The sequence below is a fragment of the Ictalurus furcatus genome, chromosome 16 (assembly GCF_023375685.1).
Source record: "Ictalurus furcatus strain D&B chromosome 16, Billie_1.0, whole genome shotgun sequence".
In the NCBI taxonomy this organism is placed as follows: Eukaryota; Metazoa; Chordata; class Actinopteri; order Siluriformes; family Ictaluridae; genus Ictalurus; species Ictalurus furcatus.
The window spans coordinates 8,904,599-9,048,777 of record NC_071270.1 but is presented as its reverse complement, the minus strand read 5'-3'; the positions used below and the strand labels follow the sequence as shown (position 1 = coordinate 9,048,777).

The 144,179-nt window shown below is 39.2% G+C and overlaps 5 protein-coding genes across 20 annotated transcripts in view; 2 read left to right on the top strand and 3 right to left on the bottom strand.

The window, feature by feature from the left end:
* xrcc4 (X-ray repair complementing defective repair in Chinese hamster cells 4) overlaps positions 1–3,234 on the top strand; it is a 45,004-nt gene extending 41,770 nt beyond the window's left edge. For all 4 annotated transcript variants that reach the window (XM_053646226.1, XM_053646228.1, XM_053646225.1 and 1 more), the window contains one exon: positions 3,012–3,234. In XM_053646226.1, the coding sequence (XP_053502201.1) occupies positions 3,012–3,114 (103 nt within the window). In that variant the 3' untranslated portion in view covers positions 3,115–3,234. The remainder of the gene's footprint in view (positions 1–3,011) is intronic.
* A 21,313-nt stretch (positions 3,235–24,547) lies between these two features.
* Positions 24,548–28,646, bottom strand: LOC128620443 (uncharacterized). The gene is made up of 2 exons (XM_053645456.1): positions 28,387–28,646; positions 24,548–28,188 (listed from the first exon to the last, which is right to left on the bottom strand). The coding sequence occupies exons 1-2, from the start codon at positions 28,424–28,426 to the stop codon at positions 27,191–27,193; spliced, it is 1,038 nt and encodes a 345-aa protein (XP_053501431.1). The 5' UTR covers positions 28,427–28,646; the 3' UTR covers positions 24,548–27,190.
* On the top strand, positions 28,554–61,489 carry hapln1b (hyaluronan and proteoglycan link protein 1b). Of its 9 annotated transcripts, XM_053645448.1 has the most exons (8): positions 28,554–28,674; positions 32,830–32,916; positions 34,234–34,321; positions 45,069–45,391; positions 47,097–47,227; positions 57,093–57,455; positions 58,144–58,446; positions 58,804–61,489. In XM_053645448.1, exons 4-8 carry the CDS (start codon positions 45,264–45,266, stop codon positions 59,091–59,093), a joined length of 1,215 nt encoding a protein of 404 aa, XP_053501423.1. In that variant the 5' UTR covers positions 28,554–28,674; positions 32,830–32,916; positions 34,234–34,321; positions 45,069–45,263; the 3' UTR covers positions 59,094–61,489. The 9 variants fall into 9 exon arrangements, with proteins under 9 accessions (XP_053501423.1, XP_053501421.1, XP_053501428.1 ...); XM_053645446.1 differs by lacking the exon at positions 34,234–34,321 and having other exon boundaries at positions 44,921–45,391; XM_053645453.1 differs by lacking the exon at positions 45,069–45,391.
* A 13,177-nt stretch (positions 61,490–74,666) lies between these two features.
* Positions 74,667–117,137, bottom strand: cetn3 (centrin 3). 5 transcript variants are annotated; one of them, XM_053644966.1, is made up of 5 exons: positions 115,463–116,092; positions 115,006–115,138; positions 112,789–112,903; positions 96,117–96,308; positions 74,667–74,854 (listed from the first exon to the last, which is right to left on the bottom strand). In XM_053644966.1, exons 1-5 carry the CDS (start codon positions 115,486–115,488, stop codon positions 74,823–74,825), a joined length of 498 nt encoding a protein of 165 aa, XP_053500941.1. In that variant the 5' UTR covers positions 115,489–116,092; the 3' UTR covers positions 74,667–74,822. The 5 variants fall into 5 exon arrangements, with proteins under 5 accessions (XP_053500941.1, XP_053500940.1, XP_053500936.1 ...); XM_053644965.1 differs by lacking the exon at positions 74,667–74,854 and adding an exon at positions 89,264–89,765 and having other exon boundaries at positions 115,463–116,065; XM_053644961.1 differs by lacking the exon at positions 74,667–74,854 and adding an exon at positions 93,399–93,742 and having other exon boundaries at positions 115,463–116,128.
* Positions 117,138–126,064: 8,927 nt separating this feature from the next.
* On the bottom strand, positions 126,065–143,582 carry rnft1 (ring finger protein, transmembrane 1). Its single transcript, XM_053645425.1, has 9 exons — positions 142,947–143,582; positions 142,278–142,708; positions 142,111–142,187; positions 141,712–141,812; positions 141,365–141,518; positions 141,128–141,286; positions 135,888–135,953; positions 135,552–135,653; positions 126,065–128,736 (listed from the first exon to the last, which is right to left on the bottom strand). Exons 1-9 carry the CDS (start codon positions 142,970–142,972, stop codon positions 128,602–128,604), a joined length of 1,251 nt encoding a protein of 416 aa, XP_053501400.1. The 5' UTR covers positions 142,973–143,582; the 3' UTR covers positions 126,065–128,601.
* Between the last annotated feature and the right edge of the window lie 597 nt (positions 143,583–144,179).

Sequence of the window (144,179 nt, the reverse complement as noted above, 5' to 3'; positions counted from 1 at the left end):
GAGCATGGTCATGATTTTGCATATCAGGTTTCAGTGCAATAGGCTGTAGTATTGCCAAGATATTGCAGAAATTACTATATGGTACTTATTTCAACTTTGACAGTGTGTTACATGGAAACGGTTTGAAATATCAAAAAGGTTTTTGTTTTTTTTTGTTTTGTTTTTAACATGCTCTGATGATCTGTGTGAAATTTGGTGAAGACTAGATAAATGGTCTAGGAGGATTCTGAATAAGTAGGTTTTTCACATGACTCAAAATGACGGACAGATAAATGGCCTACTGTGGAAAAATTTATATCTCTGGTTTCCACAAGGTTGCCCCAAACTTCTCAGGTACCTTCAGGGCATAGTGCTGGTGACACATACCAAGTTTTGTAACGATACACCAATGCAGGCCAATTTTCAAGTCAGTCAGATTGACAGTTCGGGTTGGTCTATCAACATGAAATCCATAATTTATTGCTGACATAGACTGAAGAAGATCTGAGTCGAATTTTGTGAAAATTGCACAAATGGTCCGAAAAGCAAAAATATGCTTTTTTTCATATCTTCTGAGCACCAGATGGCGCTGTTCAGAAACTGTGCGGGTACCATCAATTCATGATGGCTATGACATACTAAGTTTGGTCTGGATATGCTAAGACGTTACGGAGACATAGCCTCATGTCCATTTTGGCATGCTTATATGATTATATGACCTAGGAGGAGTTAGAAAAAGTAGGTTTTCAAAACATTTAGTCCAGCCGACCATGGTATAATTGGTATCATTGCTCTCAACATGACCCAATCAGTACCCAGATTTGGTGAGCCGCACATTCACAGATGTGCTACAATTGTTGCATAAGTAATCACAGGAAAGCAAAGCCATAACTATAGGCAAAGAGATTTTAAGAATGATTTGTAGTTTCATGCATTTGCCAATTTGTTATGGGAGAATGGTTTTGTATATCAATGTTCCTTTAATAACTTTTGTTTAGACAGTTTTTGGACAAAATTTGGATTGTGAGTAGCAAAAATGGCACTTAGATTGAATAGAATTAGATTGTAACTTTTGAACAGTAGGTGAAACAGTCACAAAATTTGCATAACCTCAGGTCATGGTACTGAAGTTGCCTACCAAGATTTGTGACAGTGTGCAGGGTCAATGCTGAAATACAGTCTTACTTCCTGCTTGGCAGCTTCGTTGTCAGATTTGGTGACAAACCATTTGGAGTATTAAAAAATACACTTGATACTTTTGTGAGGCTTACGCTGAAGATGGCATATGCCAAATATGGTGATGATTGGACAAAATTTGTGCAAGGAGTAGCAAAAAAAAAAGCAGTTTTTGACAAAATCCAAAATGCCGGCAAATCAAATTAGCCAGAAACTGACATCATAGGGTGCCTTGAACTCATCTCAACGCAGGGCTTTTAAATTTTGGACACATGGTTCAAAAGTTATGACCTGAGGAACATTGGCAGCATTTTGCCCAAATTTGGTCAGAATGTTTCTTAGACCATTAGTATGCCAAAAACTTTTTACCAGACGGCTGCCATAGACAACCTAGCCAGAAGAGGAAGAAGCAGAAGAATAATTAAAGCTGCAAGCAGCATTTACGAGGCTTCACACACAATCACAGCTAGGGGGTGCCATCACAAGACTAATCTGGGACCCTCGAGACATACGGAGTTCATGTACAACGTTTTGTATTGATACGAAAAAGAGCTGCAGAGATATAGCATTGCTTCCTCTAGTTTGATATTTTGTGACCAGGTAGGTGGTGCTGTAATGAAAGTTTGCATGGAACTCATCATCCCAATGTTCCATCCACCAACTTTTATTTCAATGTGCAAAACAATTGCCCAGATACTAATGCAACCAACAAATGTCTGTTACTTTGTTTAATAAGTGTTTGTGTTACAATCAAATATATATTTGGCACTTTCAATTTTTTACATGTGTTGTGTTAATAAAATGGAAAGAAAACTCTAAATTGCATCCATTTTAAACCCAAGGTGTAACACAATGTACAAAATCATAAAATATATTTGATTGTTGGTTTGTCCAATTACCTTTGAGACTGTGTAAGTGGAGGGACTCTAAACTGAACGGTTAATGCAAAAATTTTTTATTAAAGCTGAAAGTCTACACTTCAATCACATATTGATTGCTTCATTTCAAATCCATTGTGGTGGTGTACAGAGGCAAAATGACGAAAATTGCGTCACTGTCCAAATGCTTATAGACCCAACTGTACATTCAATTACCCACATCTAGTAACATTTAGTATTTACATCCAAATCATGTGAACGGTGTAAGATTTGCAGCACTTTTTATTGAGTATGTGCCTTTATTTTGTTACTTTGTTTTGTTTCTCTTAGCATTTTATTAAGCAGTCAAACTACTTGTCACCTTGTATATTGTCCACATGGATATTGTTCTACTGTGTTAGTGTTGAATATTTTGGGGGTTTTTTTTGTTTTATTTTACTATACAAGGCTTGCTTTAAAAGATACCTGATTCTTGTCAGATCCTTAGCTTCATTAAGAAGCAGGTGCATAAATCACCTTAATTTTATTCAGTTATTCTACTGCTGTGAAAAATGCTTGTATTATTCGGTTTATAACACTAACTTGTACTCATCTTTTATTGTAGCGTTTATTACCATCATCAACTATGTCCTTTTCACTGCACTTTATTTAAATTTCTACTTACCCATGCTTTCAAAAATTTTTATCTAGTCTTAACTTACTTCAGTTCCCTTTATGTTAACCTTAAAACCCATACGTATGTGGATAAATAGGTGTGGATTTTAACTGGTCATAATTGTTAATAATTGGTTAAAATTGAGAACAGCCGACTGGACTATTGAAAAATTTCATCAAAGAAATACATTTCAGTATTTGACCTGATATTGTAGTAAGGGTTCAGCCAAATGTTAGAAGCTGCTTCTTAAAAATCATTATAAGTTGTTATCAAGACAGTTATCTTTCCAGTATTGTGACTGTGTTTACTAACTATAATTATAGGAATGATCTGCATGAAGAAGCCAAAGCAGAAGTGAGTAAAGTTCTATTTCAGCAGCCTACACCAATCAGCCCAGATCCGGATGACCTGTTTGATGACATCTAACTGCCTTTGATGTTGCTGAACATCCCAATAAAGATTTTAGCATTTGTATTTGTCATAAAAACCAGAGTTGCTTGTATGTTTGTATGTACGTGTTCTATGTTTATTGAATTCTTAAAAAGACTCATTTGGTGTGGTCTCTGCATTCTCACTATACATGTGTCAGGTGACATGTTATTCTTATGTTAATTATCTATATTTTATTATCGTTTCATTATTTATTACATGACTCAAACCACATAGTTAGTATTTTAAAATTGTGCACCCCACATGCAAATAGCTATAAGCATAACTCACATTCCCATGGGTGAGGTGAAAGTGTTGCTGTCATATTATGGCGTCACAGAAAAGTACAGTGAACTATACCAGTTTTACCTCCTGGACTGTACACAAATTTTCTAGATTTGTTTCCCCTAAATTCTCATTTATTCTCTTTTTGCCTGCTGACAAGGCTGAAATTGTTGGCATGATATTTGTATCCATTCTGGATTCTAGTCCTCCCTCACAAGTTTAATATCACCATAATTGTCATTGTGACTTTTGGCCTCAATCCTAGCAAGGTATAGTGGCTTCTAGAATGACAGGCACCCTTCATTAAAATGAGAAACAATTCTATCCTGGCAAATTTTGAAATATTTTGGCTTGTGAAACTTACTGTTAATTGTGTTTAATGGGGGTATTATTAACTGATGATATTTTTAAACCTGTAATATCAATATGTGAATTTATCTCTTTTATGTTGATTCGGTAGTTCAATTCAATTGAATTTTATTTATATAGCACCATTATATAACCAGATATCTGGATACAGATTTAAATTTATCCCTAATGAGCAAGCCAGAGGCAAACTATCTAGGTGAAGCTAGCAGCAGCAGCAGTGAGAAAGTCAGAGTCTTTGTCATTTGCACAGCTCATACATGGAAAACTGCACATTGAAATTATTATGGTAGCACCACTGACAAATACTGGACACATACTAACAGAGAACATCTACTAAACAAAATATACAAATGCAATATCAAGTATATCATTCAGGATGCAAAAAAACAACAAAGAGACTAGATGCACAAAATATGCATAAATATGGGTGGGTAATGCACATACTAAATGTGCAAAGTGACTGTTTAAGAGTCTGATGGCTTTGAGAATGTAGCTGTTTAGTCTATTTGTGTGCTCCTGCTCCAGGAGCATTTGTCAGAAGCAGTTGAAAGAGCGCGTGTCCTGGGTGACTGCTGTCCTTGATGACCTTTTTAACTCTCCTCAGGCACCATTTCAAGTAAATGTCCTGTAGAGAGGGCAGTTTCCTGCCAATGATGTGCTCGGCTGATCTTGCCACTCTCTGTAGGTCCCTGCAGTTGCCAGCAGAACAGCTGCCATACCAGTGTGTGATACAGCCACTGAGAATGCTCTCAATGGCGCAACAATAAAATTTTGCGAGAATATCGGGGGCCATTCCAGACCATCTCAACTTCTGCAGGAAGGTACAGTTGCTGCCAGGCTCTTCTCACCACTGTATGAATGTGAATGGACCATTTGAAGTCATTGGAAATGAGGACACCAGGAATTTAAAGCTGCCAAACTTTACACATCTGTTCCATTGATGTGGAAAGGGGCATACTCGCACACCTGTTGCTTAGAAGTTACCCTGGGTTTCTTTGTGACCTCACAGACTATTACACGACTTGCTCTTAGAGTGATCTTTGTTGGTGGACCATTGCTGGGGAGGGTAACAATGGTCTTTAATTTCCTCCATTTGTACACAATCTGTCTGACTGTCTGACATCTCTTTAGAGATGGTTTTGTAACCATTTTTGTGGCCTTATGAGCATCAACAATTCTTTTTCTGAGGTCCTCAGAAATCTCCTTTGTTTGTGCCATGATATGCTTCTACAAACGTGTTGTGAAGATCCCTGTTTAAATAAAACAGGTCATTCACTCACACCAGATTGTCATCCTATTGATTGAAAACACCTGACTCTAATTTCACATTCAAAGTAACTGCTTATCCCAGCTTTACATACTTTTGCCAGTCACAGATATGGATCATTTTCCTCAATAAATAAATGACCAAGTATAATTTTTTGTCTCAAATGTTTAATTGGGTTCTCTTTGTCTACTTTTAGGATGCGTATGAAAATGAAAACTGTCATTACATCCTTTGTACTCTGCAATAGTCACTCTACATATTGACAGAGGTCAGAGCTCTGGTAGTGAGATTCCACACTGTCCCCATAGTTATTCTTGCCATTTCTGATGGCCTTCTCGAGGTCAAATGAAATATCAAACTAAAATAATAAAAAGAAACAAAAAATACAAATCCTACCCCCAACCCTTCTCTATACAAAAAGGCTGTGTCCCTGTACCACTATGCTTCCGATATGTTGACTCTCTCATTCTGTTTACTTGCTCGGTAATCTATTTTCCTGTGGAAATCTCCCAATTATCAAACATATAACAGTGAACTTAGAAAACTTAACTAAAATAAGTAATGAATATTAAAAAGGTATATCTCAGAGCATTTGAACTGTTGGTACTACAACCCATTAACCATCTGGTGACAGATATGGACGAGAGAGAGAGAGAGAGCGCGAAAAGAAAAAAAACAACATTTTAACAAAGTAGAACCTCTGAGATATATTCTGTCCAGAACACCATGCTAATAGGGGAAGGAACCACTCCAAAAACTCCAGAATAGTTTTTGTCATGAACACACCCCTAGTTAATGACAGAAAACGTTATGTGTCTCCTTTGTAGATGTCTCTTGAATGAACAGGTCCCGTCATTTTAATACTAATACTGTCTCACTTTTCCTTCTGAGCAAGCACCTGTTTCTCATAAAAGTCATTTGCTTCCTCTGGGGCCGCAAAGATAAGGTTCTCCCCCTTAAACATGACTTTGAGGCTTGTGGGGTACAGCAGAACACCCTCCTGATACAGAGCTTTCACCGGGTTAAACATGGTGCATTTCTTGGCGAGGGAACATATATGCTTCTAACATTTCAAATTTACACAGCTCACATAAGTTATATATGCTTAGGTCACTATATGCTTAGGTCAGAGAGAACGGTCCAGCAGTGGTGGGCTAGTGAACACCTCAGCTGTTGCCTCCGCCAGCAGTTCTGAAACAAATACGGTGGGGTATTTGCCATCCTCCCTCCCCTCAGGTAAATTCAGGATAGGCAGATTAGATCGGCATGATCTCCAGGTCGTCTAGACGTTCCAATAACAAACTGTTTTGAGTCTTAAGGGAGCATATTGTAGATTCCACCACCACAAGACACTCAAAGTCGACTCTGAAAAGAGTTTACCATGTAGCACAAAGCATCCACCGAGGTATGAAGTAGTTTAGTATCAGGGCAGCCATGTCCTCCTTGAGAATTTCCCATTGTTTAGGTAGTTCAGAAATAAGTTGTGTCATGGATAGAGAGTCGTCCAAGTTTCCCTCTGCATCTTGATTTCCAACTTGAGGCGAAGCAGCCACCATGCTCGCTAGTTTGCTAGCTACGCTGGTCTTTTTCGACTGCAACACAGCACTTTTCTGTTTAGAACCTCATTGTGCACAGATTAGTTTGTACCCTCTTCCCTAGTTGTTTAATTGGTTTTAAAACATTTTATAAAGGGAAATTCACTGTAAACGGTGTATATGTACAAGGAAAAAATTTGGAGACCATCAATTCCTCTACGTTCTCCTGCATCACCACAATGGAAGTCCCTAAATATTTTTTCTAATATCTTAAATTTCTTGAAAATTTAACAATGGGCTACATGACCAAAAGCTTTTATCATGAGTTAAGGTATAATAATAAATTAATAATAGTTTTCTTGTTCATTATAATGTATTATATTATAATGTGATGTGAAAATTTATCATTGAATGTATTCTACCGTAATTCACACCTTTCAATATTCTTATGTCAGGTAAAGTCGGCCATAAGGTCAAATGCTCCATTTAGATTTGGAATGTCTTAAAATTGAAGATTATTGCTCTAACATGCTAAAAAAAGTTTTCATTTATAATGTTTGTATAGGTTATTCATAAGAAATATTTCAACAACTAAAATAAGGTATCTTGATGAAAAAAGTTGACACGGAGAGGGGTTTCTGACATTTCTTGGTCTTGGTGAAAAAAATCTGACAGCACAAGGCAAAATATACTTACAGTATGTTAAAATCACTGATAACCACTGATATGAATACTGTTTTTAAAAAACGATTTCTCAATAAAACGCTGACATGTAAGTTATCAAGTACATTCATAATTATAGAAACTTCCATAAAAAGTCATGCAATCTGTACATTCATAAAAATATAAACTATTATAATTATTTTCCTGCACATCCAAAGATTTCCCCTGATTTCACTCTAACCCTTCCTTACATAAACACCTAGACCTACACTAACTAATTCGAGAAAATGAACATTGCGTTGTTTTTGGTGGCAGGGACACTAAGAAGGTAAACATTCAAAATGCCTCTAAAAATTATTATACTGACATTGGTTATTGTTTTCATATTCCCTATGAATTGCAATGTTGAAATCATTCAAATATTTTGACAGACACCTTTGATGGAAAACAGACCCCAAAACCGACAGCAAATTAAGCACATAGTTCACAAAAAAAAAGAGGTAAGTTTCCTGTTATTAGTGTATAATACAATGTATATTGTATAATACATTGCATATAGTGAATTAATACAATGTGCTTTCTTCTAATATAGGCAAGTGTTGTGTTTGAACAAGTTTCAAACACTGTACCCCAAGAGAGTGAAAATGTGGTGGAGGACTTGACACCTGAGCAAGTGATGTGGAATGCCGAGATTGAGGCCCTGAGGAGGAAGCTCTGTGTCTGCAATGAGGCATATGCAAACGCAAAAGCAGCTCTTGCATATTTAAAAATGACACATATCAGGCTCGTCCAGTCCCCCACTGTTGTTGTGAGGTATAAGAGAGGTGTACAAAGTAACTCAACTGTGCCTGGGTCCCAACATCATGCTGTCGAACTGAGGTCACTGCTAGCCTGAGTAGAGATTCAGAAAATAGGCAAACACCATCTTATGTCGTCAACACAGGTCACACCAATAACACCAGCTGGAAGTTACCATCCCAAACTCCAGTTTTCTTGTCCCTCACCAGAGCAGCTAGAGATCCTAATGATTTATTCGGGTATGGCCGGATCGATATGGTTGCTTGCTATTCCGTGCCATTTTACCAGAGCAGCGGTATAAAGAGTAGGCATCGACCACCAACTGGGATAGTCAGAGAGGCAAATCTGCATTGCCCGTGAACCTAAGGCACTTTATCTTGAAGACTGTTTCCCAGAGATTCCCCCACTTGACCAACGTTGACAAAAAGCACACCAAAAAGAGTCAACAAGTTCTTATACTCCCCAAGGAATGCTATTGTCCACAGATGCCTGCATTTTTAACCAACATTCACAATATTTTTACTTTGGAAAAAGACAGTTTGATTTAATGTTGCTATTTTTTCTTTGTATGAATAAATTTAATTAAACCTAATTATGTCTTTCTTTCCTTAAGTCACTTAAGGAATAAACAGAGTTCATTGTCCAAGACTCAAACTGTTATTAATACATAAGCTCAAATACATTGCCAAGCATAAAATGTCATGTATAATATTTTGTTTAGAGAAAACTTAATTTCAAATTATTGAAATACACTTATCCTGTCATTTCTCATTATCATGACAACCAAACATGCAGCAGTAATGAGATTCTTTATTACAGAAAATATAAATTATTTACACAAATGCCACATTGTTAGACATCTTCAAATCTCAGATTATGTCTTCAGATCTCTGTCAGCCCTTTCAGCCTTATATTTCACTTAACTCTTAGTTCTGTGCTGCTATAAGCTAGAAAGTGTGGTTTACCGCAGAGTTTAGGGGCCTGGAGAGTCTGACTGAACACACACTGACACACATGCTGTTCACATAGACTTCCGGTTTATTCATGCAAAACAGAAGTATTCATATACATAGATAAGCAGTAGTTCGTAGGCGGGTTTCTACTTGTGCAGGTGCCAGACAGATTGACAAAACACAGATAGCACACTATGAAAATAAGTCTTTTCAAGAGACAGAAAATACATGTGTCAGCTATAAGAAAGGATGGCAGTTGATCAGCTTATTCAAAGAGGTAATTAAATGAATACATTCATCATAGGTATTTGATAGCAGTTCATAATATAAGAGAGTACATGATATAAGAGAATTTCCTTTCATTGCCCTCTTTTATTCTAGCCTAGCACAGAATAACCCAAAATGAATTCTCTAAAGTCCTAGGTTAACATCACCCTTTCACAGAAAAGTCATGATATGTCTGTGAGAACACATCTGAGGCCGCTGAAACCGCGGCGTCATGGTTATGAATGTAAATGTCAATCGGGGCCGAATGGGTCACCTCAGGGTAAGAACCATGATTGGAATGGCCAATTGTAGTAGAGCTAAAAAGAGCTGTAGTTACAGAATCTTGAACCGAAGTGATACTACAACGAATACAGACACAAATACAGGGGCCGAATAGGACGATAAAGATGAGAACCACAACAATAGGGAGGATGGCAGATGCGTAGGGGAAAACCATCTGAATAAGTCCCACCAAAGACCCCAAGTGGTTCTACCTTCTTCATCTCGCCGGAGATCCTCTGTGACCGTTTTCATCTTTTCTAAAGCATGTGAAATGTTACCACCGGGAGCATCATTATTGGGTACGTATGTACAACAATGTTCACCAACCATAGAACACACTCCTCCTTCCTTTGTAGACACGTTCACCGATGCTCAGACCTCATCAGGGGTACAGGTACGTTCCCGAATGGGCAACCTGTCATAGAGAATAGGTTGAAGAAAAATAGAATGGACAGAGCTCATTTGTTAACAGCTTTTAACCAACTTTCATGTCTCCAGATCGGACCTTCTGAGGTCATAACTGCGGTTCTAGTAACAGCCACAACCTCATACGGTCCCTCATATTTAGGCTCCCCTAGCTGTTTGTTCCATTTGGGAACCTGCAGCAGCGCCTGGTCACCTGGAACAAAAGGATGTGTGGAACTCTGTGAGGGTAATGGTGATTTGGCTCGTACACATTCATGTTTTTCCTGCAACACATCAAGCAATTTAGACACGTAGTCGTCTAGATGAATATTGACACCACTTCCTGCAGACTGAGGCCTGTGGTTTTAGATGGCGTCATTTGAATTTCAGTAAGAACGGCAGGTAAAAGGTCAGGACAGGCAGTACTCTTTCCCTGCTGCATTGCTTTGCTCAGACAGTCTTTCAGAGTGTGATTCATACGCTCAACTACACCAGACGACTGTTGGTGGTACGGTATGTGAAATTTCCAGTCAATAGCTAAATAGTCACAAAGCTGTTGAGTTACTTGTGATGTAAAAGCGGTGCCTTTAACTGAGTCAATTTGCAAAGGTACACTGAAGCGTGGTATGATTTCCTTCGCCAAAATCCTGACGACAGTTTTAGCCTTTTCCCTCGCGCATGGAAAGGTCTCAACCCATTTAGAGAAACGGTCTACAATGACCAACAACATTCTATGTGGTCCAACAGTTGGCATATGGGTAAAATTGACCTGCAGACATTCAAAAGGCACCTGCAGAGGTGACAATGCATCATTCTTTACAGAAGAACCAGTGGCGTTTTTTTGTGTACATATCAAACATCATGAGAAATGTGTCTTTATTTGAGGACGTAAGTCACGTATGCAAAATTTGGAGGTCATATCAGACACCACTCCTGATAGAGAACGATGTGAGACGTCGTGAAACTCACGTATTAGAAAAGGTGCGCTAGCGGTGGGAATGCAGAGACGACCTACTTTATCAAACCAGATGCCGTGGTGATATGGACAGGCTCCTTGTGCTTGCCAGTAATCAGAATCCTCAGGGCTTGCATGTGATTGCATAAGGGCAAAATCCACCCCCGCCAACAAAGCACTAGTATAAACATGAATAATGTTAGACATTAAAAAAGGACAAGGTTATTGTGACTTAGCCACCAGTTTTGCATGTCTATCAGCTAGCGCGTTCACACGTATCTTTACAGTGTTGCCAGCCAGATGCGCCTTTGTTTTAACGATCGCGAGAGCTGTTGGTTTAGCACAGGAAGAGATTAGATTGTCGACTAGAGTGGAATGTGAGATTGGCAGGCTTAGAACACGATCCGTCTACAAAAACATACTTACTACTGAACAAAGGAGTATCAGACGGATCAGATCGAATGCTACATGAAGAAACAATTTATTTTAAACAATCATGATTTTCAGGTAAAGGAATGGTGTCATCCTGTGAATTTAGCAGACGGTGTAAAGCATGAGTAATACAGCTGTGGAACATTTAATGGTCAAATTTGCGGTAGCACAGAGAATAGTTTCATAACCACTTCTGCGCTGAGCCGTCATATTTTGTGTTTCAATGTTGGATAATACCTGTTTTACCTTATGGGCTGTGTGCAACACCAAAGGATGTGACAAAACCAATCGGTGGCCCTTTGGCCATATGTTTTCTGGGACACCTATTCAAGGATTTGAGGGTACTGTAAAATGATCTATCAAATTCCCTATCTGGGCTATTTTGAAATGTATATTCAAGATGACCACTGTTTTCTATTAAAGCTGTCTTTAGTTGGATGAATTTATTCAATGTGATATAGATCTCTTCACGTTTATTATTGGCTTCTCTAACATTATTTTCTTGTTATAGATTCTCCAGCTCTTCGGTATTACCTTAAAACTGCCTGATAACCAAACTTCACAGGTAAGTGATGCAAAATATCTCATAGTTCAAAACACATTATGAGGGTAATAGTTTTTTGTAATGAAATGTGGCGTTTGCAGAGCTACACAGCTATTGCCAATGAAGGCTAGCCACACCTGAAGACAATCCTCCATTAAAATAAAAGTAACCACAGGTGAACTGTGGTGTTTGCAGTAATGTAATAAAGCAGAGATGCAGTTATAATTGGTTAAGTTGTGATTCCTGAGTCAAAACATTGAGCAAAGTGTATGATGATTGTCTGGATTGAAAACTCACATCTGATTGACTAAAGAGAACGTCTTTTAAAAAAAACACAAACGTGTGAATTGGAACCTGTGAGGAAAGTCTCAAACTAGGAACACACAAATCCAAAGCGAAGAAGCAGAAGCAACATAGCTGTATTTTATTAATTTAACTTATGTGAGCTGTGTAAATTTGAAATGTTAATAAAAAAAAAAAATTCGAATTCGGAGTTCGATGGAGTAGGACGCGAAGTTGGAGGCTCCTGCTGTTTTCGATTAAAATTGTAATTAATTAGTGCTTTTCGGTCATACAATAGATTTTGACTTATTCTACACCGTTTCCTTGTTTGCACTTTTAACTTTGTGGTACGTTAAAATGTCTGGAAAGAACATGAAAATCCGTTTTAGCATTCAGACACGACTGAGGCCAAGTGTGCACGCCGTGAGCAAGTCCCCTTCTTCCCCTGAATCCGCGTCGCCGAGTGGTGACTTTGACTTCGCCGTACTCAGGCTTGAGCTGCTGGCTTTACTGAGGAAGGACATCGCCGATATTTTTGAAAAGGAGCTCCAGGAGACTTTCAGGGTTGCGCTGTCTGCTGTTCAGCTTGACCTGCAGGCCGTGAAAACACAGCTGGTTAGTGATAAAGTCGTTACCAAGGCTACCATGTCAACACTGAAAGGTACTGTTGGGGAAATGGAGCACGCTCTCTCTGGTTGCACCGATGACATAGCTCAAATGAAGACTACTATCGAGTCTCTCACTGCGACCGTGATTCAATTAGAGAATAAATGTGAGGATTTGGAGTCGAGGTCATGGCGCAATAACGTTAGGGTAGTCGGAGTTCCAGAGGGCGCTGACACATGTACAACTGCTGCTGTAGCAGCCTTGTTAAAGGAGGCGTTTGGTCTGGAGAAGGAGCCGGTTTTGGACCGGTCCCACTGGACCCTTCAGCTGAAGCCCAAGCCTGGTGAACGACCACGAGCTATTGTGTGCAGATTCCACTATCACAGTGACTGTGTTGACATTTTATGCCGTGCGAGAAAGATCCAGTGGATTAAAGTGAGGGATTTGACCATCTCCGTTTTCCCTGACTACACAGCCAAGATAGCCCGGGCCGCATTTAACGAGGTTCGGCCTCAACTTCATGGTATTGAGGGCACTCGCTATGGAATACTTCACCCAGCTCAGCTTCGCATTACATATAACGGTGTCCAGAAGGACTTTATTTCAGCAGAGGAAGCAGGAGACTATGTTAAACTCTTGATATCAGGGTGAACTGCATCACCTACAAAGCGGCGTCTTTTTTGCTCTTCTTTTATTTTATGCACTCGGCCTTCCAGCTCTATAGTATTCGGATTTTTATTGAAGATATCGTTGCTGCATTACTTTGCCTAGATTTTGTGGACTCACTACTCTTAAATCTACTTCGGTATTAATGTGGTTCTCTGTTTTGAGGCTCTGACTGGGTTAGAGTTTCTATTTAATTGTATTAGTGTTTTTTTCCTCGGCTTTGCGTCCTACACTGTTATATTATTTGTTACAAGTCTTTAAAAGTTAAGGACATTATATTTGTTCTTGTGCACAGACTGTTTATCAGACCTGAAGTCAGTAGGGGCTTTTTGTCTTACTGGAACTTTTTGTCTTGGTAATTTTGTTGGTTAGTTCAGCTTACTCTCCAAGTTGTTTTCACATTGTGGACAACTTTTGGTCATTGTGGGAAACACTGCTGTCTCATTTTTTTTCTTTTATGGAGACTTTGGGTGTGTGTGTTTGGGGGATTGTGAGAGTAAACAAAACGTGACGGTTATTCCCTCGAGTGGAGGGAACACCCTGCCGACCACACCAGAATGTGGCAATATTCCCAATTGGAGGGAGACGTTTATCCCAAATTCAGTAAATCCAACTACGCCACCCTGGGGGAGAACCAGGGAAATACTCCCAAACAAAAGGCACACAAGTTTCATCAATCGGGGAAAGGAACATGAGAGTGAGACATGAGTACAAATATAAAAAGTTATATTTTATTATGACACTTCAGCATCATTTAAAACTTAACATGAAAATATAAAATCGCTTTCCCATGAAGCACAATAAGGGTTTTAAAACTAAGGACTTCTCCAGGCCCAGGCTTGGCAGGGACAAGGGGGGCCAGCTATAACTCGGGAGGCCATCCAAACCCACTGCAAGTCACACCAAAAAAAAATCACCCTACCTGCACCATAAGGAAGTTGTGTTGGCACACTGAGCACGCTGTGAAGCACACCACCGAGTAAATGCAGCTAGCCTCCCCTGTCCCACCAAGACTCACTGGCTCCTGGAGAGAAAGAGGACACCAGTTAACCCAAAATTATACAAATACTAAACAACGAGACACAGGAAGACAAATATTACAAACACTGTGGTATGGTAGCTATAACACCCAGGCCCACTGACACCACCACGAGAAATGGAGGCAGTGGATAGCACCCAAGCAGAACCAGAATTATGGCAAACAGTACAAATGACAATTATGGCCACTATAGCATGGAGACAGTAAGGCTCAACATACACACTCTCAGTAGTAAAGTGGTTAGGTGGAATAAGAAACCTGAAACAGTTTTGAGGCTAGGAAACACTAGTTTTACCACTCTCAGACTACTCACTCTTACTATATGTGGTTACAAAGCAAACCAGACATACATCCAAAACAATAAGTAAAAGCAAAATACATGAAACCATGACGCAAAACAATCCAATAAAGCAAAACACAATTGTTGGGAAAAAAACACAACAATAAATCAAGCGAAGAAAATAACTGTTAAACAAAAACCAGGTAAAGCAAAACAGCAGCGGCGTCACATGTAGCGTCTTCGGCTAGGAGTTCGTCTTAGAGAAGACTTAGCTCAGCTCCCCACTCTCACCTTAACACAAAGATCAGAGTATCTACCAAGTCCCAGTGTGAAAAAGGGAGAGGTACACTTACCCTTAGATTGAACAAACACCAGACGCGAAGTTGTATAATTACTCACAGGCACCGCGGCTCGACATACATACTCATCATTCAGCCACCGGTTAAATGTTGCGATCACTTTACGCGATCTCTGGCGCCAATTCACCACAATGCACGCGCCACCAGCGCCGCTCTAAAACTATAAAAACAAACAAATTAGCCTTGAGGTATTCACCTCATTATGCCGTGACAAAGCCTGAAAGTATCTGAACGGAAGTAGGAACCCGGAAATGCCAGAGGAGTGAGGGACTCGGAATCACCAAGACATCTATCTGCTTACCAAAATAAGGGTCCGTAAATAATCGGGTAGCTCTCATCCTATTGGTCTGCCGAAACCATATCCCAAGCAGAACCAATAGGATACCCAAATCCCTTACCCTGCCACAAAAACATGCCAATGCTTTGAAGGATGTGAACTGGAACGGAGTAACGTTAGTCAATTGTGAATCTGTTTTTAGAGGATTTAAACCTAATATGATGAACAAATTATATTATAGAATTCAGGCAATTTTACTGGGGTTATTTTATACAGTGTGGCAAGTAATAATCTGGAAAGACCTTTGTAATATCACAGTCTAAAACTGGATTTAAAGAGAAGAAAATCAGTAAATGAATCGCATGAAAATGAATCACATGTAAATGAATCACATGAAGATGAATCACATGAAAATGAATAAATAAATTTAAAAAATGAAAAAAAAAATTCAGCACAGTTGTTTTAATATTTTAATGCACAAACACAAGTATATTATTTAATTTGGACATTCTTTGGACCAACAGCAGCTATATTTCATTTTTTTAGTGTAAATACATACCCATATAACAATTTTTGGTTCCCAAAAATTAACATTCCCAGAACATTCATAGAACATACATTTTTAGGGCACGAGCACCACTGGTGCGAGGCCCTACGTGATCTACTGTTTCTTCTTCTTTTTCTTCTTCTTTTTCTTCTTCTTTTTCTTCTTCTTTTTCTTCTTCTTTGGATTGGATCTGCTCCATTTATTTTTAGGGGTTCAAGCCCGAAGGGTTGAAACCCTATTGTCATTGTAAGGATTTATTTATTTATTTATTTATTTATTTTATTCTGCTCTAATATTATTACCAGTTTGATGTCAATGATGATGTAGAAATGTTTTGGTTTGTGGTGAGTGAATGTGAAGCCTAACAGGAGGTTTTTTAGAATTCAGTCAATGTTAATATGAATTAATAACATTCAATAAGTTAAGGAATCTTACTTAAATCTTCAGAATTTAGTTAATGTGTTAATGTTAATTTGAGTAATGTGTTTTCTGTTTATGAGACCAGTTACTGTGAAACAACTTGTTGAAATGGAGAGAATAACGTTTTTATTTGCATTTCCTCCAGAATTGTGGAATTAATTATTATTAATTTAAAAGAAGGCATAACAAGTTGAACTATCGGTATCAGTGATCGGTATTGGCCGATATCACTCTGGATATTTGGTTATTGGTATTGGCTGAGAAATTTAGTATCGGTGCATACTTATATTTAGTAAATATTTGAGATTATTTCAGTAACTTAGTTTTGTGCAGTAGTCCTAGGTTTTTTGCTCAACTGTAATAATCCAATAGCAGGATCATTCTTTGGACTATTTAGATCAATAATTATCCAAAAAAGTTGACGTTTTGATTTACCCTCATAAGAGTACATCAAAAAGTTTGAAGTTGGCGTGGCCACTTTTACTTAGTACTTTTACTAAGTAAAAGTTTCACTTTTACTTTTACACTTTTACTAAGAAGGCTATAACCAGTTGGTGGTGCTATAACAGTACAAAATATGAAATTGGGAGTAAATGTGGAACCATTGGTCCAAAAGACTTGATAAATAAATCTTGCAAGAATTGTTGTTGTGCAAGGTCATCATATACAAGGACAATTGTACAATGACGATCGAGGGAGGCGTCTGACATTACCGTCTTGCGATAAGAGAAGCCCCTAGAGTGTGACCCAAGGCTAGAAACCAGGGACACCTCCAAGTTTACAGAGCATGTAGGCATTGCCGCGTGACACAGATTACTCTCAGGGGTTTTGTCCTCAGATGAAACCCCCAAATTTCAGCTACCACTGAATGGTCTCATGTGCAATGGGCCCAATGGTATGATGTTGGCTGCTGCTTCCCTAAGCCCCAACAGTCTCTACGAGACTGGAGGGGATGCCCAGACCTAACTTTATCTTGCTAAATGTTGATAGGATTGCCCTATGCATGTTGGGGATAGACACGACCTCATCGTATTCAATCCCATATAACCCCTAGAAAAGTCGCTTTTGACTGGAGAAGCAACTTTCCCTGAAGTTCAAACTGAGCCTCAAGCTCCTCACGTGGGCGAGAACAACATCTCGATGTTGAAGAGCCAACTTTCTGGACTGCGCTAGAATTAACCAGTCATCCAGGTAGTTTAGCACATGGATGCCCTGGAGTCGCAAAGGAGCCACTGCGGCATCCACGCACTTTGTGATGGTGCGAGGGGATAAAGCTAGTGAAAGGAAGAACTGATATTGATACGCGTTGCCTCCAACCATGAACCTCAGGAACAGGAAAACGAGAGCAGGTAGTAACAAACTTTCTGAACACTCTAAGGCTCATTCTGTTTCCACAGGATAGTGACAGAAGAGAAAAGGTGTGTGTGTATATATATATATATATATATATATATATATATATATATATATATATATAGTATCTCACAAAAGTGAGTACACCCCTCACATTTTTGTAAATATTTGATTATATCTTTTCATGTGACAACACTGAAGAAATGACACTTTGCGACACTGTAAAGTAGTGAGTGTACAGCTTGTATAACACTGTAAATTTGCTGTCTCCTCAAAATAACTCAACACGCAGCCATTAATGTCTAAACTGCTGGCAACAAAAGTGAGTACACCCCTAAGTGAAAATGTCCAAATTGGGCCCAATTAGCCATTTCCCTCCCCGGTGTCATATGACTTGTTAGTGTTACAAGGTCTCAGGTGTGAATGGGGAGCAGGTGTGTTAAATTTGGTGTCATCGCTCTCAGACTCCCTCATACTGGTCACTGGAAGTTCAACATGGCACCTCATGGCAAAGAACTCTCTGAGGATCTGAAAAAAAAGAATTGTTGTTCTACATAAAGATGGCCTAGGTGGTCAAGACCATACAGTGGTTTAACAGGACATATTCCACTCAGAACAGGCCTCCCCACGGTCGACCAAAGAAGTTGAGTGCATGTGATCAGCATCATTTCCAGAGGTTATCTTTGGGAAATAGACATATGAATGCTGCCAGCATTGCTGCAGAGGTTGAAGGGGTGGGGCGTCAGCCTGTCAGTGCTCAGACCATACGCCGCACACTGCATCAAATTGGTCTGCATGGCTGTTGTCCCAGAGAAGCCTCTTCTAAAGATGATGCACAAGAAAGCCCACAAACAGTTTGCTGAAGACAAGCAGACTAAGGACATGGATTACTGGAGCCATGTCCTGTGGTCTGATGAGACCAAGATAAACTTATTTGGTTCAGATGGTGTCAAGCATGTGTGGTAGCAACCAGGTGAGGAGTACAAAAACAAGTGTGTGTTGCCTACAGTCAAGCATGGTGGTGGGAGTGTCATGGTCTGGGGCTGCATGAGTGCCTCCAGCACTGGGGAGCTACAGTTCATTGAGGGAACCATGAATGCCAACATGTACTGTGACATACTGAAGCAGAGCATGATCAGTATGCAGTATTCCAGCATGATAACGACCTCAAACACACCTCCAAGACAACCACTGCCTTGGTAAAGAAGCTGAGGGTGAAGGTGATGGACTGGCCAAGCATGTCTCCAGACCTAAACCCTATTGAGCATCTGTGGGGCATCCTCAAATGGAAGGTGGAGGAGCACAAGGTCTCTAACATCCACCTGCTCTGTGATGTCGTCATGGAGGAGTGGAAGAGGACTCCAGTGCAACCTGTGAAGCTCTGGTGAACTCCATGCCCAAGAGGGTTAAGGCAGTGCTGGAAAATAATGGTGGCCACACAAAATATTGACACTTTGGGCCCAATTTGGACATTTTCACTTAGGTGTGTACTCACTTTTGTTGCCAGCGGTTTAGACATTAATGGTTGTGTGTTGAGTTATTTTGAGGGGACAGCAAATTTACACTCTTATACAAGCTGTACACTCACTACTTTACATTGTAGCAAAGTGTCATTTCTTCAGTGTTGTCACATGAAAAGATATAATAAAATATTTACAAACATGGGAGGGGTGCACTCAATTTTGTGAGATACAATATATATATATATAAACCTACCCACCTATATATATATATAGCCTACCTCCTCTCTACACATATAACCTAGGAGATGTTTTACCAACAGTGTTGAGGTAGGCTAATTTCAAATCAGCACTATCAAATCAGTTGTGTTTGCCTGATCTATTTATACCAGAGACTTAACACCTCTGGTCCAGTGGTGACTTACCTGATTTGCATTTTGTATAGTTCACAGCATTTTCAATTACATGTGAAAGCTTCACCTAGACCAAGGGGACGGGGGGTCATGGGGGCAACACTGACAAACAAAGCTCATGGCAATTGTTGACAGTTCCTGCCAGTTTTTGGTGCTAGCCAAAAATTCCCATTAGCAGCCATTAACACTGAACTTCCACTGCAATTTAAAGTGCCATTAGCTGCCCCAAATCCCACTTTTCTTGCAGTGTCAGCAGAGGATATAATTTCTGATGAGTAAGTCATTTATTCTTACTTACATTAGTTAACATGTTTGTTTGTTTGTTTTTTTAGATATGTACAGATTTTAGTAGTTGGGCTATTTCCACTATTTTACAGATGCTATTTTAATTTTGTTTACATTCTGTGTGATAATACATAAAGTACATGTGCATAAAGTATATGTGCATGTATAGCATTACAAAAATTGTGGGGGTTTTTGTTATGAGTGGGTAATACTAGAACTAGAAGGTACGACCATATCACACCGATATTATCAATACTGCATTGGCTCCCAGTAAAATCTCGCATTAACTATAAAATAGTTTTATTAACCTATAAAGCACTAAATGGTCTCGCGCCACAATATCTAAGCGACCTTTTGGTTTTATATAATCCGCCACGCCTACTTAGATCAAAAGATGCAGGCTATTTGACGGTACCTCGAATAGTGAAGGCTACAGCAGGGGGAAGAGCTTTCTCTTATAGAGCCCCACAGTTATGGAACAGTCTTCCTATTAGTGTTCGGGACTCAGACACAGTCTCAGTGTTTAAGTCTAGGCTTAAAACGTATTTGTTTACTCAAGCCTACCCTGACTAGATTCTGTTCTACTTCTTCGCAGTCATAATAATCTTTTTTCTCCCTCTCTCCTTTCGCCGAGCCCCACATGAATTTATGGAGATACTAGAGATCCAGATCCTTTCTGCCTCTGGATGGAGCTCAAATCTTCTTTAATTCCAGACTGCTGGGACTACGGCTGCTCCTAAGGCCATACAGACTTCATATAAATCCATAATGAACTTTTTCACACTATCTGTTGTTACCCAGATGAGGATGGGTTCCCTTCTGAGTCGGGTTCCTCTCAAGGTTTCTTCCTCTTAAAACATCTTAGGGAGTTTTTCCTTGCCACCGTCGCCACTCAGTGGCTTGCTCAGTTGGGATAAATTCGCACCTTTAATATCTGTATACCATGTTGATATTTCTGTAAAGCTGCTTTGAGACAATGTCTATTGTAAAAAGCGCTATACAAATAAAATTGAATTGAATTGAATTAATATCAGTATGAGTGATAGTGATTAGTGATTATATTAGTGATAATATAGTTGCTTTTATCCTGTTATTTGTGTCTACTTAACCAGGAATTGTTTCCAGGAATGGCACAAAGGTGTTCAAATATATGTGTTCAAAAATATGCCTTTGACCCTCGCTTTTTCAAATCTTGATTATATTTTGCAATATACAAAAAAAAAGTACTTCTTTTATTCTCCTGAAATTATTTCTTTTAGATTCCACATTGGCATTCTACCTTGATAGACCAATTTGGGGCTGGGTCATTATCTCCATAGGTGTGAAATATTCATCTCCATTGACACTCCTTTGCATACAGCCTTTCTAAAACAAAAAGTATAACACAAAATTTAAAGCATTGTTTTATGTGAATGAATGAAGAGGAAACCTCTCCAGGATCCAAAAAACACCTGAGATGCTCATCCCTTTCCACACCAATCTGACTGCCTGCCTGCACAATGGCCTTGATTTCTGGTTTCTTTAACATCCCGATGCATGAGGATGATAAAAAGTACACCGCTTTTAAAATGCTTTTACTAATGCTCCGTCTTAATATAATGCACAAAGTTTCCAAACCAAATACAACTTCTTGTATTTTAGTTCAGCACTTTTGTGGTACTTTTGTGGACATGTAGTTGTTTTTTTGTGCACAGAACTTTGTAAATGCATCAATATTTGGTTATCATTGGGCATATGTTGGAAGATTTGTGCATTTCTTGTGCAACACGTGATTTTTATGCTTTTATTTTATATTGTAAGGTATATAATACAGGCAAGTCTTCTGCCAGTTTTGTTCATGCATTATTACACTTTTGAATTGTAATGCCAGTCATGTTATTTGTTTACAATTTGGAATGTCCATTTTAGAATTTTGTGCTGTAGTTGTGCTAGTCATAGTTGTACAGAGCTGCACTTTTATAGAGCTTATATGAGCTCCATGGCTAGATTCCTTTATTGCTATGTTGTTGGTAGGCTATAGTAGTTAGATATACTGTGTACAGTATGTTTCAGTCACCTTTTAATATTGTTTTGTTTTATCACATGCCGTTTTCTGCTATATTTCCTGCTATTTTAATTGTAAAGTTCAGTTAGGATTTCACTGGAGAGAGAAGTGTGTCATGCATGGGCATAGATTTGGTTTGAATGGGTATGTTCCCCAATATATGAGTTAATTGTTTTTCAATTAAAAGAAAAATCAACTTTGTTATATCTGCAGTGTCACTACATAATTATCTTCTGCTTATTTATCTTTCTATCTATCTACTCATCCATCCATCCATCCATCCATCCATCTATCTGTCTAATCTATATATTGCCCACAAGCATTTATGATCAAATGATTGCTTCATTAAAACAAATTACACAAGGCATAATAACACTCCAAATAAATGCATACTGTAACTGATTAAAACTCATACAAATCATTTAGTGTGGACAACCTTGTTGTTGATAATAATGGGAACTAGTAAAATAAAATTTAGCTAACATAACACAAGGCAATTTTTTGCTAAGTTGTTATATTGATAGTTATGGCTAAACTGCAGTGAATTAGCTATTTAGCTACAATCTATGTGTACTTCTACATATGTTTCAGATGATCTTGGTATAAATATTGGGGGGTTGTAACTGCTAGTTTTGATTATGGGGGGGGGGGGGGGGAGCCATGCAAATTTTTTTATACTTTTATGAAGGGACTGATCACTCAATGCTGCCTGGGTGCTCATTGTATCAACAGAACACAATGCAGTTTAGAACGGACTGAGGATTACAGAAACAATCCAATTGCATTTGTCATAGGTGTTTTTCCTTTTAGCAATTGCCATTGTCCTTGACATATTTCGCAGTATATGCTCAACTTGATAAGGATCAGGTATATAAACATATATTAAAAACCCTATTCATGAATACATATGCATTTGCTAATCCTTTTCATACCTTTAGTTGTGAAAAGTAGAGCTCACCGCTAGTGGCAATGTTACGATACAGGGATGTGAGGCGGGAGCAGGTGCAGATCAGTGTCTTTATTTTTACACAGCAGACAAAACACAGGAAACGTGGTCTATACTGGACAAGATTAATGGGTTAAACATAGAAACGAAGTCAAGGCATGGAACGAGAACAGGACACGCAAACAAGACCGCTTAGCATGCGTAGCGTATTCACCATTACATTCAGGTTCAAATACTCATTCAATACTGCGCGAAGTGCACAGCAACATGAGGGGTTTAAATAACAAACACAATCAAACTAAAACACAAACACCTGGAGTAAATCAAGACACACCCTTGAACATCAACCAATGCTTAAACAGGGAAAGAACCAAAACAAACAAAGGCGTATGTCCATACACAAGAACCTCGTGCACGCGCTCTTTCTAAAGCCGCTCGTGCATATCGACACCGCAGTGCCATCTACCGGCGGGAGCGTAACAGAACCCCCCTCCAAAGGCTCTCCTCCCGGAGTGCCAAAGAGCACCCCTCTCCACCGGCGGTACGGGGCCCCTGTGTGAACTGTCTCGCGATGCATCTGAAAACAAGGTGGCCTTTGCCGGGCTGTAGACAGGCGGTGCACCACCCCCAGTGGAATTGAAACTCAGGGCGACGCCCCCGACGGGGCTGGAACGCTGGGCGACGTCCCCAGTGGGGCTGGAACGCTGGGCGACGTTCCCAGCGGGGCAGGACAGCAGGACAGCTTCCTCGGCTGGGCAGGACAGTGGGACAGCTTCCTCGGCTGGGCAGGACAGCGGGACAGATTCCTCGGCAGAACAGGGCAGCGGGACAGCTTCCTCAGCAGGACAGGGCAGCAGGACAGCTTCCTCAGCAGAACAGGGCAGCGGGACAGATTCCTCGGCAGAACAGAGCGGGACAGCTTCCTTAGCAGGACAGGGCAGCAGGACAGCTTCCTCAGCAGAACAGGGCAGCGGGACAGATTCCTCAGCAAGACAGGGCGGTGGGACAGCTTCCTCAGCAGGACAGAGCAGCGGGACAGCCTCCTCAGCAGAACAGGGCAGCGGGACAACTTCCTCAGCAGGACAGAGCAGCGGGACAGCTTCCTCAGCAGGACAGGGCAGCGGGACAGCTTCCTCAGCAGGACAGAGCAGCGGGACAGCCTCCTCAGTAGAACAGGGCAGTGGACCAGCTTCTTCAGCAGAACAGGGCAGTGGAACAGCTTCTTCAGCAGAACAGGGCAGTGGAACAGCTTCTTCAGCAGGACAGAGCAACAGAACAGCCTCCTTAGTAGAACAGGGCAGTGGAACAGCTTCTTCAGCAGGACAGAGCAACGGAACAGCCTCCTTAGTAGAACAGGGCAGTGGAACAGCTTCCTCAGCAGGACAGGGCAGCAGGACAGCTTCCTCAGCAGAGCAGGACAACAGGGCAGCTTTTTCAGTGGCAGAGACCTCCCTGCGAGACTCTGGTTGGAGCTCTGAGGTCGCCCTGTTGACCTCAGGCGGAGGCACCGAGGTCGCCACGTTAACCTCGGGCTGGGACTCTGGGGCTGCGACCTCCTGCTGCTTGCATTGCGCAGTGTAGTCCCCTGGCAGCGGCAAGCCCCAGTAGTTCGGGTAGCTTTGCTGCCTGCATATCGTGGTGTAGTTCCCCTGCAGTGGGAAGCCCCAGGAGTTCGGAAAGCTCTGCTGCCTATGTAGCACAGCGTTGTTCCCCAGCGGCGGGAAGCCCCAGTAATCCGTGTAGCTCAGCTGCCCACATAGCGCAGCGTAGCTCTCCGGCAGCAGGGGCGGGGGAACTTGCACGGGTGGCTACGTGATATGTGGCCCAGCTTGCTGCAGCGGCTTCAGAAGGCGTTTGATCTGAGCAAGTTCTTCGTTTATCTGGTTACTCTGTTCCCAGAACGATCAACGTCACTTCTCAAACTCGGCAGCTTCGGCAGCGTTCATTTTGATCTGCTGCTTCTGCGTGGTGGGCACAGTATTCTGTTACGATACAGGGAAGTGAGGCGGGAGCAGGTGCAGATCCGCATCTTTATTTTTACACAGCAGACAAAACACAGGAAACACAGTCTATACTGGACAAGATTAACGGGTTAAACATAGAACTGAAGTCAAGGCATGGAACGAGAACAGGACACACAAACAAGACCGCTTAGCATGCATAGTGTATTCACTATTACATTCAGGTTCAAATACTCATTCAATACTGCGCGAAGTGCACAGCAACACAAGGGGTTTAAATAACAAACACAATCAAACTAAAACACAGACACCTGGAGTAAATCAAGACACACCCTCATACATCAACCAATGCTTAAACAGGGGGGGAACCAAAACAAACAAAGGCGCGTGTCCATATACAAGAGTCTCGTGCACGCGCTCTCTCTAAAGCCGCTCGTGCATGTCGACGCCGCAGTGCCATCTACCGGCGGGAACGTAACAGGCAACCCCAAAAAACAACAAACATACCCCAAAATGTACAACCCCAATTCCGAAAATGTTTTGATAGTATGGAAAATGCAAACAAACAAACAAAAAGAGTCATTTGAAACTTCAATTCACCCTGTACAATACTGAAAATACGTTATTAACACATTATTTCATGTTTTACTTTGTGAATTTAATTTATTTTTTAAAATATACACTCATTTCAAATCTGACTGCAACACACTGCAAAAAAAGTTGGGACAGTCGACTGTTTACCACTGTGTAACAACACATTTTCTTTTACACTTATTAAGCGTTTGGGCACTGAAGACACCAGTTGCTTAAGTTTAGCAAGGGGAATTTTCCCCATTCATCCATCATGCATTTCTTCATGCATGTACAGGGCCTTAGTTGCCTTATTTTGGCTGCAGGACTGCAGACAGGCCATGCTAGTACCTGCACTCTCTGCTTATGCAACTATGCGCTTGTAATCCAGGCAGAATGTGGTTTGGTGTTGTCCTTCTGCAAAATGCAGGGACATCCCTGGAAAAGACGACATCTGGATGGTAGCATATGTTGCTCCAAAATGTGAACATATCTTTCTGCATTAATGGTGCTCTCACAGATGTAGAAGTTACCCATGACATGGGCACTGACAAACCCCTATACCATGACAGATGCTGGCTTTTGGACCTGACACTGATAACAGCTTGGATGGTCCTTTTCCTCTTTGGCCCGGAGAGTATGACGGCTGTTTTGTCCAAAAACTATTTGAATTGTTGATTTGTCGGACCACAAAACATGATTCCACTGTGCTACTGTCAATCTCAGATGAGATGGAGCCCAGAGAAGTCGCTTCTGGACAGTGTTGATGTATGGCTTGAGCTTTGCATAGTAAAGCCTTAACTTGCATCTGTGGATGCAGCGGCAAATGGCGTTGACTGAGATAGGTTTACGAAAGTGTTCCTGAGCCCATGTCAGGATATCCTTTACAGGTTCATGACATTTATTAAGACGATGACATCTGAGGGATCGGAGATCATGTGCATACAGAAGTGGTTTGCGGCCTTGCCCTTAATGCACAGAGATTTGACCGGATTCCTTGAATCTTTTAATTATATTGTGCACTGTAGAAGGTGAAATGCCCAAAATACTACCGATTTGTCTTTGGGGAATGTTGTTCTCAAAGTGTTGATTATTCACTGACGCATCTCTTGGCAGATTGGTAAGCCTTGACCCATCCTTACTCTTGAAGGACTAGGTCTTTTTTGGAGACACCTCATATACTATGATTAGACAATTGCCTTACCTGTTTCACATCACCTTCTTATTTCAACTTGTCACATCTCTATTAGTCCTAAATCGCCCCTGTCCGAAGTTTTTTGGAACGTCTTTCATGCATCAAATTCAAAATAAACTTTTACCTTCAAAAAAATATACAGTTGATTAGGTAAAACATCAAATACCTTGTCGTTATACATTTTTTTGTTTAAATACAAGTCAATGTACATTTACAAATCTTTGTTTTTATTAGCAATTTCAATACTGTCCCAACTTTTTCGTAATTGGGGTTGTACATAGGCCTATTGCGAATGTTTTTTTTTATCATAGAATTTTTATTGGAAATTTACATTTTACACATTATAACACCACATCCAACAACCCCAACAAAACAACCACAGCCAAAAACCAAAAGAAAGGGGGAAACAAAAGACAATAACAAACAAACATTCAAAGAAAAAAAAAAAAAAGGTAAGATGATTAGTGTCTACCGTCTACCTCTCCTCAATCCACCTCCAGGGTGCGTACATCATTAAAGTAGGTAATAAATTGTTTCCATTTTCCCAAAAATGAGTCACCCCTGCCTCTGATGTTGTACTTGATTTTTTCAAGTTTTAAAAAGAACATTAAGTCTTTAAGCCAGACTGATATAGAGGGGGGTTGTGGAGTTGAGTTGTGGAGTCCAAGACAACAATATTCTGTGCCGAGCAAGTAACGATGCAAAGGCCACAACACTAGCTTGTTTATGGTTCAGCGGCTGATGCTGAGATGAAACACCAAAGATGGCAATTAAAGGACAGACATCCAGTTTGATTTTAAGAACGTCGGACATAGTTTCAAAGAAAGAGTTCCAAAAGTTCTGCAGTTTGGGACAGAGTGCAAACATATGACTCAGGTTACAGGGCGAAAGTTTACATTTTTCACACATGTCAGGAACATTGGGATATATTTTAGACAGTTTACTCCTAGAGAGGTGAGCTCTGTGGACCACTTTAAATTGTATGAAACTAAGTCTAGCACAGGACGTGGTGGTACGTATATTATCTAACGCTCTGCCCCAGTAATCATCCTCAAGCTCCAGGCCCAATTCCTCTTCCCAAGCACTAATGGTTTTGATATTGTAAAAATCGTCCTGTGACCAGATCGTTGCATATATCCGTGAGATAATGCCACCCTTATGAGGATTCAGCTTGAACACCTCTTCCCATGCAGACTTTGTAGGTAAGGAGGGAAAACCAGCGAATAGGGGGGAGACACAATGCCTAATTTGAAAGAAACGGAATATGTGAGACGGAGGCAGACTGAATGACGAGGACAACTCAGAAAAGTTTGCAAACACATTATTAATGAAAAGATCCTCAAAGCATTTCAGACCCTTCTTTTCCCACAAAGAGAATGTGGAATCTATAAAGGAGGGGGGAAAGAGGTGGTTATTACATATTGATGCCATGGTTGAGGCCGAGATAGATTTAAAATGACGGCGAAACTGATAGAAAATTTTTAGAGAGGTACATACTATTGGATTATCCGTGTGTTGTGAAAGGGCTATAGGAAGGAGGAGAACACCATAGCAGGGAGGGAGGTTGAAATACAAGACTTTGCTTCTAAGTGGCACCATGGAAGAGAGGGGGCCTGCACCCAGAGCACCAGTTTCTGAATATTAGCCACCCAATAATAATACATGAAATTGGGCAATGAGAAGCCACCACTTAGTCGACTCTTTTGAAGTGAAAATTTGGAAACCCTGGGAGTTTTCCCTGCCCATATGAAAGAGGAGATTAATTGGTCTATATTCTTGAAGAAAGATTTGGGTAAAAACTAGGGATGTACCGAAATGAAAATTCTTGGCCGAAAATAGCAAAAAAAGCATTTTCGGTGTTCGGCCGAATAAGTGAAAAGGCAGAATAAATTTGACTGAACAATGGCGTGTTTGATGACGCGACAAAATAGCCTAGCAACCAGAGTGAGACGCGCGAATGTCACAACCTCGATGAGGGGGCGCGCGCATGCGCGAGCTATGTGCACAACGCACATGCTCTGTGGATGTTTACCTTTTTGTTTCTGTTCCGGAATATTCCGTCACGTCACGAGACGTAAGGGAGTAGAGTACGGAAGCAGGTAAAGACATATTTATTTAAGGGCAGGCAGATAAATCTAAATCGTAATCCAAAAAATGTAGTCAAGACAGGCAAAGGGACTAAATGAATTAATCTATAGTTTAAACTAACTAAATCTATCAAGGAACATAACATTAACAACGTAACTAACTATACTATATCAACTATAATACTCCGCGAGGTGTACAGGGACGCGAGCGGTATATATCCCCAATATAATCAGCCGTATAGAACCGAATAGAACCTTTTTTTGCACTCTTGTCAATGCACTTTTTAATGCACTTTTTCTGTTGTAGGCTACTGAGTGTTACATTCTTTCAGCAGTCAGTTATAGGCCTAACATAGGCTATTCAAGGGGGGTTCAAAGATGACCACATCAAAATATTTTTATTTTACTCATTTATTTATTTAAAGTTATATTGTGCCTTGTTGGTAGCCTATGCCTGCTGGAATGAAAAAAAATGTTCAGTGTTAAATAAATATTTTGAAATTGTAGTTTTTGTAATTGATTTTTTTCTTTGAAAAGCAAAACAAAATAGTAAAAAACACGTTTTGACTATTTAATTTATGCAATGGTGAAAAAAATGGCAAAATAAATGGAAAAAATGCGAAAAAAAAAAAAACGTGTTCGGTTTCGGCCTTCGGCTTTCGGCCAAGTTTTTCATTATATTCGGTTTCGGCTTTGGCCGAATAATTTCGGTTGCCGAACATTCGGTACATCCCTAATAAAACCAAAGGGATGGATTGAAAAAGGTAGAGGAATTTTGGAAGAATGTTCATTTTTACATTGTTTATTCTACCAAGAGGGGATAATGGTAGAGCTGCCCATCTTTGAAAGGCTGACTTCATGTATGAAATTAAGGGTGTAAAATTCGCCGCCATTAATGCAGAATAGGAACGGGTGACATTAACTCAGAGATGTTTGAATTTTGAATCCTCCAAATGAAAAGGTATTTTAGTCTGTTTTATCTTTTGGCCAGATTGGTTTATGGGTAAGCATTTACTCTTTTGTAGGTTCAGTTTATAACCTGAAAATTTCCCAAAGTCATTTAATACACATATTATCTCTTGAATAGATGCAATTGGATCTGTAACATAAAGTAGTAAGTCGTCAGCATACAGGGCTAATTTATGTTCAATTCCTTTGCGAATTATACCCTGAAATACAGGAAGAGTTCTAAGCATTATCGAGAGAGGCTCAATCGCTATGGCAAAAAGTAAGGGAGACAGAGGACATCCCTGGCACGTACCCCGTGACAAAGTAAAATAGTCAGATTTAGCATCGTTCGTATATATGGAAGCTTGCGGTTCCACATATAATAAACGGATCCATGATATCAGTCCATCCCCAAAGCCAAACCTCTTTAGCACCCTAAAAAGATATTCCCATTCTATCCTATCAAACGCCTTTTCTGCGTCCAAATAAATTACCACTTCAGAGAAGTCGCTGTTTTGTTTTGAATACAAAATACTAAGTAGAGTACGAATATTAGAAAAGGAATGCCGTCCTTTTAGAAATCCGGTTTGCTCCTCTGAAATAATGCTAGGAAGAATCCCCTCTAAACGAGAGGCCAAAAGTTTGGCTAAAATCTTGACATCAACATTGAGGAGGCTAATAGGTCTATACGAATTACATAATGTTGGGTCCTACTGAGAATGTTTTATCTATAACCAAACATGGTTTCAAATCAGTTCCCACAGAACTAGTATATTTGTCGAAGCATTTGCAATTTCACAGATGTTTTGATTGCTTTCTACGACACAGTTTCATCTAGCTATTATTTAATTACCAACATAAGTCTTAATAATGTGCTTTTTTGGAGCTTCTTAACATCTGTATTATTTCATTACTATTTCAGCGGGCAGTGAAGAAAGACAAGTTGCCACATCAGGCCATACACTATAACATTCATAGCACAATTTTTTTCAAATGAATCAAACCTTGTAGCCAACATACAGTGCCTGCTTTCTAATAGCTGTGCTTGTCCACCCTGTGCTTCTAAGCAAAATTACCACAGATGAAATCATTCAGAGCACAGTGGCATGCCCCCCACCCCTTTTCTATGATTACTCCAGCATTGCTTCTTGCTCAGATCCTCAAAAAGGAGTCTTTGTGTAGCTTTATTGTTAACAATACTGGTACTCACACACCCTTAAACAGCACATGCTGAGGTTGAACTGGAGCAGCATTGGTGAAAGAACATAATGTTCCTATTTTTTTATATGCATTTTTCACAGGAATGGAGCCCTGATAAACAACTTTGAAATAAATATAGGCCTAGGCTAAAGCACATTTCAGAGTCATATAAAGGCAAAGGCTGTGATAGTGAATAAAAAGTACTAAACTCTTCAGTAAGATTTGGCCCTGTATATACTCTATATGAACTCAATCCAGCTAGTATAAAGTGACCATTATGAATTTGTACATGACCTTGTGTTACTCAGAAAGCTAATTCTAATGAGTTTCATTTGCTGTATTTTAACACACTTTTCTTACACACAAAATAAATGAAAAGGTAGACCTTCATTAATTAATTTGCAAAAAGATTTTTTTTTGTTGAAATGTCCCAAACACTCAGATGTGTTGTATGATATGCATATGTACTACAATTAAGTTTTCCTGACTTTCCTGAATCCTCAAGTTTTAATTTTCCCTGGATGGCATAAAGTTGACGGAACAAACCTCCTGTAATACTTCCTAACCATAATAATGATGGCCCATAGGCTTTTGTTAATGGATGTGATCAAAATCTGTCAAAGGTAAAACAAAAAATAATATAAAGCAACTGTTAACTAAACCAGTGGCTGTTGCGTACAGATCTGATTGTATTATTAATTTTAAAAGGTTACATAAAATAGGTTATAATGAATCTGAGCTCTGTAAGAATTTTTTTTTTTTTTAAAAGTACTGAAACCTTGGCAGTCATCAAACCTTTTCCTATCATGATTAAGCACATCTGTCTACAACATATACACAAGTTAAAAGAAAATTTACCTATTTAGAAAAACGTTTTATATAGAAACTGTGATTATTTTATATGTTATAAAATAAAACTTAAAATAAAAAATGTTTTCATTTACAAATGAGAATCGAAAAGAAGCTTTTGTAGTTATTATCGTTAGTCTTCACTAGCCACGTTAGGCTTATGTTAATTATCCCCTCTGCTTGAAGTGGACCAGCACTCACCGATATGCAGTTCTGGTACGTCTATTTTTTATCTTTATTTTATAGACTATGTTATTTTATTTTTGTACCGGATTTTCCCCGTGTACCTGCGCTTCTCATCGTAGACTCAGTTACATAGCCACACAATCAAATACGCCTAGATTATTTTACTAATACATAGGATTATAAGTATTTTTGGCTGCACTCGCAAACTAAGTGGAATTTAGAGTATAGAAAATTAGATTTCAGTGGATGGATGTACTTTATGCTTCACTCATGCGTGCATTCGAACGCAACCGGTGGGGTGTGAGCCTCATGTTAAAATAAAGTGTCTCGAATGAAAAAGCGAAATTAGTTTAAAAAAAAGGCGTCCGGTGTAAAATGGTCTCAAGCAGTCCGGGCAGAGGACTGCACCTAAAGTGCACTGCTGCCACTTTAAATGTTTCAATATTTAAAAAAAAAAACATATATGTTTCAGTTTTTATTTATTTATTTATTTATTTTAAATAACTGGATAGTTTGTGTCTTATTGGATTCTTCTTTCAATACTAACACGTGAACCCCGCAATCACCTCGAACTCCCTTCACCTCTTATGCTGCTACGCCGGATAGCAACTTACAAACAGTGCAATACTGGAACAGTGCAATAACACAGCCCTAGTGATACACCCGGATTTGGCTTGTATATATTATATTGTCAAATTGTCTTAAAATTGGTCTTATACTGTTGTACTCTTGTACTGTTAGAAGCTGCTTTGTAATCGTTGCCAATAGAAATTTCGTTACAATGCCAATTTATTTATTTATTAATACCACTTAAAGCACTGCCCAACAAAGTGGCTAGTTCTGACAGGCGAGAGTCTGATTCGACATCATAGAAATCAACGGTCATCAACGGTCATCAGTTTGTTTTACTCTGGTGGAGGCAATCGTAAAAAAGCATGAATGGAAAGTCTATTAAAAGCAACGTGACTTGTGCCTTTTTTTCAGTCATTACCTTGTGTGACGTAGGCTCCAGTAAAAAGAAAACGCTCCAGAAATTATAGGGCATCGGACGCAATTTCTCTTTTTCATGAGGTAAGACATATATGGTTTCTAATTTTCATTCTCTTGTTGTTTAATCACACAGAAGAAGTAAAATAATATTGTATCTTCAGATACATAAATGCACTATTTACATCGCAGTGAGGAATATGTCGATATGTCGTTTACTCAGTAAGGTAGTGTTGTTGCCACAGGCCAAACAAAAATAATTCAGAATAGCAATTAAATGAGATCTAAATATTTGTTAAACCTATTAACTGGTCGTCATCAGATCCTAATAGGGCTGTAAAAGACTGCTTTATTAATGGCCACCATTGGAGGGCAAATGTGTTAAGCCTACAGTCAAAACACAGAGAGTGTGAGTTTAACGGCAGAACAAAAATGTGGTGTTTGCTACAAGTAAAAGTCACAAAATGACAACATCTTCATCTGTAATGTAAAAACTTTGTGCAACACACTGTGGTATATATATATATATATATATATATATATATATATATATATATATATATACATATATACATATATATATATATATATATATATATATATATATATATATATATATATATACTAGATAAAATAAACTAGATAAAATCAAAAGACAGATTGATAGTGATTTGGACATAGGCTAGAGAGACTGAAGAAAAAGTGTTGACTGTCACATTGCAGTGAGACTTATGGTTTTGGCAAAATAGACATGCAAAAGAAATGCATTATTAAGTGTCTTTTGTTAGTAAATTTATATATTGTCACTGAAAGACGTATTGATTGGATGTCTGGATTTACACAGCACTGAAAAAAGTAATTTCTTGCTGGGTGCAGTAGTGTAGTATTCAGCCACACTGAGAGGTCTTTGTATGAACTAAGGTGGTACAAGGGTGATGTTAACTGACATCTAGGATGGGTGGTATAAACCTTATTCCAACAGAACTTTGTTATTTGAAAAGATATATATATATATATATATATATATATATATATATATATATATAAAGTAATTATAAAAAGTAAGTACACCCCTACATTTATCATACCTTCAAAATCAGGTTCAAGAGTGGGTGCCTGTTCAAGATTGGGTGCCACTGATTAGAACCTGCTTAGGGAGTGCAGCTGTTATTTAAACCTCTCATATCTAGTGTCTGGTGTTCCCTGTGCTATTGAGGTGTGTGGTGTTGTCATGCCAAGATCTAAAGAGTTCTGTAAGGCCTTCAGAAAAAAGGATGTGGATGCCTATGAGTCTGGCAAGGGATTTAAAAAGATGTCCAAATGATTTGAAATACATCATTCTACCTTAAGGAAAATCATCTACAAGTGACACAGATGTCAAATGACTGCCAATTTTTCCAGGACCGGCCATCCCAGCAAATTCAGCCCAAGAGCAGACCTGAAGTCTGAAGTCTCCAAGAAGTCCTGAATTTCATAACAGGATCTGCTAGTAAGTCTTGCAACTGTTGGTGTCAAAGTGAATGCTTCTACAATCAGAAAGAGATTGCGCACATTTGACCTGCATGGGAGGCATGCCAGGAAAAAGCCTTTGCTGTCGAAAAATAACATTAGAGAAAGACTACAGTTTGCCAATGTGTATGTAGGCAAAGACCAGGTCTTTTGGAATAATGTGACCTGGACAGACGAATATAGATATAGAGTTATATCTAACTAGAGTTATATATATATATATATATATACATATATATATATATATATATATATATATATATATATATATATATATATATATATATATATATATATATATATTGCTGCTCCAGTACTTTCAGTGGAGACTGTATATGTATACACACATATACACACACACATACACACAATATGTGTGTGTGTGTGTGGGTGTGTGTGTATGTTTGTATACATATACTTATGCAGTCTCCTCTGAAAGTATTGGAGCAGCAATATTACATCTAAGCTCAGAGCAAACTAAGAGAAGCATAAGCTAATTTATAGCCTCAATGTTTACTTCAATGAAAAATCTATTTAAACATTTTACGAAGATCTCTACAAATAACAAAGAAAGTCTGTTTGAAAAAGGACCTCCACCCTACTGCTGTGGTAAATGGGTTAGGTTCATACCACAGTCCACCCATCCTGGATGTCAGTTAGAAGCCTGTAACGTCACCCTCGTACCACCTTAGCTCATACAAAGACCTCTCAGTATGGCTGAATACTGCACCCAGCAAGTATTACTTGTTTCAGTGCTGTGTTAATCCAGACTTCCAATCAATGCATCTTTCAGTGACAATATATAAATTTACTAACAAAATGCACTTAATAATGCATTTCTGTTGCATGTCTATTTTTCCCAAACCAAGTCCTACAAACCAAGTCCTTTCTAAGTCCCACTGCAATGTGACAATCAGTGTGACAAACACTATATATATATATATATATATATATATATATATGTGTGTGTGTTTGTGTGTGTATGTGTGTATATATATATATATATATATATATATATATATATATATACACACACATACACACACAAACACACACACACACACACACACACATATACATATATATATATATATATATATATATATATATATATATATGTGTATATATATATATATATATATATATATATATATATATATATATATATATATATATATATATTTATGGCCAAGTCAATATATATTTTCACTTGGCCATTCCAAAACATTAACTTTATTCTTTTTTAACCATTCTTGACTTGTGACTTGTGTGCTTAGGGTCGTTGTCTTGCTGCATGACCCAGTTTCAGATGTCCTGACATTTTCCTTTAGAATTCACTGGTATAATTCAGAATTCATTGTTCCATCGATGATGCCAAGTCGTCCTGGTCCAGATGCAGCAAAACAAGCCCAAACCATGATACTACCACCACCATGTTTCATAGATGGGATAAAGTTCTGATGCTGGAATGCAGTGTTTTCTCCAAATATAACACTTCTTATTTAAACCAAAATTTTTATTTTACTCTCATCAATACACAAAATATTTTTACAAAAGCCTTCTGGCTTGTCCACATGATCTTTAACAAACTGCAGAGAGGCACCAATGTTCTTTTTGGAGAACAATGGTTTTCTCCCTGCAACCCTGCCATGCATGCTATTGTTGTTCAGTGTTCTCTTGATGGTGGACTCATGACCATTAACATTAGCCAATGTGAGAGAGGCCTTTAGTTGCTTAAAAGTTACCTTGGCTCTTTTTTGACCTCGCAGACTATTACACATCTTGCTGTTGAAGTGATCTTTGTTGGTTGACCACTCCTGGGGAGGGTAACAATGGTCTTAAATTTCCTCCATTTGTACACAATTTATCTGACTGTGGATTGGTTGAGTCCAAATTCTTTAGAGATGATTTTGTAACCTTTTCCAGCCTGATGAGCAACAACAACTCTTTTTCTGATGTCCTCAGAAATCTCCTTGCCATGATACACTTTGTTCTTGAAATAAAACAGGGCACTCACTCACACCTGATCATCATCCCATTGATTTAAAACACCTGACTCTAATTTCACCCTCAAATTAACTGCTAATCGTAGAGGTTAACATACGTTTGCCACTCACAAATATTGTGTAATTTTGGATCATTTTCCTCAATTAATAAATTACCAAGTATAATATTTTTATCTAATTTCTTTAATTGGGTTCTCTTTGTCTGCTTTTAGGATGTGTGTGAAAATATGATGATGTTTTAGGTAATATTTATGCAGATATATAGTTATATAGATATATAGATATAATTCTAAAGGGTTCACAAAAGCGCCACTGTAGGTTCCACAACCTATCAGTCATGGGTAAAAGAAAGTACACCTTGCTTCAATTCTATGTTTTTATTCATCATGGTCTAAATAACAATTGAAGACCACAATGAAAAAACGATCAGAGTCACAAAACTGTATTTTTGGAGTTGTGCATCCACGGCTGTTGATTGAGCACTGAAGAATGATCTCATAAATGTACTTGGATGATAGAAAGATCAGGGTCACAGAATTTTCATTTAAAATAAAGCCATGCTATGGAAAAATGATCAGAGTCCAGTCACATGACCGAAATCAGCCAATAGGCTTTGAGTAATGGCGAACACCCAGCTGAGTGAATTTAATTGTTAACTTACTGTCAAATTTCTTCAACATATCTCTTTAGTAATTGTGCTAATATTAATATAATAATATAATAATAATATTAATAATGAATAATTAATTAATATTAATTAATATGAATAATTAATAATTAATAATATTCAAGTTAAGATTGATGTATAATGTATATTCTGTGTTTTTTCAGTATTTAATTGATGTTGGCGATGGTCAGTTGAATAAATTAATATAAGTTCATCACTGTATTACTGTGAATACCCACGAAAGAAAGATCAGAGTCCGCACAAGCATTTTTTCATGCTTCAATTAACACAATGTAAACAATAATGGCTGATAATAACTTATGTTGTCTTCATAAAGACTATGAATGAGTCTAGTGAACATATCATCAAGATTTTCTCTGTTCTCAACTATTATGACATAAGAAGGTTCTGAACTTTTAAATTCAATTTCTGGAATTCAAGCACAATGTGACTCTGGTCGTTTTATCATTGGTGCCTTCAATTGTGTGTTCCTCTGGTGACAGTAAAACAACACACAACAGATTTCAATATGTAGTCATTTTCCCCCCAAAATACATTCAGAAACCAGGTGGGGAAAAATAAGTCCACCTTTCCACAATCAGTGATTTATTAGCAGCCAGGTGTTACTAATGAAATGTGATTAGTTAATCATCAAGAAATGTGACTACCACTATACAAACAGAAATTTTGGCAGTTTGGTGTTCTGAAGCAGGTGTATGTCTACATCATGCAAAGAAAAAAGGACACCAGCCATGACCTCAGAGAAGCATTTGATGCTTATCATTAATCTGGGAAGGGTTACAAGGCCGCCTCCAAACAATGTAATCCACCATTCTAGAGTGAGAAGGCTTGTTTACAAGTGGATAGTCTTCAAGACAGTTGAAAATTTTTCCAGGAGTGGGCCTCAAAGTGAATTCAGAGAGAGAGCACAAAGCTGCATCCTACAACAAGAGTGGTGAAGGACGCAAAGTGGCGCTACAGGAGGAAACTAGAGTCATAGTTCCAACAGGGTGGTTCTAGGAGCCTGTGGCAGGGACTGCAGATGATAAAGGACTATAAAACACCATCCTCCAGAATGGTGAAGGTGGACGCTTCTCTAGCACACAATCTGAACACTTTTTACACTTGCCTCAAGACTGCAGGTAACAGTGCTAATGGCACTAGTGGTTTTAACAGTGCTAGTAGTGCTAAGAGTGCTAACATCTAAGACTAAGGGTGCTAATGGCATCATGCATATAGATATTTTCAGGCTGGTAAATGCTTTCAACATCTCGGAGAATGACTCAGGAAGGCTTTGCAGAGAGTGAAAACTAGGAAGGCAGCAGGACCTAATCACATCTCAGGTTGGGTCCTTAGAGCCTGCGCTGGTTAGCTAGCACTGGTGTTCATGGAGATATTCAACCTCTCCCTGGCACAGTCGGTAATCCCCACATGTTTCAAACAGTCAATTATTATCTCAGTTGTGATGAAGTGCTTTGAAAGGCCAGTCAGAGCCTTTATCACGTCTTCAATTACCTGAGACTCCAGATCAATTACAATTCATATACCGTACCAATCGCTCTACCGATGATGCCACCACACAACTCCTACACACAGCCCTGAGCCACGAATGATGATGATGTCACCACGAGGGAAAATTATATTAAAATGCTGTTTCTATTCATTCATATTCAATGACCACTCTATCCTGTATTTATAAATATTTATTATATACACTTGAGGTCAGAAGTTTACATATGGCTTGCAGAATCTGCAAAATGTAAAAAAAAAAATTTTAATAAGAAGGATCATAAAACATTTTATATTTATTTAGTACTGCCCTGAATAAGCTATTTCACATAACAGATGTTTACATATAATCCACAAGACACACAAGACAGTTTGTCTTCTGGGAAACATGTAAATATATTATGTAGCTTCTGAAGGGCAGTAGTAAATTTTAAAATGTTAGCACAGTTCAAAAGTTTAAATCCCCATGGCTTTTAATGTAGTGTGTTGCCATCTTGAGCTTCAGTGAATGTTTGCATCATTTTGCAGCAGCAGCATGGTTCTCTCACTGGCATTGAGGGAACCAATCGGCACGCAGATAGAGTTTCATGGCTGAGCTAGACATTTTGAGAAGGGTCTGGCTGCAGACATGCACTTGCACTCTCCAACTTGCTGGTGAGTGAGCGTGCAAGTCAGCGGATCCAGTACAGGTGTGCAAGTCAGCGGAGCCAGTGTAGGTGTGGTTGTAGAGGGCAGAGGAGCCAGTGCAGGTAGAGGACTGTGACGCTAGTGCAATTGAAGAAGTTTGGTGATACATTTGTTGGTAAGCATATCTGAAGGTGAGTTTCCATTACATATCTCCTAAGAACAGTTTTGTTGCAATTAGGACAATGGTAATGAGCCTCAGTTCTGCAAGGCAAATGGCAACGACATAATCTTTTATCTGTAGCAAAAGCACAGTACACAAATCAGGGGGGAAAAATACTAGTCCATTAATATAAACGCCTGATAATATCATTATTAAGTTTCAGTAGCAAAATTCAATATACAGTAATTCTTAATACCTTTTAATGCTTTTAAAAAGAAAAATGGAAATTAATTTGCTTGTGCCTGTATTACTCATCAACAGGGGCCTTCGTTGCCTTATTTTGCACTTCATAATGCATCACACAATCTCAATCAGTGACAGGTCAGGACTGCAGACAGGCCATGCTAACACCCGCACTCTCTGCTTATGCAACCATGTGCTTGTAATCCGGGCAGAATGTAGTTTGGCGCTGTCCTGCTCTGGGTGGCAGCATATGTTGCTCCAAACTGTGTACATATCTTTCTGCATTAATGGTACGCTCACAGATGTGCAAGTTACCCATGCCATGGGCACTGACACACCCTCATACCATGACAGATGCTGACTTTTGGACTGATAACAGCTTGGACGGTCCTTTTCCTCTTTGGCCCAGAGAGTATGCCGGCTGTTTTGTCCAAAAGCTTTTTGAAATGTTGATTCGTCAGACCACGAATGTGCAATGTACTTCTTAATGTAGTAAATATCATAAACCCTGCTGATAGGCATTTTCATTTTAGGAATTAAAATGAAAAAAGTTACAAGAACAGAGCTGTGTTAAGAAATTAGTTTTTTGTCATTCATAAACAGATTGAAGGCAGTAATAAAGCATGAAGCTTATTGTTATGACATGCTGTTAAAAGTAACTCTACTCTGTACTCTCTCTCTCAGCCTATATAAGTGTGGGGAAGAGGCATCAAATAATTATAATGTCAACTTGATTCTTCATTTGTATTTTCATACACTTGTAATGTAATAAAGGTTCTACATATACCTCTATATCCCTTTTTTATTGAAACCATTTTGATAGGAAACTAGTTGAGTTGCTGATGACATGAAATAAAAATAATAGAAAGAAATATTCAGCAGAAATGTTCCGCAGAAATGTTCAGCAGACACATCCAGCAGAAATGTTCAGTAGAAATATTCAGCAGAACATTTCTACTGAACATTTCTAGTGAACATTTCTGCTGAACATTTCTGCTGAACATTATAATATTCAGTAGTAATACTCAATATAATATCCAGATTGTGTGCTAGAGAAGCATCCACCTTCACCATTCTGGAGGATGGTGTTTTATAGTCCTTTATCATCCGCAGTCCCTGCACACAGACTCCTAGGGATAAAGAGGTATATGTAGAACCTTTATTACATTACAAGTGTATGAAAATACAAATGAACCTGTTTTGTTATTGTATCACACTATATTGTGCTCCAGTTCGAGTTGACATAATTATTTGATGCCTCTCCCCCACACTTATATAGGCTGAGAGAGAGAGTACAGAGTAGAGTTACTTTTAACAGCATGTCATAACAATAAGCTTCATGCTTTATTACTGCCTTTAATCTGTTTATAAATGACAAACTCATTTCTTAACACGGCTCTGTTCTTGTAACTTTTTTCATTTTAATTCCTAAAATGAAAATGAAAATGCCTATCAGCAGGGTTTATGATATTTACTACATTAAGAAGTACATTGCACATTTTACATGAAATTCAAGACTACAATCACCAAATGCTAATGTTCAGGGGTGGACGATGTTACGAATCGGGACTGGAGGCGGATGCAGGTGCAGGTCAAAGTCTTTATTAACAGTAGACAAACAAACACAGGAAATGCGGTCTTCACCAGGAAAACGAGAAACTGGTATCGTGGCTTGAAACTAGAGCAGAGCATGAAACCAGACCGCTTAGCATGCTAACACATTCACTATCGTAATCAAACATAAACAGGAAACACATCAGACGTTTGGTACAAACCATACAAACTATCACAACTATAATACTGCACGAAGTGTGCAGTCACACGAGGGGTTTATATAGCAAACATAATCAAACCAAAACATGGACACCTGGGGCAAATCAGAGACATGATCAAACTTAATTCAATGTCCAAGCGGGAAGCGAACGAAAACAAAAGAGTCACATGACCAGTCCGAAGCCGTGCCGCAGTGCCATCTGCTGGCCGTGGCATAACAGAACCCGCCTCCAAAGGCGCTTCTCCCGGAGTGCCAAAAAACCCCCCTCCTGGGCCCCGGTGTAAACTGTCTGATGCTATGTTGGAAAACAAGGCGGCCTCCGCCAGGCAGCAGACTGGCAGAGCACCACCCCCACCGGGATTGAAAGTCAGGGCACTGCCCCCGGCGGCACTGGAACGCTGGGCACCGCCCCCGGTGGCATTGGAACGCTGGGCGCCGCCCCGACGCTGGGCGAAGTCTTCAGCAAGGCTGGAAGGCTGGGCGGAGTCCCCAGCAGGGCTGGAACTTGGATGGACTGGAACTGGACTGGAACTTGAAGGTACTGGAACTGGACTGGAACTTGAAGGTACTGGAACTAGACTGGAGCTCAGGACAACCTCCTTGGCTGGACATGGCAGCGGGACGGCCTCCTCGACCGTGCAGGGAAGCAGGACAACCTCCTCAACTGGGCTGGACAGCGGGACAGCATCCTCGGCTGTGCAGGGCAGCGGGACGGCTTCCTCGGTCGGGCAGGGCAGCGGGACGGCCTCCTCAGCTAGGCAGGGCAGCGGGACGGCTTCCTCAGCGTGCAGGAGCTCCACAGCCGAGACCTCCCTGTAGGCCTCAAGCTGTAGCTCTGAGGTCGCCATGTTGACCTCAGGCGGGGTCTCCACAGCTGAGACCTCGCTGTAGGCCTCTGGCTGGAGCTCCGAGGTCGCCAGGTTGACCTCCGGGGGGAGCTCCACAGCCGAGACCTTGCCGTAGGCCTCTGGCTGTAGCTCAGAGGTCGCCGGGTTGACCTCCGGGGGGAGCTCCACAGCCGAGACCTCACCGTAGGCCTCTGGCTAGAGCTCCGCTGTCCCCGTTGCCCCCCCAAAAAAGTTCTGGGCTAGTCTTCAGTTCCGGGCTGGGCAGCATGGTGCAATTCCCCTGCAGTGGGAAGCTCCAGCAGTTCGAGTATCTTTGCTGGCTGCGTAGCGCGGCGTAGCTCTCCGGCAGCGGGGGTGTGGGAACTTGTGCGGGTGGCGACGTGGCGCATGGGCCGGCTTTCTGCAGCAGCTCTCGTTGCGTTATAAGGTGATCGAGCCGAGCAAGTTCCCCGGTGAGCTGTTTGCTCTGTTCCCAGAACGAACGACGCCATGCTTCAAACTCGGCCGCTTCGCCAGCGCTCATGATGACCTGCTGCTTCTGCATTATGGGCGCGCAGTGTGTGTAATATGAATACAATCCCGGACATACTACATCCGCCATATTAGCATTGCCATGTAACCTTTGACGCCATCATAAACGCAAAAATCTTAAAGCGACCACCAGATTAAAGCATCCACACTAACAGCAAAATGCAGGAAAGTTAACTGAATTAGTAATTTAATGTGGGCAGTGGGCAATTTGTCCAATGCTTTCGTTTTGTCCATGTGAAGAAGAATATAGACTAATGTAAGGATGACTGAACTAAATGAAAGGGCGCACTTGTCAGCAGATCGAGCTCCGGTGAGCAGTGTGTTGATAAAACACACTGCTGTGTCCTGCTGAAATGTGATTCTTGCATTAAGTTAGTCAAGTTTGTTATCCAGAGACTGAATGTTGGTTAACAAGGTACTAGGGAGAGAAGGGTTGAAGTATATTTTCCGGGATCTGCAAAGAATACCAGAGCATTTGCCTTTTCCCCTTTTCCTACGGCATCTTAGAATGCAAGCCCGCCACAATGGGAGGGAGCCGCCATAGTTGAGAACCAGGTCTGCAATAATAAATAAGTAAGAATCTAGCGCAGATCTTCTTTCTGAGAAAATTGCACAAATAGTATATCAGTATACAATGAAAGCCATATTGCGAGCAACAGACTCTTAGACAGACTCTAGGCAACAGACTCTAGGACTGCATCCTTTTAAGAGTACAGGAAAATATCCCTGTGGTCACTGATACATTTGTCCAGGACCCTGAAGGAAGAGAGCAAGATTTTTTTTTTTATGTGATTCTTGCTAAAATGTGGCTTCTGGAGCTAAGGGGGATAACAGCTTCTGGGAAATGAAAAAGGCTCTGCTAGATGACGTGGGGAGAACAGTTATGAGGTTGTGACGTGGCGATACGTCATCTGGGACACTCCATAGTGGTATGAGGGGAGAGCTAAAGGAGGTGAAAGTGAATGAATTAGGTTTTTTTCTAGAGTTAAAACTCTGTTGTCTGGTCTATTAATAAAGTCCTTAACTTCGAAGGCCACTGCTAGCATGGGGTCTGGTGTATCCGGGGGTCCGTGCAGGGTCTTTGGCTGAAGTATTTGGTGTCAGAGCAGTATGTTTCTGCTTAGCCTTAGTTGGCTGGTGGTGGAGGAGGAAAACTCAGGACAGAAGATAGGAGAAGGAAGGTAAAAATCTTCATGGGAAAACCAGGTGGAGGGGTGATGTTATGGTTGAACAAGTTTTCCGTAATCCTAGATACTGGCCGATCATGAATAGAGGCGTGATGATGGGACAGAGGTCTTGTACGGGAGAGAGGACAGAGGGTCTGCTTCAGCTGTTAGAGTGTTTGGAGTCTCAGTCTTGAGTTTTGGATCGGAGCCAGGTTCATCAAGGCATAGAAACTCATCGATTTCAAGGTGAAACATGCTATTGGGGGTAGGAAGGGAAGCTAGTAGCAGGGAAAGTGACAGGATGTGAAATCTCGTAGCATGCACAGAGGCCATAGCCAGCAAGTTAGTCAGGATAATAAAGGGTTACATAGATAGAGAAGCATGGCTGATAGGCTGCTGCACTGGCATTGAGGGAACCAATTAGCCCGCAGGCAAAAGCTTGTGGACTATATGTAAACATCAGTTATGTGTAATAGCTTATTCAGAGCAGTACTAAATAAAAAACAAAATGCAATTTTTATGATCCCTCTTATATCCATCCATCCATCTTCAACCGCTTACTCCTTTTCAGGGTCGCGGGGGAGCCTGGAGCCTCCCTCTTATATATATTTCTAAATTATTAACATTTTGCAGATTCTGCAAGGCGTATGTAAACTTATGATTGCATGTGGGCAATTTCAATACAACTACCTCAGCTTTATATTGTATTTATGTTGTATTTATATTGTGAAATATAATGCACTGCATTATATTGCACAAAACAACTGCACACATCTGCACCCATTTTAATATCCTTACATTATATTTTTTATACATTTTAAAATACTTTTCCTTTTACTAACTGTATACAAGTAAATTCTGGTCTACGTAAATTCTATTTCATGCCACAGACAGTCATTTCACTACACAGTGTGGCATACTGTGTATGGTTGTATGTGTCACAAATAAAATTTTTATTTTAATTTGAATATACACACACACTGATCAGCCATAACATTAAAGCAACCTGCCTAATATTGTGTACGTCACCCTTGTGCCACCAAAACAGCTCTGACCAATCAAGGCATGGACTCTGCAAGGCCTGTGAAGGGTTGCTGTGGTATCTGGCACCAAGATGTTAGTAGCAGATCCAAGTTAGTTAGCAAGTCCTGTAAGTTGTGAGGTGGGGACTCCACTGATCAGACTTGTTTGTCCAGCACATCCCACAGATGCTTGATTGGATTGAGATCTGGGGAATTTCAAGTCAACCAGTCAACAACTTGATCTCATGTTCCTCAAACCATTCCTGAAGAATGTTTGCAGTGTAGCATGGTGCATTATCCTGCTGGAAGAGGCCACTGACACAGGAATACTGTTGCCATGTACTTGGTCTGCCACAATGTTTAGGTGGCATGTGTCAAATTAACATCCACATGAATGTCAGGACCCAAGGTTTCCCTTGGATATGCCCAGAGCATCACACTTCCTGCACCAGCTTGCCTTCTTCCCATAGTGAATCCTGGCACCATCTCTTCCCCAGGTAAGCGATGCACACACACTCGGCCATTCACATGATGCAAAAGAAATGCAGTTCATCAAACTAGACTACCTTCTTCCACCATGGTCTATTTCTGATTCTCACATGCCCATTGTAGATGCTTTTGATAGTGGACAGGGGTCAGCATGGACACTCTGACCAGTCATCAGCTATGCAACCCCATATGCAGCAAGCTGCAATGCACTCTGTGTTCTGACACATTCCTATCATAGCCAGCATTAACTTTTTCAGCAATTTGTCCTACAGTAGCCCTTCTGTGGGATCAGACCAGATGGGCCTTGGGTGCCCGTAACCTTGTTGCAGGTTCACTGGTTGTCCTTCCTTGGACCACTTTTGGTAGGTACTAATCACTGTATACCGGGAACACCCCACAAGACCTTTTTGGAGATGCTCTGTCCCAGTCGTCTAGCCATCAGAATTCAGCCCTTCATGAAGGGTGATGATTGATGATTGATGATTTTATAATTGAAAATAAAATGAAAATATTTTCACCTCACAAAAGGTTGTTTGAACTACACTTGCATTTATTTAACATCAGTGGCTAAAAGCTCATTTGATCACAAAAAAACGAACGAATTTTTGATATTTATAATTTTCATTTCTGTTCTAAATTTCAAATTTGTTCTATTCGCTTGTTTGTATGTTTTGTATGGTGTTATTCTTTTCTCCTACTTCTGAAAAGCAATTCACAACTAATTTAGACTGGGTACACTGAAACATAACTGCTGTAGAAAATGACATTTGTTTGTTCTCCCAAATCTTACTACTGCTGGATTCCTGGTATGTGTAATGACTATTTGCAGCCTGGACTTGTGAACGGGGTGAACGGGTGGGGGCTGCTCTGCAGAGACAGAACAATTTTGTTCTGCTGACTGCAGAACCACTACCTGGCACACTCTGCAAGTGCGTCAGCACTCTGAAATGAATGAAGAGAAAAAAGGCTCAATCAGTGTTACTGCAGAGAGCGAGAGAGCGAGAGAGCGAGAGAGCAAACAAAGCCCATATGCTTGTAGCTCAGATATATTTGTGACAATATCTGCACATGCAGCTTGCTATTAGCTAGGACTGTATACTGTGTAAGATGGTAAGCCCGCTACCCTCTTTAGGCTTTGCTGTGCTGAAGAAGGACAGTACTCTGGTAGGGCAGCTGTGCTCAAGACGTGTCTGGTAAAGTTGTGCTTGTGTACTGCTCTGTGTTGTTATGTATAGTTTGCTTCCTTAAAATACACATAGTGTTCTGCACGGTTGCAGCATTTGGGTGAAGAGTCTAATTGAAGATAATGTCATTTGGAATTCCCATTTGCATTCAGAGGATGCATAAGATGAAGTCATGAGATTCTAGATTTGGTACTTTATATCTTCTGCCTTCCTATTTATGCTTTGTATGAAATGAGGGTTCATAGTTGCAGTGATAAGGAGACAGTGTGCTCTGCACTACAAGAATAATCACAGTGATTCACCAGGGAATTACTGCAGATAGAAATATACTGGAGGTATATTTCAAAAGGGTCAGAAGAAAACAGTTTTCTGTTATAAAAAGGCTAGAGTGCATACAAAGGAAAGTGCGTTCTTCTTAGATAATTATGCAGTAGCACCAAAGTGTCACTTTTTGGACTTGCAGTGGAAGTTGTTTTATGTTGAAACTGGAATTGCTGGAATGACTCTGTGCTGTTCTGTTTATTTGTAGTGAAGTAACGGCACTAAAGCAATATAGCAAGATGAACACTCTGTTTCTCCTCACCTTCCTCTCCGTGTGCCATGCAGAGAACTTTGACCAGGCTTACGATTTGTCACCTTACAGGATCACTTACATCTCAGGTAGGTCAGATGATCAATATCACACATGTATTTTGAAGTGCAGACATCCCCAGACCCAAGCATTTCTAAGCCATTTACATAATATTAATATTTATCATATTTGAATGATGTTTTCAGAATATGTTTTAGTATCTGCAATTTCTTAGGTTTATTTAATGTTTAAATAATTTATCAGTTCTGGGGTTTGATTTATTTAAACCACACCTTGGATGTTACTTTGTCCCTCTTGAGTTTTATCATAGCCAGGTGAACTGGAGGAATAACATTAGTGTTGAAATGCTTGGCTTCAAAGTCTTTCTTGGCACCTGAGTCGGTGCATTGAGTTTCTGTCAGCTCAAGATCGCCATAGAATCATTAAGAATTATAGAACACGTCTAATAATTCACATAGAATCTTCAATCTTCATGAATCAATTGCTTATCAGCTACATTGCTTAGCTGATATGGGACAAACTCCATAACTTCCATAACCTTAATAACTTTTGTAAAACCAGATGAAAGTATTTTAAGTTGTGATTGGAAGAAATTGTCAACATATATATTTATTGAACAAAATTGAAAACAGAATACAGGCAGCTTTCATGATGTTAGAAGTTCTTTTATCAAAGTGTGTAAACCAGGGTTGTCAAACTCAAAGTCTGGCCAGGCCACAACAATATATTTGTGAGCCTTTCAAGGGCCATAAAAGAAAGCCCCAAACTGTTGCCACAAAGTTGGAAGCACATAATTGTGTAGGATGTCTTTATATGCTGTAGCATTACAATTTCCATTCACTGGAGTTAAGGGGCCCAAACATGTTCTAGCATGACAATACCCCTTATGCGCAAAGCAAGATCTATGAAGACATGGTTTGCCAAGGTTGGTGTAGAAGAACTCCAGTGGCCAGCAAAGATACCTGACCTCAACCCCAGTGAACACATTTTTAACTGAGCAAAAGTATAGGAAAAGATCGTCTTAAAATAAATTTAAATAAATCACACATAATATTTGGTTGCATATCCCTTGCTTGCAAAAACTGCATCAAGTCGGTGACTCACTGACATCACTGTTGCAAGAACTGTTGTTCTTTTGTGATGCTTTTGCAGGCTTGTACCACAGTTTATTTCAGTTGTTGCATGGTGGGGGGGGGGGGGGGGGGGTTCTTTCTTGTCTCCTGCATGCTTAATTGAGTTAAGGTCTGGTGACCAGATATACATTAAGCCAGTCTAAAACCTTCCACTTTTTTTCCCTGTTAAAACCCTTTGTTGTGTTGGCAGTGTGTTCTGGGTCACTGTCTTGCTGCATGATGAAGTTCCTCTCAGTTTGATTGTATGTATTTCTCTGTAAAATATTTTAGATTTCAGATTGTCAGAATGTAATTGTTGACATCTGAATTAATTCTGTTGCTGCACCTTGTGGCATGGCCTCTATATTTCTGCTCTTGAAGCCTTTTTTGAAAAGTGGATTGTGATACCTTCATCCCTGTCCTGTGGAGATTGTTGGTGATGTTACTGACGTTTGTTTGGGGTTTTTCTTCACAGATGTCTTTTTAGCAAAGAGTTGAACAAACTCTGAATTGCAGAGTAAGTTTTGAGTTCACAAAACCCAACAAATCCAATCTGGTTTATTAAGGTTAACAGGTTTCATGGCGCTGGTTATCAAATTTCTCAGTCAACCCAGATTTTAGCCCTGAATCAAGGTTTACTCAGCGTGTGCATGCACATAAAAGCCAGACGTTTGCAGCAAACAGCCAATAGCAATCAACATGGGGAAAAGCAGGTGTGCATACTTACGGTTGAAGAGCAAGAAATTATTATACAGAAATATGAGGAATTTAAAACAACACTAAGCGCAGAAACCAACACTGTTGTGGCTGACAAAGCTCAGGAAATTGCTAATTGTGTAAATACGTAAGTTTACTTTTACAGGCTCACAGTGAGAATAAATGATTTGAAAACTTAAAACTCCAACATATTTCATGTAATTTCATTTAATATAAAGTCAATAATTAAAATTAAATATTAATATTATATACATAAATTTGTGAAAAAATATTAGGACAGGAATAATGCCACCGCATGAGTGTGAAGTAAGAGTGTGGCATCGGCTCTTTTTCTTTGTCAGATTTTTAATGTGTGGTTCAAGAAGCTGTCATAGGTAAACTATACCATCTGCTGAAAATCAACATCTTTTGCACAGATGGTCATTGGGAAAAGCCAAAGAATTGTGTCTGTTCCTAAAAGTTTTTTCCCATTGAAGTGCCATTATTATTACTGGAGCTCCAAGCTCCACAGGATTCCCACAGATGGTGAAGCCATCACTAGAAACACTAAAGGTGCTTCAGATTTATTTCACTTTGCTCATATCTGATTGATGAAATTTGGGTTTGAGTTCTCTTACCCAGAATAAAACATACTCTGGAGCAGGTCAGCCATGTACTGTAAGTTACCATGGCGATGAAACACAATCTTGTTGAGACTGAAAATCTAGAGTTTGCTCAAACTAAACACAAAATTACCTGGGTAGCCACCAATGCACACCAATACACACCAATGTATGTATGTATGTATGTATGTATGTATGTATATATCTATCTATCTATCTATCTATCTATCTATCTATATATATATATATATATATATATATATATATATATATATATATATATATATATATATATATAGGATATTTACATAGCGTGTACACACACATGCACACACACACTGTACCCTACATACAGTCCCCTCCCCTTGGAATAGCAAGGCCAATTCAATTGTTTTTGATGAAGACTGAAGACATTTGGGTTTGAGTTCAAAGGATGAATATTAGAGGAGATTTTAAAATTTCACCGTTTATTTTTTGTTCTATGTGTGTCTTTTGTGATGCTTTTCCAGGTTTTTTACTACAGCCTCTTTTGTTGTTTGTTTGTTTCGGGGGGTTTCTTGCTTCAGATGCATGCTCAATTGACTTAAGGTCTGGTGATTGACTTGGCCAGTCTAAAACTTACCAGTGATATATATTAACATAGTCCTTTGTTGAGTTGGCAGTGTGTTTTGGATCATTGTCTTGCTGCATGATTTCCTCTTGATTCATTTGTATTCATTTCTCTGTAAATTGGCAGACAAAATGTTCAGGTAAACCTTTGGATTCATTCTGCTGCTACCATCACAAGTATTATTATATTATCAATAAAGATTAGTGAGCCTGTTCCAGAAGCAGCCTTGCAAGCCCAAGCCATGACGCTACCTCCACTAAGTTTCACAGATGAGCTTCCATGTTTTGGATCATGAGCAGAGCCTTTCTTTCTACACTCATTGGCCTTTCCATCACTTTGATAGAGGTCATTTTGTTTCCAGAACTTTTGTAATCTCTGTATTTCTTTTGCAAAGTCATCAGCTGTTGTGGTGGTCCTTGGCCAACCCATTCGGTGTCTGTTGCTCAGTACACCAGTGGTTTCTTTCTTTATCAGGACATTCCAAATTGTTGTATTGGCTATGCCCATTGTTTGTGCAATGCCTTTGATTGATTTTCCCTCTTTTCTCAGCTTGAAAATGGTTTGCTTTTCTCCCATAAACAGCTCTCTTATCTTCATGTTTGCTTATTCTTTTTAACAACAAATTCAATCTTCACAGGTGAAATGGAAGGCTAAAATCAAGAGTAAATTTTCAGAGCTATTTATTGTTTAAACAATCAATCTAACAGGACACACCTAAGTAACAAGTTAGTCACATGTTAAAATATTTTTGCTCACCTACAAATTGGGTGGTCTGATACAAAATGTTCTATGTCATTTAACACATCTACTGTAGGTCTTATAGGGTTTCCCCATATCAAAAATACAGTATGTAATGGTAAAAAAGAAATTTAAAAAGAACTCAAAGAATGTTATCTTATATGATAAAAATATACAATATAAGTTCCTCCAGAAAGCATTCACCCCTCAATGATTATTTCTCTTTCTGTTGTACTGCAACATCAAATTTAAATATATCAGCATGGGATTCTGATATATTTTTCTGACAGAATTTTTTCCTGCTCCTTTTGAAGTGACATCTCCACAGAAACAAAATTATGGACTGGCCAGGTTCTCGTCAGCAATTTGCATACAGTCCCCTCCAAAAATATTGGAGCCATCTTAAATTACTATTATGACTACTAAATCATACATTCATTCATTATCTCAAGCATTCATTAGGACTATCTGAAGTAGGCTTCCAGTTAGAAAATATATATATTACCAGTTGTCAGTAACTGTGGCATATGATGAGCAATAATATAAAATAAGAATAAGAGATTTAACCTCATAGCCTGTGCACATAACAGGGAATAACAGTCTCAAGGTTGTTTAATCAATCTTTACTGAGCCTGACAGGAGTAAGAGTTGTTCTGTATTCTTAAAATGTTTTAATGAACAACCATTCAATATGAGAGGGTGTACCCTGACTAAGCTTGCATTGTGCATATTGGCTGACAGTTTTTTTTTCTTTTTTCACAGAAATGATGATAGCTTTGCAATAAACATAAAGCTAATAATAAGTACAGTTGCAAATGCAAAATAAATACATAAAGTAAATGATCCAGATAATTCAACCAAAAACCTATTTGTTTGTTTTTCTACAAACATGTCACAAAACAACAATGATCAACAAGTACAGTACAGGGTCTATAATTATTTGGAGAGTAATTTTGCCTCTGTACACCACCACAATGGATTTGAAGTAAAGCAACCAAGATTGAAGTGTAGACTTTCAACTTTAATTCAAGTGGTTTAACAAAAAAAAAAAAAATTGCATTAACAGTTTAGGAATTCCAGCCATTTTTACATAGTCCCTCAATTTTCACTGGCTCAAAAGTAATTAGATAATTGACTGATAAGCAGTTTCATGGCCAGGTGTGGCCTGTTTCCTTGTTATTTCATAACAAATTAAGGATATAAAAGGTCTGGAGTTGATTTCACCAATACACTTGAGGAGGTAGGCATATCATTGACATTGAAGTCTACAACCAAGAAAACCACCTGGTTTTCTTCATGAATGCAAATACAGGGGGTTTACCTTTAAGATGCAAACCACTGGTAACACTCAAGAACAGAAACGTCAGATTAGACTTTGCTAGAAAACATCTAAAAAAAAAAAAAAAAAAAAAGGCTGCCTGGTTTTCAAGGTGAAATTAGAGTTAGGTGTTTTCAATCAGTGGGATGACAATCAGGTGTGAGTGAGTGCCTTATTTAATTAAAAGAACAGAGATCTTCAAAACACATGTCTGTGTTCACCATCAGGAGAACGCTGAACAACAATGGTGTGCATGACAGGGTTGCAAGGAGAAAACCACTGCTCTCAAAAAAGAACATTGGTGCCTATTTGCAGTTTGCTAAAGAACAGGTGGACAAGCCAGAAGGCGGTTAGAAAAATGTTTTGTGGACAGATGAGTCCAAACTAGAACTTTTTGGTTTAAATATGAAGCATTATGTTTGGAGAAAGGAAAACACTGCATTCTGGCATAAGAACTTTATCCAATCTACATTTACATTTACATATACATTTATTAATTTAGCAGACGCTTTTATCCAAAGCGGCTTACAAATGAGAAAATGGAAGCAAAGCGATATCGAGCAGAAAACAATACAAGTAGTGCTACCATACAAGATCCATTAATTGAGTTCCAGAAGAAGCAAAGTGCGCAGAGTAGAGGTGTAAGTGCCAGAATGTAAGTTTTAAAATTTTTTCAATTTTATTTATTTATTTATTTATTTTAGGGGTTGGTTAGGTGTTCACGGAAGAGGTGGGTCTTTAGCTGTTTCTTGAAGATGGTGACAGATTCTGTGGTCCGGATTGAGGTTGGAAGTTCATTCGACCACTGAGGAACAGTTAGTTTGAAGGCTCTGGAAAGGGACCTTGAGCCACGCTGAGTAGGTACTATTAAGCATCAGTCATTTTTGATCGCAGATTGCGTGAGGGAACATAACACTTCAGGAGAGTGTTGAGGTAGGAGGGTGCTGTTCCAGACAAGGTCTTGTAGGTGAGCATCAAGGCCTTGAATTTGATGCGGGTGGCTACAGGAAACCAGTGGAGGGACATGAAGAGGGGTGTGACATGGGGTCTCTTGGGATGGTTGAAGACGAGGTGTGCTGCTGCATTCTGAATCATTTGAAGGGGTTTGATGGAGCTGGCTGGGATGCCCGATAGTAGTGAGTTGCAGTAGTCCAGTTTTGAGATAACTAGAGCCTGGACTAGTAGTTGTGTAGCCTGTTCAGTGAGGTAGGGTCTGATTTTCTTGATGTTTTACAGGATGAACCTACAGGACCATGCAGTTGTTGAGATGTGGTCTGTAAAGGTCAAGCTGTCATCAAGAATCACCCCAAGGTTCCTGGCCATTGTGGTAGGCTTGAGTGTGGTTGAGCCGAGCTGTACAGTGAGGTTGTGGTTGACTGAGGGACCGGCTGGGATGACGAGAAGCTCAGATTTTGCCAGATTGAGCTTAAGGTGGTGTTCCCTCATATGTGAAACATGCTGGTGGTAGAATCATGGTTTGGGCCTGCTTTACTGCATCTGGGCCTGGATGGCTTGTCATCATTGAGGGAACAATGAATTCTGAATTTTACCAGCAAATTCTAAAGGAAAATTACATGACATCTGTCCATGAACTGAATCTCAAGAGAAAGTGGGTCATGCAGGAAGACAACAATCCTAAGCACAAGTTCTACCAAAGAATGGTTAAAGAAAAATAAAGTTAATGTTTTGGAATGGCTAAGTCAATGTCCTGACTTTAATTCAATAGAAATGTTGTAGAACGACCTGAAGCAAGCAGTTCATGTGGGGAAACCCAACAACATCCCAGAGTTGAAGTGAGTAATGGCTAAAATTCCTCCAAGCTGATGTGCAGGACTGATCAACAGTTACCATTAATTTTTAGTTGCAGTTATTGCTGCACAAGGGGGTCACATCAGATACTGAAAGCAAAGGTTCACATACTTTTGACACTCACAGATATGTAATATTGGATCATTTTCCTAAATAAATAAATGACCAAGTATCATATTTTTTCTCATTTGTTTAATTGGATTTCCTTTATCTACTTTTAGGACTTGTGCTCCAGAACACCAAACTGCCAAAAGTTCAGCTTGTATAGAGCTAGTCACAATTCTTTATGATTAACTAATCTTGTGCATTTGTTATTAACACCTGGCTGCTAATTACTCTCCTAATAAGTGTGGAAGTAGGAAGGATGTACTTATTTTTTTTCCCCACATGATTTCTGAATGTTGGTTTATTATTTTTTGGGAAAGAATGACTACATATTGAAATCTGTTGTGTGTTTTAGTTGTCAATTGAGGTTATTTGTTGGTCTATAGAATTTGGTGAAGATCACACAATTGTTATTTAGGCTCTGATAAATAAAAATATTGAATTGAAGGAGACTGTACTTTCTTTTTCTCATGACTGTATGTATTGGGGCTGTTTCGCAGCTGGGCATGCTTGGCTTTTATGAAATTAACACAGAAATGATGGCAGGAACATAAAGTCAGTGTTTTGCAATACAAATCTAAGTTTTTTTGTAACTCTTTTGAAAACCTGTTGTCTGATCTGAAGACAGAAACTTAAAATATTGTGGATAGAGGAGTATGCAAGATACTCTACAAGTGTCTCCAGTCTTGATATCCTGTAAACTCTCCAATTTTACAGGAAGAAGATCAGAGTACCCTGGACTACTGGCTGCAAAACAGCCCTAAAGCATCAATAGTCCAGGGGGGCTTCACCAAATGTTAATTGTGGCGTTGCCAATAACTGTAAAATCAGGCTTTTGTAGAAATAAACTGTACTACTTACGAAATTATTGAATTTTTTTTTTTTTTTTTTTAAATTGTGAAAACCCCATATGGATAAGCATTAAATTCCCTTCATTGAATGGGATAAATTTTATACATTTATTTTTGCTTAATTTCATGAAGGATTGCAAATAATTCCAACGGTACCTGTAATCTAGTATGAAGGCCAGGTTCATTTGCAAACTTAAGCTGAAAAATCTTGCCACCCTGATTTGTTGAAATATATTTGGTATTAACTAAATTTCACATTTTCACATTAGGAGGAATTTGCCTAAGCCAAACTGTACAAAGATTTATGAATTGCCAACATATAGCTAAGAATAGGTGTAGTGACTGTAGTCTTTATTAGAAAGACTTTCAGCTGGCTTAATGGACATTGGATGATTTTGATTAATTCACTTCAACTAAAGAAAGAATAGAGAAAGCTACTTTCCCACTAGTGGATAATTGGCCCACATTGAATTTTCTATTCACAAACATTCAGGAGTGGTTTGGTTTTTCTGAAATGTAGCAATCATGATCATTCATACACTTAGACACTTAGACACTTATACACTTAGACCACAAGCAAGGTCTCACAGTTAATTCACTGACTTGATATAAACAAGGCTTTGCCGTGAAAATTCTTTGTTATTATAAAACTAATAAAAAATTGTTTTATAGCAGTAATAAAATGTCTTATACTTGGCTGTTAAGAGAGTGTCTCTAATTTTAGTTTTAATTATTTATTAGCTGTTTTTTTTCTTTACTAGAACACAAAGATCACTGTTGTTTACAAATAGTTACAAGAGACTGTCATTTGTACAATGATCTACAGTGTGTCACGAGTTCCCCTTTAAGCAGCGCACTGTGGAGCATGTGAGCGCGCGTGCATGAGCAGGTGCGCGAGCACCTGCTTTTCCCTTGTGGACAATCGTGACATTTCGACACGTGCATTTGTTTATGTTTCTGTCATGTCTCCTCCCCGTTCTGTCATTGGTTGTAGTCTCACGTGTGTCTGAATTGCCCTCAGCCGTCAGCCGTTACAACGCTGATTATCTCCACATATATACGGCGCGCCTCCCAGCACACAACGCAGAATGTTGAATGAGTCAGATAGTCGATTAGTTTAGAGTCCTTACGATAGAGAGCCACAGTTATAGTCATAGTTTCATGTTTCGTTTCTTAGTCTTAGTTCATAGTTCATGTCGTGTAGTTTCGTTTGTTAAGTTCACGCTGGTTTCTCCGCTACCAGTCCCTCGCTGCTGTTTCTGTTTCATGTTTGGTATATCGACCCTGTATCCCGAGACCACGACGTTGATTCCTCCCTTGCCTCGTTTATGCCTGTTTGCCGATCGCCTGAACCTTGCATGTTACTGGATTCCGTTTTTGGATCACGTTTTGGATTTGTCTGCCTGTCTCTCTGTAAATAAAACTGTTGTTCAACCTGCACTTGCATCTTACCTTATCTCCGTTGCGTCACGATACGTGACACAGTGGTTCTTGAAAGTTTGTGAACCCTTTAGAAGTGTTCAGATTTTCACAAGTCCTAAAAGTAGATAAAGAGAACCCAATAAAATAAATGAGACAAAAATATTATACTTGGTCATTTATTTACTGAGGGAAATGATCTAATATTACATATTTGTGAGTGGCAAAAGTATGTGAACCTTTGTTTTTAGGATCTGGTATGACCCCCTTGTGCAGCAATAACTGCAACTAAACTGTTGATCAGTCCTGCACATTGGCTTGGAGGAATTTTAACCCATTCCTCAGTACAGAACAACTTCAACTGTGGGATGTTGGTGGGTTTCCTCACATGAACTGCTTGCTTGCTTCAGGTCCTTCCACAACATTTCTATTAGATTAAGGTCAGGACTTTGACTTGGCCATTCCAAAACATTAACTTTATTCTTTTTTAACCATTCTTTGGTAGAAGGACTTGTGTGCTGAGGCTAGTTGCATCTAGAATTCTAGATTTCAAACACCACTGTATGAACTAAAAATGCCATTTAAACATGGTAAATACTTTTTAGATTTGTTTTCAAATATTAAGGAGCTTTTTACACTTCCTTTTTTTCAGAAAATGGGCCTGGATTGTCTGTTAAGACAGAACAAGCCAAAGTGGTGTCTTACCGGGGGGGAAATGTAACACTGCCATGCACGTTTCAAAGGAACCCCACATTTGGCCCCAATCCTAAAATGAGGATAAAGTGGACTAAGTTAACATCAGATTATCTGAAAGAGATTGATGTTTTTGTAGCTATGGGTTTCCATAAGAAGAGCTATGGTAGTTTCCATGGCCGTGTGCATCTACGTGGTGCCAGTGAGAATGATGCGTCACTGGTCATTAGTGAGATAACATTGGAGGACTATGGGAGATACAAATGTGAGGTGATTGACAGTCTGGAGGATGGCACTGCAGTGGTGTCCCTCAATCTGCAAGGTAACAATGTCACAATTTATTATTATTTATTTATTCATTTATTTATTATATTATTATTATTTTTTATTTTTATTTTTTTTTTATTTATTTATTTTTTCAAATGTAACAGTGTTATAACATAATTATGAACTTAACATTTCACACTTAACTAGCTGGTTCAAAAAGCTAGTGTAAGCAGTTTGGAGGTGAAAATAATTTTCTTCAATAAGTAAAAGATATACCACCTTATTTCCAAAGCAGTGTTTAGGCAAATTCTAATTAAGGCTTTAATTTGATGGCATTTACACCCATTCAGGTTTATAGTAGGACTGTAGTAAACGGGTTTATTTTCTTAATAATCTAAAACTTTAAAGAATTAAGTCTAAAATACAAGCTAAATAAATAGTTTTTCCCTTTTCCCTAACTAAATAAATAGTTTTTCCATATTTAGGTCAAACTATTTTACTGTTATATAATGGCACATTTATAAATTCTTGAATGACTGAATCACGGGATGTGTAAAATCACAAATTAGCAGGACAAGAGCATGATGTGACAAATCAGGGGGTAAACCTTATTCATTTAGACCAAATTTATATTAAGGTGATAGATTGTAATACTAAATAGAATATTAAATATCATATATAAGACTATAATGAAAGATACCAGGCTGCCTAACAAAGGACTTGACTGAGAAATCTTTCTGCAGGTGTAGTTTTCCCGTATTTCCCACCTCATGGCCGCTACAACCTGAACTTCCAAGATGCTGAGAAAGCCTGTCAAGACCAGGATGCCATCATGGCCTCCTTTGACCAGCTGTATGATGCTTGGAGGGAAGGGCTAGACTGGTGCAATGCTGGTTGGCTTAGTGATGGATCAGTGCAGTACCCAATCACCAAACCTCGAGAGCCATGTGGAGGGAAGAACACAATCCCTGGCATAAGGAATTATGGAATGCAAGACAAGGAAAAGAACAGATATGATGTCTTCTGTTTCACATCAAAGTACAAAGGTTTGTATAATTGTTGGTATAAGCTAATTTTATTAAGGCACAAATTGCATTGATTAAATTGTAATACAGCTTTCCCAGTTGAAGATAAAAGTTACCTTTACCAAATTTTAATGGCCATTTTATGACATTAACCTTTACAACTGGAGTAGGCAAAATCATCACTGTCACTCTATACCAAACCTGCATAGTCCAGCACTGAAGCAGATGCTTTTCTCTAGATACATACTATCCATCCTGAATTGTCTTAATAGAAAATAAACCCTCAATGTTAAAAATAAACCCTTAATGTTAATGCTAAAAAAACAGAATCTTAGAACCTTAACACTCCATTTATGAACATTATTTTGGACTCTTTAGGGCGTTTCTACTACCTTACACCATCTTTGAAGATGACATATGATGAAGCAGTGCTGGCATGTCAAAAGGATGGTGCTCAGATTGCTAAGGTGGGCCAAATGTATGCAGCATGGAAGCTGCTGGGCTATGATCGTTGTGATGTTGGCTGGCTGGCTGATGGAAGTGTGCGCTACCCCATCTCACGTCCACGTCGCCGCTGTAGCCCCACAGAGGCTGCTGTGCGCTTCTCCGGTTTCCCAGACAAGAAACACAAACTGTATGGGGTCTACTGCTTCAAAGGGTACAACTGAGACATGCTTAGTTTAATACAATAGAAAGTGTAGAGGATGAGTCAGCATGAGTAAAACTGTGACATTTATTAAAATACTGTATTAAGAAGGTAATTATTTAGTGTTTTGGAAGGTTTTGAAGACAAGTTAGCAAAAAAAAAAAAAAACCTTCTTCTCAGTAGCATGTTTGTTCCATAAAACAGCAATACCATAAAATTATTCTCAACAATCATGCAAACAATATTTTTGGGAGTCTAAATGGTTATTTACTCATACATTGTGAACTTCAGTATCACATGAGGAAATGAGAGTGGATAACAAATTATGCTAAACATCGATATAGCATCTCAGTAGTAATGTGGCAGTAAAGCCTCAAAGTACCTGACTAATACATTTGAGCACATTGTTATTCAGTGGTATTGTACTCTAAGATAATTGAAATGGTGGATAAAATAAACTTTTTATATAAAGAATAAGATCAAACAAGTAATCAGTCTAGTATTTAGCCATCATTTAATCTCTCTCTCTCTCTCTCTCTCTCTCTCTCTCTGTCATAAAGTTTTTTCATCATCCTCACAGGGTGCTAAAAGGTTTTATGTTCTTTGGCTATATGTTTTTTTATTATTATTATTTTGTTTCAAAAAGACATTTAATGTGTGGACCAACTTTTAAGTTTTTATACTAAACATTAAGTCTTCATACTGTCATAGTGAAGACCCAAACACTCACAGTGTTCTAGAATTGTTTATGTAGAAATATTATAATAATCTATAATGGTATCACTGCTGTATATCTTTCTGAAATGCCATCTTTATACAATTGACCCCTACAACTGTACTGTTGTTATCAAGTGTTTTAGGATAGTGACCCAACTATTCAAAGAGGAGGATACAAAAAACTTCACTGATCTCATAATTATTTATGGCTCATTCCATGTGACCAGGGAGAGGCATAATTTTCCCTCAAGATATTAAACAGCCTATGTCATTCAGACATAGAATTTTATTTATTTTAGTATGTTTTTTTATATTCTCTATTTGTATTTGACAAAGTTTTCAAGACAAAGGACAAAACACCAAACTTACATTATCTGTGTAATCAAAATAAAAATTAGCAAATACATTGTTGGTTTATAATATATAATCTTCAACTTAAAAAAACACCTTCACTGTTTGTGTGGGTGGAACAAGACAACACAAATTGTGAGTTACACAATTTGTTGCAGTTTTAAAATCTCGAGAGCACAACACTGATGTGTCTGTTGAAAGAAATGTAATGTATGGTCCACCATATAAGGGAGGAAAAAGAGCACAAGGTTATATCTCCAGTAGAGCATGCAAAATTTTTAAGGTTAAGGTTACCCAAATAACATCTGGAAAGCAATGGCACAGCACACGGGATCGCCAGCATTGTTAAACATTAAACATTTTAAACATTTACTTTGAGTTTGTTGTTCTGTATTTCAACTGAAGAAAATATACTCAGCAAAAAAAGAAATGCCATCTCACATTAAACTGCTTTTATTTCCATGCGTAAATGTGCAAATATTTGTATTAACATAAAAACATTCAACAACTGAGACATAAGCCTCCATGCAGCAGGCGTATGGTATGTTCAGGTGAGCAGGCACCTTAGGCATCTTTCTTCTGGTGTTTTTCAGAGTCAGTAGAAAGGTCTTTTTAGTGTCCTAAGTTATTGTAACTGTGACCTTAATTGCCTACTGCCTGTAAACTGTTAGTGTCTTAAGGACTGTTCCATAGGTTCATGTGCAATAATTGTTTATGGTTCACTGAACAAGCAAGAAAAACATTGTTTAAATCCTTTCCAATAAAGATCTGTAACGCTTATTTGTATTTTACAAAGTTATCTTTAAAATACAGTCTCTTGAAAAAGGGATGTTTCTTTTTATGCTGAGTATAGTATTGATTAAAGATGCAGGAAGTACAACACTTTGACTGCCAAGTTAAACCATAAATGTAAAACTGAGCATTGTTTTACATATGACGGACATGTGCTACTTTAGGTACCAAATTTAGTTACCAACTTAAATAGAATTTGCTCTTGAGAATATTAAAATATTTGAAATAGAACTCAAGTTTTAGTTATCTCTTTGGCAACTGTATCCTACTCTTGCCATGGTCATGCCGAAATCATCGCCGAACTATGTTTCCCATCAGCCACTGCACCACACTGGCCCATGTCACATGACTGTTTGCATTTGTTTCATATTTTGGTTAAATGAGCACTAGTATTTAAGTCGTGTATTTTTGGATGTGTAGTCTGTGGCGGCCATGTTTGTATGCCATAGTGTATTTTGGGAAACTCAGTTTGCTGACTGAGATGTCCTGACAACTGTAGCCTTGTTTACAATCTCAATCATTGCAGGTTTTGGAATAATTTGTCCTTTGTAGGACAAATTTTTGACCAAACCAAAACCAAACAAGGTTTTGATCTGTGTAACGACAGAGCTGTACTAAATTAAAGAATGGAATTGGTAGTAAAGTTTTTTTGAGCACATTTCTTGAGAAACGATAGAGTGTGTGTGTGTGTGTGTGTGTGTGTGTGTGTGTATGTATATATATACATATATATATATATATATATATATATATATATATATATATATATATATATATATATAACTAGGACTTATTTCATCTCAGAAATATTGCTAAGTAACATAGACTTTGTGTTGCCTGATCTCTTGAATCAACCCCTCATAGATATCAGACTTCAACTTGGCACCAGGAATGAGCAGTGATCCCTTTTCTCTAAAGGTTCTGTTAGCCTGTTCAAGTTTCAACTCTGCATCACATGCAAAGGGGTGAATAACAAAGATATCTGGCCACCTGAATAGAAGAAGAAGTGGATTCCAGAGGGGACAATATCCCTGTTTCATCAGTAGATAAATAGCATGAGTCGTTGGGGTGATTACAAGCACACATTGATGGGGAACTGTACAAACAGTCAGCATGATTGCAGAGAAGGGGTCCACGAGCTGAGACTACCTTCTTATCTGACCATCTAAATCAGTCACTGTTGCAGGCAGTCAAGAAGGAAAATTACCCTCTGGCAGCTGGGATGACCCAAGGATGACTCTGAGAACTGCCATCATGTTCAAATGTGTTTATTTGCATTATACAAAAATACACAAATATTTAATTACAATGATTACCAATGACTTTAATGAAAAGACCTATATAATATAAATGCTTTGGTGTACAGTTGTATAAGTAGATACTATATAAACCTTACATCAACATTCATGGTGCTTATATGGCTGCACCCCACCTTGGCTGCACAGACCACATCTCTGTCATGCTAATCCCAGCATACAGACCACTTCTACAATGTGCTGCCCAGTTCTGAAACGGGTGAAAACCTGGTGTGAGTGAGCCATTTCAGCACTTTCAGTTTTGAGCACACAAACTGGAATATGTACGGAGAGGCTGCTACATACAACCACACCACAGATTTGGGGGAATACACAGCTGGCTACATAGATCACCACACATGCAAACTAGAAACCATAGATGAGTCATCAGCTGAGTCGGTATGTTTGAAATTCAACTCCTTTAACCATTTCTGGCAGGTTTATAGACAGTGCATTTTTATCATCTTCGTCCACTTAAGTTTCAATGGAAAGTACCTATTCAGCACTTTAACTAAAGTCTCAAAGGACATTAGTGTTGCTGTCACTTAACTTCTCTTTGTCTAACGTTAGGAAGCTAGTTAGCTACAACAACACACTAGTTAGTTTATTAGCTAGTCACTGAGGCTAAGCAGTGTTGGATGGTAGTTAGCTAGCTGGCTAATTAGTTAGGTTTCATACATCACAACAAAGTTGCACAGTTCATGGAAGTAAAATATGGCGGTTGACACGTAAAACCTATAATGTTTGGTCGTGCCACACAGCCACAGTCATTAATTGTTGTAAATAAAGCTAATGCTGTGTCCTGGCTGCAAAGTGCATGGAGACTTCACCACAGAGATCTGATTTGAATGGAGTGCAGCATAACGTTAATCAGTGAAGCTAATTTTTTAAATGAGCATTTTTGTTTTAACCACAGAGTTCGAGAGGTAGTGGTTTCTGACAAAAAAGAAGCCCAGCCTGCCTGTCGCTGACTGTGAGAGCAGTTAGTGTGAGAAGCGGGAGAGAATGAGGGAGATCTGCTTTTATTAAATAATCTCAGCCTGTTTTGTATATATTTAAACTAAAATATCAGCTCGTGTCAATATTAAAATCACTTCATATTGCGACACTGCACTTGAGCCTATACAATAAAGTGTATTTATTTATTTATTTAATTGTTCATCTAATTCTGATTGTTTAATCTAATGAACATGTAACTTTCTTTGGCTTTTTAAAATTTCTTTGTTAAATTTGCAGATGACAGTGATGGAAGAAGTGAATCTGTTTTTTCAAGTGGAGAAGTTGATAAGTTATCTGTTTTTATAGTTACAATAAAAAAAAATGTTCTTTTACTGTTCTTGCAAATTATCTGTGAAAAGGTTTTCATGTTTGTTTGTTTTTTAATCATGGTTTTGAATGTCCTGAGAGAATGATAATTATGGTTTTGAATGTCCTGAGAGTCGTGGCTTGTTATTTTATGTGAACAATGGATCAACAAAAACATATATTGTGTGCTGATTATTTATTTATATAGACTGATTTGTTTTTATTTATGATTAATGATGCATGGACCCTTGTCAAAAAATCCTAAAGGATTACAATAAGAAACTTGTACAGGATTCTAATTAGAATTTCTATCATATTTTGGAACCATTCCTATAAGATTCCTATAGGAATTATCTTAAGACAAGACATAAATATCCTGTAGGACAACTTTTACAGGATATTTTAATGAGATCCATTTAAGATGTTTCCAATAAGATTCTAAAATCAAATAACATCCTATAGCATGGGTCACCAACCCCTTTCCTGGAGATCTACCGTCCTGAATATTTATCTCCAACCATAATCATGCCCACTTCGTGCCCAATTCATGTCCACTAATCATTGCCTTAAGAAGCTTTTGATCAACTGAAACAGGTGTGTTAGATTTTGGTTGGAGATGAAACCTGCAGGAAAGTAGATCTCAAGGAAAAGGGCTGGTGACCACTGTCCTACAAGATAAACTGAAATTCCATTTTTTAAATCACAGTGTCTTATAAGAATTTTAAGAATCAAATAAGATCCTACAGGATAAACTGAAATTCCTTTTTAAAAAATCACAATATCCAACAAGATTCTAAAAATCAAAAAAGATCCTGTAGGATAAACTGTAATTCCAATAGGATTTTCTGACAAGGGAATGTATGGATATTAAAAATAAATGATGAATATATAGGTTAAGAGAACGTTATGGGAACTTTAAGCAAACATTAGGGGAACATTACACATTATGGTGTAATCTAGCTAACCACACTCCACATATATTGTAGCTAGCTCGCTTGATAATTCATTGCAATTTAGCCATAACTATTTAACAATAACAAGTTAGTGAAAAACTGCCTTGTGTTATATTATTTTTATGCAAAATTTTATTTTAATAGTTCCCATTATTATCAATAACAAGATTGTTCACACTGGACATCGTGTTCACACTGTGCACTACAGTGGAACTTAAAATCACACAATAAATGATATGTATTTAGCATTTTAGATGCTTTTATCCAAAGTGACTTCCAAATGAGGAAATACAAGCAAAGCGATATATCAAGCAGAGAACAATACAAGTAGTGCTACTATACAAGATTTTTAATTGAGTTCTAGAGAAGGAAAATACACAGGGTAGAGGTATAAGAGCCAGTGTAATGTTTTTTTTTGTTTTAAAAAAATTGGGGGGGGGGGGGGGCAAGCAGGGAGTTACGTGTTCACGGAAGAGGTGGGCCTTTAGCCATTTTTTGAAGATAGTTACAGACTCTGCTGTCCAGATTGAGGTTGGAAGTTCATTCCACCATTGAGGGACAGTCAGTTTGAAGGTTCTGGAAAGGGACCTTGTGCCTCGCTGAGTAGGCACTTTCAGGCATCAGTCATTAACTGAGAAGTGGTTCTTGATTGATGTAACCTTGTCGGAAAAGCATCAATTGTATTCATTTGGACTGTTATGCCCTGTGTAATCTGTTGTAATGAAGCAATCACTTCATCATAAATGCTTGTGGATGATAAATAGATAGATAGATTTGACAGACAGATGAATGTATGGGTAGATAGATAGAAAGATAGATAAGCAGAGGAAAATTATGTAATGGCACTGCATATAACAAAGCTTATTTTTTTTCACTGTTTTTCACTTCTTTTCATCTAATTAAAAAAAAAGAAATATCAGGAAGCATACCCATTCACACTTCAATTCAACACCCCCCCACCCACCCCCACCCCCCAATATTCAAACGAAATCTACGCCCATGCAGACACAGATCAAATGTATGCATTTATATAAAATATAACTGCTTGAATGTGATATACTTGCAAACATGGACATGTGTGCACAACTCTTTGTTTTTGGCTGTCTGAGTTACATAAACTCTTCAATGCAGAGTTGAGTTGAAGATTTCACTTCTGGATAGGGGATGACTTCGACTGAATGATTGTGGCACATTTGCAAATCAAAAGCTTTTAATGGCGCATTGTTCTAATAGGCTTTTTATTTATTCTAACAATAACATCAAGTTTGTCACTGCTGATTTTTTATTTGACAAAATAAAAACAATGTAGTGGCATATTTTTATTACTATTAACTTATTCCACGAAAGCAACACAACTCCAGTCTTTTGCAAACCATCTCTTTGGCCATCTGGTGGTAATTTTGCGAATGACTTTCACGTGTGACTGGTTTGTATTTACCGCCATGGCCTTGAGGTGGCAGTACACACAACGGTCATAGGCATTCTGGTTGACTACCTACTGTAACCACCATCATCCCTGTGCCAAAGTAATCATATGCATCCTGCCTGAATGACTACTGGACCATTGCACACACACCTATCATCATGAAGTGCTTCAAGTGAATCATGCTTCAAGTTAGTCATGCAACACATAAAGAACAGTCTTCCACTACAATGGACATTTCAGTACACCTACTGTCCTAACCAATCAACAGAGGATGCTGTATCTGCTACCATCCACCTTTCTCTGACTCACCTTACAATTATGTAAGGACGGTGTTCATAGACATCAGTTCAGAATGTAACACAATAGCTGATAGGAAAATTCAGCTTGACCACCCCCTCAACTAGATCCTGGATTGGATACCCAAGTCCATTAGGAGCAACACCACCTTCAACACTACCACACTGACCACTACCACACTCTCCAAGGATGTGTGCTCAGTCCACTGCTGTTTACCCTGCTGACTTATGACTGCAAAGTACAGTGCAAATCACATCATCAAGTTTGCTAATGACACTACAGTTTTGGGCCTTATCAGCAACAACAATGAGTCAGCAAACAGGATGTGAACCAGCTTGCAGAATGGTGTAGAGAAAATTTTCTTACAGGACCTCTATTGGACACTTGAACACCACCTACACAACCACCAACAGCCAAAAAGCTAAAAAAACAAAACAAAAAAAACCCATCAATTTTAAAAATTAACTAAAAATAGCTACTTCTTAGAATTTTTGTCCAGTATGTGGCATTGTTCTGAAAATTCACAGGTAGCATCTGGGGATGATGGTTATTATGCAGGAAAGCATTGAAAAGTTATAAGCCAAAAAGCCATTTTTCTATCTCCTGACCAGTAGAGGGCAGTGCACTGAAATGCTGCAGATAACTTCAGGGCATAATCATGATGACACTTACCAAGTTTCGTCACAATCCCTCAAAGTGTTGCAGAGATACAGCCTCAAGACAAATTTTGCACGTTCTTCATTGAATTCATCCATTTTGCCGTGCTTTCCGTTGAAATCATTGAAACGCCATTCGAAAACATTATGGCTTATCAAAATTCTATGAATAAAGTTTTGTCGTCACTGTCTAAAGATTATGCAAGCCAATCATTGTGCAAATCAGACAAACGGCCTAGGATGAGTTAGTAAAAGTAGGTCTTTCAGAAAATTCAAAATGGCAAAAAAATTTAATTATGGAAAATGACGTCATAGTGCGATCGAATCGGCTTGAGCCAAGGAATCAGATGAAAAACGAATTTCGTTTCTAGGACTCAAAGTTCAAAAGTTATTAACATAAAAGTGAGTGCAACTTTGGACAGTTGGTGGCACTAGAAGGATTGAGTTAGAAACTCCAAATTTAGAGTTCGAATTTGGAGTTCGATGCAGTAGGACGCGAAGTTGGAGGCTCCTGCTGATTTCGATTAAAATTGTAATTAATTAGCGCTTTTCGGTCATACAATAGATTTTGACTTATTCTACTCCGTTTCTTTGTTTGCACTTTTAACTTTGTGGTATGTTAAAATGTCTGGAAAGAACACGAAAACCCATGGTAGACTTCAGACACAACTGAGGGCTAGTGTGTGTGCCGCGAGCAAGTCTCCTTCTTCCCCTGAATCCGCATCACCAAGCGGTGACTTTGACTTCGCCACCCTCAAGTTTGAGTTGCTGGCTTCACTGAGGAAGGACATTGCTGATATTTTTAAAAAGGAGCTCCAGGAGACTCTTGGGGATGTGCTGTCTACTATCCAGCTTGACCTGCAAGCCATGAAAATACAGCTGGGTAGTGATAAAGTTGCTACCGAGGCTACCATATCAACACTGAAAGGTACCGATGACATAGCTCACATGAAGACTACTATCAAGTCTCTCACTGCGACCGTGACTCAATTAGAGAATAAATGTGAGGATTTAGAGTCGAGGTCACGGTGCAAAAACGTTAGGATAGTGGGAGTTCCAGAGGGCGCTGACACCTGTACAACTGCTGCTGTAGCGGCCTTGTTAAAAGAGGCGTTTGGTCTGGAGAAGGAGCCGGTTTTGGACCGGTCCCACTGGACCCTTCAGCCGAAGCCCAAGCCTGGTGAACGACCATGAGCTATTGTGTGCAGATTCCACAATCACAGTGACTGTGTTGATATTTTACACCGTGAGAGCCCCAGCGGATTAAAGTGAGGGATTTGATCATATCCGTTTACCCTGACTACACAGCAAAGATAGCCCGGGCCCGAGCCGCATTTAACGAGGTTTGGCGTCAACTTCGTGGTATTGAGGGCGCTCACTATGGAATACTTTACCCAGCTCGGCTATCCATTACATATAACGGTGTTCAGAAGGACTTTATTTCAGCGGAGGAAGCAGGAGACTATGTTAAACTCTTGATATCGGGGTGAACTGCATCATCTACACAGCTTCGTCTTTTTCGCTCTTCTTTTATTTTTATTTTTTGCACTCGGCCTTCCAGCTCTACAGTATTTGGATTTTTATTGAAGATATTGTCATTGCATTACTTCGCCTAGATTTTGTGGACTCACTCCTCTTAAATCTACTTCTGTATTAACGTGGTTCTCTGTTTTGAGGCTCTGACTGGGTTAGAGTTTCTGTTTATTTAATTGTATTAGTGTTTTTTCCTCGGTTTTAAGTGCTACACTGTTATATTATTTGTTACAAGTCTTTAAAAGTTAAAGACATTATATTTGTTATTGTGCGCAGACTGTTTATCAGACTTGAAGTCAGTAAGGGCTTTTTCTCTTACTGGAAATTTTTGTTTAGTTAATTTTGTTGGTTAGTTCAGCTTACTCTCCGAGTTGTTTTCACATTGTGGACAACTTTTGTTTTTTGTGGGAAAAGACTGCTGTCTCCTTTGTTTTATAGAGACTTTGGGTGTATGTCTGTTTGGGGGATTGTTGGGGGGAGGGGGAGGCGGAGGAGGTCCCACTTCGGCTCTAATTGGCTATTTATATTCCTATGGTTTACTTTATTTAAATGGTTAGTAGTAATATGGATCCCAGCATAGCTGGGACAGGCACGCCTTTAAGATTTATTAGTTGGAACGTCAGAGGTATGGGTAATCCTGTCAAGAGATCTAAGGTTTTTACACATTTGAAACATTTAAACTCCGATATAGTATTTTCACAGGAGACTCACCTACATATTAAAGATCATCATAGGTTACACTGCCCTTGGGTGAGTCAAGTCTTCCACTCGAATTTTAATTCGAAGGCAAGAGGGGTCGCTATTTTAATTGACAAAAGGTCACAGTTTTCCTCCACTAACGTTATTGCTGATGTGAACGGTAGATATATTATAGTTGCTGGTACTCTAATGCAAAGACAGGTGTTGTTGGTAAATGTATACACTCCAAACTTTGATGGCGTGGAATTTGCTAATAGATTGTTGAGCAATCTCCCTTTCTTAAATACTCACCTGTTGATTTTCGGGGGAGATTTAAACTGTGTTTTTGACCCAAACTTGGATCGGTCTAATCCCCGTTCTCTGAATCAATCTGCTATGTCTAAAACATTTTCCAATTTTATGTGTCAGAACGGTCTTGTTGATCCCTGGAGATCCCGTAACCCTTCTCTAAAAAAAAGTTTTCTTTCTTCTTTCAGGTGCATTATTCCTATTCGAGGATTGATTATTTTTTTATAGACAGCACTCTTGATTCTTGTGTAGTTACTTCTGACTATCTGGGTATTGTAATTTCTGATCACGCGCCTCTACAATTAGATATTCATCTTTCTATTTATAAACATAGCCCACCGCCTTGGAGATTTAATTCTCTTCTTTGGCAGACAGTGAATTCTGTGAGTTCATTTCTACTTCTATTGATGACTTTCTTTTCTTCAATCAGAATGACTCCACCTCTTATTCATTGTTATGGGAGACACTTAAATCCTATATCAGAGGGCAGATTATTTCCTACTCTGCTCTCTGTAATAAAAAACATACTGCTAGGGTTAATGAACTTACATCTGCTATCATTAACCTCGATCAGAGATGTGCATTGAACCCCTCTCCAGAACTTCTTAAACAGTGTCTCGACTTGCAGACAGAATTTAATCTTATTTCGACTAAAGAGGCAGAATGCTTGTTTTCACTTGTTTGTACTTTTAATTTTGTTTTCCTTTGTTAGTATAAAAAGAAAAAAAAACTGTGAATGATTTCTGCTGTGTGTTGCTCGGTTTGTTTTTTCTTCTTAATGAAATATTTAGGAAAAAGAAAGGAGAAAAAAAAGCAATGTTCAGCAGACATGTTCAGTAGAAATGTTCTGCAGAAATGTTCAGTAGAAATGTTCAGCAGAAATAATCAGTGGAAATGTTCACTAGAAATGGTCAGAAGAAATGTTCAGCAGGAATGTTCAGTAGAAATGTTCAATAGAAATGAAACTGGAGATTGTTTGTTTGAGCTGAAATAATAATAATATTAAAAAAAGAAACTCCAAATTTGCTCTATTTACAGATCTGACTGTCCTCTATCTGTTTGCCAAATTTCATAACTTTCCCACAAGTGGTTCTATGGGCTGCCATAGACTAAAGAGCGGAAGAAGAAGAAGAAGAAACTAACGAAAACAATAGAGGTCTTTGCCTCTTCGGGGCTTGACCCCTGATAATAATAATAAGAAAACACTAGCGATTACAATAGGTGCCTATGCACCTTTGGCGCTTGGCCCCTAAATATAGCTGCGAGCAGCAATTATCAGGGACAAGCACAAAAGAGGCATAATGAGGAGTTGAGGAGAATGCCAATCTCTTTCTAAGTAAACCAATATCCTAACAAGGTCTTTCAGTATAGCAGATAAATAAAATAATGTTAGGTAAAATTAAGCTGTCAGTGTACTAGCAGTGAACGTTGTGGTTTTGTACTTACTACAGGCTGCAGCCATGTACTTATCTAACTTAAGAAACACCTGTGATTTAGCAACTGTTGAAGGTATTCATTGTAAAGCTGAAACAATTACACACCATTATTGATTAACACTGAGAAATATTGAACTTTCTGTAAGGTAAAATACACAAGTAACCTATATGTGGCATAAGCTCATTGGTATGGCCTATCTTCAACGGTGCACTAAATCTAATATTTGGAGCTCACATACAGTAATGGTCTAACACAGTGCTTCTCAAACCTGCCACTGCACATTTATGTCTCCCTCATTGAACACAACCAATTCAAGTCTTGCAATCTCTAATGAGCTGATGAGTTGAATCACGTGTGTTAGATGAGGGAGACATCCAATATGGGTAGTGGTGGGGGGAACCCAGGTCAGGTTTGATAAGCACTGGTGTAACAGATTACCAGTTGTGAACAATCTTTACTGTACTTTTTTTATGGACACTTTCATTTTCAAATAGGTACACATTACACATTGAGCTATACTGTGTCATCATCAGCATTAACATAAAAAAAAGTTAAGTGAAAACTGGAAATGGTTAGTAGCCAGAACATATTGCAACTTAATAAAATGTTTTTTATTATTATTATTTTATTCAACGAAAATATTAGCCTAATTTTATCACAGGGAGAATGATTAAAGTGTTTGATTTAAATGTATTTTGTGTTATGCATATTGCATATGATGAATATAAACAATTACACAAGATATTAGTTGTAGCATTTTACCTTTTTCTGCGGAAAATGTAAAGGAAGGACAGGCAAGGCGTGTTTCTGTATAAAATATATATATTTGTAATGAATAAAATGAAATGTATTGCTTTGTATATCATAACTTGATGTGTTAAAATGTCATACACACACTCTTGAGTTTTGTTGACTGCACAATATTAATAAAAAGTTTAACCTCTTTAAATGTGTCTACAAAATTTTTTAATGACCCTGTAAATTGTCCTGACCTGCACACATGCTTTTAGTATGTTATTTAGTATGTTATATTTAAGTGCGCCATTTATTTTAGAGGATATACCTTTTCCACAGCTGGACGTTTTTTCACCATAAAGAAACCATTAAGGAGATCGACAAGAGTCATGCTGTTTGAAAAATAAGCCATGCTAAATTACAATACTCAGGAAACACATTGAATCTTACAGCTCACTTAACATCCCGACACCATCCGTGCTTCTGAGCGTTTAGTTAGAATATGTCAATATGTACTGCATGCTTTCCTTTCAGTAACAGTAAAAAGAACTGCGGTGAAAAAACAATTAAAAAAGTATTTGATCGTTGTGATACAGATATGTTTTTGCTCGAGCTCTGCAATTCAGCACTCCAGTCACGTCACGTTTATTTATACAGCACTTTAAACAATCGATTGCTTTACAGCAGCAGCTTTACAGTATTAAATATAAAGTGGACTATGCACTTTCTGTAATATAAAACTGTGAACCTTTAAAGCAGGATGCAAGAACATATAAAAACAAATATCTATCTATCTATCCATCCATCCATCCATCCATCCATCCATCCATCCATCTCTCTCTCTCTCTCTCTCTCTCTCTCTCTCTCTCTCTCTATATATATATATATATTTAAAGAACGATTGGTATACATGCAAATGCAGATCCCACTGTTTTGATTAAATAATTTTTTTTTTGCTCAGGTTTTATGCATATGGTGGTGAGTTCTTTATGACAGTTTTTTTTTAAAAATAAGATCTTCCTAAAAAAACAAGAAATATTGCAATATATCGCCTTTCTTACAGAATTGCAGTATATCATACTGTAACTTCTGTATTGTGATACTTATTGTATTGCCAGATTCTTGGTGATATACAGCCCTAATAAATAATTATTATGTTTATGTTTTTGGAGAAACACTGATGTTCTTAATTAAAGACTAATTTGCACAAAACACTTAACAGTTTTTCTAAAACAAAACGTCTGTATTAAACAACACTGGCAAATGTTTTAATGCTATAATGACTGCTATAATGATAACCTTAACACCACATAACACCATTTATCTGTATCTTAATATTCTTAATTTTTTTGTTGATGCGTACATTGACACTGCAACTGTAGTTGTGTTTGTGCAAAGTTGTGGTAGGACGTATTTATACTATTTATAACTCATTTGACAGAGTTTTTCGAGTTGTGAGACAATTGGTCAGTGAAATTTTTGTTTATTTTTTATTTGTTTATAATTTAATTTGTTGGTTTATATTTGTTGTGGTTTATATGTTTAAGGGTGTTTGTATGTAATTATATTTTGTTTTTGATATTTTAATGGTATTGTCCTGTTTGAATTTATTTGCATGTATGTATGGTATCGTTCTATTTGAATTGATGTGTTTGTGATTTTGCATTTATTTCTTTAGAAATTACATTGTCTAATGACAAAAATGGTCAAAGGAATAGATCTGGACTCTGCGTTCTTATTGATACTCCTGCTGGTATTAAACCATTTTTATTTTCCATGTAACATTCAGTTTAGCAAGTCACAATGTCAATTGGAAATTTTAATGTAGTATTAGGAATCTTTGAACATTGACAAAAAGTAACTCTTGCAAATACCAAATGTTAACATACTATACTATTAAGTTGTTCTTAATTACGAAATGTTGGACTGAAAAGGCTTCAATTTCTAAATAAAAAGCACATTTTTTATGCACAGTAATAAGAATATTCTTTAACAATTGACCAATAACAGTGGCACATAAAGTAGTAATTTAAACCCTGCTAAGTCAAAAAAAATTGAGGAAACTTATTGCCTCAAAACTTTTAAGTTGATAAACTTAATAAACTTATTAATCTTTTTAAATCTTATGAAACTTATTAATCTTATCCTTAAACATAAGAACAGATGAATTCAAAATTATTTATATAAATAACGTTTTTTTTTCTGTGTATTTTAACTGTCCAACTGAACAGTGGAACTGTGGAACTCTGGCTCATCAATCTCTTCAGTCTGAAAAGTATGAGAGAACTTCATGATTATAAGCAGATAAATAACACTAAAATTCAAATGAGAGGGCCAAAAGTGTGTACCTTTAAACATATAAAAGCTCTAACAATTAAGTATTGATGTGCACTTTTAAGAGCTCAAAGTGTCATTTTTATATACCATAGATAAGCTAATTTGTGTGCATTTACCTAAATAAAACAATAAACTTTGTAAACCAGCTTAGTAATGTAACGCAGTTAGATAAGGTAGTTGCTTCACAAAAGTATATTTTGTGTATATTTTGTGGTCTTGGGCATTTTCAGCAGTGGGGATTAACTCCAAATATAAACAAGTATAAAAAGGTGAATGAATGTCTGTATGTGTGTGCCTTTGTGTGTGTGGAACATACATAAGAGTGAAGTATATAGCAGCAATTGTGTAGTGCCTTTGTGCATTCTTGAAATGGTGATGAATGTTGATGATCCAGGCAAGGGAATGAGAAAGTATTGAAAATTAATCAGCTTCTTTGGTGTTTTCAAAGCCTGAAGCTGTTGAAGATTTTCTCTGAATTGATCTTGTCAGTCTTTGCTGAGGGAGAAGATAGTGCACACCCCCAGGGTCGGGGGTTCGATTCTCACCGTAGCCATGTGTGTGCGGAGATTGCATGTTCTCCCCATGCTGCGGGGGTTTCCTCTGGGTACTCCGGTTTCCTCCCCCAGTCCAAAGACATGCATGGTAGGCTGATCTGATTGGCATGTCCAAAGTGTCTGTAGTGCGTGAATGTGTATTGTGAGGAATTAGCCCGGGGAAGGGCGGCGTACAGACCCACAGGAGGCAGAAGAACGTTCACAAACGTTTATTGGTTGGTTTATTGGTGCAAGGGTGAAGTGAGTGGGTTGTGAGGGGATGAGTGCGGGGCTTGTGGAGGCGTGACTGCCGGTGTAGCCTACCCGTGGCGGAGGCGGGATTCCCGAGACGGGGGCGAGGGTTTTCCCGGGCCGGCGTCCTCCGTAGGTGGGACTCTCACCACCTGGCGATCTCGTCCGCGCTTGCACCTTTTGTGGGGAGAGAGAGAGAGAGAGAGAGAGAGAGATTAGCGTGGGGCGTGAGGTTACCGTCGAGCTCGGTGATTGCGAGTCGCTATGTCGCTGGAAAACACGCACGGAGTCCGTCTTGTCGCTACGGTATTCTCTTCTCTCGTACAGCTGGAAGCGTGCCCTTTTATCCTCCTCCGCCATCGCCTGAGTGGTGGAATTTCTCCGTTGGGTCCGCCAATCGCTGGCCGGTGTCGCGTCAGTCCCGCCCCGCCGCGGCGGTCCTTCCGGCTGGCGGAATGTTCGGCACGAAGCTGCCCACGTTGTGCCGGTGCGGCAGTTGGAGAAGGAGCGATTTCCTTCTTGTGTGCGCCGGCTCTCTGCCCGTCGCGACAGTATGTAAGTGTGCCCTGTGATGGATCGGCACCCTGTCCAGGGTGTACCCCGCCTTATGCCTGATGCTCCCTGGGGATAGGCTCCAGGTTTCCCCGTGACCCTGAAGGAAGGATAAGCAGTATAGAAGATGGATGGATGGATAGGGCATGAACTTTGGGAAGTATTTGATAGTTTTTGTACTTTGTCTGGGACTTGACACTCTGAGTTAGTCAGTTTCTCCTGTTAAAGGTGTTTCAGTGTCTGACTGAGGAGTGTTCCCTTTCAAAGGGAACGAGACGTTGTATTTAGCATAACAGTATGGGAGCGCCTTGCGCGTGACCGGTATCTGAAGCTTGTGTAAAATCATGCCTCTACTTATAGGCCTGCCATGATCAGGTGACGTGGCAATTAAGCACGTCGCATGATATATATGGCACCTGTGAACCACGCCGCCAGCCTTATTATCTTCAGCAAGACTGTATGTCTGTTGTTTGTGTGACAAAAACGCTTCATTTCTTCTCTATATTTTCCCAAAATCTCTAAACTTTTCTATCCCTTTTTTAGAGAAAAAGAAAAGAAAAGAGAGGGAAGTAATGAGCGAGAAAGAATTCAGGAAGTGTGTTATGGCTTGGTCCCGTTTCATCACGGGAATAGTGCACACTTTCTGGCTGAAGTGTTTAGTATGTGATGGCAGCCTCGAGAGGCTGAGCATGGTAATGCCTACATTAAACAGCTCGACTCGCGATTCGCACTCTTCTCGGAAGCCGAAGCGAGTTGGGTTTCAGAGCCTCACGGATCTGGGCCGGCCGCTGCCAAGGCAGCTAGCCGTCTCAGGATCGGGGGATCTCTTATGGATCCGGAAGAGGAGCCGGAGACAAGCGCTGCTCTATCTCTTGCTCTGTCTTCCGGGTTCGGCTCTCCGCTGGATTTTGAGCTCGCGTCGCGACTCCTCCTTCAGCTATGGAAAGCCAAAAGGGGGGGGGGGGGGACCACACACACACAAAAATAATAGTCATAATTTCTCTCTGACGCAGAGGAGCCAGAAGGATGTACTAAAAATTGAGAGCAGCATATAAAAAGCTGCTTGAAGTGATTACTAAGGCTGGATGAGCCTTTTTCTCCCCAGTGAAAGTAAATCCCTCACACTGTAGAAACTCCCCTGTCTTCCAGAAGTGAATGACAAAATATCAGGCTTCTGGGGGAAAACTATGCATATGCCATATTTATAACCCAACAATGTTGGATTAATCAGCCATTGTGGGGAATGAATGGCATGGCTATTTAGCTATGCTGAAGGTGGAGGAGGCGCTTGCGAGCTACCTCTCTCCATTGACAGCAGGTAATTAGGGGGGCCGGCTTTGCATCCAAACCACCGTATAAGGCCACCGTGGCATTGGTGGGCAAGCCTATGCAGTAGTGGTCTTGCTTGTGGGTCACTGCAGACAATGACAGTGTTGCAGGCCTACCAAGCAGACCTGCTGAGTTAGCTCGATATATGGTGGCATTAAAAAAAGTCAGTTCCTTCCCTGTTGTCTTGAGCTCACCCGGGCATCCACGAGTGGAGTCCGGGCCAACACTAGTGCGAGGGAGACCCAGAAGGTGAGTATGGCAGCCCGCCAACCCCCGCAGACAGCCAGGGGAACCGGGCAGCCATAGTCACGGTCTGCTACTAGGCCTGATCTGAGAATGGTCATAAAGGCCAAGCAGGCAAAGAAGAGCGGCCCTGAGGGGCCGTGGAAGGACGTATCAGGGGACATGAGGTTGTTAGGGCAGGTTCTACTGTACCCAGTGCTACTGTAGGGCCTCCCCTAGCCAAGGCAGTCCCCAAGTTTTCAGTGTTCTCTGGTCAGCAAGCTGTCACAGGGCAACGAAAATTTTATGCTTTCCTTCCAATAGAATGTGGAATAGTTAACGTCACTAAAAGACCATCAGGCAGCGTGGAAACTACTGCCAAATGTGTCTCCATGGGTTCTGTCTACCATAGAAAAGGGTTACCGGGTCCAGTTTATAGCTCGACCCCCCCGGTTCAGAGGTGTGCTCACTACAGTAGTCAGCACAGACCAAAGCCCGACGTTAGCGCAGGAAGTAAGTTCCCTTTTGGACAATGGGCCCATAGAACATGTACCCCGTTCCCTAAGGGAGGGAGGTTTTTACAGCCATTATTTCCTGGTCCACAAAAAAGATGGGAGTATGCGGCCAATTTTAGATCTGCACCGTACTCTTCGGACATACAGGTTCAAAATGCTGATGCTCAAACTTATCGTGCCACAGATTCAGTTCGAGGACTGGTTTGTGGCGATAGATCTAAAAGGTGCATATTTCCACATAGAAATATCGCTAGCTTTATCCCCTCGCACCTTCACAAAGTGCATGGATGTCACTCTGGCTCCATTGTGACTCCAGGGCATCTGTGTACCAAACTACCTGGATGACTGGTTAATTCTAGCACGATCCAGGGAACTGGCGGTTCAACATCGAGATGTTGTTCTCACCCACATGAAGAGCTTGGGGCTCAGGTTGAATCTCAGAAAAGTATGCTTTTCTAGGGGTTATAAGGATTCTACTACGATGAGGGCGTGTCTATCCCCAACATGCGTAGGGTCAATCCTATCAACACTGAGCAAGATAAAGCTGGATCTTGGGAGACTATTGGCGTTTATGGGCCTATTGCACAGGAGACCATTCAGTGGTGGCTGAGAAGTTGGGGGTTTCGTCTAAGAAGATGGAGCCACCCTGTTCCAGATGAGGGCCGGACCAGAGACCATGAGCTGGACACCTGTCTAAGACTGCGCTCCAGCCCGTGAGGGAGGTGTATCTCATTACCATCTGGCGCTAAGGAGACACCCCTAGAGTGTGACACAAGGCTAGAAACCTGGGGACACCGAGGCATTGCCGCGTGACACTGATTATTCTCAGAGGTTTCGTCTAAGGACTCTGAGAATATGAGTGTCCCCGGTTTCTAGCCTTGGGTCACACTCTAGGGGTGTCTCCTTAGCGCAAGATGGTAATGAGATACACCTCCTTCACGGGCTGGAGCACAGTCTTAGACAGCTGTCCAGCTCACGGTCTCTGGTCCGGCCCTCATCTGGAACAGGGTGGCTCCATCCACAAGTGGTGGAGTCCATACGGCGAGGTTTGGCCAAGCGGGATGGCATGTGTTCGCCTCCAAGGAGAGAACACATGGCCCGCTGTGGTTCACCCTCACTCCTCCCACACAATTAGGGCTGGACGCCATGGTGCACATGTGGCTGAGGTCACATCTGTACGCTGTTCCCCCCATCGCTCTGCTCCCACAAGTTCTAGCGAGAGTTCACCAAGACAGTCTATGTCTGGTCTCACAACTGAGATTGTAGAAACCATGTTAAATGCTAGAGCACCATCCACAAGGAAATTGTATGCACTCAAGTGCCAACATTTTGTCTTGTGGTGTGAGGAACGTCAGCCAGACCCAGTGAACTGTGCAATAGCTACAGTCCTGGAGTTCTTACAAGAACATTTCTCAGCGGGGTGGGCTCCTTCTACAATCAGGGTTTACTTGGCCGCCGTTTCGGCCAGCCATGCCCCTGTTGATGGAGCCTCTGTGGGGCAACATCCTCTCACTTCGAGGTTCATGCATGGTGTCAGGCGGCTGAGGCCCATCTGCAGGCCGCGCTTACCTTCCTGGGACCTTTCTGTGGTCCTGGAAGGTCTGTCAGGGGCCCCATTTGAGCCCTTAGAGTCAGCCTCTGAGAAGCTTCTGACTCTAAAGGTAGCTCTCCTACTGGCCGTGAGATCTCTCAAGCGAGTGGGAGATCTACAAGCTCTCTCTGTTGCCCCTTCCTGCCCTGACTTTGCCCCTGGATTAGCCAAGGCCTTCCTGTATCCTAGGCTGGATTATATTCCTAAAGTGCCTACATCAGCTGCCCACCCTGTGGTGTTGCAGGCTTTCTGCCCTCCTCCGTTCCTCACACCGGAACAAGAGAGGACGCACCTGCTGTGTCCAGTAAGGGCTCTCTGTACTTACGTCCACCGCTCCGGCCAGTGGCGTAAGTTGGAGCAGCTGCTGGTCTGCTTTGGTGGCGACAGTAACGCTGATGCTGTGTCAAAGCAGCGCATCTCGAATTGGATAGTGGAAGCAATCTCTATGGCTTACATGGCGCGTGATCTCGCCACGCCTCTGGGCATAAGAGCTCATTCCACTAGGGCGGTCGCCTCCTCGAAGGCTTTGTCCAAAGGGGTATCCTTGCAGGATGTGTGTGCGGCTGCAGGGTGGTCTATGCCACACACATTCATTCATTATTACAGCCTGGATATTCATTCCACCCCGGGCTCGAGTGTCTTGCAGTGACCCTCGGGCTTGGGTATTTTTGAACAGGCCGTACCCTCGGTATGACAGAGTGGGTATTCCCGTTCCCATACTGTTATGCTAAATGCAACGTCGAAGTTCCCTTTGAAAGGGAACGTCGGGGTTACGCATGTAACCCTGTTCCCTGAGAAGGGAACGAGACGTTGCATAGCACTGTCATACCAGTTCAGGCCTGTGAATTGCGTCTTCGCTTCAGATAATAGAGGCTGGCGGCGTGGTTCACAGGTGCCATATATATATCATGCGACGCGCTTAATTGCCACGTCACCTGATCATCGCAGGCCTATAAGTAGAGGCATGATTTTACACAAGTTTCAGATACCGGTCACGCGTGCAAGGCGCTCCCATACTGTTATGCTAAATGCAACGTCTCGTTCCCTTCTCAGGGAACAGGGTTACATGTGTAACCCCGACGTTTTGTTAAAGTGTTGATTAACCAGCAGACGTGTCTTCAGCTGTAGCTTTGCACAGCTCTTCATCACTGGCATGATCTTCTGATGTGTCTTGGGGTTGGCTACTGCTGGGTTTACAAAGGGTTGTTATTTGAATTTCAGCAGTATAATATACTATCACAGGGCCTGATGTTAATAGGAACTCCTCTATGTTCTGTGAATCCATGCTGGTCAAGTCACACCGCTCTTTGATGAATTTGGTGAGTATTGAGTTGCTAATTGACAGTTCAATTTCATCATCATTAATCCGGAATGTTAGAGTGCCATTGCATTTAGTCAGGTAACTTGATGTTTTGCAAAAGCTTTTGCAGTTGTCGCATCTGTGAAAGGGATTTTTCAGGGTGAAGTCCTTTTGTGGGGTGTGGCATTTGGGGCAAAGTTTCATCTGATTGATTACAGCACCTTCTAGTTGTGAGGTCAGATGGTGTAGTGTAGTCCACTGGGTCATTTTTGTATCTGGTGGGGCAAATGAAATTGGCTTGTCCAAAGGAGTGATGGTTGTCTGGTGAGTGGTAAGTGAAATGTTTCCTCTGTAATTTCTTGTTGTTAGGTTGCTGAAGGTGTAGGAGTGAAATGTGCATTGTGCAATTTGTGCTTAACTTGTGTGCATTCTATGCACATATTTATGATTCATTGTCACAATGTCACTCAAAGTAAAAGTAAAAAGTAGAGATGCACCGATGTATCGGCCAATAATTGGTATCGGCCTATAAAGGCAATTTTTCACGCTATCGGCCATCGCACAATAGTTTAAAAACATCCGATGAAAAGGGCTGATTATATCGTGTCAATCAAAAGAGGGCAGGAACATTCGTGTTTTCAAGAATTCGTGCTGTGTGTAAAGAAGATGTCTCTTGTGTGGAATTACTTTGAATTGGGTGACAATGATGACAAAAATGCAGTTTGTAAACTCTGCACTGCAAAAATTTTAGACCACATGCTGCAGCAGAGCAGAATCAGTGCGTATTTTTTTCGGCATGCGTGTTAACATGTGGTGAGTGAGTGTGAGCCTAATAGGAGGTTTTTTAGAATTCAGTCAATGTTAATATGAATTAATAACGTTCAAGTTAAGAAATCTTAATTTAATCCTCAGAATTTAGTTAATGTGTTAATGTTAATTTGAGTAATGTGTTTTCTGTTTATGAGACCAGTTACTGTAAAACAACTTGCTGAAACGGAGAGAATAAAGGTTTTATTTGCATTTCCTTCAGAATTGTGGAATTAATTATTATTAATTTAAAAGGAGGTATAAAAGGCAGAACCACCAAACTATCATTATCAGTATCGGCCGATATCACTCTGAATAATTGACTATCGGTATCAGCTGAGTAATTTAGAATTGGTGCATCTCTAGTAAAAAGTAATTAAACAATTGTGTGGGTCCTATTGTTCATGTAAATGTGTATTTCAGTAATATAGCACAGAGGACCACCAATTCTTATGCAAGTTTTACAATGCATTTACATTAGAGGTAACAATGCCCCCTTCATGAACACTTGTATGACAGTAGACCAGAAGCATTGACTAGTTACAAATAGTAGACTGGATGTAAAAAAGTTACAATATTGTTTTTTTCTTAAAAACACATCATTTTACTTCATAAGACACTGATTCATCCACTGCTGTCGTATGGATTGCAGTCACTGTGTGTTGTTTTCCAAGTGTCAAAAGATCAGCATACATTCAAATGGCATAATGTGGACTCATAGAGATGGATTGTTTTCTTAAAACTACGTTTGTGTTTATCTGAAGAAAAAAGTCATATACAACATGGATGGCATGAGGGTGAGTAAATGATTAAAATTTAAAATTTTGGGTGAACTATCCATTTAACAGTGTGTTTATAAAGCATTAAGCATTTTACCAAAATTACAAGAATGTCTATATTTGTGACAATTATTTGTTTAAATTTAAGTGTATCATTTAAAAAAAACAAGCAAAGATTGAGGGTGTTATTGAGGGTTTGTGAGCTTTCACAGAATGAAAGTCAGACTTTGACCACAGCAAGTTCACTGGATAAATAGATTTGATTACTAGATTAGAGTTTAAATTAAATTGTATTAATTCTGTTGAATAATAATAATAATAATAATAATAATAATAATAATAATAATAATAATCCAGGTCACTGTATTTTAAGTAGTCTAAAAATTGTAAAGTTGGTTGCTAGCACATTTTTTTTGAGATATTGCAAAATAAATAACAATTAGTTTTTGTTTGTTTGTTATTTGGTTTAACTACAGCCACTGTGTTTGTGTCATGTCCAACCACATTTTTTTAAAATGGAAACCTCAATATCTTAGACCATGATGGCCCAGTTTGCTTGAAGCAAAAAGTGATCTCTAGAGCAGGGGATCACAACCATGTTCCTGGCGATTGTTCCACATTTTCAATATCTCCCATGTTCCATATTTTGCATCACACCATTGTCTGACACACCTTTTTCAGGTCTTGAGCTGTGTCCGTTCATTGTGCGCCAGGACAACATGTTTGTTTATTTACTTATTTATTTATTTAAAATTATTTTTTTTTTGAGAAATTGCTGAATTACTCTTTTATATGTAAGTGTTGGCTTACTCAAATGATACAAATGTGAAAATTTTTTTATTATATATAAATTATATGTACACATATTATATATACACATATTATAATTATCAGCAATTATCAGGGTTAAGCCGTTTAGGACCCTTAAAGACATTAAAAGGTATTACTTAATATTGTGCAATCCTATAAGGAATGACAAGAGACAAAATGCTTATTCCAGGTCTAGCCCTTTATAATACCATTTTATAATTTTCCATTTTCAGGTTTCACACACATTTTGTTGTCAATATAGATACTTGGAATAAATCATAGGTAAGAAAATGCGTACTTCAGGTCTCCCCTTTATAACATAATTTCCTGATCTCACTGTGATCATAAACTGATATAATATCAAACTCTGATACCTCAAATGAACAAATTAAGTGATAAACCTTGACAAATTGTGATTGGTAATGTGATTCTAATTATTTTATAATGTCTAAATATGATTTCAAAAGAAAAACCTGTGAAAAGAACTATATTGTTGAGTCAAAGAGTGGTCTTCTGTGGCCATCTAGTGGTTATAATAGCATGGGAATATAGTGATTTTTCACCTTTTTTTTTCCAGTTTCATTTCTGCTGAACATTTCTGCTGTACATTTCTGCTGAATTAAACATTTCTGCTGAACATTTCTGTTGAACATTTCTGCTGAACTAAACATTTCTGCTGAACATTTCTGCTGAACATTTCTGTTGAACATTTCTGTTGAACATTTCTGCTGAACTAAACATTTCTGCTGAACATTTCTGTTTAACATTTCTGCTGAACTAAACATTTCTGCTGAACATTTCTGCTAAACATTTCTGCTGAACATTTCTGTTGAACATTTCTGCTGAACTAAACATTTCTGCTGAACATTTCTGCTGGACATTTCTGCTGAACATTTCTGCTGAAAATTTTTCACCTTTTTAACTGCTATAGAGATAACTATTGCATGATCTACATAAATTTTTTTGTGCTTGTTCAGAGTCATGTGTCACATGAGCTTACCTACTTTCCAGAAGATCTAAGTATTCCTTGATGAGTTATAGGCTTTTGAGTACACTTGCCCACATTTAAGGTCTTTAAGCACATGCGTAAAAAGGTATTATATATTCTTTAACAAGACTGTAGCCACCTAGATCAGAGATGGAAAAGACAATTTACAGCCAATACAGGCAATTTACTAAGGAAATAAATGTTTTTAAAGCTTTTTAACAGTTATAGCGCCACCTATTGTCCAATCTTGATAAGTGTGCATACTTCTTTAGAATTATATGTTGCACATGCTTACCTAGTTTCGTGAAGTTTTGACTTTAGGTTTAGTACATTTTGCCAAGCCCATTTTCTAAATGACTCTATTATAGCTATCCATAGGGTAAAGATCCACATTTTGTTAATAATTATTTAGTTAAAGAGCATAGAGAATTGTACTGCAGTGGTTTTATTGTGGTTTAGAAAAAAAACCTAGGACTAATTTGCAAAACTAGGTTTTTGAAATAATCGCAAATATTTACGAACAATTTGATTGACAGCAGTGATCCTAGAGGCAAAGGTGTTCAGAATGATGAGATCCAATGTATGTTACAAAGAATGTCTATCTCGGAAACACTGAATAATATACAATCATTTACACAACCATTTTCAAGTTTCTTTACTACTACAGTGCCAACAAGTGGCCAAACTGCTCCATTTTGATAATTGCCCTCAGACAGAGATCTTACATAAGTATACCAAGTTTGGTGAAAATTTTTCATTCCGTTCAAGAGTTATAGCCATTTAAGTAAAAGTGGCCATGCCCGTTTCAAACATTTTTATGCACCCTTGCGAGTGTAAATCAAAGTACATTTAACTGTTTATGACAGAGCTCCTCATTAGAGTTTTAAACAAAAAAAGATTGGTATCTGGATCGGTATCGGCTGTAAAAATCCTGATAGGAGCATCAGTAATGAACACCATTAAACTAAAGCGCTTCCCATCTGATGGGTAATTGAACTCACCCAATCACATCCTATATGAGATTATTCAGATATATACACAATATACACAGAGTGGTTCGAGAACTGACTCCAGCCCAGAACCATGACAGCAAAAAATGTCTAATAGTGTAGTTTTAAATAAATATAAGAGGAGCAGACTTCAAACACTGAACATTGATGTTTATTGTATTTGTTTACAAGGTGGAACAGGTTAATGGTTGTTTTTTGCACACAGTCTGTAAAATTAGCTGAAAATATTAAATTTAGTTTATCAGTAAATTAATTTGTCATGGCACACACTATGTTCCTAAATTCTGTCATAATTGACCAGCTCATGTTTTCTCATGCCTACTTGTGTGTTATATTGTGGCATGAGAAAACTTAATAAATGCAAAAGTGCAATAAAAATATGTTGTCACTAAAATCAATTAATAATCGTGATAAATAATCGAGATCTCAATATTGATCAAAATAATCGGGATGATCATTTTTGCCATAATAGTGCAGCCCTATGCTCTAGTACTCTGAGGTACTACCTTACCTCGATGTTTCAACTCTCTAGACCTTGCAGTTTGGTCTGCACAATTAGTTTTAGGGCAGAACAATAATAATAATAATAAAATAAATTTAAAAATAATAAAAATCTTTACAATTACAATAGGGTTGCAGCCCTTCGGGCTTGAACCCCTAATTATGATAGGGTTGCAGCGTTTCGGGCTTGATCCCCTAATAAACAACAAATAGCCATACCAGACTACCCAAAACCGAAAATAGTTATAAAAGACTACCCAAAAATTTTAATTACAATAATTAGTTATAGTTACACTATAACTATACAGAGAACCACATCCAGAATGCTCTCCAAAATTCGCTAAAGTTTCTACTTCCAGGTCAAGAAGCAATCAATCCAAATCTCACTAGCCAATGAGAGGCACTGTTAAGCCCGTCCACATGAGAGGTTTGTGTCAGAATATTTTGAAAGCGTAAACTAAAACTCTGGCTGCGAATTAATAAACGATGATTAGCAAAAAAGAAAGCTTGGAAAACAATTAATTCTGTTTATTTGAAGACCATGTTTTGCCACAGAGTTATTTTTTTTAGGTTCAGAGTGTTTTTCTTCTCTCTTTGAAAATTTTTGTTCATTTCTTGAAAGGTTGCGCTCAATGCTTTTGGCACAGATTTAATTCAATAATTTAGTGAGTCAGAGCAGGCACTTAAACATGTCTGAAAAACTACAACCCCAATTCCAAAAAAGTTAGGACGCTGTGTAAAATGTATATTAAAACAGAATGCAATGATTTGCAAATCTCATAAACCCATATGTTATTCATTATAGAACATATAAGACATATCAAATGTTTAAACTGAGTAAATGTCCCATTTTAAGAAAAAAATAAGGTAATTTTGAATTTGATGGCCACAACAAAATTGGGACGGGGCAACAAAAGGCTGGAAAAGTAAGTGTTACTAAAAAGAAACAGCTGGAGGAACATTTTGCAAGGTTAATTGGTAACAGGTCAGTAACATGATTAGGTATAAAAAAAAAAAGAGTATCTTAGAGAGGCAGAGTCTCTCAGAAGTAAATATGGGATGGAATTTGGATGGAAGCATATGCTGCTCTAAAACCTGTATATACCTTACCAGCATTGATGGTGCCTTTCCAGATGTGCAAGCTGCCCATTCCAATGCACCCCCATACCATCAGAGATGCAAGCTTTAGAACTGAGCACTGATAAAAAGCCAGATGGTCCCTCTCCTCTTTAGTTTAGAGGATGCGGTGTCCACGGTTGCCAAAAAGAAGTTAAAATTTTTATTCGTCTGACCACAGAACAGTTTCCCACGTTGCCTCAGTCCATTTTAAATGAGCTTTGGCCCAGAGAAAACAGTGGTGTTTCTGGATCATGTTCACATATGGCTTCTTCTTTGAATGATAGAGATTTAACCAGCATTTGTGGATGGCACAGTGAACTGTGTTCGCAGACAATGAGTTCTGGAGGTGTTTCTGAGCCCATGTAGTGATTTCCGTTACAGAATCATGCCGGTTTTTAATGCAATGCTGCCTGAGGGCCCAAAGATCACGGGCATGCAATATTGATTTTCACCCTTGTCCCTTGTGCACAGAGATTTCTCCAGATTCTCTGAATCTTTTGATGATATTATGTACTGTAGATGATGAGATATTCATAGTCTTTGCAATTTTATGTTTAGGAAACAAATTTTATTATTCTGAAATTGTTCCACAAATTGTAGACACAGTTTTTTGCAGATTAGTGAACCTCTGCCTATCTATACTTCTGAAACACTCTCCCTCTCTAAGATACTCTTTTTATACCCAATCATGTTACAGACCTGTTGCCAATTAACCTCCAGTGGTTTCTTTTTAATAATACTTACTTTTCCAGCCCCAACTTTTTTGAGATGTTTTGCAGCCATCAAATTCAAAATTACCTTTTTTTCTTAAAATGGTACATTTGTCTGTTTAAACATTTGATATGTTTTCTATGTTCTATTGTGAATAACATATAGGTTTATGAGATTTGCAAATCATTGCATTCTATGTTTATTTACATTTTACATTTGTCCCAACTTTTTTGGAATTGGGGTTGTAATTGAGCTCCTCACCTGATGAGGTACTGATGCTGGTGAACGGGATATTACTGCGTTTGTAATTAGTGATGGTTTCAATGCCTTGGCATCAGAGCATGTAAGCGACGCAGGAAGGAGTAACCCTCCACTTAATATTCCGATCTATGCATGTGCACTCCGTCCATGTACCGCTCATGCTCACTGGTAAAACAAAGTTCGCTCAAATCCCACTCTGACATAAAATTTCCCTGTAGTATACTTGTTTCTGTTTGTAATACATTGCTTGAATAAATGCCTCACTTACAGTATTAGAGATAATAATTATGATATTTGTGGGTGACATTCAGGTGGTGCGTTTTATTATTTTTTTGGAATTTGTAATGCTTATTTAGCAGTTTTTCAAACCAGCATATCACAAAATGCATTCTGGGTTGAGCGAGTGACCTGAGCAGAATCTTAATAAATGGAGCAATTTGCTCCAGTGGAATTATCAGCACTCTGCTCCACGCTCCACTCACATGCGCTGCTAGCTATACATGACGGGGGTGCGCATTATTGAATTGAGACCTTTAACACAAACTCATGTGGTGATGTAGGACACTATAAAAATGCCACCAATTATGGCTGGCATTTCTTTTACTTCTTTTAGCCTTTGTGCACATGTTGGCCATTTGTTGGGCTATCTGCACAACTGCTTGCAAATACAGTCCAAGCAACTGGTGAACCCAAACTTCAAAGCTGAGGATAGTCTTAAAGTTCTTCAATAGGCTATGAGTAGTTGGATTAATCTTTGTGGCACTTAGCTCACAACTACAGCGAGGGAGGCATTCATTGGTGTGCTAAACTCTCCAGGGTATTACAGTGTGTGAGAAGGCTGCAAGCATGGTGGAGTGGGTTTACATTTGTAATTCTTTCACATCATGTGGACAGCCGGGTGTGTGTGCATCACTTACCTGGGGAAGAGCTAGCACCAGGATGCACTATGGGAATTAGGGAAGCAAGCAGAGATAGTGTGATGATCTGGGCAATGTTCTGCTGGGAAACCTTGGATCCTGGCATTCATCTGGATGTTACTTTGACAAGTACCACCTACCTAAATAGACCAAGTACACCCCTTCATGACAACAGTATTCCCTAATGGCAGTGGGCTCCTTCAGCAGGATAATGCGCCCTGCCACACTGAAAATTGTTCAAAAATTATTTGAGGAACATGATAAAGAGTTCAAGCGGTTAAGGCGCTGGGTTACTGATCGGAAGGTCGGGGGTTCAAGCCCCAGCACTGCCACTGGTGAGCACTGCCACTGTTGAGCAACAGCTGCCACTGTTGAGCAAGGCCCTTAATCCTCTCTGCTCTAGGGGTGCTGTATCATGGCTGACCCTGCACTCTGACCTCAGCTTCCTGGCTGGGGTATGCGAAGAAAACAATTTCACTACTGTATATGTGACCAATAAAGACTCATTATCATACCACAGTACACCTTCAAAGGTCTTGTGGACCTTTGAAGGTGGACTCCATGGACAGGTCTCCATGGACAGGTCTGCTTGGCCAAAAAAAGGTCACTGTTTGGATTTAAGTTAGCAAATACTTAAGAGCCTATGATTGGATCATTATTGCAGTGATTAATATGTTTCAGCTGGCAACAATTGTTTGCTAAACTGATGGAGTGTATAGCTTCTCATTTCTTAACAACCATGTCAGAAGACGTGTCCCACGGTCATGGAAAAGTGTTACTGTGTTTCAGAAGAAATTATTGGTCTGCATCAAGCAAAGAAAACAACTAAGGAGATTGTTGAAATCCCTGGAATGGGTAGAACTGTCCAACTCATTATGAACTGTCCAACTCAAAACCTGGAAGGAGAGCAGTGAACTGTCAACTTTGAGGAAGAAATGTGGTCGGAAAAATGAATGTTAGGTAGGTTGCTGAAACAATGCCATGATGAAGGTGGTGCAACAAAATTTTAAGGTGTACGACTGTTTTTTGGCCAGGTGTACACACACACACACATTTGTTAACCATTTAGAATTTTCGATATATATCTGCATAAATATGACAAAAAACATCATCAGATTTTCACACAAGTCCTAAAGGAGGCAGCGAGAACCCACTTAAACAAATGAGACACAAATATTATACTCGGTCATTTATTTATCAAGAAAAGTGATCCAATATTTCATACAGTCATGTGAAAAAATAAGTACACCTCATGGAAATTGTTGGATTTTTTGGACATATTTGGACAAGCAAATATTTGCTCAACTGACCTGCTGCAACAGGCTGCCACTTGCCACCTCCTTATTCAAAATTCCTAAATGCCTACAATGTACAATTACAGCAATCTCATGAAAAACTGGAACCCATATAAATGGATGGATACTGGAGATCTGTAAGATCATTACTCTGTAATTTATCCTTCCAATAAAATAATTCATCTGGACACCAGCCTTAGTTACTCTATCAAGCATTTATATTGAACACCCTGTCCCCCCATGAAGCTTTACATGATGTACACACTAGTGATTATATGTTTAAGCTCCTGTCAATATGCTACAGTATATTTGGTAAGATTTGGCCACACTGTAAAGCTCAGGAGTCTCCGGTCATTATAGAGAGGAACTCCTCTTGACTAACTGAAAGAAAAAAACATAAGGAAGAAAAATCAGTCCAATATTAAAGATACAAAGTTCAGAAACCATGAAAGAAAGAATAATTTTGTCATAGCTGTAAACTACCAGTTAATAACACGTTATAAATATTAGTCAGTTTCCAGTCAAACCTATTGAAGCCCTAAGCGACCATGCATTATGAATATTTTTTATTTGTTGTTTTCTCATGATCACAACTTAATTTTCTTGTGATCTCGACATGACATAAAAAGTTGTTTTCTCGTGACCTCGACTTAATTTTTCTGTGTACTTGACTCTCATTTTAAGTTCACCCACAGGTTTTCTATGGGTTTCAAGTCAGGGGACTGGGATGGCCATGGCAGGACCTTGATTTTGTGGTCAGTAAACCATTTTTTGTGTTGATTTTGATGCATATTTTGGATCATTGTCCTGCTGGAAGATCCAACCACAACCCATTTTAAGCTTTCTAGCAGAGGCGCTCAGGTTTTCATTTAATATCTGTTGACATTTGATAGAGTCCATGATGCCATGTATCTTAACAAAATGTCCAGGTCGTCTGGCAGAAAAATAGTCCCGAAACATTAAAGAGCCACCACCATATTTAACCATGGGCACGAGGTACTTGTCCATATGGCTACCTCTCTGTGTGCGCCAAAACCACCTCTGGTGTTTATTGCTCCATTTTCATTTCATCTGACCATAGAACCCGATCCCATTGAACTTCCAGTAGTGTCTGGCAAACTGAAGATGCCTACAAATATATACTTCAGACTAAAACATTACACAACTGTTTGTCCAAATATATAAGACTGAAAAGAACCCAATACACACAGACACGCACCAGAATATATATTATTAATTTACGATATATATATATATATATATATATATATATATATATATATATATATATATATATACATACATATATATATATATATATACACACACACACACACACACACACACACACATATATATATATATATATATATATATATATATTTGTGTGTATATATATATATATACAGTATTTATGCAGTACATTTTATGGATGCACAAAAAGCACTGAATTAAACTACAGTCCTAAATTATTAATAAAAACTCACTTCCACTGCACTGTGTGGTTTCTGCTACTCACTGCCTTTAGACATATTGTTTTACTTCTGTTTACTTTTGTTCAGTGTTTTAATTAGACATTACAGATCTTACTCGTGCTACACTGTGTATCACCGTGTCTATACCGCACATGAGGAGCAACGCGGCCTTGTTACTAATTTGAAGCAAGTGCAGATTAAAGTCAATAAACATGATTAAGGTCAATAAACATAAGCTGAGATACGCGGTCTTAAACATGAAACTAGATACAAGGCATGAAACATAAACAGGGCACGAGAACAGGACCGCTTAGCATCAAGGTGGCTAACACATACATAAAATAGTTAGCTAGTAACTGTACATAATACTGTGTGAAGTGCACAGCCACACAAGGCCTTAAATAACTCACGTAATCTTAAACGCAGATAGCTGGAAACAATAAAGACACACCCTCGAACATCAACCAATACCTGAACAGGGAGGAGACAAAACAGAAGCCAAAACAAATACACGTGTCCATAGTAAACAAAGCCACCATAGTCCATACGTAATCAAAGAGCTTGTGCTTGCTGAGCGCTCACGCACTCTCGCTCGTGCACGCGCGCAGAACTCCCCCCCAAAAAGACGCTCCTCCCGGAGCGCCACAGAACACTCCTCTCCAGTGGCGGTCCTGGCCCTCTGGGCAAAATGTCCCCAGCTGAACCAGGAGACTGAGCAGCGGCCTCGGCGGAGCAAGAAAGCAATGCTTTCTAATGTGATTAATCCTTAGCAGAACAGGTAAGCAGAGCAATGTCCTCGGCAGAACAGAAAAGCAGAGTGACGTACTCAGTGGAACAGAAAAGCAGAACGGCATCCTCAATGGAACAGAAAAGCAGAGCGGCGTCCTCAGCGGAACAGAAAAGCAGAGCGACGTCCTCAGTGGAACAGAAAAGCAGAGCGGCATCCTCAGCAGAACAGAAAATCAGGGTGCCGTCCTCAGCGGAACAGGAAAGCAGGACGGCGTCCTCAGAGGAACAGAAAAGCAGGGTGGCGTCCTCAGCGGGGCTGGAGCTCAGAGTGACGTCCTCTGCGGGGCAGGACAGCGGGACAACTTCCTCAACAGGACAGGACAGCGGGGCGACTTCCTCAGCAGGACAGGACAGCGGTGCGACTTCCTCAGCAGGACAGGAGAGGGGAGCGAGGTTCTCTGCAAGGCCTGAGGGAAGCTCCAAGATTTCCACGAGGACAGAGAGGGGAGCGAGGTTCTCTGCGAGGCCAAAGGGAGGAAACAATGCTCTCCAGGAAGCACGAGGGGGAAACAATGCCCTCCGTGGAGCAGGAAGGGGGAGCGACATACGGCGCACCGCAAAGAAGAGGAGCAACATCTTCAGCAGAATATGGAGGCAGAGCGACGTCCTCAGCGAAGCAGGATGGCAGAGCAACGACCTCAGCCGAGCAGGATGGCAGAGCGACATCCTCAGCCGAGCAGGAAAGCGAAGCGAAGTCCTCAGCCGAGCAGGTAGGCAGAGCGACGTCCTCAGCCGAACAGGTAGGCAGAGCGACGTCCACAGCCGAGCAAGAAGGCAGAGCGACGTCCTCAGCCGAGCAGGAAGGCAGAGCGTCGACCTCCATCAACTCTGCAGGCTGAACTTGGTTGGCTGTGTTAACAGACTCAGGTGTGAGCAGAACGTGGTTGGTTGTGTCTGCAGACTTGGGCGTGAGCAGAGCTTGGTTGTTCGTGACCTCAGCTTCAGGCATGAGCAGAACCTGGTTGTTAATGCATCGAACACGGACAGGAACGTGGCGTGAGCAGGGCCTGGGTTGGCCGTCTCTTCGACCTGGGTCAGGAACTTGGCGTGAGCAGAGCTTGGGTTGGCCGTCTCTTCAACCTGGGACAGTAACATGTCTTGGGAGGCCGTCACTTCGACCTCGGACAGGAACTTAGCATGAGAGGCCATCTCTTCGACCTGGGACAGGAACATGACTTGGGAGGTCACCTCGTTGACCTCTAGCAGGAACTTGACCTTATACTGGAGTTCTGGAGCTGAGACCCTCTCATGGGTCTCAGGCTGAAACTCTGGGGCTGAGACCTCATCATGGGTCTCAGGCTGAAACTCTGGGGCTGAGATCACCACGTTGACCTCTGGCTGGAGCTCTGAGGTCGTCACGTTGACCTCTGGCTGGAGCCCTGGTGCTGAGACCTCCTCATAGGTCTCAGGCTGAAACTCTGGGGCTGAGGTCACCACGTTGACCTCTAGCTGGAGCTCAGCATGTGAGACCACGTCGTGGGTCTCAAGCTGGAGCTCTGAGGTCGCCATGTTGACCTCTGGCTGAAGCTCTAGAGCTGAGACCTCCTTATGGGTCTCAGTCTGAAACTCTGGGACTGAGGTTGCCACTTTGACCTCTGGCTGAAGCTCTGAGGTCGCCACGTTGACCTCTGACTGACACTCTGGAGCTGCGGATTCTACCCTGTTCACCCACTCATAATACAGGTGGAATGGCGGGTCAGCCTGGGGCACCCCATTGACTCTCCACCCCAGTAAATCCAGGCTGTGTAGCTGCCCTGGCTGTGTGAACTCCTCCAGAAAAAGTTCCGCAAACTGAGTGACGGTGGACCCTGTCACTTGAGGGCGGTGGACCCTGTATGTACCAGCTGCTCCCTCCAGTCACGGGCCGGGCCGCAAAACCGGGACATTAAGCATCCAAGCCACTGTTTCTTGTCAGGCTTGGGATATGCCAAGCTACAGAAGTACACCTGGCAGTGGAAAAGGAACACTCAATGGAAAAGGTAGCTCTCCAATCCATACTTCTCTGGCCGGAGTTCGGTGGCAGTCCTCTGGGGACTACTGTCATGATGCTCTCCTTGTTCTCCTGATGCTTCCATGGTTTAGGCGAAGTATTAACTGGGTTACGATACGAGATTGGGGAACGGAAACAAGTGCAGATTAAAGTCTTTATTAACTCAAACACAAGGTTAATAAACATAAGCCGAGATACACGGTCTTAAACATGAAACTAGATACAAGGCATAAAACATAAACAGGACACGAGAATACGACCACTTAGCATCAAGGTGGCTAACAAATACACAACGTAGTTAGCTAGTAACCGTATATAATACTGTGTACAGCCACATGAGGGTTTAAATAATTCACGTAATCAAACTTAAATGGAGACAGCTGGAAACAATAAAGACACACCCTCGAACATCAACCAAATACCTGAACAGGGAGGAGACGAAACAAATGCACGTGTCCATAGTAAACAAAGTCACCATAGTCCATACGTAATCAAAGAGCTTGTGCTCGCTGAGCGCTCGTGCACTCTCGCTCGTGCACGTGCGTCCTCTGGCTTTCCATGCATGTCGCGCGCTGCAGCACTGTCTGCAGGGGAGATCGTGATATAATTACACTTACAGATCACTTCCGTTATAATAAACGACAGAAGTTACACTGCAAGCAGGCAAATACATTAATGACAATAAACTTAAATTAAACTAAACATTTTAAGCAACTTGCACCAGTTTCCCCTGCCCCTTGCACACAGTGGAGCATTTTGGATATAAACATAAGTTTGTGCTCGTGCATCACTGTTTGATCTCTGCTGTGCTAAGTATAAAATGCTTCCCTGCCTTAGAGGACTTGGCAGTTGCGCACTTTCTTCCTCAGTCACTTGACAATTATGCCACCGTCTGATGGTGACTGAGGTCATGTTGGGAATAAAAGCTAACGTTGACAAACAGTAAACTGAAGAAAGTCATTGTCGGTGACTCTGGGTGTCTGCTAAAGCTAGCGGCGTTGCATTACGTGTGTATGACGTAATGCGCCGTCGATTAGGAAGCGGCTTATACTTCCGGTTAGTAAAAATGCTAGTGTTCTATACGAAACGATATTACCTTTCTAAAATTCATACACTACACGGTAGAGTACACAGTACAGAGTATAAGTGTGTAGTACGTCATTTGGGACACAACTTTAGTATTTACTGTCCGATGCGTGTTTTCGGAACAGATGGAACGTAGTGAGTAAACGCACACCGTGCCCCGCGCAGACCAACTAATCGATAATGAGATTCATTGACAACGATTTTCATAATCGATTATTATCGATTAGTTTTTGCAGCTTTATATTCATAACATTTCCAGTTGACTGGAACTTCTTAATTATTGCCCTGATGGTGGAATGGGCATTTTCAATTGTCTTATAGCCACTTCTCATTTTGTGAAGTTCAACAACCTTTTTCCGCACATCACAGCTATATTCCTTGGTTTTACCCATTATTATGAATGACTAAGGGAATTTGGCCTATGTGTTACATCATATTTATACCCCTGTGAAACAGGAAGTCATGGACAATTGAACAATTTCCTGTTCCTAGTTACCCAGGTGTACCAAAATTTTTTTAAATATCAATGGGAATATACTTCAAATATATTTTTCTCATATGAATGCATAGAGGTTCCAATAATTGTTGCAAACCTATATTTAACAAAGATTATTTTTGATAAACCTGTGTTTTGTTTGCAATTGTTTGATATCCATGAGAGCAGAGTATATTTGTGAATTTGTTTTAACAAAAGGCCAAAAAGTTAAACAATAAAGACTATTTTTCATACCATTCTTTGCTCATATTTACCAAGGTTGCCAAAATTAGTGGAGGGCACTGTACATGCATTTTGTTCTGTAGGGAGTTGTATATTGAAAATCATTTTGTATGCATCATTCTCTGCGGTGGTACTGTTGTAAATCTGTAGTACTGCGGAAAAGATTGCACTGGCTACCATAGTATGCTCACAAGTTATTAACTGAAAAGCCAAGTATCAAAAGCTAAGGAGACTTAACCATAGTGATAATAGCACCCAATGTCATTTTGCTGCAGACTACCATAAAACTGTGCCAGTAACAAATTGAACCATGGTCTGACACCTCTACTTTTTGGAAGATGAGGGTTTGGTTGGTTGGCATGAATTGGAGTATGGGTGAGGTGCTCACATATTAAAACAAATCTAACTAAAAGAAATGTTCAGTAGGTCCATACCAAACAAGGTAGGGGCAAAAGTGCCCTAAGAAAGACTTTGGGTACATTCTGAGTTGTTGCTACATTCTTTTCTTTTTTTTTTTTTTATAAATCAAATAATTTTAGACAGTGAATAATAGGTAACACATATTATAAAGCCAGCCTGCCAAGATACAGCTTAAAGAGAAAACAGAGCTCAATACCCCCACCACCCAAAAAAAAAAAGATATACAGTTTGCTTCATCCATCTTATATACTTACTCTCTCCATCTCCATCAGTGTCAAACTCATCAATCATAGCCCTCAGCTCTTCATCACTAATGTCTTCGCCTAGCTCTCTGGCCACACGCCGCAGGTTCTTCAGGCTGATCTTCCCAGAGTCATCATCATCAAATAGCTTAAATGCCTTCATAACTTCTTCTTTTGGGTCCCGATCCAATATCCTGTCAGTCACTAAAAGAGAAAATATACACATCCAAATTATCCCTGACAGTTCTTGGTTTAGTAAGAATGCCTAGTCCAGATGTCAGTGCAGATAATCACAAGATAATCAGTCTAATATCACTCATAGAAACTGTAAAATGGCTCCACGTGGCTGATATGTTTCATTGTTGAGCTGCTGCTCAAACTACATGTCTGCAGCAGGAGGGCAAAAAAAACCCAACACGTTTCTAATCAGCATCCTAACAAGATAGGATATGCAAAGAAAAGAGTTTTACTGTACTGTCCTTGTAAATGTGACATTAAAAGCTGTCTTCTTTTTAAGGCTGTTGCTGCACAAAATCTAACAAATAACTGAAAAAAATCAACAAAATTCAATAATGAAAACAGCTGGCAACTAATTTCATTATCGATCAGTTTATATAGCATGCTGTAGAATGCACTACATCACTTCACTTAGACTTAAACAGGGTATCTGGGAAGCTGTGGCTCAGGCAGTAGAGCAGGTTGTCCACTAATCGTAGGGTCGGCGGGTCGATTCCCGGCCTATATGACTCCACATACCGAAGTGTCCTTGGGCAAGACACTGAACCCCAAGTTGCTCCTGATGGTAAGTTACTGCCTTGCATGGCAGCTCTGTTACCATTAGAGTGTGTGTGTGTGTATATGAGACACAGTGTAAAGTGCTTTGGATAAAATATAGCTTTAGTGCTATATAAGTGCACATTTATTTGCACTTCAAATTTAATACTATATTCAAGACATTTTATACCATATTCAAGACCTGAACGTCACTTCAATCATGCTACAGGATACATCAGCTATAATGGATTGTCTTCATGCATATACATCCATTTCTGGGTTTAAGTAAACTATAGCAGGGTAAAATTCTATAGAGGTTAGAGATGTAACGGTATGAAAATTTCATATTACGATTATCGTGACCAAAACTATCACGGTTATCAGTATTATCACGGTATTACTAAAATATGCTAAAAATGTACAAAAAAAAAAAAAAAAAGAACTGATACACACACTGAAATTATTTAATCAGGTTTTATATTTGACTATAAAGTGATGGATAGTTGTCACTAAACTTGCTGCAATAGCTGGTACACAGTGTTCAGCCGCACACCGATTACATCACTTGCCAACTGCAGCACTGCCCCCACTGTCGTTTTGCTTTTTTATAGTAATAAAAATAATTTAGTTCAGTTAGAGAACGGACACTACTAGTAAAAACTGAACGCGTCTGCTCAATTCAGCATGAGGTGAATGAGTCAGAGTTGCAGCACAGACCAGCAGCAGTCAGATTTCATTTAGCACATGACGAGAGTGAGGAGAGCTGACCTACAGGAAGAGTGAGGCAAGCTGACTAACAAGACGATGGCGGAATATTTGGTTTAATATAAGCGAGTTTGTCATTGTGCTGTTTTACTGTTGTTGTGTTTTTCATTATGAATAATAATGAACCAGGCACATGCAGAGTTCTTCAGGGGCAGGGGCTCAAATATAAAAAACAAAAAAATCTATAATCACCAAAGAGCTAATTTTACTACTTTAGCTACACTACTACAATAATGAATGACACTACTAATATAACCTAATGGTATTTTATTTTTACATTTATAGAAATAATTACAACAAAATGGCAACTTTTATTGGAGAGATGAATCCAAAGAATCTCTAAAAGAAAATTTAAACATTATGAAATGTATTACCATCCACAAATTTAGTGACACACCCACTGTATGTCACTTACCATAAAGTCAGTAAAACTATTAATTTCACAATTAAATTTACATTTGGCAGCAACACTTTGATTTCCAGAAAACTGCAGCACTGCTTGCTGAACTGGCTTTTTATTCTCAAAGTTTTAAGATGTCCCTTTCAATGCCTCCTTCTTCAGTTTTTCTTTAATTTTCTGCTGTCTCTGTCTGTTTGGCATTGTACCTTTACTGACTATATAACATACATATAATATAACAAGGTTACTTGCATGTATGGAACTTTAACGAACTTACCAACACATTCCCTCTCAATCAATTTGAAAACTACCGGCGTTAAGCATATAAAATGCTGCTAATATTACGAAAAGGTTAGCAGAAGAACTAGTGGTTTCAGCATACCTCTCTGGCTGTTGAAGCAAGACGCATCACGATTCCATCGTGACAAGACTCGAGTCGGACAAATTAATAGGACTTTGTTGTGATTAATCCGCTACTGTTTTGTGCACGCTCTCATGTTAATTTGAATTAAAATACTTTTTACATAATATAATTGTTCATTAATTAGTGTTGAGAAGGGCACTTTTAAATAATTTAGAAAAAAAACAGGGGCTCAAGGCCCCAGAGCCCCCCCTTCTGTACATCCCTTTAATGAACCTACCAATCAAGCAATTGCCCATTCAAAGATGAAATCTGGCAAGCTCTGCAGACAGGGGGTTACCATCTTCTATTAAGTTTCCCTCAGCATTTTTATAAAATCCAAAATATGACCACACTTTGGATAAGCGTCAGACTCATGCTGGGTGTGTGTGGACAGCATTTACTGCAAGTTTTATAAATCACGCTAATCACACACGGTTTTAATGATAATTAAATGTGACACGGTAATACTAACCATCAGGGAATTTTATTGTGAAACTGGTAACCGTTTCATCCCTAACAGAGGTACGTATATGGGAGACTGTAGCAAATATCCTTTTTGTATTACCATTTGCTCAAACAATGAAAGAAAAGCAATCCAGTATTTCCTTTCCATGACTGTCCAAGAGAGGGAAAAAATAGAGAGAGATGGCATACAGGTCAGAAGAGAAAAAGATGTTTTCCATCACTCCCTCAGCAGCTGTATTAGAAACCCCCATCATAGCAGTGTTAACTAGTTTTGTTGTACAGCCCCAATTCCAAAAAAGTTGGAACACTGTATAAAATGTAAATAAAAACAGAATGCAATGATTTGCAAATCTCATAAACCCATATGTTATTCACAAGAGAACATAGAGAACATATCAAATGTTTAAACTGAGTAAATGTACCATTTTAATAAAAAAATAATAACGTAATTTTGAATTTGATGGCCGCAATACGTCTCAAAAAAGTTGGGACGGGGCAGCAAAAAGCTGGAAAAGTAAGTGTTTCGAATAAATTGCAAAGTCCTCTGTCCTGAAGGCTTTACTTACCTCTGACTGTTACAAAGCACTTGGCTTGTGCCAAACACATAATGCATGCCATGTACACAATATAGCAGAAAAATGCTAGAAGCTTTTACAAGCATTAGCATTTAGTCAGTTGATTTTTTATATAATTATACATTAACAGGTCAGGGATGCCTGCAAAACTGAAGTCAGGAATAGCTAATAAGCTAATGAGTTATTAGATGTAACTAAGCTCATTAGAAAATTATATGAACTACCCATGCATGTGTTCTGTGGTGAACAGCAGTGAACATTCTTGCATAGTGAAGTAGCCTCAATAATAAAGTTTGGCAAGCACAAACAAGGGAAGCTAAGATGCATCAGAGAAAGGTGTTTTGTTGCTCTGCTCTGATGTCAGACCACTTTTTCATGTAATCGTCCAACTTGATTGCCAATGCGATAATTGGATAATAGTCTTAGCCTTCACCCTCTGCGGTTGACAGCTGTCCTTTATGTTTAATATATTGTTGTATATAGGAGTGAAAATTATTTAATGAATATGCGCTCAAAGTGTTATAATCATACACCTGTCCTAAATGAAGTGATTCTGATTAATCCCAAGATCAGGTATCAATCAGTAAAAAAGAATTTCCAAACATTAGATGTACTATGGCACATGGTAAAGGCCAAGCAAGTGTAGAAAATGGGGCACCAAAGTGACATTACCAAGAACAGTATGTCTCCTCATTATTGATGAAACAAGACGACAAAAATACATCAGGGAGGCTGCCAAGGGACCTACAGCAACATTAAAGGAGTACTGGTCAATCCCTGCTTGTGACAACCTATTTTATTCTTCAGATATATAGGCTACAGGGTAGTGTGAAAAAACTAGGCCTAAATTTTGCCAAAACATACATACAATCACCCCAATTCATGCTATAAAATGCGTTATGGTCTAACGAGACCCAGGTAGAACTTTCTGATCCTAATTCTAAAAGATGTGTTCATAGCAGAAACAAGAAGTTTATTACCCAAAGAACACCATACCCATGCTGAAGTATGGTGATGGCAGCATCATGCTATGTGGCTGCTTCTCTTCAGCTGGGACATAAGATAAACCCAGTATACCATAGTTCTATTTAGGCACAAAACCTGCAGGACTGTTAGATAACTGAAAATGAAGAAATAATTGCCCTTCCAGCATAATAACAAGCAAAACCAGTTTCTGGGGTATTGAACCGTATGCACTGGCAAGGTCAAGCCAAAGCACAACTAAGTCTCCCTTCCCTTCATGCACCTCCCTGATCAGCTCGGTGACAACTCCGGTGTGTTCTAGGCACCCTGAAACTCCAGGAATACCACTTTCTGTGGCATCAATATAGTTGTTCTTCAGGAGGTAGTCTGTCATCCTTCTTCATAGAAAACTGAGGAATATCTTCTCCTCCATGCTGAGAAGCGAGATAGATCTAAACTATTTCAGCTTGGTTGAGTTCTCTTCTTTGGGTATCCAGACACCCTCCACCTGTCTCCACTGATTTGCTACCGTGCCCTTGCACCAAAGCACTCACAGAATTTTCCAAAGGATTCTGAGAATCTCTGGCCAGCGCTTGTACACTTTATAGGATACTCCACTGGGTCCTGGTGTGGAGCTAGCTCAGGCTGCATCAACCACCTCCTGCACTTCCTTCCAGGTGGGCTCTCTGGTGTTAAATTCCACCATTGGAGGTGCTATATTCAAATGGGTTCTGAGAGGTCCTAGCTCTTGTTCTCTATCGGGGTCACTCAGAAAGTGCAGGAAGTGTCTACCTCTTCCTTGGAGCAGGCAAGACGGCCACTACTGTTCTGCCCTAATAGTTGCTTTATGAGACTAAATGGATCCGTGATAAATGCACTCCGCTTCCTAGCTCTATCTCTCCTCTGTCTCCTGTGCCATTCTGCTCTGCGCAGAGTCATGAGCTTTTTCCTAATGATGTCACGGAGCTCAGCCAGTGGTAGTTTCTCCTCCTCAGCTGCTACCTTAAACTGTCTAGCCAGACTCTGAAGCTCTTGCTGCAGTTGGTGGATCTTATCTGCCCTTTGGTTTGTAGTGTAGTTTTGTTGGTGTTGCCCTCTTCAACCCCAAACCTCTCTGCTGCATAGCTCACAATAATGGTGGTCATCGTCTGAAGCCGTTTATCCGCATCTCCACTAGCTGTTGCTTCAAAAATCTGGCCACATCCTCATCGAACTGGTGCCTCTCTGTGTGCTGATTTGCTTTGCTTCTCTCCTCAGCTCCAAGCATTTCATTCTGGTCTGATGAATTTTAAGGCTGTGCTCATTCTTACAGACTTTGTCACAATTGCATCTTACAGTTGATGTCATCAATGATCCACTAAGTGGAGACAATCAACTGTTTCTTACATTTGTTTCCAAAGAAAACGAACATTGTATTTCCTTTTTTTTTTTCTTTTTTTTTTTTTTTACAATGGATGACTTGGAGAGAAATATTTTAAAAAGCAGACAATAAGTGTTCAGCATAGGTGGGAACTCCTTTAATACTGTTTAAAAGGCATCTCAGTGTGATTCCTCATGAAATTGGTTGAGGCATTTCCAAGAATACATTTCTGGAAATTCTATGCAAAAAGGGTGTCTACTTTGAAGATGCTAAAATACTAAATTATTTTGATTTATTTTGATTTTTTTTTTATCACAACATAATTCACACAGTTCCATTTGTGTTATTCCAGAGTTTTGATGACTTTATTATTATTTTAAAATTTGGAAAAACACAAGAAATAAAGAATGAGTGCGTCTAAACTTTTGACTGGTTGTGTACATATAGCTCTGGAAAAAGAGCCAACTGCAAAATTATCAGTTTCTCTGGTTTTTATAGGTATGTGTTTAAGTAAAATGAACATTTTTGTTTTATTCTACAAACTACTGACAACAAATAAAAATATTGACATTTAGAGCATTTATTTGCAGAAAATGACAACTGGTCAAAATAACAAAAAAGATGCAGTGTTGTCAGACCTTGAATAGTGCAAAGAAAATAAGTTCATATTAATTTTTAAACAACATAATACTAATGTTTTAACTTAGGAAGAGTTCAGAAATCAATATTTGGTGGAATAACCTTGATTTTCAAATCACAGCTTTCATGCATCTTGGCATGCTCTCCACCAGTCTTTCACATTGATGTTTGGTGACTTTATGCCACTCCTGGCACAAAAATTCAAGCAGCTCGGCTTTGATAGCTTGCAACCATCCAGCTTCCTCTTGACCACGTTCCAGAGGTTTTCAATGGGGTTCAGATCTGGAGATTGGGCTGGCCATGACAGGGTCTTGATCTGGTGGTCCTCCATCCACGCCTTGATTGACTTGGCTGTGTGGCATGGAGCATTGTCCTGCTGGAAAAACCAATCCTCAGAGTTGGGGAATATTGTCAGAGCAGAAGGAAGCTTTTGTTTTCTTCCAGGACAACCTTGTACGTTGGCTTGATTCACGCGTCTTTCACAAAGACAAATCTGCCCGATTCCAGCCTTGGTGAAGCACCCCCAGATAATCACTCCACCATCCACCAAATGTCACAGTGGGTGAGAGTCTCTAGGACGCCGTCTGACCATTAGACAACCAGGTATAGGGCAAAGCTGAAAATTGGATTCATCAGAGAAGATGACCTTACTTTAGTCTTCTACAGTCCAATCCTTAAGGTCTCTTGCAAACCTCAGTCTGGCTCTTCTTTGCTTTTCATTGATGAAGGTTTTTTTTCTAGCTTTGCATGACTTCAGCTTGTTTCAAACCGTCCTAACCATGCAATTCACCCCAGCTGCCATTTGCCATTCTTTTGTAGGTCACTTGATGTCATCCTACAGTTGTTGAGTGACATTTGAAAGAGTTGGCTGTCATCCCAGTCAGTGGAGAGTCGTTTTCACCCTCTGTCGGTCTGTAGCTTTGTTGTCCCCAATGTCTGTGGCTTGAACTTGTTCTTATGAACCACCGTCTTTTAAATTTTAAGTATAGAAGCTCACTCTGCCAGAAAAAACAGAATTGAACCCTTCTTTTCCTCACTCAAGACTTTCCTTTTCAACTCTTTTGGCATGGTCAATAGTTATTTTTTGATTCCAATTACTTTTGAGGTAGTACTACCACTGTCTTTGCCCAGCTCAAGTATTTAAGGATTCAAGGATTTTTATTGTCATTCCAACATATGTACATGAGCTGGAACGAAATTAAGTGCCAAGGGTCCGGTAAAACCACTCAAAAGTAATAACAGCTAACTCACTCATAAATAAATAAACAAACACAAATACCTGATAAATTAGCAACATAGCAAAACACATGAAAAAAACGTTCAGTTCATCAATTCTGGTTTGTGGCAGAGTTTAATAGTCTATCAGCTTCTGGAAAGAAGAAGCTTCTGTTTTTTAACCTGGTTGTCCTAGTTCTGATGCTGCGCATCTGTGTCACTGATTGCCGGGAGACTCCATCCAATAATCTTCTCTGCTGACTTAACCACACACTGCAGGGCCTTCCTATCTGCAAGAGAGCAGTTCCCATATCATACCGTAACACATGATGTGAGGATGCTCTCCACCACACACTTATAAAAAGATGTAAGGACTGTAGTTCCCAATCCAGCCTGCTTAGACCTCCTCAGAAAGTACAGCCATTGGTGAGCCTTTTTTAACAGGCTGCTGCAGTTTGTTATCCAATTGAGGTTGTCATTGATATGTACCCTCAGGTATTTGAAGCTGGAGACAACTTCCACCTCAGCTCCCTCGATGCAGAGGGGAGGGGGTTGGTTGCTGGTGGCCTTTCTGAAGTCCACAATCTTTTTCTTAGTTTTTTTTCACACTGATGCAAATATTATTGTCTCTGCACCAGGTTATCAGTTGTTCCACCTCTAATCTGTAAGCTGATTCATTATTCTGTGAAATGAGTCCCACCACAACAGTATCATCTGCAAACTTCACAATATGGTTACTCGGATGTCTGGTAGAGCGATCATATGTCAGTAGAGTATACAGCAGCGGGCTGAGATCACAACCCCTCGGCAAGCCGGTGTTGAGAACAATGGGGGAGGAAATAAGGTTATGGATCTTTACAGACGGTCTTCTATTGGTTAAAAAGTCCAGTACCCAGTTGCACTGTGAAGAGCTTAGTCCAAGAGTCTCCAGTTTATGTATCAGTGTCTGTGGAATGATCGTATTAAAAGCAGAACTGGAATCCAGAAAGAGCAATCTCGCATAGGTGTCTTTGCTCTTAGGGTGGGTAAGGGCCAGATGTACAACCAATGAGACAGCATCTGCAGTGGACCTGTTCTTTCTGTATGCATACTGATTGGGGTCCATGCTGGCATCAATTTTCTCACTGATTTGAGTCATGACCAACCGCTCAAAGCACTTAATCACTATCGGGGTGAGTGCTACCAGGCGAAAGTCATTCATGCATGACACTGTAGTGTTCTTAGGCACAGGGATGATGGTGGCAGATTTGAAGCATGATGGTACAACTGCTTTAGAAAGTGAGATGTTAAAAATGTCAGTCCTCTGATAGCTGATATGCACAGTCTTTCAGGACCCTGCCTGGCATGTTATCTATGCCTGCAACTTTCCGTAGAATGACTCTCTGCAAGACCCTCCTAACATCTTCTGTGGTTACACTAGGTGGCTGCTCACCAGGTGGTATAGTGAGTCTAGTGCTAGGAGTGTTGTCCTCATAGCGAGCATAAAAAGCGTTGAGAGCATCAGGAAGAGATGGGATCGCTAGGGCATTCGGTGTCTCTTCTGTTGTAATCAGTGATGCTCTTAATGGCAGCCCACATGCTTTGGGGGTCATTTGTAGAAAAGTGACTCGGTATCTTGAGAGTATAATCAGTCTTGGCTCTTTTAATGCCGGTTCTCAAGTTTCTCCTTGCCACTCTAAGCACCTCAGTATCACCATTCCTGAATGCTCCGTCTCATGCTCTCAGAAGAGATCTAACCCCTGCAGTCATCCAGGGCTTCTGGTTAGCGTGGATAGTTATTTTCCTGGTAGTAGTAACATCGTCCACACACTTACTGATGTAACTGGTGACAGCAGATGCATACTCCTCCAGATCCACCTCTCCAGCATTTGTCGCTGCTTCCCTGAAGACATGCCAGTCAGTACTCTCAAAGCAGTGTTGAAGCACAGCGGCAGCATTACTGGGACACACTGTGACTGACTTTTGTATTGGTTTCTTTGTCTTCACAACAGGGCTATATGAGGGAACAAGCCTAATGGAGATATGATCAGAGAGCCTAAGGTTGTGAAGAGGGACTGCTCTGTAGGCTCCGCATCTATTTGTGTACATACAATCGAGGGTATTATTTCCCTGGGTTGCAATAGTGATATGTTGGTAAAAACTTGGTATAACGTCTGTCAGATTGACATGGTGAAAATCTCCAGCAATCACATAGAATGCATCCGGGTGCTTGTTTAAGAGAGCGAGCACATGCTGTCATGTAGTTCTCCAAGTGCCTCCCTAGCTTTGACACTCAGGGGGATGTAAACAACTACGATGAACACCGCTGTGAGCTCTCTTGGTAGCTAGAATGGCCTACACTTGATGGTCATATATTTGACAGCTTCAGAGCAATGACTACTAATGATGGAACAGATGGTTAATATACACGCAAAGTCCACCTCCATGAGTCTTCCCCGACAGCTGACTCCGGTCAGCTAGGTGGACTAGCATGCCGCTAAATCTGGAGCGCCGAGTCTGGTACTCTGCAATTAAGCCATGTTTCTGTCAATAAAAGTACACAGCAGTTCCTCATCTGCTTGTACACATTTTCATTCGCAGCCTTAGTAAATCCATTTTGTTATCCAACGCCCAAACATTGGCTAAAAAAAAGAGACGGAACCACCAGTCTGTTGTTGTTAGCCTTTAGCTTAGCCTGCAGGCCGGCTCGCTTGCTCCTATTCTTCTTCCGAGCGCACCGCTTTCTCCTGCCACTGAGCCGGCGTATGGTGCAATGCCATGCCACTGTCCTCAGAAGCTTCATCCTGCCCAACTCTGATTTCAGGTTCTGTGGTAGTTTTGCTTCCTATCCGCTGTTAATTTCACAGAGTTCAAGTGGGCTGTATCACACAAACCTCCCTGCACATGTACCCTTGCTATCCTTCACTATAGCTGAAAAAAAAAAAACAGCGAAACACTAAGAGCTGAACTGGGAGCTCAGGAAGCCACTGCACTACTGCGTGCCGCCATCTTGCCATAACCTCCAGAAGCTGGTCCTATAGCAAAAGGATAGTGATGACCACAGCAGAGGTTTTTATACTTTTCCTCGTTAAATAAGATTTGGTTCAGGTGATCACCTAATCAGTTCCTCATTCAGTAGAATGAGGTGTGCCTGTGTTGGAATTCAACAGACACTGGAATGGAATGGCTGCCATACATGTAGATTATAGATCTATTTTCTACATGATTATAGAAAAAAAAATTTCTGGAGCTGTGTATATATGTATGTATGCATGTATGTATATAATCAATCATCCGGGAATGATAAAGTTTATAAAAAAACTGGAAAAAGTCTGGTCATCTCATTTCGGGGTTTATTTTGCACTGTAACGTTTTGGACTGTGCATAGTATATATGCGATTGTGGCGGTGGCGGCGTGGTCGAGCGTCAGCTGTGGATGGAGAGGCGGGTTGAACCAGCAAGTAACGCGTGATTATGACCTGTGCTTGATTAGCCCAAGTTTACTTGTGTGTCTGTGTGTGCTTTCAGTGCCTCCCATAACGAGAAAGTGATCGGGAGAGAGAAACAACCAGCACAAAGACATGTGTGCGCGTGTGTGTGGTTAAATGAGTTGAATAATGTGACCAAATCAGAGTACACATTGCAAGAGAAGCATTTGAGAAAAAAATTTGTGCATACAGATACCCTATTTAGGTGTGCAATTGCGAACGTACCTTGTATAATGTTTATGGGATGAAATTAGTCTCAAAATTATTAATTAATGCATGAACAACTATCTATGAACTTGATAAATGTTGCAAATGCATTATACTATCCACAAACAAAAGCCTTATAATTGTGTCTGAGAAATTCAGAATTAAATGAATGTGCAGCGATTTGTACAAATAGAGGCATATTTGTGAATACAAATGTTCTATTTTGTATTAATGTATCATAATTTGTGCATGCAATAAGTAAGATGTGCATTTTTGAATCAGGTGACACGCGTGCATTCATAAATATCTTTTCTGAGTCAATCCTTTTCGGTTCATTTGGATTTTGAGACTTTCTTTCCGCGGTTTGCCTTGCACAATCCACACACAAATATCTCCCGATTAACACACAACTGTGCCTAAGAAAAGCTGCTACCACTAGATGGTAGCAAGCAGTCTCAGTTTTACAGAGTTGGTGGCACCTGCCTACTTGTGCTTGATTCAAGAACCTAACCTAACAGGCACAACCTAACACTTTGTTTTCTCAAGATTGTGGAAAAGTACTTAGGGTTCAAGGCATTTTTTCTTTTTTCACATTAATTTTACAAATGTCTGTTACAAATATTTGGTCTTGCTTTATGAATAAAACAATACTTTTTTTCATTATTTAACCGGGAAAAGAGAAGTGAAATGTTAGAACTTATTAAACTGTTAATTATAGCATGTATGTCTGCTTCGTGTTAATATTTATACCAGACATTGTCTCTGACCGTTTTTGATTTTATAGGTTATTTTGAATTTTTAAAAGGTCAAAAAACGGTATTTACTGGCTAACGGAAACTCTGAGATTATATAGATATATATTATAATTCTTATAATTTATAATACATTTCTGTATTATAAATTCTTTATTCTAATATTTTGAGATACTGGATTTTTTATTTCCATGAGCAGTAAGCCATAATCATCAAGATTTAAAAAAAGACCTGAAATATTTAATTTTAAGTGTAATGAATCTACAATATATTAAAGTTCTACTTTTTGAATTAAAATATGGAAAAAAAGAACTTTTCCATGATATTTTAATTTTCTGAGATGCACATGTAAAATATAAATGTAATATATATATATATATATATATATATATATATATATATATATATATATATATATATATATTAGGGATGCACCGAAATGAAAATTCTTGGCCGAAGCCGAAACCGAATATAATGAAAAACTTGTCCGAAAGCCAAAGGCCAAATATTGAACACGTTTTTTTGCGTTTTTTCCATTTATTTTGCCATTTTTTTCACCATTGCATAAATTAAATAGTCAAAATGTGCTTTTTACTATTTTCTCTTGCTTTTCAAAGAAAAAATCAATTACAAAAACAACAATTTCAAAATATTTATTTAACACTGAACATTTTTTTTATTGCAGTAGGCATAGGCTACCAACAAGGCACAATATAACTTTAAATAAATAAATTAGTAAAATAAAAATATTTTTATGTGGTCATCTTTGAGCCCCGCTTGAATAGCCTATGTTAGGCCTATAACTGACTGCAGAAAGAATGTAACACTTTGTAGCCTACAACAAAAATGTGCACTAAAAAGTGCATTGACAAGAGTGCAAAAAATGGTTATATTCAGTTATATACGGCTGATTATATTCGGGATATATACCGCTCGCGGAGTATTATAGTAGATATAGTATAGTTAGATACGTTGTTAATGTTATGTTCCTTGATAGATTTAGTTAGTTTAAACTATAGATTAGTTCATTTAGTCCCCGCTGGTTTTTCCGCTCCCAGTCCATAGTACTAGTTCATGTTTCTTGTTTTGTGTTTTGACCCTGTTTTCTGTGACCGCGACTTTGATTCCTGCTTTGCCCCGTTTATGCCTGTTTGAAGATCGCCCGACCCTTTGATTGTCTTGACTATGTTTTTTGGGTTACGATTTTTATTTGTCTGCCTGCCCTTAAATAAATATGTCTTTACCTGCTTCCGTATTCTACTCCCTTACGTCTCGCGACGTGACAGAAACATGCCCCGGAACAGAAACAAAACAAACGCACGTGTCCACAGTAAACATCCGAAGAGCACGTAGCTCGTGCACGTAGCTCGTGCATGCGCACACCCCCTCATCGAGGTCGTGACATTCGCACGTCTCACTCTGATTGCTAGGCTATTTGGTCGCCTCATCAAACACGTCATTGTTCGGTCAAATTCATTCGGCCTTTTCACTTATTCAGTTAATTAATCATTTCGGCTGCCGAACATTCGGTGCATCCCATATATATATATATATATATATATATATATATATATATATATATATATATATATACAGTATCTCAAAAGTGAGTACACCCCTCACATTTTTGTAAATTTTTGATTTTATCTTTTCATGTGACAACACTGAAGAAATGACACTTTGCTATAATGTAAAGTAGTGAGTGTACAGCTTGTGTAACAGTGTAAATTTGCTGTCCCCTCAAAATAACTCAACACACAGCCATTAATGCCCGGTGTCATGTGACTTGTTAGTGTTATAAGGTCTCAGGTGTGAATGGGGAGCAGTTGTGTTAAATTTGGTGTCATCGCTCTCACACTCTCTCATACTGGTCACTGGAAGTTCAACATGGCACCTCATTGCAAAGAACTCTCTGAGGATCTGAAAAAAAGAATTGTTGCTCTACATAAAGATGGCCTAGGCTATAAGAAGATTGCTAAGACCCTGATACTGAGCTGCAGCACGGTGGCCAAGACCATACAGCGGTTTAACAGGACAGGTTCCACTCAGAACAGGCCTCGCCATGGTCGACCAAAGAAGTTGAGTACACGTGCTCAGCGTCATATCCAGAGGTTGTCTTTGGGCAATAGACGTATGAGTGCTGCCAGCATTGCTGCAGAGTTTGAAGGGGTGGGGGGGTCAGCCTGTCAGTGCTCAGACCATACGCCGCACACTGCATCAAATTGGTCTGCATGGCTGTCGTCCCAGAAGGAAGCTTCTTCTAAAGATGATGTGCAAGAAAGCCCACAAACAGTTTGCTGAAGACAAGCAGACTAAGGACATGGATTACTGGAACCATGTCCTGTGGTCTGATGAGACCAGGATAAACTTATTTGGTTCAGATGGTGTCAAGCGTGTGTGGCGGCAACCAGGTGAGGAGTACAAAGACAAGTGTGTCTTGCCCACAGTCAAGCATGTTGGTGGGAGTGTCATGGTCTGGGGCTGCATGAGTGCTGCCGGCACTGGGTAGTTACAGTCCAGTGAGGGAACCATGAATGCCAACATGTACTGTGACATACTGAAGCACAGCATGATCAGTATGCAGTATTCCAGCATGATAACGACCCCAAACACACCTCCGAGACGACCACTGCCTTGCTAAAGAAGCTGAGGGTGAAGATGATGGACTGGCCAAGCATATCTCCAGACCTAAACACTATTGAGCATCTGTGGGGCATCCTCAAACGGAAGGTGCAGGAGCACAACTTCTCTAACACCCACCGCTCCGTGATGTCGTCATGGAGGAGTGGAAGAGGACTCCAGTGGCAACCTGTGAAGCTCTGGTGAACTCCATGCCCAAGAGGGTTAAGACAGTGCTGGAAAATAATGGTGGCCACACAAAATATTGACACTTTGGGCCCAATTTGGACATTTTCACTTTCACTTTTATTTAACTTTTGTTGCCAGTGGTTTAGACATTAATGGCTGTATGTTGAGCTATTTTGAGGGGACAGCAAATTTACACTGCTCCACAAGCTGTGTAAATTTGCTGTCCCCTCAAAATAAGTCAATATATATATATATACCCACACCTACATACACACACACACAGTCATGAGTAAAAAAATAAGTACACCCCATGGAAATTGTTGGCTTTTTGACATATTTGGCCATGCAAACATTTGATCATTTTTGAAACAGTGCCTATTAATAAAGTTGATATACTTGAACAAAACCACAAGGAAAAGTAGCTTTTTCAACCATTTATTCAACAAAAATACCAATAGATGTGATATTCTTCTGTGGAAAAAGTGGCCTCGGAAGCTAGTATTGCCCCCTTTAGCAAAATAACTTCTTGTAGGCGTTTTGCACAATTGTCCACCAGGCTCTGACACCGGCTTGCTGCAATTATTGACCACTCTTCTATGCAAAAAAATTCTTTCAGTTGCAAGACGTTTGAGAGTACTGACTGTTTCAAATCCCCCCACAACACTTCAATGGGATTCAAATCTGGACATTGACTAGGCCATGCCATAACCCTCCATTTCTTCTTTTTGAGCCATTCCTTGATGGATTTGCTAGTGTGCTTAGGATCATCATCCTGTTGAAAGGTTCACTTTCAGTTCAACTTTTGGATAGATGGCCTCACATTATCTTCAAGAACTCTTTGATATGATGCAGAAATCATAGTTGAATCAATGAATGCAAGCTGTCCAGTCCCTGTGGCAGCGAAGAAACCCCAAACCATAACATATACACCACCGTGTTTCACAGTTGGTATGAGATGCTTCTTCTGAAAAGCTGTCTTTGGTCACCACCAAACTGTGTCTGCTGTTACTGTTGCCAAGCAACTCTATCTTTGATTCGTCTGTCCAGAGTGCATTATTCCAAAAGGCCTGGTCTTTGCCTATATGCTCATTGGCAAACTGTACTCTTGCCGTAATGTTCTTTTTAGACAGCAAAGGCTTTTTCCTGGCACACCTCCGATGGAGGCCAAATTTGTACAACCTCTTTCTGATTGTAGAAGCATTCACTTTGACACCAACAGTTGCAAGACTTACTAGCAGATCCTGTGATGAAATTGTGGGGTTCTTGAAGGCTTCTTTTTGCATCAGATGGTCTGCTCTTGTGCTGAATTTGCCAGGAGCCAGTGCTGGACAAATTGGCACTAGTTTGAAATCTGAGCCATTTGTAGATGCTTTTGATGTTATTTGATGTTGGATTTCAAATAATTTGGAGAGCTATTTAAATCCCTTGCCAGTCTCACAGGCATCCACAACCTTTTTTCTGAAGGCCTTATAGAAGTCTTTAGATCTTGGCATGATGACACCACACACCTCAATAGCAAAGACAGGTTCTACCTGCACTCTCTAAACAGATTCTAATCACTGGCATTTTTTGTTCATTTAAATTGGGAAAATAACTATAAAATGTTGATTTTACGTATCATTTGATAGAGTATCAACTTTATTAATAGGCACTGTTTCAAAGAGGATCAAATGTTTGCTTGTCCAAATATGTCAAAAAAAGCCAACAATTTACATGGGGTGTACTTATTTTTGCACATGACTGTATGTCAGTGGTACTACATGACTTATGTATTTGAATTTTTTTAATGGAAAAAAGAAAGAAAGAAATCTGTGTGACATCACCCAGTAATATTATTTGACTGAAATGCTAGAAATATTTTAAATATTTCATGTTCAGTAGAGTTACCTACCAACTTCTTTGAAAATTTCATAAGTTATTTTTCCAGTGCCTCCTCGGTCGAAGTCTTTTACGATCATCATAACGTCAACTTTCTTCACCTCAAAACCAAGAGCTCTCATGGCCACCTAGACAAACAATGTCAAACACATCAAGTCAATCAGTGAGCGAGTGAGAGATCAGGTTGGATTTTTACCAAATTACCACACAACACCCTCACTGAAAAATGTTGTTCTAAAATATTTGCTTAATTTATTATAAGCTCTGCAAGGATTGTTTTACAAAATTATGGAAAGGAGTATAGAAAATAAAACACATGATCTTATTTAATGTACGTCAAAAGGAAACAAGCACAGAATAAGAACTGACAGACAAGTTCTCTCAGGAGCATGAAGTGCAACATCATATTTTAAAATATTTCTGAGGAAACAAAACACAAGACATACTGTACACAGAGACACCACAAATAATGCCTACAGAGCAGAAATAGTTCGATATCCATTTAATTATTTAATAACAAAAGCAATCAAATTTTGGAAACACAGACAGTCAGGTCCATTGTGATGGTGTACAGAGGCAAAATGATGAAAATTGTGTCACTGTCCAAATACTTATGGACCTGACTGTAAAAGACAATGACCTACACTCATATCATTATAAAGCTTGGCAATACTGAGCAGAGTTGTGAAGTCTGCTTATAATACGTGATTCTGGGCTTCCTTTTTCAGAAATCGCCTGAAAAAAAATTCACAGGTTATTGGTTTTTGGGCTTTTTTTTTTTTTTTTTTACATTTATGGTCGCTATTTTCCCCAGTGCATTGATTGACACTGTCTTGTCACAGTACAACTAAAGCACTATTAGGACGGGAACTAGTTTTCTAAAAGTAGTTTGAGTTACAATTCTTATCACCCAACGTCTGTGGCTCCATGTACTGATTCGGACGGGACTAACATATCTGTGTTTATTACAGAGGTGGGAGCTTCTGTTTTGTACATGGGCGTTGCAGAAGATCAAATTTAATCGGACGGGATTAAAATCGCGACGCACGTCTGTGAAACATGAATTTCTCTTACGTCCCCCTGGAAAAATAGTCCCGTCCAAATAGTGATAAAGACTTAAAAAAGGATAAACAACATAAAGATTATGGCGCAGGGGAGGAGAAGGAATACCTTTTATAATGTAAGCATAATTTAACATTATTAAATATATGTTTTTTAATAATGTATTAATCTATTATTACAGGTTATAACAAAAACAAAACTAACACTGAATACATTTACATGGACAGCAATGATCTAATTATTGACCTTAATCTGAATAAGACAATATTGTGATTAAGGTGTTTACATGAGTTGCGTTTAGAATATTCCATTCATGTTCTTATTTTACATGTTATAGAACATAGATCGATTAATGGCACACATCATTACGTCCCCACGCCAAGCCATCCCCTCCAGAATTTCACGTATCAACATACAGTTCATCTTCGTTATGGTACCGTATACAGTTTTGGGTGTTATATTTTTAATTTTACAAAAGCTTCAAGTGCAGTTAATTATTTGTCAAGCTATACGTGCAAATAGATGACTGCTTGAGGCCATGGGCTGCGATCGAAACCGCATATTTATCTACTATATATTAGCTGAAATACATTTATTTCGCATACTATATAGCAGGTAAGTATGCGGTTTCAGCAGCTGTGCTCTCGTGTTTGCCGCCAAATGGTTGAGCACTGCTGTGTGTGTACGTGTCCTGTCGGAAAATGTGGTGAAAACTCCCACATGACGTTGATAGTGTGATTAAGGTGTTTACATGTCTGTAATACATGTTGATAATGCAACTAAAATAGGAATACTCCACATGTCTTAATTCAATTTGTGTTTACTTCGAGTATGACTTTAGTCGGATTAAGGTAATCAATAATCGCTGTTTAAATGGTAGTTTCTTAATTGGGTTAATATCGGATTATTGTCGTCCATGTAAACGTACTGAGTGACAGGACGACACTTTCCCATTAAATGCACAAAACACACATAAATTAAACACACAAAATAAATTGTAACCCAAAAACTCTAAAATTTTCACCCAGACACACACAATACCGTTTTCCCCCTCAGTGTTCACAAATTAAACAGTTCATTAATAATGTTCAATCTATTTCATTGTTTTTAATCAACACTTGAGCTTGAAATTAGAGAAATTAGCTATTAGTGAGCTTGAAATGATTACCTTTAGTTCATGATAGTCTATTTCTTTATCCTTATCGGTGTCAAATAGTTCGAATGCTTCTTTAATCTCATCCTTCTGTTCATCGGTTAGTTCTCTCCTCTTTTTTTTATTCTTTTCAGCAGATAGATCAGCCCTAAAATCAACGAGGAAACTAAATATTAATTTTTCATCAAGCGATATGTTTCAGATTAAAGTTTATTAGATACGTTGTTTGACATAGTAATGCCTTATAAGCATCTATGTTAGACTATTTCAGCCTAGCTAGTTACTTAAAACATTTGATTATAACCACAGCAATAGCGCTTAAACTTACAACAGAAATCTATCTTGACGACGAACTGACGCCAAAGCTCCCAAGAAGAATGGCTACTTCTATCTAACAGTTTGATATCTAGCTAAATTAATGAATGACAAGCTACAGCGACCGCGTCTTAGCCATCTAGGAAACCAATATTACCTTAACGACAGGCTCATTTTGACCATTTGAAGCGAATCCAAAAATAATAAAACAAAACATAGACAAGCTTAGCCAGAATTACGTCCGGGTATTTTCAGTAAAAAATATCTTAGTGTAGTTATATTGCTGCGTTCGAGGCGAAGTTGCAACTTGTAATTCCCCGCTTACAACCGGTCAAAGCCACCGAAAGGGCCCCCTTCAACTTGAAATTTCAACTCGCCAACTTGGGGTAGTCTTCTCAACTACCAGTTCCTTCCTTATTTACGGAGGGACGTCAAATCAACATGACCGTGTGTACAGTGTCCCTTCTATACATTTTAAACTATGGTTTATAGCAGTATTGACTTTAGATCGGTTGATATACAAACACGGTACTTGGTTAAAACGATAACAGCGATCATACTGATTGCTGTTTTGAGAAGGTCAATCACCAACATTTGAGATATCACTAACGGTAGCAGGCAAGCTTGTGCTAAGTTCCTCGGTATTGTCCGCAGGCTAGCTTGATGCTAAGCTAGACGCTATTGTCCCCTGTTGTTGCTTTACTATAATTTCATTCAAAAATATTGTAGGCATATTTGAAGTTCACTATAGTAGAACAGTGCCACTTGCCACTCAGGACTGTAACTGTATAAGTGCGATTAAAGCCGCTTTTATGCGCTTAACGTGTTCTGGCGGAGCAGACAAAAGACGCATTTTTCTGTTTTGCACGTCGAACATGCCGAGTTGGGAATGGCGTTATTACAACTAGTAAATTACCACTTACAATATTGCTGCGTTTGTGAGTAAAGCAATACAAGTCAAGTTACGGAAATGTAAAGAATTATGCGCGCGCGCACACACAGAGATGCAGTTACTTATATATCCACTAGAGATCCTCTTTGTCGGCATCCTTAGGCTATACGTGCCTACTGTTGCTAATGGTTACTTGTAATTTTTGGGTATTTCCAACATGAAAACGTAGGTATGTGAAAAATCTCTTTCAAAGAAACGGAAGGCCGTATATTCCAAGAAAATGGACAACAGAATATTTATTCTGGGAAATAAAAAACAAAAACAAAAAACAATTTGTTTAATTTGCTCCCAGCAAGTTGTAGTCCTCAAAGAATTTAACATTCGACGGCATTACGATACAAATTATGCGAAGAGGTACAGTATACTGGCCAGGCACAGACAGACAAGGTAAATGAATTGGCTGCAGCACTTAAAACGCAACAATCAGTTTTTACTTATAGTCGGGAAATTAACAATGCTTCTGTGAAAGCCGGTTATTTGTTATGTGGTGAAATTATAGGTCTGGACTTGTATCATTTTTATCCTTCATGTTGTGCGTTAGCCTAATCTATTATGGCTGTTATATGAAAATTTACCTCAGAATTCCATTTTGGGTGATAAGTGGCAATTTCAATTTTAACTGTTCTGATTGCACTCAGCCCAACTCAGGTGATATTTTAGCCAATGTGGCCCCCTACCCCAAATGAGTTCCTCACCCCTGCCCTAAGATCAGGGCCGGCGCTACCTATAAACAGTGTATGCAATTGCCTAGGGCCTCGGGCTTGGAAGCGGGGCCTCCATAACTGTCACATCACTATACGCTGGTCCACCAAGATGGGCAGCAAAAGACCAGACTCTTTGTCCATTGGATATAGATGAATTGTCACTCACCTGTAGTGAAACCAATTAATGTCACCATTTCAAAGTGGGTCCCACCCTCTGAATGTATTAAGAGATAGGGTATTATACTGCAGCTGACTGACTTTAAGTCAGTGACATATGATGGCACAAATCCTCTCTTATGAACTTTCCTGGTGGTGGCAAAACTGTGGTGGCTTTCATGGTAATCAGATGGTTAGCTGTGAGCAGTTCTAAGCTCTTGGGGTCATTCAGGTTATCAACTGTTAGGGGACGACTATTAACTATTGCCATAACTTCATAAAACAAAGTGCGTAGTGAAGCGTCACTAAGTCTGCCTGATGAGAGTGAGACTGTAGCATTAAGAACACTCCATACAGTTTTTATTTGGTGCTGCTATATGCCACCTGCATGACTGGAATGAGGGGCATTCATGATAAAATCACATTGTTTATCATCAAGAAAAGTAGTGAGCCTTTCTGGGTCAAATTCTTGTAATGCCAAGTTCAGTTCGTTCTGATTTGCCGTACTGAGCTTCATATTGCAATAAAGAATCGTAGACTGTTAATGAATGCATCTGTTGACATATCTTCCAACATTTCTATATGAATACCTCTTGAACAAAGGCAAGTAAAAAGTAGACCATACCTTTTGTGTTGCTTTCTTCCTTCTTTAGTCATGAAAGAACCAAAGCAATCCATGCCACAATACATAAATGGTTAGGAAGGCTTTACATGCTCTGTGGGGAGATCGTTCATCCTTTGGCCTTCAGCAGATTTTCTCAGCCTTCTACAAGTTACACAGTGGCGAATGTAAGATGTGACAGCTCTGTTTATTCCAGGTATCCAATAACCACAAGATCTGATCCGGTTGATTGTGAAGCCCTTTCCTTGATGTTTTTCAAGGAGGACAACTCCCAGGTCATAACAAATGACATCATCTTGATGCCTTCAGAGACACAGATGGTATGGTCAAGGTGGGAGGAAGACTACATCACTCAGCGTGTCCTCACTCATTTAAGCATCCATTGAACATTCCCAAAGAGCATCATGTAACTGTGCAATTATTAACTTTGTTACATGATGCTCTTTGGGAATGTTCAATGCATGCTTAAATGAGTGAGGATACGATGAGTGATGTAGTCTTCCTCACACCTTGACCATACCATCTGTGTCTCTGAAGGCATCAAGATGATGTCATTTGTTATGATCTGGGAGTTGTCTTCCTCGACTCAAGACTTCTAACTCTTTCTGATAGACTTGCTCTTGCACTTCTTGTAGAATCAAGCGTCTTGCATCCTCTTGTTCATTTACAGTTGAATTTGTTCTATCTTTCCTACTTAGTCTAAGAAGGCGTGAAATGACTTTGATAGCCTTTGACCAAGATGAGAACTTGGACAAACGGTCTACCAAATCTTTGCTTTCTGTGGTCTTTATTTGTAACCTACTGGGAGCGCTAGTACAGGCTACAGCAGGGGGAAGAGCCTTCGCTTACAGAGCCCCACAGTTATGGAACAGTCTTCCTATTAGTGTTCGGGACTCAGACACAGTCTCAGTGTTTAAGTCTAGGCTTAAAACGTATTTGTTTACTCAAGCCTACCCTGACTAGATTCTGTTCTACTACTTCGCAGTCATAATTATCTTTTTTCTCCCTCTCTCCTTTTGCCGAGCCCCACATGAATTTATGGAGATACTAGAGATCCAGATCCTTTCTGCCTCTGGATGGAGCTCAAATCTTCTCTAATTCCAGACTGCTGGGACTACGGCTGCTCCTAAGGCCATACAGACTTCATATAAATCCATAATGAACTTTTTCACACTATCTGTTGTTACCCAGATGAGGATGGGTTCCCTTCTGAGTCGGGTTCCTCTCAAGGTTTCTTCCTCTTAAAATATCTTAGGGAGTTTTTCCTTGCCACCGTCGCCACTCAGTGGCTTGCTCAGTTGGGATAAATTCGCACCTTTAATATCTGTATACCATGTTGATATTTCTGTAAAGCTGCTTTGAGACAATGTCTATTGTAAAAAGCGCTATACAAATAAAATTGAATTGAATTGAAATTGAATAGTACAACACTTGAGTATGATACTTCCTTTTCCCACAGAAACGAGGAACCTGAGAACCAGTTGGAGGAAAGTAGCTAATTTATTGTCCTTCCTCTGTAGGCATTGTCTGCTCGGTTTTCATCTGATGGAATGTACAGTCATTGTTTGGGAGTTGTGCTTTGGCGTATATTTTTGGATTCTGTTGGCTACAAATGTATGCAAAGCATACCAGTGTCAGAAAGTGCTGTAAATTTTGAAATAAAGGATCTTACCTTCAATGACATGCCACTAGAGAGAACATTAGGAATTCATTGGAACTTAGAGAGTGATAGCTTCAGATTCCAAAGTGCTGTAAATTATGAAACAAAGGATCTTACCTTCTTACCTTCAGTGTTGTTATTTGACATGAACTTGTGAAGACGAAGACCACCTTTTGCACACAGCTCCCATGTTTCATTTGCCAACTGAATGGCCTTTTCCACTGTCTCTGCACTTGTGACTCCATCATCAACATAAAAATCTCTTGTTATGAACTGAGTGCCTAATGGGTGTGATTGACTATACTCACTGGCAAGATACTTTAGCCCGTAGTTTGCACAACCAGGTGAAGATACTCCACCAAAAAAGATGTCTTGAGGCATTGAATTTATGTCTCTATTTTCCACCATAAGCAGCGCAGGTAATCACGGTCATTTTCTTGGATATGAAACATTTGACATTTATTCTATGTCACACACCACAGCTATAGGTTGCCTTCTAAACCTTATAAAGACACCTGTCAGATTGTTTATCATGTCTGGTCCTAGTAGCAGACGTTGATTGATCAAACGCGATGCATAGCTTGTCTGGCTTTTTTTTGGTGGTAGATGTTATGATGAGGTATGTACCATTTTCACCATCAGTTCCATCATTATTCACTGTTTCTACATCACCTATGTCAATGATGTGATTCATGTACATTATGTAGTCTGTGTTATATCTCTCATTCTTACTGAACATCCTGTTTAAATGATTGAGTCTGACTATAGCTAGCTCTCTGATGTCAGGTAAGTATGGCCGTTGTTTAAAGGGAAGGGGCATTTCTTAATGTCCTTGAGCATTTTTTATTTTTGCCGCCTTTGGGTTTGTCTAGGAACATGATATCCTCTTGAGAAATTGTCTTGTCAGTACCTGTGACATCCTTGAAATCTGACTCACGTATATGAATTGCATCCACAGGCATCAAAGCTGGCAACTCTTTCGTGGCTATTCTGTGACAAAGACCAACTGCTGCTGATTCACTGAGGCTTGGTGTGGATCAACCTACTATACTCCATCCTAAGTCTATTAGAACAGTGTAAGGTTCTTCATCTCTACCTATTATGACTTGCCTGGGAGCTAGCTCTCTGGGGCAGTTGTAACCGATTAACAAACCTACTTCACAACTGAGAAGAGATGGTATCTTGTCTGTGATTGCCTCGAACTGGAGTCAGTTCAAGGCCCTTGGGGGCTGCCAGGGGGCGCCCGGGGGGCCTCAACAATTTGGTGTGAAAAATAAATTCTCACTCTCAGACAACCACACACACACACAATCAATTCCTAATGTAATGTAATGTAAAGATGTAAGATGTAATTATTAATAAAAAAAAAAGGGATATATATATTCAGAAGTCTGTATTTTTCATGTGTTTTAAAGACATCTTGCAAAAGGGGGGCCACATTGGCACAAATGTTAATGCCATTTGGGGGGCCTTGCCTGGAAAAGTTTGGGAACCACTGTTCTAATGGTTATTTATAGATCAATTAGAGAATTGGCATTTCCTTGAAGCACTGGCAGATCAAGGGGTGGGGCCTGTCCTGGCAATCATTGATATACAGTATGTCAGATAACTATATCAGCTGAGTCGGTTGGTTGGAAAATTTGCTTAACATTTTCTTTCTACCACATCTTATAATGGCAGGTGTATAGACAGTGCATTTTTATTGTCCTCGTCCACTTAAGCTTCAATGGTAAGTACCTATTCAACACTTTAACTAACTTCTCAAAGGACATTAGTGTTACTGTCACTTACCTTCTCTTTGACTAATGTTAGGAATCTAGTTAACCACAACACACTAGGTAGGTCATTAGCTAGTTACCTAGGCTAAGCACTGTTGGATAGTAGCTAGCTAGCTGGCTAATTAGTTAGGTTTCACAGACAGATTCCTGTCTGTCTTGCCTCTGTACACAATATCATACTTTCTGTATCTGCATGTGTGTTTATTTTAAATTGAGGCACAATGCCTAGGGAATCGGTCAACAATTTCTTCTGAAGATATCTATGGAAGAAATAGCCTTAACATTAATTTCTTAATTGAATGTGAACTTAATCATAGATATAATCTAAATAGGTGATGTGCTTTTATTTTCCTTACTCCGGCACTGCCTGACCTTTGAAGATTTAACATGTTTGACTTTCTTTTCAACTAGGGTGGGGTGCCGGTGGAGCGCATTGTGAAAATCCATGTTCCTACATTCATACATTATGTTAGATGCCAGACTCTCCTAGGTTGAAGGTACTTCATAAAAAAAAAAAAAAAAAAAAAAGAATATAAAAAAGAATATAAAAAAAACCCTGAATATGAAAATGAATCAAGACAGATCCAAATAAACAATAAAGTTCGACTGAAAAGTAAAGCTACACGTTCTCTTCCTCTAACTTGTTCAGTACTTTCATCCTTCCATCCATCTTCTATACCTCTTATCCTTCCTTCAGGGTCACGGGGGAACCTGGAGCCTATCCCAGGAAGCATCGGGCACAAGGCGGGGTACACCCTGGACAGGGTGCCAATCCATCACAGGGCACAATCACATACACATTCACACACCCTTTCATACACTACGGACACTTTGGACATGCCAATCAGCCTACCATGCATGTCTTTGGACTGGGGGAGGAAACCGGAGTACCTGGAGGAAACCCCACACCACCGATATTAATCTTTGACCCACACCTGTTAAGATAATGATGGTTGGTGATGACCTTTGACCTGGCTCAGGAATGTTAGACAGGGACATGTATGTATGTATGTGTGTGTGTGTGAAAGAACACAGAGAACACAGAGTCTCAGGAAACTCGTAGTCAGAAATAATCACAATGCTTTTGTGTAAAAAGTAACATTGTTTTGACGAGATGTGTTAACATAATAATGTTGATAATTACATCAACTTTATATTGTGTGTAATTTAAACTGAAATTTCTGCATTAATTGATTTAAAACAGATTTTAAGTTGTAGTACATTTACATTTATTCATTTAACAGACGCTTTTATCCAAAGTGACTTACAAATGAAAGAATACAAGCAAAGCAATCTATCAAGCAGAGAATAATACAAGTAGTGCTACCATACAAGATCTATTATTGGAGTTCTAGAAGAAAGTAGTAGCTTAACGAAATTAAGGCTTGATAACTTCAAGTCACTAATGTCAAGTTCCCACCCCTACCCATTTAACGTGTCTGGACAAATTCAGACAGTTAAGACTGTGTTAGAGGACCTGTAGACTGAACAAATACTATACAAAGGACGTTTCAATGTGAGTATTATTTCACTTATAAATAAATTCTACTAAAGCAATGAATTTGGGACATATTCTCAATTGTGATATGACCAATAGTGGACTCATGTATAAGCTACACATGCTAATACAGTTGATGGACCATTTTGCACTACTACACATAGCTAGTCATGTTAATGACAAGCACATAATGCTAGTCATATTTAGCAGTGTAATTTGAAAATCTACTCTTTAGTTTACCGTAGCAAAAGAACGAAAAAGTTTCATTTGACAAATCTGCTCATCTAGAGAGGGCTTTTCATTTGTGCTATAGGAAAGAAAAGAATGATTACATTTCTGCTTAGTCAACTACATTGTGTAATTTAATTTCATGTATTGACACATTTAAAGAAATAAAAAATCTTTTGTCATTCACATAGATAGCCTTCTAGCTCCATTGTAGTCAGTTTGCTCTTTGACCAGAATTAGCAGCCTTTGGACTGTGGATAGTTCTATGAGAGGGACTAGGGATGTCACGATACCAAAAATCTGGTAGTCGGTACCAATACCACCAAAAGTACATGATACTCGATACCAAAGTCGATACCACGGTGTGGTATAAAATTAAAAAAATTAAATTAAAAAACTCTCCTGGAGGACATCCTCCTCTGGCTGATACTGGCAACAGGGGGGGGGGGGTATTTTAGTTATCAAACACTGTCTGATAATGAGTGGACGTGCACTCCTAAACATGCGCGCACACACACACCTTATACTTTGAATGCAAGCATTAACTTAAAAACTTGTTTATTATACAAATTATTAAGTGTTATTTGAAAATACATTTGATTGTAGAGGAAAAGGTAATTTCTTTAACTCAGTGTAGTTCGTTGGTTGAAATTAATTTCATTAAATGTTGTCATAGCTTCATTAGAAGTTGTCTTTTTTTTTTTGAGACTAAACATTTGTTTTTAGAGTGTGCATGTATGTACGTGTAGAATGCACTTGAATGTATTGGTCTATGTGAAAGAACGTGTGTTTGTGTGTATGTGGTGTGTGTGTGATATTTTTGGTTGGATGTGTATGGAAATTCATTATTTATTATTTCATCAGCCTTATGTATGTATGTATGTGTGTGTGTGTGTGTGTGTATGCACCGGAACCAGATTTAAAGTTTACTACTGATATGTATCTTTAACTTTGTCTGTCCAGATGGGTGATGACCTTTTTGACCTAGGCCTGACTCATGACTGTTCGCCTAAACAGGGGATATTTGTGGGAATGCAAATTCCTTTTAAATAATGTGAAAAAGTGTGTGTCTGTGCGTGTGTGTGGAAATGCACCTTTGACCTAGGCCTAACTCATGAGTGTTTCACAATCTATGTGAAAAAACTTGTGTGTCAGTAGCACAGCTCCCAATATTGAATCTTTTCATGCTCTAAAATTTTTCCTAATCTTCCCAAAAAAGAGTGAGCTTTTTTCAGGGCATTAGGACAAGCATCAGCCATGTTGTAAGCTCACACACGATGTTCAAAGTACAGAGTATTTTAAACCTAGAGGGTGGGTGAGTCCTTTTTCTTCTTCTATAAACTTATGGTGTTTATACCGTCACCTACCGGATGGAGCAATTTTTATTTCTTTTGTTCTGATTGGTCAGGGGTATGTGTGTGCGTATGCACCAGAACATTAAAGTTTACTACTGATATGACAAAGATAATGAGTCTTTATTTTATTTACATATATATATATCTACATATACAGTAGAGCACAGTGAAATTGTTTTCTTCACATACCCCAGCCAGGAAGCTGGGGTCAGAGAGCAGGGTCAGCCATGATATGGCGCCCCTGGAGCAGAGAAGGTTAAGGGCCCAACAGTGGCAGCTTGGCAGTGCTGGGGCTTGAACCCCCGACCTTCCGATCAGTAACCCAGAGCCTTAACCGCTAAGCCACCACTGTCTCGTCACTGCCCACTGCCCCAAAAATATGATTGATGATATGTATCTTTAACTACGTCTGTCCAATGACGTTGGTGATGACCTTTTGACCTAGACCTGTCAAAAATAAGGTTACAATATATACAAACTCTCTCTCTCTCTCGTACCCTAATAATAATAAACGGAGCAGATCCAATAGGGCTTTGCACCAGCAGTGCTCAGGCCCTAATAATAAAAAACGGAGCAGATCCATTAGAGCCTTACACCAGCGGTGCTCCGTCGAAGTCATCCTTCAGCTAGAAGTGAAATCTTCAACTCAACTTTGCATTGAAGAGTTGATATAACAGTGTGTTATAAAGAATTATATAATGCACCCATTGATATATTGTAATTTGAAATACACACATTTGATGTGTGTTCTTAATCTACAACAATGTGTAAATATATGATGAAATAAGGAATGTTAAGTATTTTAAACAATACTAAAAGAGAAAATATTTATATATAATAAAGAAATATTGTTACCTTGAGGTGTAAATGCATACATTTGGTCTGTGTAAATTTATTTCATAATAAATAAATAAATACTTCATAGTATGATGTTAGTTGTAAAAGTTAGTGTTAAAAGACAAATTATTTTTGATGTGACATAAGCACGATATATGCATTATATATGTGTCAAAGAATGTTAGTTTGATGTGTACCCAACATGTTTTAGAATGTGTATAATTAAAATATCAGATAGTATAAAAATAAAGATGTGTGTTGTGTCAGTGCCACACATTTAGTGTGGTCTTGTAGGTAATGGTAAAAGAGAAAATATTTATATATAATAAAGAAATCTTGATTAATTCATTATTTAATTCAAATGCGTACATCGGTTCCATTAACATGATTTGTTTTCGTACATCCCGTTGTGATTTGATGATGTATTTTCAATGGCCTGAACAAAATTGAACTCTGTGGTCTCACCTGAGCTGAGGATTGGCATTCTGCAACTGCGACATTACCGCTGCAATCTACCACACGTTTTAAACCCCCACAAGATTTCAAAATACAAGTTGTTTATGTTAATACTATGTGAATTGATCACGCTCATTTTACATAATTCAATCTAATTAATTAGAAAGTTGTTTAAATTAAGTTTAGCATAAGCAATGAAATTACATAGCCTAATATTTTTCTGTAAACCATATGTAATAGTTTTCCTTAAATCTAACCGACCACATAATTTCATTTTTTTTTTTTCAGCGTAATTAATGTAGGATATTAGATAACTAGGCTTCCACACTTAATGCTCCCATGCAGAGTAATCCAACTTTATAATTTTTATTTTACTGCAAGAACAAAATAATACAAGATACAATGATATAAATAATAATGCACAACTTTTTAAAGTTTAATAAAATAAAATAAAATACGGGGTAGTATTACTACATTATACAGTACATGTAAAAGTAAGCACAGAGCACGGTCTTGATGTTTACTATTCGGCTTGAATATTGATTTATTAAATTTCTTCCACATAAAGCACACAGAAACAAACTCGCCATGATCACATACAGATAATCATCATGTGTTGTCTGCTGGTTCAACCCACCCCATTTCCATTTGTAGCTGACACTTGACCATGCCCTTGCTCCCACAGTGTAAATTGTCAATTAACCGATACTGATTTTTGTCTAACGCTGTATAAAAAAAGTCGTAAAGTTTCAAAATCCACAATTTATTCAATTTTAATATTTGCATTAAAATAGTTTTTTTGAAATACAAACATTTGAAAATTCTTTGAGCCATAGGAAAATAAATGCATATTCTTAGGTTTATTGCAAAGCAGTGAGTGCACATTTAGAACTTTAATCATATTTAAATATGATTTAAGACAGCCTCAAATCAAAATACAATGAACAAAACAAAACCGTTACTGTACTACTACTGACCGCCATCACCCAGTATGTTAGTTATAAATATTTAATAGATTTCGTTATTGTGGAGCTCAACTACATAGAGAAAGGTCCCAGTTCCATCAAAAACTACAGTGCCGGGTTTTTTTTTTTTTAGTTTTTTTTTGCCTCATCCTGATTTCTTGTTTTTGTGTCTGTCATACTGAATCGTTTTAGATTTTCAAACGAAATACAACATGAAAGGCAACCTGAGTAAACACTACAGTTTATCTTTTCTATTGAAGCAAAAAAAAAAAAAAAAGTTATCCAACACCTATGTGGAAAAACCCCCTTAAATCCCCCTTAAATTTAAAATCTGGTTGTGCCACCTTCAGCAGCAGTCTTTGACAGCACTGTGGCGGAATTTTCCCCACTCTTCTTTGTAGAACTGCTTTAGTTTAGCCACACTGGAGGGTTTGAGCATGAACTGCCCATTTAAGGGCAGCCACAGCATCTCAATTGGTTCATTCAAGACTTTGACTAGGCCACTCCAAAACTTTAATTTTGCCTTTTTTAAATTCAGAGGTGGACTTACTCCTATGTTTTGGATCAATGTCTTGCTGCAAAGTCCAGTTGCGTTTGAGTTTCAACTTACAGACTGAAGACCGGAAATTCTCCATTAGGATTTTCTGGTAGAGAGCAAAATTCATGTTTCCCTCAATTACTGCAAATTGCCTAGGCCCTGAAGCAACAAAGCATCCCACACCATCACACCGCCACCTCCTTGACCGCAGGTATGATATTCTTTTTGTGGAATTCAGTGTTTGGTTTACTCCAGATGTAACGGCAAACAGTTCCACTTTTGACTCATCAATCCACAGAACATTCTCCCAAAAGGTTTGAGGACCATCAAGGTGTGTTTTGGCAAAATGTATACAAGCCTTAAATGTTGTTCTGGGTTAGCAGTGCTTTTCAGCAGTTTGGGGAATAAGTAGCTACAGGGGCAAATACTTCACAAATTTTCACACAGGACCAGTTGGTATTGGATAACTTTTTTGCTTCAATAAATAACTAATTTAAAAACAGTATTTTGTGTTTACTCATGTTGCCTTTGTTGGATCTTAGATTTAGTTGTATTTTCTGAAAAAATTTAGTAATAGAAATATACAAAAACAGAAGAAATCAGGAAGGGGCAAATGCTTTTTCACAGCATTGTATTTTTGCTATACCTGAGAAAAATTCCATGAAACTGTAATCACCGATATGACAACTTCCTCAATAAAAAGGCTGTTAATAAGTAACTATAAGAGGGACTTTGCAGTATGCTTCAGATGAAGTCCATAAGTTTACAAATTATGCTGTAATAAATTTCTTCATAAATATTTCTTACATTTAGAATAAATGTCTTCGTTCTCTGGTATTATGCAATCAAATCAAATCAAAAGACATCAAGCAAAGTCATACATACAGCATAAATTAAGTTTGAAACATAAAAATGTAATTAAAAGTGAAGTAATTGTGTTGCATTGCTAACAGTACATGTATACCTTATATCACAGCGCTCTCACTAACGTATCAAAAATGTGTTTCCAAACAATGGGCTTCATTCATCAATCTTTGAATAAATTTGTATATAAATGTCTGTGTAAGCCAAGGTGAACAAAAAATTTATGCTGGATTTACAAATGTAATTGACAGTTTCTCTGCTACTGGGGCAAGTGTTTGGTGGGGATTAAATGACAAAGCTTTGTAAAACGATCAGTCAATTGTACGTTACTGATCAGTCAAGGTATATGTTAGTTAGTCTTGTGTTTACATAAGAATTTACACACACAGGAGCAGGATATGAAAGCGTTTCCAAATTTATGGAATTTTCATAAATACCTAATTTTAGTATAAACATTCATACGAACGATTTATGCACAAATTTGTTCGTATCCAGCTTGATATATGAGGCCCACTGTGCACAAAGCATGAGGAAAAACCTGGTTAAGGCACATACTCCTTTGTTATAAAATGTACAGTTATTCGGACATGGTGTATTAGGTTTTTTTTTTCACTTTTATCTCCCCTCAGTGGATTCTTTTGGTTAAGGAGTTATCTTCCTCAGATATTTAGATGTGACATCTCTCAATAGATTTGTAAATAAGCTGAGGTTGCACCACCTTTCCATTTGCGGACCCTATCTGTAATGGTGGTGCGGCAGAGGGGGCAAGTCTTTTCCTGATTGAACCACAACACAATGCACTCCTCACAGAAGATGTGCTGTCAAAAAACAATGTATTTATTTATTTATAACAAGCTTCTAAATAAATGAGTATGCAAATACTGTACTTGGCTCACATTGTTACATGAACAGTGCCAGCAGTTTGAACATTGAGTGAAACCCAATGAGGACTATCAAAATATAGTTAAGTATAAACCAGCACAGATTTGAGTATCCCCTAATATTTCTAAGAGTAATTCACTTATTTTAGCACTAAAAGCAGTTCTCACACAAATTTAGGGTTATTCCAGAGGACTCCTAAGTCACTAACTAACTAAATAAGGAAAAGAGTACGATGCAGTGTGCTCTTATAGAAAAGTAATCAAGAGGGACTGGTGTGACAAGGACCGTTATCACCCTAAAGTTGATTGTTTTGCAATAAAAGCCCCACACGACGTGTTTTATTCCTCTTTACCACAACAATTTGCAAGCAATTACAATTATATATTCATTAAACAACATTTTTATTATTTTTTATTAAATTTTAGTGTCACATAGGAGAACTCTTATTGGCAAGTTAAGATTCATTGTGAATACAGCCCCAGATCCATGAAACAACTGTACAATACACACACACGTCATCACCATTCGACCAACAGATCAGAGGATTTGAATCCTGGTCAGGGCAAGCCTCCAGTGAGAGTCCCCAGGCTTAATAGCAATAGGCTCCCCCGATTGCTTAATAGCAATAGGCTCCCCCTATTGCTACACAAGCCTACCTCAGAACATGAGCGAGAGAAATATAATGAAAGCCATACTGACTCAGACGTCGCCCAGATTAACAAGATGCGCGTCAGATGTTGGGGAACCAGGGAATGCTGAGGGAACGAGACATGCTACTACAACAAGACATATGACATAGGACTGAGAATATCGAACTGATTGAATGCTACTATGACACCAGGCGCAAGGAGAGCGGGTACATGCAATGTATGTGGGAATTATGGATGAGCAGAAGAACAGCCTGCAAACTGACAAGGAAGCACTGATAACCCAGTGCTCTAACATTAACAGAACTATCACAGCTGGCTCCAACAGAATGGGAACACTAATGAGCAATATGGAGGTACTAAGCTAACCCCGATGATACCCCACCACGAGTCATGACAGTTGCATCTACTGAACTGAGCCATAGATGCGACTCCCCCGGCACAATCCCATCACAAGAGATACTTGCAAATGTTAACACAGCTCTACTCACTATCCCCACTACAACCATCATAGAAACCAATTTACTTGTAAATGCCACTGCCATAGTAACCCTGGAGATACATTGGTATAAGAAAACGAACCAGTCATGATCACAATGGCAGACATCAAACAACAAGAGCATGAAGAGATGGACAGCACCAGGACCTGACATAATCCACATCTACTGGCTGAAGAAGCTAACTGTGCGGCAAGATCGCCAGGCAGCACAAATGAGTGAGGTGCTAACAACAGGCACTCACCCAGACTGGCTAACACAGGGCAGGACAATCCTGATCATGAAGGATCCAGTACAACCAAAAGGTACAACACATTTGATCTACTGACCGACCAAACTCTCCACAACATGGAAACTCCTCTCAGGCATCAAAGCAGCTAAGTTGAGTGGGCACATGAGCCAGCACATGAGCAAAGCTTGGAAGGGCATTGAAAACACCAACAGAGGGTCAAAGAACCAGCTAATGGTCGATCACCCACGACTCTAAGACTAAGCAGACCAACCTGAGCACTGCCTGGATTGACTACGAGAAAGCCTATGACTCAGTGCCCCACACATGGATACTAGAGTGCTTAGCATTATATAAGGCTAACAGAGTGCTGCTAACCTTCATCAAGAACTCGGTGCAGCTGTGGAAAACACCACTGGAAACCAACTCCAAGGCCATCTCAGAAGTCACCATCAAGTGTGGCATATACGAAGGTGATGCAGTGTCCCCACTGCTGTTCTGCATCGCAAAGAGTGGATATGGATACAGATTCAGAAGTGGAGTGATCATCAGCCACCTCTTATAGATGTGGACACGCCAGGAGTGAACGAGTCATTGACTCACTGAAACATCACCAGGATCTACAGTGAGGACATCAGGATGTCATTCAGGCTGAATAAGTGTGGCCACATGGTGGCAAACAGAGGGAAAGTGAACAGGATTGAAGGGGTGGAGTTATCAGAAGGCAGGACAGCAGACATACAGGACAGCTACAAGTAGCTTGGTATCCAACAGGCCAATGGGTGCCACGATGAGGGTGCAAGATGATCAGCTACAGCCAAACACCTCCAGAGGGTAATACAGGTGCTGAGAAGCCAGCTCAACGGTAGGAATAAAATCCAGCCATCAATACGTACACCCTACCAGTCATCAGATACCCAGCTGGAATAGTACGCTGGCCACAGGAAGAAACAGATGCCACTCATGTCAAGACACGAAAACTGCTGACAATGCACGGAGGGTTCCACCCAATGGTGGTCCTTTAAGGTCCTTTCACAGTGAGCGCGATTAAGAAACTTAAATGTTTCACACGATGATGCTCTTGAATCGAAACAATAAATCCCTATCGGGCTAATTACACTGGCATGATCATTCACGGCGCAACAAAGCAACATTTTTTGTTTCAACAAATGTGTTGAAACAAAATCAAGAAAATTGGCCCCAAATTTTTCCCCCTATCGTTCCACGATGAAATGGGCCGTCCAATTAGATTTGAGTTTTAGATCACGTGCCTGGAGCAGCTGCTGTTGCACAAAAGGGCAAGACTGTTGGCGCTATAGCAAAGAAAGCTGTTTTGAAAACCAGTGTAAACACCATAGAAGGGTATTCTGGATTTGCGAGTTTTGTTCAGATGGCCTCAGATAATTTCACAGGATACAGGCTACTTTTACTATAGAATCAGAAACTGTGGGGCTGACTTGTAAATGCCGCTGAAAGACTCTGAAACGATGGCCGAGGATGCTGAAGCAGTTTTCTGAGTTTTCTTATTTTACATCAGGAAGACGGCCCATCGGGATGAACTGCCTCAGGCAGCAGAAGACAGAGGGTGTTGAAAATCATGGAGATCATGGAAGACTAAGCCTCTCCATGAGATGCATCATTGGCAGATAGAGGAATTAGAATTAGAAATAGATTGATGTCTTACATCAAGAAAACCAGTGGCTAGAAAAGGCCGGCCTGAAGGACAGCACAGAGGCTCTGATCACAGCAGCACAAGAACAGACCCTAAGCACCAATTCCATAGAGGCAAGGGTCTATCACAGCTGACAAGACCCAAGGTGATGACTGCAAAAAGACGCCCCTGAAACAATACACCCTGTTACTATATGTTGTAAGTCCAAATTGGCCCCAGTGGTAATAGGAGCATTAGGATCCGTGACCCCCAAATGGGGAGAGTGGCTCCAGCAGATTCCAGGTACAACTTCTGAAGTCTCTGTCCAGAAAAGTGCAGTCCTACGAACAGCTAAGATACTGCAGAGAACCCTCAAAGTTGCTCAGATCCTTCCACTTGCCCATTTTTCCTGCTACCAACACATCGACTTTGAGAACTGACTATTCACTTGCTGCCTAATATATCCCACCCCTTGACAGGTACCACTGTAATGAGAATCAAATGTTATTTGCTTCACCCGTCAGTGGTTTTAATGTTATAGCTGATCTGTGTATATACAGTCCCCTCTGAAAGTATTGGAACAACAATGCCATTTCTGAATTTTTGCTATACATTGAAGGCATTTAGGTTCGAGATCAAAGGATGATAATGAGACGATAAATCAGAATGTCAGCTTTCATTTCCTGATATTTAAATCTATGATGTGTTAAACAATTTAGAACATGGCACCTTTCATTTGATCACGTTTTTTTAATCACATTTTTCAAGTGATCAAATGTATTGGACCATGTCAGGATTTTCACAGTGGAGGCCATGGCTTGGACTTGCATTTCTGCTTCTGGAATGAGCTCACTAATCTTTATTGATGATGTAACTGATGATGGTAGCAGCAAAATGAATTCAGAAGTTTAGAGGAACATTTTGCCTGCCAATTAATGCATCCAAATTAATCTGGAGAAACTATCATGCAGCACGAAAATGACTCAAAACACACTGTCAACACAACAAAGGACTTCATCATTGGAAATCCATGGAAGAAGCTGCAGTACAAGCCCTGAACAGCATCACAAAAGAAGAATGCAACACTTTGGTGATGTCAGTGGGTTGCTGGCTTGATGCAGTTATATGCAACCAAATGTTGCGTTTTTCATGTTGACTATGTTCCAATACTGTTGCTCACCCCAAAATTTGGTGGTCTACCACCAAAGGTGCGTTGTTTTATGTTGTTTAACACATCTAGATTTAAATATCAGGAAATGAAAGCTGCAATTCTGATCTATCGTCTCATGTTCATCTTCAAACAATAAATGTCTTCAGTGTATAGCAAAAACCATAGTATTGGCTTTGTCATTCCAATACTTTGGTGGGGACAGAGGTCAGAGTTTTCGGTCAGAGTTTTCGAATTGAGATGTAGACATCACAATATGATGCAACACAACAATCATGACAACAGCAGAAAACTGACGGACTGAGATGATTTGGCGACGATGTGCCGTCTAATGGATGTTGCTCTTAAATCATTACATGTACATAAAATATGCAGCAAGTGTGTGATTTCAGAGCAGAAACATTCCTTATGTATCTATGCATATGCAATTATGGGGAGACCCCAAAGTTTTAATACCATTTTTTAATTTATTTAAAATAAAATCCACAAACTGAGTGTTATAAATATAAGCTTATGCTTTAGTTTAGTACCGAGTTTATAAGTATTTATGCATTTATTTTTTATGTATGCACAAAAAAAAGCATTGATAATTAAACTACAGTCTTAAATTAATAATTCAATCTCACTTTCACTGCAACTTATGCTTTCTGTTACTCACTGCCTTTAGGCATATTGGTTTACTTATATTTACTTTGATTATACCAAACCATGCATCACTGTCATGCTTCCATGCTACACAAGCTCCACTTTGTAAAGTTTGCAGGTTACAGTCTTCATTGTGGGATGTAATATAAAATGCACCCCTGCCTAAGAGGACTTTTTCTGCTGTCACTTCATGATTACGCCTCTGTCTGATGGTGACTGAGTTCATGTTGGGCATAAAAGCTAATGTTGACAAACAGGAAACTTAAGAAAGTCATTTTTGTTCACTCTGGGTATTATGCTAAAGCTAGCGTCGTAGTATTACCTGCGTTTGATGTCATGTGCCATCAACTTGGAACTGCATACTTCCGGTTAGTTTAAATAAATAAATAAATAAATAAACAAACAAACAAACAAACAAACAAACCTAATGCTGCATTTAGGATGATACTAGCTTTCTAAAATTCATACAATAGACAGTAAAATACATAGTGCATAGTACTTCATTTGGGACACAACTTTGATCTGTACACTCCAATGCGTGTTTTCAGAAGTAACACAATGAGTAAACGTGCCCTGTGTAATGCACAGACCAATTAATCAATAATGAGATTCATTGACAATGATTTTCATAATAGATTATTTGCGATTTTAGCGAATAATTGTTGCAGCTCAACAGCACACAAAGACATCCTACAAATTGTGTGTTTCCAATTTTACGGCAACAGTTTGGGGAAGGCCCAAATATGGGTGTGATGGTCAGGTGTCCACAAACCCTTGGCCACATAGTGTATGTTTATATGAATTAATCAGCTCTGCAAGAGACTCAACAAACTGCTGTCCTGCCCTGACAGTTGACAAGGAGAAACCTCCGCCCTTAGCTGACTATGGCGCTATGCTAACTAGATTGCAGCTTGCTCGTTTTGCATTGCCAATTTTGCCAGGATAAATTTCTGAACAAAGCAACACATGAAATTTACTTTGAATAGCTTGAAGCATACATGTTTGTGTAGATACATAGGGTATGTTTCGGCCCTACAACAGGTACGAGTGCATTATTTCACATAACAGCACAGCCCGGAGTCCAACAGAAAAGTTACTTCCTGTTCTCACTTATTATAATGGTCTACACATATATAGCACTTCTTTAACCTTAGCGGTTCCAAAGTGCTTGACCCTGGTTCTCTTTCACCCATTCACACACACACCAATGGTAGCAGAGCTGCCATGCAAGGTGCTAGCTTGCCATCAGGAGCAACTTGCAGTTCAGTGTCTTGCCCAAGGACACTTCGGCATGTGGAGTCAGGTGGGCCAGGAACCGCCCACCCAAACGAACCACCAACTCTACGATTAGGGGACAACCCGTTCTACCACCTGAGCCACAGCCACCCACTTACATTATATAGCTGCAATAAACAGTCATTGTTCATGTGTGATATTATTTATGGTTAATGTGGCATATCTCACTCAAACTGGAATAGAATCTGTTCTCCCTTTGCACTTTTGGGCACAGATTTTAAAATGCTATAACTTTACTTCTGGTTGAGATTCATGAAGCATCCTGTATGGGACTAGTGGGTGGGAGCTAGCATCCACACAACTGAGGCTGATTCCTTGATTGACTGAGCTCAAATCACAGCTCACTTTGAGGCCGTATGACAGTTTCAATCAATCACATGCAGATTTGTTCATACCTCATTCCATGAGTTCAGGTCTCTGCTTGTTTGCACACAACTTATTGAATAACGGCCCACTCCTTTCTTTCAAAAAGACCAATAGTAAAACTGTAAATTACCTTTTTACAATAAATGTATCTTTCTGTGAATTAGGCACAATAATTTGCCTTGGTCAACCTATTTTGCAAGCTGGCCACTGAAGATACTAAAGGTTTAAAGGTTATGAAGCTCATAAACTCACCTGACACAATAGAACTCGAGGTTGCTTAAACATGGATTGACAGATAAGACAAAGATCCCCAGCAGCACTGCACTGGGACTGAGTTGCAGGAGCTCCATTCACCTTTACACAATGGGAAAAGTAAGAGTTAAAATATAAAATAAATAAATAAATAAATAAATAAATAAATAAATAAATAAATACTTTTCTTAGATGACAAGATTTAAACTCTGAAGACTGGTTCAGAATGGTTTCATGCTTAAAAAAAAAAAAGACCATAAACCAAACAACAGAATCTAAAAAAAAAAAAAAGGTCAGGGTAAATTACATCTTTCAAACAATGAAAATCAGTAATACCTCATAACTGAGAAAGGTCTGTACTGTGTTCTGCAGGGATCCCCACTGACTGTAAAGTTCCAAAAGCTGAAGGGAATTGGAATAATAAAACTTTTTTTGTAAAGCAAGAACGATAAAAACCTTACATTACAACCATGTTGTTTGCAACGGAACTAAAAAATAAACACAGTACAACAGTAATAACTACTAGGGAAACAAATAGCAATTTAACAAATTCACAATGGATCCTTTCTTTTTCAGAGAAAAAAAATCCCTTTCCTTAAATCACAGATCACACTAAATCCAGTAGTTATGCTATATAGGCCCTTACTTTGCATAATTATACTGTAGAATATGAAATTATATATATAAATATCTCTTCAGCTTGTATGCCGGAGAGTTTAATGAAAACGACAAAAACATGCAATTTTCTGAAATAGGTTTTCCAAAAGATAGGTTTTCTCCCTCTCTCCGCACACAGACCTGCCGGCTGCTGATGTCATGTTTTAAGATAACAATACTGAATATTGGATAACTTTTTTGCTTCAACACAATCAAGCAATCACGAATACAAGTCACTTTTCTTGGATGGATACATTTACAATGTTGTGAAAAAGTATTTGCCCCATCCTGATTTCTTGTTTTTGTGTCTCACTCATACTAAGTACTTTTAGATCCTCAAACGAAATACAACACAATACAAAGGCAACCTGAGTAAACACACAATTTTTTTTTACTGAAGCAAAAAAAAAAAGTTATCCAACACCAATCATCAAATGTGGAAAAACTAACTGCCTCCTTAAAATTAAAATCTGATTGTGCCACCTTTAGCAGCAATAACTGCAACCAAATTCTCCCGATAACTGGAGATCAGTCTTTCACTTACTTCTAGAACTAGGACTTACTCCTATGCTTTGGTTCATTGTCTTGCTGCATAATCCAGTTGCGCTTGAGTTTCAACTTACAGGCTGAAGACCGGACATTCTCCTTTAGAATTTTCTGGTAGAGAGGCACAACTCATGTTTCCCTCAATTACTGCAAGTTGCCCAGGCCCTGAAGCAGCAAAGCATCCCCACACCATCACACTCCAACCACCATGCTTAACCATAGGTAATTTCTTTCAATTTTGCCATAGTGTGTTACTGGGTAAGACCTTTTAACCAACTTCACGCTGTTGAAAAAGTTCATTTAAGTGTTCATTTGATTGAACAGGGCTGGCAGTAATCAGGCCTGGTTGCATCTAGTCCAGCTGAACCCCATATTGAATGCAGTTTCATAGATTTGGGGAATTAGTAACTACGGGGGTAAATACATTTTTCATACAGGCTCGATTGGTATTGGATAACTTTTTTGCTTCAATAAATAACTATCATTTAAAAACTGTATTTTGTGTTTACTCAGGTTGCCTTTGTTTTATCTTAGATTTTGTTTTAATTTCAGAACCAATTAAGTATGAGATATACAAAACCAGAAGAAATCAAAAATACTTTTTCCCAGCATTGTATTAGCTTTATTTGATAATATATTACACAGTAGCATATTATCTTCATCTAAAATGAAGACAATTGGTAATTTAAGTGGTTTATTTTACACTTGACCACATTCTTTTCACTTTCTGAATGTTTCAGCAGTTAGACAGCAGACTCACTTGAAAGACTTATTATACTGCTGGTACTTTAAAAAATGTTTCATTTTATTAATTTCTTGTCTCTTTTTAATTATTTTATTAGTTTGCCTTGAATAATTGCTTGAATACTTTAAACAATGTTTCATAAGTTATTAATGGCTTAATGGCATTGTTTTGATTGTTGTGTCAACCCACCACATGCCAGCAAGTAGGCCAATTTCAGTTAGTAAAGGTCAAAGTGAAGAAGCTGAAAGTAGCACTAGTCAAGACACAGTCACAGACAGCCCAAACTAAGCAAATGCAGGGAGAAATGAATGTGAGAGTGAAGGAGATTATTTGACAACTGATCCAGGATTATGGCCAGATAGGTTCTCAGACCATGAACGTGATCATTAAAATGCTAGCAACTGCCACTTAGACAGACCTGGATACAATCATGCCCAGGGATTCAGAGGGAAAGAAATTTCTTCAGTTTAGCAAAGTCAGCAAATGGACGAGAAAAACAGGAGAGACTAGTTGACGTACAGTCAAAGCATGGATCTGTTATATTGAGTGCCATGCATGCTCTTTTCACATGATTACCTCAGAAAAACATCAACTATTGCGCTAAATACTAAAGAAGGGTACAAAGCTTTCAAAAACAAATACAGCTTGAAGTTGAAAACAAAAACAAAGCAATTCATGAGAGAATAGTAGATGTCACTTTTTTTAGCATTCAGAGGGACCACAATTTACGTGACGTCAGGAAGGGTAACTTATATGACACACTCGTTATGATCCTCTGCTCAGTGATGATTTGCAAAAAGTGAGAGAAATAAACAGGTGCAAGAATGACATTACCTTAGCCCATAATCACTCAAAAAACTCGAAATGAGTTCATTGAAGTGGAGAAAAGGAGGATATTTCTTGAAAGAAATATTGAAGGAAAGGGACTGTATAATTTATCATTTTGTGATTTGTGATGCAACTCCTGACATTTCTCATATAGAACATAATTTGATTCTGTTAAGATATGAAGGAAACAAGAAGGACAATTAGTGGGAGATAACTGAACAAGTTTTACTGTTCAAAGCTTTCAATGGAAAGACTGGCCAGAAATATCAGAAATTATATTGAAGACTTCAGAGGAGAATTGCATTGATATTACAGATTGTAGGGGATAATGTCTCGACAATGGGGCAAATATGTCTGACAAAGTCAAAGGGGTTCAGGCTGAATTAAAAAAAAAAAAAAAAAAAAACCTTCTTGCTACATATTCACCCTGTGCCTCATACTCGCTAAATCTTTTTTGTGTACAAGCAGCAGAGTCATGTTCTGAGGTGTCTATATATTTTTTTAATTCACCCTGTGCCTCACGCGCTCTAAATCTTTTTGGTATACAAGCAGCAGTCATGTTCTGAGGTGTCTATATATTTTTTTAATGTTTGAACTGCTTAAACAATCTCTTCAGTGCAGGCCCAGAGTGATGGGCAATCCTTAAAGGACAGACTGGCTGCTCCCTTCAGAGATTGTCAGAGGGGACAGAAGAAAATCATTTCTAAACAATGTTTTCTTTGTGGAACTGGATAATATAATCTCTGCATTGGATACCCGCTTCCAAACCACTGTGAAGATATGTGAAGAGTTTGCTGCAATCTTAAAGCTGCAGTATCAAACTTTTTTTGGTTAAAAATGAACAAAAATCAATTATTGACCTAATACATTAAAAATAATTTTTAAAAAAAATCAGTGTTCAAAATGGCCTCCTCACCGTACCCCAATTCACAACGGCAAGCTTAAAATAATTATTTATCATTTGAGATGTCGGGTCAGTTTTCGTGTGAAACATCAGTTTGACATTATTCGTCTTTGCGTCGTTACATCACGTCTGTAAACAGAAAGAAGACCCAGCTACTATATTGTGTGTGCGGGTGCTGAAGACAGTGGAGTGTCTGTAGCTTGTTCTTATAACAGTTATTTAGAATTTAAACTTGTCATCTAGATGCTGATTTTAATCGCAAGTGCACTTATGTGCTTGTTTCAGCTAGGTATCGAGTTTCCTGTTGTTGTTTTTTTTGCTATGGTCAGCGTGGTAAATTGCACACACTTTCTGCTAGCTATGAGAGAGCAATTTACCTCTACTTTAAGAAAATCATATCTGCCACCACCTTCGTCGTCATGTATTGGAGCTAATATACAATCTACACGCAGAGGAGCAGTGCTGAAGCAAGTAACTTGCAATTTTATGCTTCAAACAGAGATGTCAAAAGAAAGGCAAAAGTTCATTACTGCAGCTTTTAATGATACAGGACTTAAAAGGAGATCAGATTCTCCTTCTGTAGAGCCACACATGATTTTATTGAGATGCCAGTGATCCTGACCCTTTCTGCACTCCAGACCTGCCTGATCCGTTCGGATGCCCTACCTCTGGATGGAGCGCTCATCAACTGGAGGCTAGAGACTGGAGATTGCTTAGGATGGTACCACTTGAAGTACAACGAAATAGTTTTGGACCTCAATTCCACATGGGCATTCTCACTGTGGTTGCTGGGACTACGGTTGCTGTTATGGCCTTGAGACTGCAATTACCACACGCAGTTTTAAAACCCATAATGAACTTTCTTGTACTTTCACACTATCCGTCGTTACCCAGGTGAGGATGGGTTCCCTTCTGAGTCTGGTTCCAATCAAGGTTTCTTCCTTATGTCATCTTAGGGAGTTTTTCCTTGCCACTGTCACCACTGGCTTGCTCAATAGGAATTAATCCACACACTTAAAATCTGTATCCTGCGTTTATTTATTTCTGTAAAGCTGCTTTGAGACAATGTCCATTGTAAAAGGCGCTATACAAATAAAATTGAATTAAATTGACCCAGCTCGCCATTCATTAGTGAGCAAATATACACAGGATCTTACAGCAGGCTTTGAGGATGAAGTGAGACATCTTATAGTGTATAGTGCCACATTTACAGACTGTCAGTCGCCTCTCGACCTGCTGAGTCCTATCTACAGGATACAACTCCAGAGCATTTTTGGAGAAGTGTGTATTGCAATTTGCATCTTTTTCACTCTACCCATCTGTGTTTCTGGTGGAGAAAGGGCTTTCAGCAAGTCGAAGCATGTAAAAAATCTCACTTCCACAATAACCCAAATGAGGTTTAATAGCCTTGCCCATGTTTCAATTGGAAGCCAGCTAAGCAGACAGTTGGACTTCAAAGACATAAGTGACTTTGCCAACAAAAAGGTCCGACACTGGGATTTTGGTTCAGCCTAGGTGTAGTGATGTAAAAGGCCACCAAAGGTTAAAGATCGATGAAACCGATATACGTGTATGTATAGTATAATATAAATGTTTACCGTTATTTCGATATGTTCATTACTAATCAAAACTTGATTTAGTTAAGATTTTTTGTGCTATCTATTTATTTGGTTTTTTTTTTAATTTAATTTATGTGTGTATGTTTTATGTTGTCCATTTTGCAAGAAATCCCTATTAGGTTACATGGCACAGTAGACGTGGGCCTCCATGCCCATATCTTACACCGTATATGATGTGGGGGGAGGGCCGTGCCCCCCCTCCATATCAATATTTTTCAGGGGGCCCAGAACTCCCTAGCTACAGCCCTGCATGTAGCCTAATATTTTCACTTCTTACCTTTAGAATGATGTAAAGCAAGGCTAAGAGAACGTCCAGGGTGACTCCCACAGAGCCGTCAACCTCTTGGGATCTAAGCAGGTAGTGGAACCAGGGAGGCACAGGAGCGATTAGCTGATAAAACTGCCCAAGCTCTTCTATGAACAAGTACCACTGACCCTACCAAGGGCAGAGAGGGTACACTGAAAACACCACCCAGTTGAAATTGAATTATCCTATAACAAATCAAAGTCATACTCGTCTTCTGTACACCATGACACAGGCAGGGAGAAGAAGAATAAGGCACTTTAATCCCATAAAGAGGAACTTCACAATGAAACTGGTCACTCCCACAGTCCATAAAACATCCCATAAATCCATAGGCTCAACATGGGGATTGATCAGGATGAGGCTGAGTGGGAAAAGAAGACAGTGCATCAGATAGCATAATACAGGGATCTAGTTTTAGGATTTACGAGCTTTGTCTTCAGATGTAAAAAAAACAAAAACAAACAAAAAAAAACCCCACTAAAATATTTATTTTATATGTGTATATTATATAAATAAAAGTCTAGCCAAATAAATACAGGGAATATATTACAAACCAGTAATAAAGTGAATCCATCTCAAACGTGTAATAAAAAAGTAGGGAGGAGGCCATCAGGTAGGACAGAAGCCAGAAACACTGAAGCTTTGACCGGCGATCCTTCAAGGGACGAGAGGGATAATATTATGTATAACAGCTATGAAAATATATTAAGTATTAGGGAACATACTTTGGCATGGACTGTTCACATTCATCTTCAAAACATACCCCTTAGTCTTATTCTTAAACAGCTTTTTATTTGTTTTGTTTTTTTAAATAAATCTTACAGAACTATTCAATACAAGTCTTAAGACAAAAGGATTTTTCACCTAAATTTGGCTTTCCAGTTCATTTTGAAAACTACTGCAGGGTCATACAATTAGAGTGCTTTTATAGGTAAATATGTTAAGTTTCTTACCTGGAGAAAAACTTGTGCCTGGATATTTTTATTAACATATAGAAAGGTTGTAAACAGACCAACTCCAACTGCCAGCCCTGCAACAGGATAAAAAGTTGATTCAGACTAAAGACAGAGACCACCCATGAATAATCAAATTGTGCTCATAATCATTTTAATATGCTTACCGAGGGCATGCTGTAAAATTAATTTTGAACAAAGGATAATGATGAAAGGGAGACTTTTCTGCACACAACAAAAGAGGTAGCGCAATTCTGAGAATGAAGCACTAGATTCCCCCACTTCAAGATTTGGGTGTGAGCAGTCAGCCTCAGCATGCGTGCGAGTGCGGCTTCGGCTGTGGGAGTGAGAGTGGCTGTGGCCTGTGGGTCTAATCCTGTGGGAAGCTGAACCAGTACTGATTTGTTCTCCTGTAATTGAGCTGCATATGGAGACTTGGCCATCAGTGTTCTCCACAGTGTTGGATGTTCCTGAACTCATCATGAGCTCAGGTTGTAAAGTGAATGACAAATCAGTGCCATCCTGAGAGCTCAATTCAGTCGGCATTCCAGTTGATTCCCTCGGTATCAGTTCTCTTCTGAACTCATGAGATGCTCGCCTGCAATATTTATTTTCTATTTTCAAGATTTCACTAGAAAAATGTTTCATTAGTTTAGAGAATAAAACTTGTTATACCTATAACTATTTAAGTTCATTAGAAAAAAAAACTATATACAAATATCAAAACTGTTTGAAGCGGGCAGGTAAACATTAGCTAACTAACGGTAGGATAAATTCAATATTAGCAGTTTGCTAAAGCTTTAAACAGAAAAGCAGAAGATAATAGCTAATGGTACCTGCCATACTGCTGCTGGAGTTTCATAACAAACCACTGAAGTCCATTGAAGGAGCGAAATAAATGTTAAATGATAAGAAGAAAACCTAAACGAAAACAAAACAAATACTGCTAAGAAATTAGTGACATGGTTTACCAAAGGACCCACAACTGTAGAACGAAAGCGACAGAAACAGTTCAAACATGGCCGACAATCTGACACCCTTTCAGAAAAAAAGTCCAATTGAACTAGGTCACACTAACTACACAATAATGTATAGCTATTCGGAATGTCATATAAAACCCCTCCAAACGCACTAATAGGCAATATGTTAACATGATATCCCACCTCCCAGTTGAGACTGCGGTTAAATCAGCCGCTCTTCCTGAAACCATGGGTAATTTAGCCGTACATAAATTTTAGGGGCGCGGTTTTGACACACTTAGCGGTAACAGCACCGAAAGCGAAAAACGAGCGTCCGCGAGCTCCTACACAGCAAAAGCAAATTAACTTTTATACAAAACGACCGTTTTAAATAAAGAAGTAACAAAACAAACACAACAATTGGCAGTATTTATGAGTATGCAGATAAACGTTTTAGAACCTTAAAATAATGGCAAAATCGATCAAGTTTAAAGAGATGCTTTAAAGAATTAAGCCAAATAAAAATAAATTTGCTAAAACATATTTTAAGAAACTAAATTATTATTATTATTATTATTGTTGTTGTTGTTATAAATCTAACCATAAATACATTTTAAAACGTGTAGATGGTTCATTTCACAGAGGAAGCCTGACACAAAATGATTAATATTTTATTTTGTCTTAATGCTGAAGAAAAATAGACGTTTCAAATTGGTAGACAATCAAACCGACTTAAATCAGTTCATAGGGACCTACACTATGCTAACAATAAAGATAAATTATTTTTACTGTAGAATTGTAAAGTAACTGCTCTTCAAATTATTGGATCTGTCAATATAATTGTGCCAGAAGGCAATTTTTAATCCATTATAAAATTGACATTTCAAATTGGTAGACAATCAAACCCACTCTGCGGACTGCAGTTAAACCAGCCGCTCTTCCTGAAACTACGGTTAATCTCGCCTCACGTAAAATTTTAGAGACTTAGCGGTAATAGCACCGAAAACGGAAGACGAGCGTCCGTGAGCAACTATACAACCAAAACAATTTAACTTTTATATAAAACGACCAGGGGCATACTTAGTGGTTAGCACGTTCACCTCACACCTC

Coding starts and splice junctions, on each gene's coding strand:
- LOC128620443 (XM_053645456.1), bottom strand. CDS start 28,426: ATGCTTTTTTTGCTATTTTCGGCCAAGAATTTTCATTTCG. Junction 28,189..28,386: donor GGCCAAGAATTTTCATTTCG/GTACATCCCTAG, acceptor CTCTGGGTGCAG/GCCCCCTCTCTTCCATGGTG.
- hapln1b (XM_053645446.1), top strand. CDS start 45,264: ATGTGTCAAATTAACATCCACATGAATGTCAGGACCCAAGGTTTCCCT. Junction 47,228..57,092: donor CAGGATCACTTACATCTCAG/GTAGGTCAGATG, acceptor CCTTTTTTTCAG/AAAATGGGCCTGGATTGTCT. Junction 57,456..58,143: donor GGTGTCCCTCAATCTGCAAG/GTAACAATGTCA, acceptor ATCTTTCTGCAG/GTGTAGTTTTCCCGTATTTC.
- cetn3 (XM_053644961.1), bottom strand. CDS start 115,488: ATGGTCAAAATGAGCCTGTCGTTAAG. Junction 112,904..115,005: donor TAGACTATCATGAACTAAAG/GTAATCATTTCA, acceptor TTGTTTGTCTAG/GTGGCCATGAGAGCTCTTGG. Junction 93,743..96,116: donor CACTGATGGAGATGGAGAGA/GTAAGTATATAA, acceptor ATCGTAACCCAG/TTAATACTTCGCCTAAACCA.
- rnft1 (XM_053645425.1), bottom strand. CDS start 142,972: ATGAAACTCCAGCAGCAGTATGGCAG. Junction 141,813..142,110: donor AGGCACAAGTTTTTCTCCAG/GTAAGAAACTTA, acceptor CGTCCCTTGAAG/GATCGCCGGTCAAAGCTTCA. Junction 135,654..135,887: donor AGACCTTTCTCAGTTATGAG/GTATTACTGATT, acceptor CATTGTGTAAAG/GTGAATGGAGCTCCTGCAAC.